The sequence below is a fragment of the Grus americana genome, chromosome Z (assembly GCF_028858705.1).
Source record: "Grus americana isolate bGruAme1 chromosome Z, bGruAme1.mat, whole genome shotgun sequence".
In the NCBI taxonomy this organism is placed as follows: domain Eukaryota; kingdom Metazoa; phylum Chordata; class Aves; order Gruiformes; family Gruidae; genus Grus; species Grus americana.
Window position 1 is genome coordinate 29,098,448 of NC_072891.1, and position 120,780 is coordinate 29,219,227.

At 37.2% G+C, this 120,780-nt stretch overlaps 1 protein-coding gene across 9 annotated transcripts; it reads right to left on the bottom strand.

The window, feature by feature from the left end:
* Nucleotides 1–11,990: 11,990 nt before the first annotated feature.
* On the bottom strand, nt 11,991–109,530 carry FCHO2 (FCH and mu domain containing endocytic adaptor 2). 9 transcript variants are annotated; one of them, XM_054808881.1, is made up of 29 exons: nt 109,407–109,424; nt 105,201–105,335; nt 97,379–97,470; nt 91,536–91,610; nt 90,070–90,211; nt 89,827–89,979; nt 83,624–83,728; nt 77,615–77,713; nt 76,396–76,492; nt 55,961–56,005; nt 54,078–54,150; nt 49,821–49,845; nt 42,805–42,862; nt 40,316–40,491; nt 39,732–39,746; nt 39,295–39,319; nt 38,538–38,580; nt 37,732–37,826; nt 33,566–34,075; nt 31,839–31,942; nt 29,654–29,783; nt 28,022–28,081; nt 24,987–25,098; nt 24,158–24,313; nt 22,467–22,599; nt 19,508–19,707; nt 17,166–17,230; nt 14,554–14,718; nt 11,991–14,316 (listed from the first exon to the last, which is right to left on the bottom strand). In XM_054808881.1, the coding sequence occupies exons 3-29, from the start codon at nt 97,429–97,431 to the stop codon at nt 14,294–14,296; spliced, it is 2,937 nt and encodes a 978-aa protein (XP_054664856.1). In that variant the 5' UTR covers nt 97,432–97,470; nt 105,201–105,335; nt 109,407–109,424; the 3' UTR covers nt 11,991–14,293. The 9 variants fall into 9 exon arrangements, with proteins under 9 accessions (XP_054664856.1, XP_054664852.1, XP_054664854.1 ...); XM_054808877.1 differs by lacking the exon at nt 105,201–105,335 and having other exon boundaries at nt 109,407–109,530; XM_054808879.1 differs by lacking the exon at nt 105,201–105,335 and having other exon boundaries at nt 39,732–39,743; nt 109,407–109,503.
* Nucleotides 109,531–120,780: the final 11,250 nt, after the last annotated feature.

The window sequence follows — 120,780 nt, forward strand, 5'->3', positions numbered from 1 at the left end:
GTGCAGTAAGTAAGACTAAATGCTGGTCACTTCTAGAATAAAATTCCACTATGCAGAAGAGGTGCTAATCTGTTACAAGCAATATGAGACTGGTCAGTAAAATCACAGCTGTTAGATTGATTTTTCTGTTTTGAGATTAGACATGCGAAATACTGGATGTCCTGAGATTGTGCTTCAGTTCACAACACTAAATATGATCTGCAGAACCTGTTCAGATGTATGAAAACACAGTGAGAGAATCCAGACTGTCCTAAACTGTCCTTATGAGAATGTAACCACTAGAGGAATATCTAGTGTTTATAATTCACAGCATGCTTGGAAGCTTTTCCATTCTGTTTTTCTGAAATTGTACAAGATCCTTGAGTCAAGGCTGGTGCTACTTGCTTTGTTTCAGTGAGAACTGACCTTTTATTAGTATACTTTGAAGTAAGAGCTGCTGAAGAACACATGGAGGTAATCTGTAGTAAATTTTACTTTATAAATTGCAACTTGTTTGCTGTGATGGTGTGGACCAAATGAGATGATGGCGCAGAAGTCAAGAGTGACCCAGTTCTCCAACTCCCCTTAACTTCTGTACAGCCAGTTCACAGCAAGCACTCGGTGTGCGTAGAAACTGCAAAGGTCAGTTGAATAGCTAAGAACTGTGTGTTATGGTTTATTTAAGTTCTGGTAGACTCACAAGAGCTATACTTAGAAATACAAGGATATAAAAATGTTTGTTTTATTAGAATTGTCAATTCATGGGCTCAGAAATGACAAAAGCATTGCTGCCAACATTCAGTAAGCTTTTGAACTGAACTGAATTAACCCTGAAATAGTTCTGTGGAGTTTGGCAGATAGCTACAAAAGAACCACAGAAAAGGGCATCATGCTGGCTATGCTGGAAGGGAGGGTGAACTAGGCATTGACACCCTCCCCCCAACCCAGCAGCCAACTGGGTCTGTGGCATTGTGCTCATGCAGCGTACCCTAGTGACCCTTGAAGATCCGTGCTCCAGGAGGAACTGAGAAAGACCCAATGACAAAACCAAGATGACTGCTCTCTTCAGGGCCTGGGCATGCCAGGAGTGTTCATGACTTGGCTGGTGGTCACTACCTCCTCTTCATAAATCTTCTTTCCCACCTTTCCCCTCTCTCCCTCTAAAAAGTGTGTGAATGCAACAGTCTTGTTCAATATTTCTGTTACAAAATCATAGAATCGTAGAATAGTTTGGGTTGGAAGGGACCTTTAAAGCTCATCTTGTCCAACCCCCCTGCACTGAGCAGGGACATTTTCAACCAGATCGGGTTGCTCAGAGCCCTGTCCAGCCTGACCTTGAATGTTTCTAGGGATGGGGCATCTACCACCTCTCTGGGCAACCTCTTCCAGTGTTTTACCACCATTACTGTAAAGAATTTCTTCATTATATCTAGTCTGAATCTATCTTCTTTTAGTTTAAAACCCTTACCCCTTGTCCTGTTGCTACAGTCCCTACTACAAAGTCTGTCCCCATCTTTCTTATGAGCTCCCTTCAAGTACTGAAAGGAGATTGAGATGTTTGGAGAGAAGTGATTAAGAATTAATACAAGGTTATGCATTAACCCTAATAAAAATCAAATAGCTTTGTTTTGGCCAGGAGAGGTAGACCTGTATCTCACATCTGCATCTTAATTTGTTGGGCTTGCTTACCATGCTTGCATTCGATTCTTAAGAGAAAGGCATGACAGATACTTGAGCTGGTGGTGCTGGCAAGCCTTAACCTGTTGCATTGCACTGTGATGGCACTGGGATCAGGAAATGAAGGCAAGTCTTGTGAGTGCTCCTGTGTGCTGCACTGGTCAGTATAGGGGTCTGTGGCAGACACCCCTCTCCTGATTGAAGGCTGTGCTCCAGGAATTGAGGCCTGGAGAAGGGCAGCTTGGTTGTGCTGAGGAAGGAAGCAAAGAGGGTTGCAAAGCGGGATGCAAAACTCTTCCATTTCTTCTCATCCAGTGCACACAGAGACCCAGTCTGGACTTCAGGAAAGCTTTCCTCGTGTAAGCTGCATGTTTCTGAAGCAGTCTTAAAGACCTATAATTTTCTGTTTAAGAGTTCATCACCATGAACACAAGGCCAGTAGGTTGGGTATACACTTAACCAGGAGAAAATGCACGATGATGGTGTGTCATTGTCTGAGTTCAATTAACTTTTAAAATTAAATGAGTAAGTGGCCCCAGTCCAGGAGAAAGGACTCCAAGGGTTGAGTGTTCATTTCTAGGCTACAAGGTTAGACTGCTTACTTTCTGTAACCTGGGAGTCTTGTATTTTGGTTTTTTTTGACAGAGGTCTGCATCCATGTGTTTTTGTCCTCCCATCCTATTATATTTTCCAGAGCTGTAAGTGCTGGTTTTGTGTTTGCCCAAATTACAGCAGTTTGATTAGAAGAGTAATCAGAACTTCTCAGCCTGAGGTCAGGTCCCAGCTGGGTTCTGTTTGGAAGTATACAGTGAGATCTGCCATTTTGAGGTTTGCACTGCCGAAAGTGCTTGGGTTGAGTGGTCAAAATGTGCTGGTTTACATCTAGCTTAGCGAAAGGATCAATATTTATATGAGAGAGATGGTAACACTGTATCATTGGTGTGTGATATCAGAGCTAAGGATGCTATACTTATCCATTTTGGATTGACACATGGTGAATGGGAAATAATAACTCTTTTAAGGTTATAGAGCAAAACCTTACCAGGTTATGTGCCAAAAGTTATTGGCTTGATAAATATTTTGAGCACTCCTTTAATTAGTCTTCCTTGGTTAGTATTAGTGAAATTACCTTCTGAGTACAGTTTTGGAAAATACTTTTTACATTCAGATATTCAAGTGGTGGTGCGTAGCTGGTCATATTGTACTTTGTTTCTTCTTTTGTCAGTAGAGCATTGAAATTATTATTAACCTTTTGACTAGATAAATTTATCTCTGTAACATATACCTGTACAGATTTTTGCCTGGAAAACCATTTGCAAAGCTAAAATTTTGTATGGTAGTATAAAAAGTGCTGTTTATAATGTATTGGAGGCTTTCAGTGCAATTGACATGTTTCTTGGCTAAGACTAAATCATCTACTGGACACAAAAAATTAGGTGATGTGATAAAACAGAAATTTGATGTTGTGATACTGCAATTTGAGGAAGGAGAAACTTCCTGGAGTGTGAATTTTTTTTCCTGGGGGAGGGGAATAACAAGTCTTAATGAATTGTGATTAGTTCACCAGTCTTTTTTGTTTTTTTTTTTTTCTTAATACTTGTAATGAAATCTATTTCCTTTTAGACAGAAGTAACCAGGCTATTAGACCATAAGCTTTTATTACTTTTACCATAGTTGGCTGTACATTTTCCATCTAGATTCTCACTATTTCAGTGTCTAATCAGTTCTTTCACTTTCTAAGCAACTTTTATGTTCTGAGCATCCTAGGTGATATTTAGCTTTGTTTTGATGGTTTCACTCATGCAGGGGACAATCCTCTTTGAATTTGTTTTCACTTCTCTCAAAGGCAAGGGCTTGGATATATTTGAAAAGATAAACCTGTCTAACAGTGAACTGCGGTTGGGTGAGGCAATCAGGTTGTTTGTGCTGTTGGAGTTGTGTCCCCCTGCCCTCTCCCCATAGCTGAAGTGGCCATTTAGGTGCCTAGCCATCATAACAGCCAGGTAATTCAAATAGAAGATTTAGATGCTCCCAGACATATAGCATGTGACGGGGACTGGACAGAGATGCTGTCTGTTGACTCATGAATTTTTTCTCCAGTTCTTTACCGTCTACTCCTTTTTTTAATCTAATCCAGAGAATTCAGAGACACACTTCTAAGTAAAGCATATAGAATATGTTGGAGGCATGCCAGTGCAGGTTACGATTACAGAGGTCGTCTTCCTTCCAGCTGTTCGTACTTATGAAGTTCCTGAGAGCACAGGCTTTTGTGTGGAATTCACTGCTTCATGAACTAACCGAACAGTGAATGTAGGTGGGTTGCTCTCAAACAACAGAAATTTCTTCTTAATAAGCCTACTTAGTAGTTAGAGATGAGGATTTTTGTAGTGAAATTCAGATTTCACTATGTTTCATTGAGCAAGACCAACTGATATTTGTGGATAAATAAAATGAGCTATACAAAGGTCAGTTTCCCTGCTGATATCACCAGACCACACATCAAATGAAGGCTTCATCACCATGGGCATGCTTTCATGTAGAGCGTATCCCTAGAAGGTTTAAAGATGCCTTTAATTAGATGTATATAGAGCTGAAGGAGAAGTAAGAATTCTGTAAGTACTGTTTATTGTCCCTTAGTAAAGCAATTTTGACATACTATGTCCTTCAACATTTTTTCTTGACTGATTTTATTTAAATGAGACGCGTGTGCGTAGAGTGTAAGGTGTTTCAGTTGTGTAGGTGATTTATCTAAACTTAGGGTGATGCTTTCTAATACTGTTTATGTCAGCTTACAAGTTCTCTTGGTGGGGTAATATTTAAAGGATACGCATCTTCAGTTTCAAAATAAGGATGAACTGCATTCTGATGGATCTGCAAGTTAAAAAAAAAACAAAACCAAAAATCTACAAGTATTATTTTTCTGGTCTTCAACAAAGAAGTTATAGACCTAGGAGGATTGTATATTAGAATTGCATTTAACATGATTCTCAAGAATTGTTGTTCAAACTTACAGCCTATAAAGTACCGCAATTTTCTAGTATAGCCTGTAAAGTGCAGGCGATGGAACATTTCTGTATCGCCCCCCTCTTAAATTAGAGCATGTGTTTTAAAAAGTTACACAGTCTTTGTTTTAAAATCAAATAGCTAAAGAATCTAGCATAAGCCCTGTTAGTCATAGCCAAGCTCAGTTCACCTTTCCATTACAGTGCTGTTGCCGTACATGGAGTGCTGTTTTTCTACTTATGTTCATAGCAGCTGTAATGAAGTCACTCCTTAGACTTTGACAGTATAAAATAGACTGAAATCATCGGTATCCTGTTCCACTCATTTTGCAAGTCCCATGGCATTTTTTTAAAATGTTGCCTGTGTTGGCTTTAAAGTAAGTTAAATGGAATAATATAAAGATTATTTTTAATGTCTTTATCTCTGCATTTTACATTTAAGTGCATCTTGTTTAAAAATAAAAAGGAACAGGTAGTGTTAGCTCAATCATGGCCAGTACTCTCACATATGATTGTAAATGCAGTAGTTGTTTGTTTTGGGGGTTTTTTTGTGTTGTTGTGGTTTTTGTTTGGTTTGGGTTTTTTTGGTAGAGGGACCTTGCCTAAGCTGATTTTTTTGGTAATGTTTTGCTTGCTTTATCTAATTATTCTGTCATTATAGATGATAAGAATTAATTTCTGTGCAATCTCAAAGTTTGTTCCCCTATATTGTGGCATTCATCATCACAGAAGTAAGGCAAGTTATTGATTCTTCTGAGTGTCATAAGTGCATGCCAGTGTGTGAGTGGGTGGATATTGCAGGAAGATCCTTGGAGAAAGCAACAACAGAAATTTATTCTGTCCAAATAAAGAAAAAATAAGCTTCTTAGTATGTTAGTTAGAGAGCGTTGCTTCTGTTGTGGATGAACAAGATTTAGGACAGGTTGTGTGTGGGGGGGCAGTTTGGACTAGGTGAAGCTCAGAAATTACCTTTTGGTAGGAACTTTAGGTCAGTCTGAAGTGAAGCTTGATCCCAAAACTGTCTTGTATAGGCAGATCTGTCACACTGGCCTGTGTCTTTTCCAGTCATTCTGGCCGATGTAAAAGACGCCAATACCAATAAAAAGCCAATATAGCCTGGAGGATGTTGCACTGGTAAATGGGTGAATGATTGGTTCCACAGAAATTACTCTTTTTTGGACCTTTTTGTTGTTAAAAATCAAATTTTAATCTCTGAAGAGTTTATTAGTTTGGAAAGACTTCAAATCTTTGCCCAAAATTTTAATCTCTGAAGAGTTTATTAGTTTGGAAAGACTTCAAATCTTTGCCCTTGCTATGAGTAGGGTAAATGGCTAGATGATCTCCGGAGTTCCCTTCTAGCCTCAGCTCTTCTGTGATCCCATGAAGATCTGCAGATTTCTTGTCAGCAGTTACAGCCCTGGATGTCTTCTAAGAATAGTTCAGAAAAGTCCTTAGTTATCCCAAAGTGATTGGTTATTTTGTCCTTATTTTCTTGATCCTAAAGTCTCTTCCTGCCATTTTGCGTGATGAGTAAGTGGCAAAAAACATTTATACATGAGATCTAGCTTTTTTCTTTTTTTTTTCCTCCTTTTTTATCATCTGCAAAACTTGAGGTTTTTTAACATGAGGTAACTGGAAAAATCTTAAATATTATGAAGTCTGCAGGAATCTACCAGAAATGTGCTTAAAGTTGATTCCCAGTTTAGTTACATCTTAAGACTAATTTTTTAATCTATCATGGTCTTGCATTGCTCTAGTTATAAAACAAAATGTTGTGTACAGCTAAATCAGGTAATCAGGTATCTTGCCCAAATCTTTTTTCCTTTGACCCTATTACTCTTATGATCCAGATTTTCAATGTAATCCTAAATTAGTTAAAGACCTCTATTCAGCACATCCATGACTGATACTAATTATCTTAAAGTAATTTAATTTTCTTACCAAGTTCTATATTACAGTTATTTCGATTGTCACCTTTTTTTTTTTTTTTTTGGTAGTGGTGCAGTGTTAGCTTTCTTCTGATCTTCCAGTTCTTTCCGCATTTTAAGACTCACTGAAATAAAAATTAATGGTCCATAGTATGGCTTATTCAACTTCCTAAATTCTTGGATGTTGTTTATCTCATCTGCTGGTTTAAAAATATTTAGCTTGAGTAGATGATGTGTTAACATCTCTCTTTAGATATTGTTGGATTGCAAAGTATTTTCACCATATGACTACATAATCTAGATATCCTTTAAGAAATGAAGCAAAATATTTATCACGTACTTTTCTTTCTCACTGTTTTGTGTTCTTACTTTTATTCTGGCATTTCCAGCAAGTAGGGGTACAGTAACACAGTGGAAGTTGAAGATTTTTGTTGTTCTTTTTCAGAACAAACTCCTTTCTATCACCCTCAGTTAAACTATCTACGTGGACTTTCCTACCCCCGTGTTTATTTGCTTTTCTTACCAATGTCTTACAGTTATGACTTCAGGGTATGTAGCCACTATTAAGAGAAGTCTTCCATTATGCCGTTGGAGCCAGCTGCTTTTAGTTCCCCTCTCTGACTGTGGTTTAGTGAACAGCTGAGCCAGGCTGATGATGTGTTGCTGCCAAAAGGGGGAGAGATCTCATTCCCTACCCCTTCCCTGCTCTTAGGTTGGGAATTCCTGTGCCCAATGTTTGCCAAACACTGCTGCAAGCTGGCTTAATTTAGCATAAGTATTTTCTTCTTCTTCTTTCCCTCCGCTGCCCCCGCCCTGGGTCGGATGCATGTCTGGTTGGCGAGTTCACTCATAGACTGATAATGGTGCATGCGAGAGCTGGTACAAGGTGTGGTGGGTGAAGATGGAGACTGTGGCCTGTGCCTTTTAGCAATATTGAAATGGTCAACTGGTTCATCGTGAAGCTGTAGCCTAAACCAGCTTGGTTGGTTTTAATGAGTATAGGCACCTCAATCATGGGATTATTGCATTATGAGCATCTAGAAAAAAAAATCTAAAAGTTGACCTTTTGAAGTACCACCCACCCATGCTATTTGAACCTGATTCAGTCAATAATGGTGACTCGGTTGTCACTGATACTTGTTTGTGCAATCCAGCCAGGCAGTTTAAGATGAGATACAATTTATGATTCTTTGTCTGGCGACTGCATCAGAGAGTGTTTCATTTATGTTTGTTTTGTTCCACAACCTCTCTGCTCCAACCTCCAGTTTTGAGCTCAGTTTGGGGCACTGTAAATAAATTGCCCATAATCTGCTCACAGCCAGCAAGCGTGGCAGCTTCTGCAGAGTTTAAGACCCTCCTAGAGGAAAGCAGCTGCTGTACAAAATGATCAGGGCACAGAATTCCTTAACTCAGGAAAGTGACAGGCCAAAAAGAGGCTCCAAGACTAGATATGGCTGCTAACAGATCACTCGAATGCTAGCAGTCCAGGTGTGAGCAGACTGTAAGTTCCAATATAGTCCTTACCACCAGCCCTGTGTGTTCCTGATTTAAAAGTACATCGCAACTACAGCAGGGAGGTCACTTGAATCTCGGTGCAGCGTGCTTTATTCTGGAAGGATGGCACCAGTTTATTCGCTGCAGAAATACTCCCACATTATTTTTAACATATTCCTCACCTTGACATGATTGCTACAATACCCATGGGCTGGGTTACTGCGATGACAGTGGAGCATGTACAAGATGCTGAGAGTATTCTCTGTAGAGCCAGTGAAGTCCAGGGACAACACTGAAAGATGTACCTGATGTGGTCAAACATTCATTGAATCATTATTTGCAAATGTCTGGTTAGATCTGGTTGTGTATCTATTGTAAACATACAATTCATGTGTGTCTTTAAATATAGCTAATGGCAGCAATAACTATAAAAAAACCCCTACCTTGCTGGGAAAGAGGTAAAGGCGGCTTTGATAAATATTCATGGTAGAGATACAGAGGCACATACAGAGTGCTTTGAAAAGTCTGAGAACAGAAGACCCTTTAACTAAAGGAAAGCGTCCAGAAGAGACTTAACAAGAATTTTGATGCAGTTGGATAACCTGTCTTTGGAGTGGACAGGTGGGTTATGGCAGATAGTGTTGTTCAGTATGAACACTAACCAAGTTCTTCAAAATATTCTACTGTTTTCTTAATTCCAGAAAAAAAATCCTCAAAAAAACCCCAAACCAAACAATAGATCATGGGGGGTCAAATACAGTAGCATGAGATTCCAAATGTTACCAGTTAACTTTTACAGGGTTGATGTAGAAATCTCTCTTATGTTCAGACTGTGTTGTGTATGGCACAGTATGCTGTGAATGCTTTACAGCTTCTGTGAAAAGGACACAGCAGGCTACTGGTGCTGCTGGACATAGGAGCAAGGTCTTAAGATTTGCTCCAAATGCTAAAATAATGGCTTATAGACTGTTGCGAGTAGTTGAAATAGCGAATGTGTCTTCTGGATACTACTGCTTCTGCTGTGTGTTGGTACAAACACACACCTACCTTTATTGATGACCTGAATAGGAGGTATAGCTGAGTCTATGTTCCCCTGGGCTGGGAATGACTCTTTAAGAGTAAAACTCAGCACAATTTTTTGCTTAAAAACTGGTGTCGAGGTAACAGCTGCCACTTTAAGAAAGATGCAACATTTTTTGAAAGCTTCTTTTCAGCTTGTAACAAGCTTTTCCTAACCATCAGTAGCATAAAAAGCAGGAGACTGCACTGTTGCTGCCTACACAGGGGTGAACTGCTTCCTGAAACACAAATTAAGGTTTTACTCTTTTTGACCAAAACCAGGTTAACATAGGACTGTTATAAGCTGGATGATCCCTTCCAGGAAAGGCTAGAAGATGCTGTTTGCCAAAAACCTCTGAATTCTGATGTGTGTTTTTGTGGCATCCTTGGGGATCAGCTGGCAAAAGTGCTGCCACCTTGAACAATCTGGAAAGTCATAGTTCAGGGAGATGTGGGTACTGGCTGCCCAGTTCTCCCTCTAGGAAACCTACTGTTGCCTGGAAGCAAAGCCAGGTGCTTAGGTGAATTGCGCTCACCAGGCTCAGTCAGCACTGAGTGCAGTAATGCCAAGTTCTAGCTCATAGCTACATGGACAGAGCAGCACTTCTTGCAAGGGAAGACATCCTGTGTGCTCTCCCACAGTTTTGAGAAGGTTGAGAGTCTCCTCAAATAGCTCACAAAATGCCAAGAGAAGAGCTGTCATGGCACATCACCACTTTCAACTCCTTTATGGGAATGTTGTGTCAAACACCTTCTCCCCGCTAATCTAAAGGGAATGCTGGAGCTCACATTTGTTTTTCCAAGTAATTTCCTTATTCTGTCTCCTGTGAGTTTGCTCTATATTACCTAGAGAAGTTATGCCACAGTGTGTTCATCTGAGGCCGAGTTTCTTGTCCTAGATGTACAAGATGCAATTCTTAAATTGAGCAATCTTCTGCATTTTAGACCTTAAACTAAATTTGTTCTGTCTTCTCACTAGAAGTGGATTTGCTATCAAGTGACTCAGAACATGGAAATGTGATTTCAGCAGGAGAAAAGCTGGGACAATGGCAAACAAAATCATAGTTTATATCATAGTAATTAAAATAGCCATCCCAGATTTAAAATCAGAAAGAATGGATTCCAAAGGAAGTGAAAGCAGCTACAGAAAATGCAGAATTTGAGTATTATATGTATAGTAAGTAATCCAGAAGAGGCCTCTTGTGTTTTTAAGATTATTTTATTCTTTAAAGACTGTATGCTTTCTATTGGTTATTGAGTGAACTAAGGGAGAACTTAAAAATCAACCTGTTAGTGAACATGGAGGTCAAACTGAGTTGAGAAGGAATACTCAGTAGTGTAATAATGTGCAGAGTTGAAGATAAACATTAAGTTTTCAATTCAGAGGCCTGGTAATCAGTCCAATCGAGGGCACCACACAGTAAATATGTTATTTGCTACTTTAGTACCTTGAACTGTTTTTAGCTTACTTGAACCTTGGAGGAATTCCTGAGTTTTCTCTTGCATGCTCTAAAGTGAAATTGCCCTTTCATGACAACTGAAATGGAAACCAATTATCTAGCAATACCAAGAAAACAAAAGGTACACAGATATTAAGATGCCTATCTTAAGCTTTTCAAACATGCAAGACTTGAAATGTAATCCTTTTTGGCATGATGCAAGACCTTCCTTTCTAGTTAGATAGCAAAACCCGTCACACTTGTAACTCCCACGCTGTTCCAGTTGATAATCAAATACCTTGGCTCCTTCAAATACCCTACATAAATATTATTTGGCAGTGGTAGAGGTAGTCAGTTATCCCTGAAAAACTACCTGATCATGTATTTAGATAATCACAAACCTGCTTGAGCAGTATAAATCCAGTTTATAGTAGTCGTGAGTAGTGCATGGGCGCCAGCTTACAATAATAAAAGTCAAATGTTAACAGAGCACTGATCTCTGACACTTTAAGTTCAGTGAATACTAGAAGAACCGAGTAGTGCTGTGCCCTTTTGCATCCCTAACAAATGGCTGAGGATGCTGGGGGAGTAGAAAGGAAATGGCTTGTGAGTGCCCCATGCCACAGTCTGTTCTGCTGTTGCTGAAGACAGACCACTGGACTAGATGGACTGTTTGATCTGAGTGTCGGGCACTTGCCTTCTTCACTTCTGCCTTCCAGTGGAAAATAAGAATCAGGCCCTTGGACTATTGCTTTCCAGCATGACAAGAATGGCACTTATTGCAATGATATCCAGCCAGCTGAGAAAGTCAATTTAATAAGTCATTACTCACTAAACTTATACAGGCTGTGGGATTACTAGGAAATGTTCAAATGCATTTGTTCAGTTTCAACTTTTGTTTCTGTGTTCGCATCTTAGGACTATTCTGAGACTGCTGAACTAGTTCTTAAATCGTCTACTTTTTTGGACTGCTGGAACATAAGAAATCAGCAAGAATTACTTTAATCTTGTCACTGATCTTTTAGCCATGCACTCAAAATATAGGCTTATTAAGGAAGTTAGGGAATGTACAGCATTTGACAGCACTATTTACAGAAAGCACCTTGTGCCTACGAAGTCGAGATTTTTCTGATAAACATACCCGCAGTTTTGCCTAATCTAAGTTATTAGTTAAGCATATCAGTTTAGTAAAGGCATAAGCCATTGTAGACATTTCAGGCATTCCAGTTTAGTAAAGATGCAACTCTTTGCAAAAGTCATCTTTCCACCCACCTTCTCTGTGGAGTTTTTTAAATATATATAGAATTTGTGTATAATCTCCACCCCTTATCACTTAAAAATCAGTTAACACTTTTAAAATGTTCAGTGCAGGCATAGTTTTGTTCTATTCTCTTCTTGCTTAGAAGGTCAGTGGGACTAACTGCGAAAGTATAGACAATATAAATCAGTATTTAAATTATATATTACATGTTTATTATGGGTGCATTTTTTTTAAAATTTACATTTTATGAAAAATCAGAAGTATTTACAATTTTCGTAAGATAAACTTGTATGCTCTAATTTACAGTCTGATGTAGTAACAATTCATAAAAATTCAGATCCTTTAGAGTTGTGTTTACAAATTAATTTTCTGAGGAGGCAGCTACAACAGATATTGCTGTATACACAAGCAAGAACCAGCTTGCCACATAGTTTTTTTTTTTATCAGATAAGCTACATGTACTTTTTACATTATTTTTTAATTTCTTTACAAAACATCTATATAAACTTGTATGGCTTCAAAATTGTAACCTGCACCCAATGCAAATGTATGTATAATCACCTGAATGAAGGCTAGTTTAAAAGTGCCAAAACACAACTACTTCATTCAACTCAGAAATCAAAGTAATGTTTGATTAAAAATAGCAATACAGTTTTGGTTTTTCATTAATAAAATAGTCATGTTAAACAGTTTGATTGCAAAGCAGATTACAATTAAGATTCCAGTAAAAAGACTGTACCATTTTATATGAGTTACAAATTTACCATTCAATAAGATTAGCAAGTTAAGAGCCAAATATACCCTTCCAATCAAATCTACAGTACAGTATGTGCTTAGTGCTAACATTGGAACTCTCATCTGCAAAAGTGTGTAGTATACATTAGAACTTATGTAGCCTCTACAAAGCTTAATTCATTGTAAAACTTCAGCAGTCCAATTCATTACTGGTTTTGCATGAATTAGTTCAAGCACATTTTATTGTTTTAATAGAGAATTTGAAATAGGTACTGGTTTTCAAAATGGTGATACAAAATTCCCACATGCATGTTATTGATTTTGCCTCAATACATTAGATTTTGGCATTGAAAAAACACTTGATAATACAAATACATGTAAGATTTTCTAAATTAGTGACTTGCTTTGAAAAACATTACTAATGTGTCACTTCCCTTTGCTTAGGCTGTGGCAAGCAGATTAGATGACAATACAAACATTAAAATCTGTGGTTATAGAAGAAATTTAAACTATACAAATGGCAGTACTTGTCATCCTGCTGCCATAAAATACCCTTCTGAAACGCTATTCCTCCCAAAGTACTAATGTTTACATTCACATCACGCAACCCCAAAAGCACTCAAAGTCCAAAGATGTGCAGTCAAAGTGAAGTGAAATGCTGTTTTGTTTGCTTTCAACAGTTTGCTTTGACCATCTTCGGTGATTTTTCAGGATTCTCATCTTTGGTGACATTAAAGTTAGCATCTCAAAGTTTCGAAGTCCTGCATGATGCATCTCTCTTTACTACAGCCACATTTATTGCAATTACCCCATGAGGAAGTAATCCAGTATTTTAAACCTCTTTTAAAACAATCTCCAGTTTTTGCAAATCTGTCTTCTCAATAAATCCTGGTCAAAGGAATTTTTATAAAGTTGTGTATATTATACAAACACCGTGCTTTCTCGATGAAAAGCCAAACTTTGAAAAAGTGAGGCACGTGAATAACAAATTGGATAGGCACAGGCTTTTTTTAAAGGCACAAATGTTATGCAATTCATATAAAAATAAATTAATTCTACAGCATTAATTCAAACAATCACAACGCCCATAAAATTTACTACCTGCAGAAGTAAATCTCTGCTATCTTGCAATTTTGTAACGCATTGCACTTAGGGAAAAAACCCCCTATATAAAACAACTTACATGTTAATAATATATGATACATGGGCATCAAGTTACATGTATATATCTCTAACTCATCTGGTTTTGTGGCATGAGTAGATGGAAGAACTACATGAGACTTTGCTTCTGCTTTCTTTAAAAACTGGCAATTAAAGAATCTGAAAAATGAGTATTACCTATGGAAAGCTCAAATATTTACTTGCTCTCCTACATTTTTAGGTTTAATGTTTACAGTATAACATACAATTTAATACTTTCATTACATCTATGGATTACTATTTTGACTTCATCTATATAAATTTGCTAACATTTCAACAAATTTTCCCAAATATTGCAGTTGATAATTTACAGACAGTGTTGAAGTTAACTTCAGTGCTATTATAAAGTAATAAAGTTTGCAAAATGACTTTTAAAAGTGCATTATCTGTTCTGTAGTTCAGCCTCAAAGTAGGTCAACATTTTGAAAAAATTAATGCACGTTAAAATAGTGTTTGAAAAGTAGAGAGGGCAGAGTGAGCTTCTTGCACTCCTTTGATCCAATGACTTTCACAGGTACATCAGCAGTCTGCCATATATCGTCCTGAAAAATAAAGGTAGGTTTTTTGCAGTCTGTAGATAAAACAGATTTTGTCAGTATTTTCCTGGGAGCAGTCTGAGTAACTATGGAAAACCAAAACACCTGTGAAACAGTTTCCAGCCATGTTTTAATGAAAAGTAGCTATTTATGCATCCCTTATTTAACAGTTTCACATTTTATAATTTAACACTACAGAATATATAATATTAATTTGAATATATAAGCACATCAGTGTCTTACCAGTGGCAAATCTCTTCTTAAGGAGGGAAAGCCGATAGCCAGTGCCTACGAGCTCTACATCTACCCCTGAAAGCGTGCTGCCTTCACTAATGAATTGCACTGCAAGTGTTGCTGGTTTACTGGGTCCTTCGGAAAGTTCAAATTTTGCCCTGAGGGATCCGGAACCTATAAAAATAATGAAACTGAAAAGGTGGCTGTTTGACAAGAACAAGATCATCTCCCCAAATTTTTAGTAGTAAGACGTGAAACTCTGAGATCTATTCCTAGCAGCAGTCCAACGTAAATTTACAAAGAAATTAGAGTACAAGTCTGTTTTTTCCAATACAATGTTTAAGACAATGACTAGTGAATGATTTAAAAAGAAATGATACACATTTCTGCATGATTATACAGAACGTGTGTATCAGACAGCCTGGTAATCTCTTACTACTTGAGGTATCTGATTGGGCCCTATAATCATCATTTATGCTTGCTGGTCTGTAAGTACGTAATACCCCCTATCTCGTATGTAGTAATTTTCATTAGCAGATTTGAAAGTACATCAGAATATTTAAATGTTGTCATGATCTGACTGGATAAATGTACATGAACAAAACTACTGGAAGAAATGCAGCTATACAGTAATGTATCCAGAGGAAAAAAATTCTTATTTTTATTATAAAGACAAGGTCTGATTAAATACTTTTCCCCACAAACCTCAGTTGATTTTTCAGAGACAGTAGTGAAGTGTCATCACTTCGATGTTATTATAAAGCTATTATAAAATTAAAAATTACTTTAAGTACATTTCCGTAGTCAATGCAAGGCATTTAAAAAACCCCACAACATTGTTACTAATCTCTTTTCCTAGTTCTTAAACAGGTCTTTTCTCACTCTTGCAAAATATGCTAGGAAAAATGAGATATAAATAATTAATAATGAAATAAAGTCAAGCATTTTTACTTCTTTAAACCAACTTGCTATTCCTAGTTAATAGGAACTGCTAAATGACAAGGAAAGCTAGTAACTGAAATGTTACTGGGGTAAAAGTGGGAATTAATGAATTAAACTGTTGTATGCAATGGCTTGTTCTTAATAAATTTGGCTTAAGGTACATTTCATTTCTTTAGTAGGTCTGTCATAGTTTGAGTAAATTGGAACTCCTTTCCACTGTGAGTGAAACTCATGCATTCAAGTGCTTTCAAAGTCTGTTCTGTGTTTTATCCCTGTCTGCAATTGACAGCTCACATGATCTCCTGGACCATAAAAACCCCCTAAAACATTTTATCAGCCTGTATACCAGAATAAAGACTTCAAGACATTTGTCCTAATATTAACAGTGTTTGTGCAACTTCGCCATTTGTTTCCGTAAGTGCAAGATCAACATAGTTGTTACTTCATCACAAACACTGAATTGTGAGTACTAGGTATTTATACTCAAAGAAAAGGCGAAGAAAGATGGTGGGAGGAGAAGGGAATATAGCAGAAGCAGTGGGATATGTGTAAGTCTAGTGAACACACACAAGATGCAATCTGCATCACTGGTAGCCTGTTTTATGCTGCTCTGCACATGTACGGTAGCTCTTCATCTGGCCGCATTTGTGTTTTAGTATTACTTTTTCTTTTAAAAAAGAAGCTCCACAGTTTGGAAAAGGAAGAAGAAAGGCGGCTGTCCCTTCATAATCATAATGAAAGACAGAGGTCAGTGAATGACAAAGTACACCAGACTACAGCAACTACCTCTGTCAGATAAAATTTTCTCTGATTTTGTTTGAACAATGACCACAACTTCGCAGCCTCTGCAGAAATAGAAGAGGTCTTCCCTTTTCAGGCTTGTGGTTTCTCTATGAAAGCAGTCATATTTACAAGCAAATCTGTGCTTTCATATTGCCCTTCACTAAATTCTTAACAGGGCTAAAGGACTTTCCTCTACACCATGAGTTCATTTCTCCACAGAGGCTTTGAGGATGAGATGCCTCCCTTTGGCTCCTGTTTTATCGCTTCAGAAAAACATTGTGCCTGCAGAGGCTGCAAGCGCTCTGACATCAGCTGGACCGCAGGGAAAGGCAGCTGGGCAGAGGACAACTGTTGGTACCTTACAAAATCCTATATACGTTACCACTCTGAGCAGATGTCCATAGATTCTTTTTTCTCCTGGAGTCATGTATGGTCAAAACAAAGACCCTCAAAACACTGGTCAAGAATCATCTACTGTTGAGTCTACCTCAGCACAGGACTTTTGGATCTTTTTCTTCTTCCTCCCAGTTCTTCCACTTACCTCTTTACAGCTTATTTCAATTATCAGTGTGTGGAAAGACATAACTGCTCCTTTTCAAATAGCATTGATGTAATAATTTCCTACCCAGTCTAAACTCTATTTTAGAGCTACTAACTGCTTTCAGGTGGCTTCACTATTTTTCCTTTTATAGGTAATTAATACATTTCTATTTTGACATCTCACTGTTAATGGAATCTCTCAGGAGGAAATCAACTGAGAAGGTGGTGAACTGGTAAACAGGATACGGCATAACAAGATATGTAAACTGGCATGGGGGTGTAGAGGTCAAAATGATTACCTTTTTACTGTTACAATTTTTCTGTACAAGAAAACAAAACAAGAGAGTTCAACTTGCCTCCGTTCTCAGACTTCTCTGAAATGCTAGATATTTTCCAATATGCTTTCATCTGGTCTGCATTCCTGTAAGAGAATGGTAGGTGAGTTATAAGCACCAGTTTTAGATTTACACCGGTATGTTACAGACATCTGTAAACGGAGGTTTATAAAAATACTCTATCATTTTAAGGTAAGTTTGTGGAAAACTATACAAAGCAAAAAGGAAGAGAAGGGTGTGTCTGCATTGTCCCAGAGCAGCAGAGCTCAGAAGTACACACCAGCTTTTTATGCAGTTAGTGCTGTCCTATGCCTCAGCTGTGGCTCCGCAGCTTAAAACCCTCTGCAGTCTCAAAGGGTAAGCAAGGACAGGCCAAACGTCCTGGAAGGAATTTGAAAGCAATGTCTTTATGCTTAATAACGACAGTACGAGGGGGAGCAGTGTTGACTGCTCTCCCCTATGTGAGACTCCTGGCAGCATGAATTTTATTGCATTTCCATTCTAGTAACACTAGCTGGTGTGACACAGGGTTTAAGCTAACTTCTGATGCTGTAAAGGGTCAGAAAGGGGCACCAAGCACGATGGTTTCTAACCTGACAGAGCATTTTAACTCCTGGAGCGCTTTGCAGCAGTTCCACCAAAGGAGTCATTAACTTAAAACAAAGACCCACCACCCAATCCCCTAGACCAAACAGGTAGCACAACACAAATACTAGAGCTGCCTGGGACATGACTGCATTTTTTTTTTGGGGGGGGGGGGGGGGGTCAGCTTTCCAGGCTCAACATTTTGACCTTGGGTAGTTGCCTAGAGCCCAGATTGTCTCTTTCACCAAGTCCCTTAATCTGATGAATCTGTAATGGAACTGTCACTAAGATTTGAGTCTTCCTAGCTAACACTAGGTGTTCTGTGTGGGCATTCCTGTTCTCTCTCAGGCTTCATTACAGGGCGGTTTGTGGAAGAAGCCTGGGCAAGGGAGACTGGCTTCACCAAATGTTCTAGTTCAGGCAGGATACTGAACGTGCCCGTGCTCAGAATAAGCTTAAGGTAATTGGTTTAAAGTATCGCTCCCTTGAAATACCAAGTCAAGAAAGATTCAGTCTTCACAGGATTTTTTCCACTTAAGATGATACTGTATTACTACTTTTTCCAATTAACACATTTAAATATATTGCCTCCAGAAACATCAGAACCTATCTGATAAATGCATCAGGTTTATTTTTCTTCTGAACCTTGCTTTATAAGGCAAATTGATCTATTAACAAGGTTAACAAAGCCTGACTTCCTTCAACTTAGTATTCTTTGCCCTTCTCATGTCAAAAAGACCCTATTGGAAATAAACAGCCCAGGAATTAGGTTACAGCTGGGTGAGTACCTATGTGCTGCCAAACCAGAGGCACAGTGGTTGAACTCTGCTCACCTTGTGCTCCAAGGATGTACTGCTGTGCCTAGTCCCACCACCCTCTGCTTGTTTTCACAAACTTGTAGGAACAGAATTACCTAAGATCTGTGTCTTGCTTTCAAGTGTTACTGTAAAGGCAGGCTTAGAAGGTGGTGGCAGGTGGCTGCTAGTCAAATAATCATAGAATCACAGAATGGTTTGGGTTGGAAGGGACCTTAAAGATCATCTAGTTCCAACCCCCCTGCTGCGGGCAGGGACACCCTCCACTACAGCAGGTTGCCCAAAGCCCCATCCAACCTGGCCTTGAACACTTCCAGGGAGGGAGCCTCCACAACCTCTCTGGGCAACCTGGTCCAGTGCCTCACCACCCTCACAGTAAAGAATTTCTTTCTAACATCTAATCTAAATCGACCCTCCTTCAGCTTAATAATCTGCATGACGCTTGAATTGAGAGACAATGCCATCTGGCTTATGAAGAGCTCCTTAGTTACCGAGGTTTGTTTTAAAACCATTTCAGTTAGAAGCTAATTTTTAAGGTAGAACAATCAAGAAATCTTTTTAAGAACTGCATTTCTCCTGCTCTTTCTAAATAATGCGTATATATGGATATACTTACATACACACAGAATGTTTTTTAACCATTAAGAGATTTGGGTTTCAAATTACTGTATTAAAAATGTATATCCTGTCTATTGGCCAAAAGGAAGCAAACATGGGAAATTTCATAAAGGCTTGTACTATGACACAGTTGGAATGGGTGCATATTGTGTCATTTTAGTTTACATGAATTGGCTGCACATGATCTGTTTTGGACCAGAAAATGTCCTAAACATCTGATACTATGCATTTTATCAAGACAAAAAAAAAATTAGCTGTTTCTTCCAGTGAAATTTTTCAGGCTATGACACTAATGAATACACTGAAATGAATCTGAAATAATAAAAAGTAAAGTATTAATATTACCATTTTGCAGGTGGAAGTGATTGCATGTTTGTTACTCCTCCATCTACTGGTACCACAACCTGGACATTAGACAGTGTACTAGGCACATTCATAGACTCTGGATTGTATTTATAATCCACTCTCACATCAGTAGTGCTAGCATTACATTTCCAGTAAGTTGCAAGATTCAAGGGAGTGGACTGGATGCCATTTGAAGATACCTGTAAAAGAATAAAGCATTGAAAGCAGTTTAATTAAAATATTGCCATTTTGGGCAGAATTAGGGAATGATGGTAATGAATATAACTCCAAATCCTGACAAAACATCCTGAGAACAATTGACCTCTGAGTCCTTAATTGCAGAATTCTGAAAACTGTTGCAGCCTAAGTAATTCCTGTTCTTTTAATTTTAAATTAAATAATTAAAGAAAAGGTTTAAACTCACTCTGGCCCATGAGGCTCCTTCATGTTCTGGCTTTTATAAGTGAAAATAGTTTTGTTTTAGTCTTGTGTTCTGCCTCACACAAGAAACATGCTTGCAGCAAAATGACTTCATCCTTGGCAGTTGTGTCCCATTCCAATTCAGCTGCCCAAGCAGCCAGCAGCAGAGGGCAATACCTGTCATTATGGGACAGGCAGCCAGCAAAACAGTTCTTAGATATTCAAAGCATTATTTTCATGCTGCAGGAGGGTTAGATGCTGCTTCTGTAGCTGAGCTTGTGCTACTGCCCTGCTGCATCTCTACCACACCTTCCTAGTCTACTCAAGGAACCTTCCATGTCCTGGTGCTGCTGCTCGCCTTCCCTTGGAAGCCCAGAATCTTTTCTATCTGCCAGGGCTTCCGCATGCCAATGCTTCATTTTCCCCTGGCAGTAAAGATCTTAAATAGGTATCATTCTTCCACAGTACTCACTTCTGCAATCCAAAGAAATGTTTTGTTCCTTCCATCTTCCTCAGGAATTCTGTGTGCCTAACATGTTTTTAATAGATTCAGTATGCCAATATTTTAAACTATGTTGGGAGGATGTGGAAATTACAATGGTATTAATAGCTGGCAGGTTATTTTGTTTGATGTAGACAGTTGTCTCAGATGTTCAACCATTTCAATGCAGGCCTAGCAAATCTCTGTTCTCCCTTTGAGGTGAGTCTGTCTTGAATTTTCATGAAGATTTTTTTTACTGACAGCCAGAACATCGTCTCACAGATTCACAGAATGGCTGAAGCTGGAAGTGACCTCTGGAGGTCATCTGGTCCAACTCCCCCTGCTCAAACAGGGCCACCTCAAGCCAGTTGCCCAGGACCGTGTCCAGATGGCTTTTGAGTATTTCCAAGGATGGAGACTCTACCACCTGTCTGGGCAACCTGTGCCAGAGCTCGGTCACCCTCATAGGAAAAAAGTGTTTCCTGATGTTGAGACGGAACTTCCTGTGTTTCTGTCTGTGCCCATCGCCTCTGGTCCTGTCACTGGGCACCACTGGAAACAGCCTAGCTCTGTTTTCTCTGCACCCTCCCTTCAGGTATTTGTATACATTGCTGAGATCCTCCTGAGCCTTCCGTTCTCTGGGATGAACAGTCTCAGCTGTCTCAGCCTTTCCTCATCGGAGAGATGGTCCAGTCCCTTCATCATCTTTGTGGCCCTTTACTGGAGTGTCTCCAGTAGGTCCACGCCTCTCTTGCAATGGACAACCCAGAACTGGACACAATACTTCAGGTGTGGCCTCACCAGTGCTGAGTAGAGGGGAAGGATCATCTCCTCACTAGCAATACTTTGCCTAATGCAGCCCAGGAGACCATTTGCCACCTTTGCAGCAAGGGCATGTTGTTGGCTCGTGTTCAGCATGGTGCCCCCCAGGTCCTTTTCTGCCAGGCTGATTTCCAGCTGGGTGGACCCCAGCATATATCAGTGCATGGGGCTGTTCCTCCCCAGGTGTGCTTCCTGTTGAACTTCATGAGGTTCCCATCAGCCCATTTCTCCAGCTAGTTGAGGTGCCTCTGGAGGGCAGAATGACCTCAGAATAGGTGTATCATCAGAATGTACCCTCAGCAAGTTTGCTGATGACACCAAAGTGGGAGGATACACCAGAGGGTCCTCCCAGTTCAGTGTCATCAACGAACTTGCTGAGGATACACTTTGCCCCACCATCCAGGTCATTAATCAAGCTGTAAACTTAGTATTGACCGCTGGGGTATACTGCTAGTCACTGGCCTCCCACTAGACTTCACGTCACTGACCATCATCCTCTGGGCCTGGCTGTTCAGCCAGTTCTCACTCCACATCAGTGTATGCTCCTCCAGCCTGTACTTCACCAGCTGCTCTATCAGGATGCTATGGGAGACAGTGTCCAAAGCCTTCCTGAAGTCTAAGCAGGCAATATCCACTGCTCTCCCCTCATCCACCAGGCCAGTCATTTAATCACAGAAGTTTAGCAATTTGGTCAAGCATGACTTTCCCTTGGTAAATCTATGCTGACTAGTACAGATGACCCTCTTGTACTTCGCGTGCCTGTTTCCGGGATGAAATGTTCCATTATATTGTGAGAGGTCAGAATGTCACATGTTCCCATATATTACCATTCATCAGCTACAGCATCCAAAACTTATGCAATTACAGAATCAAAGACAGTACAACTACAAACTCAAACCACCACCCCACCAAAACCCCTAAATTCAAGGAAAATTTTACATTGCTAACAAATACCTAAAAAAGCAGTGTTTGAAGCTTGCACACATGAATTGGAGTGATGTGTGAGCAAGCTGAAACAAATCATGAATCCAAGGGAACGACATGACGCATAGCAGGAATGCACTAAGCCTGGGTAGCGCCTATGCACTGTAGGCAGTGACATACCCAGAACTGGTCTAGATGAGGGATGACAGTTCATCTGCATGCTAGCAGGCAAAGAACAATTCTTTTAATTTCTGTGTAGATATCAAATCTGCCAGAGTTCCTTAAAAAATTCCAAAGGGAAAAATTATTTACCTGATACTTTAAAACATCCACATTGTAATAGGATGCAGATGGATTCTGCTCTGATAATTTCTTGAGGTAGACAGTTACAGCTTGCATGTTCATCCAAAAATCCTTAGTACTGGAGTCACTTTGTGACTGATCACTACAAAGAAAAAGAAAGGTAGGACTGAGAAGGAAACACTAAGTTTTATTATTTTGGATGTCTAAAAATTAAGATTAGATCTTTCTCTTTCTTCACTATTTCAAGCACGAATTTGTTCTAATGCTTTATAACACATAATTGTACCTTCCTAAATACTAAGACAAATTAACTACTTGTATTTAGTAAAAATTCTGCTTCCAGGATGATCTGCATCACAAGATGGAGTTAATGCTGAATTTGGATTTTACATTTAATAAAACATAATTTTAATATACTGAATTATGTGTTACCATACTTTCATATATTTATAGAGAGTGTAAGCTTTCAAAAAATGTTCAGTTAAAAGTGAAGTGAATTTTCAAATTATTATAAGCAATTGTTTCTCATACTTATAGTTGCATTCAATCTTAGTAACAATTTATTATATCACTTCTATATGTAGGTAAGAGCGCACATGACTGCAGAAGCACAATCCCGTTTGGGAGGTACTGGAGCATGGTGTTCTGAGATCAACAATATTTTCAGCTCTGGTTGCATCAGATTTATTTTGAATAAGGATGAAGCTTTTAAGAAAACTGATTCAAAATCAAAACTCAAATCACATAAGAATCAAAGACCTCTCAATTTCTGTGGATACAGTGAAGAACTGCATCCATCCCTGAGGGGGAATGCAGAGTGTGCCTGCAGAATGAAAGCTGACAGTAAGCACCTGGAACACAGTAAATATGACCGTAGTGTCCTAGAACAGTGATTTACGTATCAGTAGTCTGTCCAATTTACTTCGAATTTGGTTTTCAGTACACTGTTGTGATTCATAGAATTTCCATTTTCAGTAAAATATATAGATAAACACTTATCAGTACAGAGGCCTTCCACAATTTAAATAAATGAAACCAGTAGTAAAATTTTTCTGCTGCTGCACAACCAAGTGCGATTCAAACCAGAAATTCCTACATCACCACAAATATCACTCTCATTCAAAACTTTAATCTCTATTAATACCAAGCAAATTATACCCTTTGCAGTATATGATGAAAAGTCAAATTATTACTATATGGGTTTAACTTTGTAAATATCCATTACATGTATCCTTTCTAATTAGAGGTGAAGTGTTACAGTACTCAGAGTGATACAGTTATGTAAGTGATCTGATCTACTGTAGAAATGATACAGTTTAAAAATACACTAGTAAGTGACAAATTATCTTAGGTATAGCTCCTACTACTTGTTTTCCATTTAAGGCTACTATTTCATCATTTAATCTTACCATTGTTACTACTGTATAAAGAAATAATTTATAAAATGCATGTAAAAACACAGCTATGTTTATAAAGTATTTTTAATGGCTCCTGTTATACTCAGCACAAGTTTAAGTCCAGGAATCACTGAGATTTTTAATGGTGGCAGTGGAGAGAACTGAGCTGAACGAGATTAATTCAGGCAATTAAATAATGTATAAGCAAATCAATAAGACTGTACACAATTCTGATTTACATATACAACTCCTCACATTTTACAAATCATGTAGTTTACTATTATATTAAAAAAAATACAAAACCTGTATACAAGTTGTGCATTTGGAAGAATCTGCTCTAGTTTGCTTGTGTTTTTTACCCTGAAGCAGAGCACAGCTGGAGATGGGTTGCTGGTGAAGACTTTAATAATCCCACTTGGGAATGATACTGTCATATCACCAGTAATCTTCACAATACATCTAGAAGAGAATGAAAACATCAGTTTCATTGCAACTCTAACTGCCTAGTTTTAATACTAATTTTAAAGCAATCACTGTACTTTCACAATCTGATGAGCTGAATTACAACAGTTGGATGGTTGGACTTGATATCTTAGAGGTCTTTTCCAACCTTAAAGATTCTATGATTCTATGAAAAACAAAATCAATTTCAAATGAGGGTCATGTGGCACTGTGACAATGTACTGTCACTTTCAACTTGGAAGTCAGATGAAATAAAAAAAGTTTAGCTGGTTAAGCATACAGTAGTCTTGGTGGATATTTTTCAGACTTTGAAAACATGGCACAACTATGCTTAGGCAAGGCCTAAGTAGCATAGCAAGGGACGTGACAGAGGGAATGAGGTACTTTTAGCTGCCCAAATTTACAAGTAGCACCTACCTAACTGTGATAAAAACCCTTCTCATTTTCAGTGTTCTCATAGAACACATTTTTGTAAAGCAGGGATGTATGAACTCCTAGTGGGATGCAGGCCAATACAGAGCAATCGGCTACTGTTGTCACTTATACCAGAAAAAAAACCAACTCTTTGGATCCTCCTTCTAACGTATATACATTTCCCCCCAAAACATAAACCAAGTGTGTTTTCTTATTATAACTTATTACATTCAAAACAATTCACTATTTAACTAACTTTGTGGGATCTGCTCCTTTAAAGTAGGCGTTAACAGATTCAGTAAGAGCTACTGCAACAGGCAAGGTGTCCTGGTTTCCAAGGCTGACAGGGCTGGGACCACGTGAAACACCTAGAATACATACAGTGTATAGGTTTAATTTTCAGAAAGCTTAGCAATGGGTTTCAGAATGGTTGACTACATCTGTAATTTTCACAAGAGGTTACTACCATCAAGGTCACAGTAGCACCTGAAGTATTACTTGAAAAGTGTGTAGAAAAATATAAACATAGTACAGTACAATTGCACCATCAAAACACTGCTTAGCAGTCTAAGAAACAGGACTATTGGTAGGACGTTATGTAAATGGACAGACACAAGGAAATACATATGAGACAGAGGAACATCGCATTAAAATGGCTACTGATGAAAGTGAAGTCAACAGCTCCAAAGGAAATTAGACATAGACTAGAATACTTAAAAAAAATAATCCCTACTGTATGCTTATCATATGGAAAAATGGTCATGGAAATGCAAAGAATTCACTTACAGTATGCATGAACTTAAATGCAAATACATTAATATTACCCCACATAAGCGAACTGTTGAACATTCTTTTAACTATTTCAGCCAACAAAGATTACAATGCCCAAGCAGAAATTGTTGGATAAGCCTTCACAGATGCCTGTGCCAATACAACACAGTTGCAATGCATAACTATAAAAATCAACTCAGACCTCATGCTAAGGCTTTTTGAAATTGTGTATGATTGATGAAAGCAGCTGTCATGGGATTTTAGTTTTCACCAATTTTCTATGTGTGTACTGAATATAAGACAATACTGGAAGTTCTGTCTTTTTATTAGTGCAGCAGCATAGTGGAGAGCATCTTACTAATTTTTGGTACTGCTGCTGAAATGGCCTGTATTGCATAACACTATCTATCACAAAGGAGGCATAATCTTTCTCATTTCATGAGCAATATGAAAAACTTTGGAAAAAAAAATCCTTCCATATAATATTGCTCATGGCAAACATATCCTATTTACTCTAAAACAGTGGCTGTGCCTTCCAAGCTCTTCCAGAAACAAAAAGGAAGTTGGGCCCTTGTTCTTCACAGGAGGTCTAATATGAGATACTAGACCTTAAATTCAGAGATAAGTGAAAGAAGTAGTAACAACAAGAGAGTAAAAGACAGGAGTTGGTCTAATACTGCAACCTCATACCTTACTTTCCATCATGATTTCTTGCCTAAGGTAGTAAAATGTTCAGAGTACTTCTCAGCACCATGAAAAAAAAATTAGTGCAACATTCAGGACTCCTTAGATTGAAAGTGTTACTGTAGTCACAAGTGTTCAAAACCAAAAATTCTTAGACAAATGAAATATTATGATGCTGGCTACAAAACACTGACTTATTTACTTCTTAAATATGAACAGTAGGTTGTTTTTATTCTTTCAGACAATACGTGAGTCATGTTTCCACAGTTTTCTTTCTCTCCCTGAAGACCACCAATAAAAACTGTGATTCTCAATAGTTTCAGGAATCCAGAAATCGTAATTTCAAGAACCAAATGTGCAATAAAATAATGAGTTAACAACAACCAGAAATTCTGTTTGGTGAAATACTAAACCTCAGAAGTATTCTCCACCAAAGCCAAAATATGCACTCAATGGATGTGGCACTACGGTTGCCAGGGTGTTCTACTGTCTTTTTTCTCTCAGTTTACTAAGGAGTAACAAACAGTTGCAGAGCAGATAGGAAGTGATTAGTCTGTATTAATTATGACAGATTGTTTACAGATGTATAAATTATTTTAAAATCTTTTACTTATAACGGCCTTGTGTATATTTTTATATTGCTACTTGAAAATCATGCAGAGTAATGCAACTATATATGATATTCCCATTGGTAAAAGACAAATACTGATTTCTTGACTAAGAGTGAAATTTATTAGGAATAACAAAACCACTATTTTTACTTTTTCTGGGAACACCAAAGCGCATATATATATACACACATATATACACAGTTCTCTTAGATGTATTCGAGGGACTACAAATGAGATAGCTTCTCTCTTATTTGCTGTGCCCCCACTGTTCATCACCCTTTGATTCACAAAGATCTATGCGTTCTCCTAAAAACCAATAAATTGAAACAAACATAACTACTTAACCTAACTCTGGAAGTCATCGTTTTGTTGCCTGGCAGCTGAAAATACAACACAATGCAGTGATATGCAGCTTGAGGGCCTTTCATGCCTGCTGTGAGCTCTCAGAGGGATGGGACGTCACTGAGCTACACCAGGGGAGCCTTGCTGCATCTCAGGCTGCAGCCTGGCTCAAGGCTGCAGTGCGAGCACCTTTGGCAGTGACAGCAAAACTAGCTTTGATGCCCTGCCTCCTGCAGCCCTGACCACCATTAACAGCCCCTGAGCTGTGCTGATGCAAGAGCCAGTGACACAGCCATGCAAACAGTTGCACTGACACACTCGAGGTTGCTAAACTGCAGAATAAAAGACTCCATTGTTGGTCGTAAAAACGGCAAATAAACAAACCTGATCAAATGGTTTTAATTCAGTTTAGGAACAAAGATTCAGACAATTTTAATATTGGCTAAACGGGTATCATGAAAATAAAGTTTCTTGTAAACAAGATTACCTTTATTATGTGTATCTTCAAAGATTTGTATTATATGAAAATAAAGAAACATTTTTACCTACTTGCCTAATGAGAATAAGGATTGTCAAAGTAAAAATATTCACTTTACTTGAAAGAAAGTAGTAATGACAAACTGAAGAAGCAAGACCAAGTTTCAGCTTGTTTTAGGGGAAGTGGGGGGGATAGACAGAAGATTACGTTACATAAAAGTGGTTATATCAAGTTTTGGTGATTTCAGCAACATATAACTTGTTAAGTATTTGAGCTTTCAAGCTACTTGTATCTGCCAGATACCAGAAATAACTGAAGAAACTTGTTTCAAAAGAAATACAATTTTATGAGGTGTACTGTATTAGGATGATTAGTTAACATGTAAATCAGCTTTGAGTACAATACCTGGTGGTGTCTCACAAAGCTTTTCAATTGTAGGAAGGTTTCCAATCAAAAGATCATCCTCTATTACATTTAAATGAAACAAAACATTGCAAGAAAGCAAAATATTTCAAGCAAAAATAGATGTTAAAAAATTAATATATATAAAAATACTTTGAAAATAAGGCTAAAGCATAAAAGAAACATTCAATTATGCATGCCTTAAAGTTTACTTGGAAAAAGATAATTAGAGTCAACTTGCCATTATTCAGAACAAATGGGGTAGGGGAAACACTGGGTTGTGCAAAAGTCAAAATATAGACAGTAATGTAGAGCCTCAAGCCCCAAAGTCATTCAGCCATCTGTACTGTCCTTCACCGCTCTCCAGGACTATTTAATTCATACAGTCAGTGCAGATGGAACTGGCCTTGTTTATTTTTGATAGGCCAGGTTAATAACCATGTCAAGCCTCAGTGTTGGCACACACCTCCTTACCTCCTCCCTCACCTTATGATTTCACTGTCACTGTCTCCAACAACACACAGTCAGAGCTGGGGCTACTGATGCTGCCACCAACTTTTTGTTCCTTGGTACCAGCGCTGAGGCCTGAGGAAGTGAGTCTGGATGGACTTTGGCAACCAAAATATCAGTTATCTTTCTGTGATTCTTCTCGGCATTTGGGAAACTGGCGGACAGTAAACTGTAGCAGCTAAGGCTGGGCAGACCTTACTAGCTTTGGTCCTGCACAGGGTGGAAACACCTGCACTGCTTTCAGTGCAGAACTCCCACTAGAAGCTGTGCAGATGCTCTCCTGAGCTGCTAAGCCTGGGCGAGGAATCCTTGGCATCAGTAACATTCACAGATAACTGAGTGTTAACTCAAGAATGTGATTTAACTTGGGACCAAAGTGGTAACAGTGTTCAGGAACGAAATACTTCAATTCTGCTAAAGAAACAAGTTAAAATGTCTTTACAAAAAACCAAAATAAAACTCCCTAGTAAGTCCCCTTTTCATTTGTTATAAACCAATGTCAAAACTGAAGGACTTTCCTTTAAAAACATGAGAAAACCTTCTGAAATTAGTGGCAATACATGAAGACTAATTTGCTTTTCATCTTCACCTCGTTTGTTAGTTTGCTTTTAGTAAACACCTCTGTTTAACTTACATACTTCATTAACTTGAAGAAAAAGATGCATTACTTTCATTTTTTTGGAAACTGCAATTACAGGATAACAAACAAAATAAAAAGAACATAAAAGAACTCAATTTTGTGAACAGTTATATTCATTCAAATTTATCAGTATCCCAAAGTATTTCTGCACCTATACAATAACATCTTCTGAACAAATACATGATAGCACTGCTCGATGAATGGATGTACAAGCATACCAAATGCAAATTCATGGAATAATAATTTTGAAAGATATTTCCCCAAAGAGCATACTGTAATTGGATCTATGGTCTAATCTAATTAAATCCACTGTCCTGACTCTCAGTGTCATTTAGAAGCAGGAACTGCACAGGATACTTGAAATACTTAGACTGGACTCGCATATGGAACAACTAGCTCCAGCAAACTGTTTTCCTAACAGGTGAAACCTAGTGGCAGAATTACGCTGTTTCTAAAAATAAGTCAAAATGGTTAATTTAACTTACCAACTGTAGGTGTGTTAGCTGCACTGAGGGAAGCAGAAGAGGATATTGAGGAAATGCTCTCTGCACGAGCCAAGGGAGCTGCAGGTGGTGGACTTGAGTTAGAGGTCAGTGGAGGGCTGAATGGCCTAGGCTGAACAAAAGAGATTAAAAGAATATTACACAAAGTGGTTTTAGAAAGATGAAAAAAGACTGCAAATAGAAGAGTTTTCCATTTCATGCCCCAATCAATTTAATAGTGTTTCTCAACATAGTTCCTTTAATGCTTTATCTACCCTAGTTTTTAGTGTAAAACAGAGAACCCACATTTTCCATTGGAATCAATTCCATGATTTCATAGATCATCTTTATTCATTCTTGGCCTGGGTCATTAAGTCTAATATATTTGATTATGTAGCAGCCTGTCAATAATTGTGCTATAACACAGTAGCAGAACCTAAGCCTACAGCCCTGTGTATGTGTGCAGCAAATGTGGATTTACAGAGCTGAAGGAGAGCTACTAACAAACTGGAAGTGAGTCCAGCAGAGGGCAACTTAAATAGTTGGGACCGGAGTACATGAGAGAGAGGGACAGACTGAAGGACCTGGGTTTGTTCAGCCTGGAGAACAGAAGCCTAAGGAGAGATCTACCAGCAGTCTTTCACTAGCTAAAAGGGGGTACAAAGAAGGCAGTCAGGCTCTTCTCAGAGATGCAAGAGCTACAGCAAAGGAAACTTCAGCTGAACTTAGGGAAAAAATTCCTTCTTGTAACCTCATGGTTAAACCCTGGGACAGGTTGCCCAAAGAGATTGTAAGATCTCTCTCTGGAGATTTTCAAAACTCACCGTGTCCCTGAGCAACCTGATGCAATTTTGAAGTCGGCCAGTCTTTGAGCAGGAAGTTGGCCTAGAGATCTTCAAAAGTTCCTTCCATCCTAAATCTCTGGATGGTTTTATGATTTGCTTAACTGTTAACGTATTAAACCAACTAATTAGTGTTTTGGGATTAACCTATCTAAAAGGTACTGGAACCCCTTGAAGCATCTCTTTTGGCTGGGTAACTGTGTGATTTTTTTTTTCCCCGGTTCTGCCACACTTGTTGCTGGGTATGTGGCTTTTATACTAGCTACAGGAATTGTAAAAGAAGTTGATATATAATGAAGACAACTGGCAGTCTTCCACTTGTATCCAGATACTAGCCAATTTCTAAAACAACAGTATAAAATGAATGTACCTTTGCCCAGAATCATACTTTATAGCAGAACAGTACCAGCTAAATTCTTCTATTTAATTATGATGATATGAAGAACAGATTCCTTGGTCTAAGACCAATTACTACAATTTTATATTGGAATGAGAAAAGAATCTCAAAATTAACCCTATTCTGATCTTACAGAAATGCAAAACAGTTTGAAAGTGTTTCAGTTTTGTTGAAGTGTAAGACTTGAAATTTTGTCCATAACAAGAATATGGTGAAAATACCTTGCTACTTTGAAAGACAGTAAGAGGACCTTGCCACGGTAGCTTTTTTCCAAGTCAGTAAGTCAAATGAAACCCAAAGAATCCTAATATTCACAGAGGAGATTAAGCATGGCTCCGTCTGATACGTTGTCTGGCTATTTGCATTCTTTGCCACATTCCTTATCGGCAGGTGGACTTGCACCGCAGGCAGTGAACAGAGATGCAGGCAGCGTGCAACCCCTCGCTATCCCCATGAGCAGCTGCTGCAATCTGCCACCTCCCTTCTCCACCAACCAGCACCAAGGGCAGGGAGAAGTCACAGCAGGGCTACTTGTGTCAACACATGACTGAAAGATCTACTTAATACCATTCATTCCCCAAAGCTTTGGCAATATCCCTAAATCAATGGAGCTTTGTTAATAACTTTGCTAGTATTTCACATTTTGAAAACTTCAATCTCATACACATGCTATCCTTTCATTATCAAATTATTGATTTGTTTAATTAAAAACATTCAGCCTATGCAAAAATTATGTTGTGGATCTTTGTAATTCTGTTAAGAATTATTTTGTTATAGTAATATAATTATCATGAACAACTTCCATGCCTATCTGGCAATGGCAAAAATCTGCTTACGTGATTCCTTGAACATTGGCTGGAAAGTAACTCCACTGTAACAGTGAAAATGAATGGTATATCTGAAATCAAGTTACAATGGAGAATAAAAAAACCCAACAATCAATACATACTATTTCAGTAATCCCACTAAGTTTCCCAGTAGACAGCTTTGGTCTTGAAGCAGGCCTTGGAGGGGGTACAATGGTGCCTACAGAAAGAGGAGTTGTGGGCCTTGCTGAAAGAAAGCAAATTTAAGGAAATAAATATTAAAAAGGTCACACTGAACATAAATATGTACTCACTTGAATAGAATAACTGGAATTTATGTCTCTATTCCTATTCTACAAGCTCCATTTTGTAAGATTTACCACTAATCATAAATGCTTTTAAAATAGGTCCATACGATACCCTGAAAAGTGACTCTAAAAATGGCATCATGGGCTTTCTCATTGCTCTCAAATTATCTTATACCTACTATTGTTGGAGGTTTGTATGTCAAAAGATGGTTTTACATGAATTTCCTTTTGTATACCATCTATATGGATTCAGAATATAGGACAGTCTTTCATGTCTCACCACAAACAGAAAATTCAGTGGAAATTCATATTTGGTCCTGACTGAAAATGGCATAGCTCTGTTTACACCAAATTTTGCCCACTGAAATCCCACTGACTTCAATAAGTATACACCAGTGTAACAGATAAATTACTCTGTTGATGGTAAGAACACACTAACTCCTTATTATCTCTTAGCCAAGCTATCAGAAGTAAAAAGCAGTTAAAAAAAAAATACTGGCTCCATGCACTTCTAAACCTAACAGAAACTATTAACAGATGATGGCAGCAGATCAAAGATGCCACTTTTACAAAGTCACTTTTCTGAATAGAATGAATCGAACTGTCTTTCAAAATAAATGTTAGATGCCATCCAATGAGTATGACAGATCTAAAATTAACTTCAAAATAGACTGAAATCCTCATATATGACTATGTTGCTGCATCATATCCTATTATCTCCCTCAAATTATTCTGGATGGTTCTTTTTCACTTAAATCAGTTAATGTTATTTAAAGTGCAACTTTTAAGTACGGTGTTTTCTTAGGCATTCTGCATAACTCTGCTGTCACTTAAGTAGTACGGGAGTTTCATCACTGACTTGGGAAGAAAGAAATTAGGCTAATACTGACCACATCCACTTTAAGAATTGCAAACTCAAATGTACCCAGATAAATTAACTTCTAAAATATCAGTCATTCCTTTAAAATTTTTATTATGCCCCAAGATGACAGTGCATGCTAAACACTGAGTAATCTGCTGCAGTACCACAGGTATTCAGTGAGTCATGGCACCTTGCCCATATGCACATTTCCTTTGCCCTCTTAGTATGTAGCATTACTGTGATATCATCCACGCTTCAAAATACCAGGTGTTAAAAAGGAACAGTTTTAAATCGAATTTATTTAACTTTATTTAATCTGAAAATGTCTATACAAAGCCATTTAGGAATGGAATTGTTTTTGCAAATTCAATCACTTAATCTTTGAGATCTCACTGCTGTCTGACATTCCCCCCAGAATACATTCCTATTTCTAGAAAAGCAAAGCTCTGCATGGTTAAGAGAAAGCAATGCCTTTAATTGAGTAATTTGAATTTTTCTTATTATTTCAAGCTGAATATTTACTTCATTGTTCTAACTTTGAAGGAAGTTGGTACTAACAAACAGTTTAGTACATTCGAAGTAAGAAGATGAGTTAATTTAAACATCAGGTGAGTGATAACAAAAAGAAAAATGAGTCCAAAGCTTGCTTTTTGGAGTCAGTTATTAGCAAAGAGTAGTACACAATGCATGCTTGCCATACCCTTATTTGTATGAGAACAAGAAGGCACTAAACTATAGTCCAGTAGTGCTGAAGATGATGCGGAAGAAATTTCAGCAGCAGCGCCAGTTTCTTCAATGAATAATTGTTCATGGCATATAGTATTATTGAAAAGGTCACTTTGATCCTCAGAAGCACAGCTGTTGGAAGAATTCCCAAGCAAAGCAGAAGAGGCAAGGCAGGCATTTTCACTTTTAAAATGCAATCTTTGGGGCTCCTTCTTGTCTGCGCTTGTGTGTCTAATTGAAAGAAGTTCATCAGCAAAGGAAATCCACTGACTCTGAGACCGTGAAAGACAGGATAAAGTACTGGTGCTCCCTGATGGTGCTGCTGTAACACCAGATTTGCACAAAGTGCTAATGGTAAAGTCTGGTGAGGATGGGCTTGTAGACCCAGAATCTGTCTGGTGTCCAAGCAAAGACTGAGATACTCTACACCCAGGCAAATCAGTGGTAGATGAAGAGGAGCTCCTACTGTGCTCTTTTAGTGTAGCTGAAGGAAAAGGGAAGAATTGAAACTAGGACCAACACTGAAAAGATAAAAATTTCAATATTCAAAAAAGTATTCAATATCCCCTGCATGAGGATTATTAGCCAGCATGAAAAATAACTTCTCTACTAGGCTTAAAATCCCACCACTTACAAATAAAATAAAAAAAAAACCACACAAAACACAAAAGAGCCACATACCACACATACTTCATTCACACTGCCAACCACGTCACTTTCAATTTTTTAAGCCAAAAAGCAACTTGTTGTCTTTCTCTCCACTTAAGGCCCTACTTTTCATGACTTTCTTTATCCCTCTTCCTCCTTGTTGTGGTTTAACTTCCTTTCATCTTTGGTTTTTTCCTTCTTGTATCCTACTCTATTTTTGTTTCCTCTCCGTACCTTTCTGCTTTTCATTTCTTTCAAAGTTATCTAATCAAACCTACCCTATCCTGTTCCTTCCAAACACTTTTATCCTCTTACCCTTAACATTTATAATGAGAAGGCCCAACATAAATGGCTGTCTAGTGAATGAATGAAGACAACGCAGTCATGAAATCCTGTTTGATACTCTTATCAACCCGTATCTAGTGAGTAACTATATACATGAGGCATCATCCACCCCAGTTTATTTCCTCTCTCATCTTATAGTCTTCAGGTTGCTGGAAAACAGGAGTTTTCCACAAGTATTCCCTGCACTTGGCTGTTGCCTGTTGCAGTAGATAACCACAGAAGCAGAAAATGCCAGGTTAGTCAATTCTTAACATCTTGCAATGGCAAAGCTAGAAGCAACAGCAGAGTGACATACAGAATCAAAAAAAGAGAACACATTTAAAAGTTCAGATCAAAAGTAGAGGTGCCCTCTCTACAGTGGTCCTTTTACCATGAACAAGTACATCCTCTAAGAACACATATACAGAGTTTTAACATAGCTTTCCCTTTCTAACACATATTTTAAATATCATTCAAAGGCTTTAGAATACTACTATAAATCCTAATCAAAAAGCAATGTGAAAATCTTTCAAACTATTTTAAAAATACATATGGATGAAAATGAGGAAGATAAATAAAAAGAAGCATTTTTACCATATCAATTGCTGGCTAAAAAAATGTCTGTTGTGTTTGTTCAAGATAACAAAGTTATCTTAAACTTCTAAAAAAGCAGGATTATTCATGGATGACCGAAGTTTACTTCCGTGCTGCGTAGACCACAGTCTGCTCAAATATCATGGTAGTTTAAGTGTTCAATGATTAACACAGAGTTACAAACCAATATCTAAAGAAATGCTTTAACAGTAAAAAGAAAAAAGTAACCTGTGGGACATTCTACATCTGGTATACAGCATATCTGCATATCATAACAACTAATTTGTGTAATTTAAGTTTTGGATAGAGATTTTCAAAAGCTTTAAGCATCAGCTTACCTATATTAACCTTCAAGTTGAACATAGAACACTGATTTCAAGGAAAATACAATCAGGATGAGGTTCTGTATTTTTTAAAGTCTTTAGAATTAACCTGCAGGTTAGTGAGCATCAGAACTTGATTTAAACAACCATATGACCTACATTGATCCAGTATTTTTTTCCCTCCAAATATATTAGTAATTTGTTATACACTCCACGGATCATTTTACAAGTGTAAATTTCTTAGTTAACTCCTAGAACAACAATCCTTTAAATAATTATTTAGCAGATAAAGTTTGCCAGGGCACAGGTGTCTCATATCTAAAAATTGACTTACGCCCACAGGACACTGTATTCCACCAATTTCAATGAAATGTTGGGCTCCATGCATAAGTCTTTCTGGTATGAGGGCTTGAGTAAATGACACTGCCCTGCCACCCCCCCACCCCCGACATGGCTACAGAGGATGTTACGGATCCCAATTACCTGTCACTACTCATCAGCCAGAGACGACTTTCTCCACAGTTCTACCGCCAGGAGGGTCTGTATGAATATTTCCTAACTCCCTTTGACGTCTCATCCAGGTGTAGCAATAAACAACTCGATACAGTAACAACCACCAGCACAACAAATTCAGTATCCTCTGCCTTCCTCTACAGACCCCAACACCAGACCAAAGCTAGCAAAACAGATTATTTTGAGAAAGCACCAATTCTTTCCAGCATATTCCAGTAATATATATCTACCCTTAAATACGTTACAAATTTGGATCCACTAGCCAATAATCTTGACTGGTTACCTAGTCAAGAGACTGGTTACCTACCTGGTGAGGAAGAGACAATATAATGATTTCCATAAGCTAGATTTGTTAAAAACTTAACTTTTAAGCAACAAAAATTTTTAGTGAAAGAGTAACTTCCATTTAAATCCCGAAGGGTTACATAGTGATGCTGGTTGCTGCTGAAAGGACATTACTAAAGCCAAGAAGAATTAATACCAGTTGTGCAGAATTCCCCTATTGATATGTGTACTCTTCCTTACTGTTCTTTAGTCTGTATGATCAAGCATAGATGAAAACAGCTAGAAAGCCATGATTGTGAACAAAGAAATGAGGTCTATTACAATTTTTGGAATATGAATATCTAGCTAAAAGAAACAGCCAACACTTCCTTTCTCAGACGTGGGAGAAGAGTCTCTACATTAAGACAGCAGGGGCTGGAAAATAGATACACAGCAGGCAGACTGAAAAGAACAATGGAAACAGCATATCTGCTACTGTCAGTAAACAGAAGATTCTGCTTTAAATCCCCTGAGATATTCAACATAAATAATTTAAATACTTTTAGTAAGCAGGTCCTAACATATCCATAATATCTGGTTTTGTTTCGGTCTCTCCATCTTTCTGAACCAGTTTCTCAACATCTCCTGATCTCAGCCTCTTCAACACACATACTCACTCACGTGCTATTTTGCCTCCCTCTCCTTCACTGCCTTTTGAATGTAACAATCAATATTGACTATTTTTATGATTTCTGTTTCTCCCTCAAAGACCAGGTTTCAGGAAAACCTGTGAGCATCCTGCCCACACTAACATCCTCCAGAATCCTGCACCCCAGAATTCCTGCGCAGCACCTGCCCTCCCCCTCCCATACTCCTCAGCCCACCCTTTTCTTGCCAAGACGCTCGCTCTCAGGTGGTGCCAGGAACTACTCCTTAAGTGTAGTCTCAGTTCTGCTGTTTTTATCTAGCTGCCCTTGGATTATGCCTGCACATCTCCTAACAGAATCATGGTTTCCTACATGAAACAAGTTCCTCACAGCAAAGCTCCACCGTGCCTTTGTACATAGCCCAACGGACTTTCCCGGAAAAAACCCTGTCCTTACTCACAGCACAAGCTCAGCTTGTCTCACAGTTGCTGCCACAACCTCCACTTAATCTCCCAGCCCTACCAGCTGAACAAATAGTATTATATTCTAGCTGGTGATAATTTCTTTGGAAAGTGAGAGGCGATAAAAAAAGGCAGAAGACAGAATTGTCCTAAGCTTTCTAGCGTTCCTTCTTTCCCCTTGCTCCCTATCTTGAAAGCCTGATATACTGCACCTTCAGTTGTGTATGGCTTAAAACATAGTATATTGCTTTACAGAATTCTTTCATTTCAATAGTCAAAGCACATCCCCTTGCACTAACCAAAAAAGCAACAACAGAACATCCTGAAGTATATAGAGAAAACATTTTCTACTATCAAATGTTTTACCTGAGGAGCATGAGGATGCCAAGGAAGCTGAAGAGGAAGATTCAAGAGAAGTGTTGAAGAGTGGATCCCATGCCAGGAGGTCACTGTTCCCCCTTCTATATTAACAGTTACAATTGGAATATAAATGAAAGATGTATATACTCATAAAAATCAACCTGCAACTTCAGTAGTAGTTTGATAATATAATAAATATAATAATTTGATAAATAAATTAGAAAAATTCTTATTAGTTAGTCTTTGCATCTAAAAATAAAAAGTACTTACAAATTGCAGGTCAAGGAACTGATTTACACATAAGGAGACTATCTGAGCTAACACCTTGGTGCAAGTTTGTGTGGGGACACACTTCATAATGTCAGTTAAATGACTGTCATGTTCAAGGAGACATACAGCTTCAAATCCATTTATTTCAGTATATACATATATAAGCAATGTACACAGACCTATCCAAATTTGGGGCTTGTAATCTTAAACACTTTACCATGGAACACTGTAGGATAGAAACTAAACCTGTCTTATTTAAAACCTGAGATTTTAATAAAAATGAGTATTTTATAATCATGAAATTAGAAATATCAATTGAGACAGATCACAATGAAGCAAATGCATAATAAAGGAAAAACAAATGAATAGAAATCTCCATTGTTACATAATTACTCCTTAAATCTTATGATGCAATAGATGCCTGACTTAAAATAGCAGTCAGCTAATGTTTCCAATGAGTGTCTGAGTATAAAAGTATAAAAGTAAAATAAGACCAAATTCCTGCAAAACTGCATTTGGTAGGATTTTAAATTTGAACTTACTCATTAGTTGGAGCAGAAAGCTTTGATTTTGTTAACTCTTCACCTAAACAAAAGATACATATTATCACCAAAGCTGTGACACTCTAAAATTAAAATTTCAGCTTCATTATAAAAAGTAAATATTAATGGTTGCAGTTCAAAACTAATTATGAATTATTAAAATGGAAAAGAGCAAATGCATTATTTCTGATAGTATAAATTCAAATCCTCCTGAAATACCTTCTAATAGGAGAGCAATGCATTTTGGGAGGAAGTGTTGTTCACTTGAAATGTCTTCCTTAAACTGTGCTGTTTACATCAATATTATTTTTCAGCAAATCTGACTTGGTTTCCTACTGAAAAAACCCATACAGGATAGAGGCTACTGCTCTGTCTTCTATCTCCATGGTCAGGTTTTTTGTGTTTGACTATAAGACAGAGAGCATGTGCTTTGCTGGTGTGTGGATCACACTAAACCTGAGCAGGTGAAAGGGTTTTAAGAACTTGCACGAGAGTCTATTCCATGGGCCCCCCTCTTTGGCTTTTGGATGTGTTCCTCATCACTGTCACAGATAGCCTCACCTGGTTCCCAGAACAGGGAACAGCTGAGTATATAGGAAAAGAAGAGGAATGTACAACTGACAAAATAATATTTTTTTCTATTTAAAATATAGATACTTAAGAAGTTTATTTCTTCAACAATTAAAAAAATCATCTCTTTTCATGCTATGTTAAAAACCTAACATAAATAGACTAACAGTTAAAGATTCACACTTACTGGATGAATTTCGATTCATTTGTGCCTGAAACAGGGGGAAAAAAAAAAGGAATACATTCTTTTACCAACGGTGAAATAAAATGCTTAATAGCCCCAGGGTTCTCATTGCCACTCAGCTTTCTATGAGATACTTTGCTTTCAGTGCCCAGCAAAACATTCTGAGCTTGCAGAAGACCAGACCATGAGCCAGGACAGAGCAGCAAGTGCACACCCACCACACTGGTAAGAAAGTGCAGGAGCGAACACTGTAGAGCTGACAAAGGGAACAGTATTACTAAATTCCTTTACAGGCTAGGGCAGTAAAATTGAACAGCTTAAGTGTCACATGGCATATATGAAAAGAAACATTCCTAAGGTCTTCCCAATAACTCCCCTTACATACTACACTTACTTGGTTATAATCTACAAATGTGAATAAAAAGCCGTTCTATACTTACAGGACTGTGTCTCTGCTTTTAAAATGCCGGTGGGGAGAAAGAGAAAATTCATCATTATTATTTTAATATGTTATGCACAGTATTTTCCTTAGAATCACAGCCGTTCTTATCCTGATCTGAATATTGTACTAGCATACTTTAATACTATCTATTTATAATATCATCTCATGACATAAAGGATTGTTCTGTGGATTAGCAGAATACATCAATAAAGCTGCACTGTAAATGTTACATGTATGACGTATTTTAAAGGTTTATACATTATTGAATACTAATTAGTAAACTATGTTAAAAGCCATGCTCAGCTAACTCCACAATGTATTCAAATGTCTTGTGGTAGCAACAGCAGGAAGACAAGGACTGAGCACTCCCAAGACTCAAAGGAAAGTTAAAATCTGAGAAGGGAGAATTACTTAATGTTACATTGCAATAAAGTGTACAGAAGATGACCTACTGCACAAGAAAAGAAAAGAATCATTGAACTTGAACCTAGAACAAATTCTGAATAGTAAAATGTATGTTTACACTAAAGATTCTTTACCACTTTTCTACACATTAAAAATACAAGGAACAAAATAACTTACAGATATTGCTGGAGAAAGAGTGATGTTCCCTATAGATACTTTTAATTCATCCAAGGAAGGCATGGTATATTGAGAGCTATTATTTGGCTGGACAGGTTTTATTTCTACATGGAACCTCCTGGGTTCATCATCTTCAGAGTCAGAATCACTGGATGAATAGAAGTGGTTCTCTTTGGTATGTTTTTCTCAGTTAAGGTGGAAATACTTCAAATTCATCCATTTCATAACTACCCTCTACAAAATGCTCATATTAAGTTAGCACCACAGATAAAAAAATGCAGCCTAACCTCTCTGTGCTCTTACATAAACACTTCAAATATATCCACTGTCCAAAATTAACAACTATGAGGTAAATTTTGCTTTTTATATTCCATTAATTTTCCTAATGGTATTCTGTTCTGAAAGGCAATATGTCATATAACTGAACAACTGCATATTTGAAAGCATCAGGATAAATTCAAGATTCTACATTAGCAACACTTTTGCATGTTAAATTTATGATTTGTAAGACTCAATCAGGAATTCTAGTACACATACGAAAAATGAAGAAATCCTTTTAAACCAAGTGAAGGAAAGCCCTAGCCTTTTTAATTAGCAGTGAAATGCCCATGGTACCTGTACCAAACATTATCAGTAAACAGCTGCAGTGGCGGCCGCCATTACTTGCCCCTTCGGCAGAGTGGCACTGAAAATTTTGCAAGAAAGGATGCCAGTTACACAGAAGGCTGCACAGTAAACTGAACAACGTCAGCTGCTTAAAGCACTGTCATCCCTGGCAAATAAGGAATCAGAACAACTCAGCCTTCAAAATAAGGAAAATATACAGATTAATTGAGCCTTGGTTCTTTATATGCACAGGAGCTGTACTGAACAAAAGCTCTGGAAGCTAAGTCTTAAAAAGGCATTTGTTTTGTCAATAAAGAATTTGAAAATTTTCCTCTACTTAAAAGTTTCATACTACCTAGGGGGAGTTTACATATTCTATACCTCGCTTCCGTTATTTTCACTTGGAAATACGCCAGCCATTTGAATTAAATCTTTTCAAACTATTCCCTGACAAAGATTAAAACCTGAACCCTAAAGGCATTCCAAATCCATTTCAACTGAAAGAATCCCTGAGCTGTGGTGAAGAAAAAGTCAAATATCTTCATCTTACAGCCTATCTGTCCCCCAAAATGGATCATATCTAGAAAAAGAAAATTTCAAAGATAAGTCATTTTTCATTTCATCAAAAAATGTTGTCTTGAAAGTTATCACTGTGTTTCAAGACTCATTTCCTACAAATCAGGCAGCTCTGAATCTGAATCACTACTTGGCTGACAGGGATTGCAAACCATTGAGCTTTTTCACTGAATGTACGGCCTTTTCTATTGTTTCACAACAAAAAGGAAAAAAAGATACCCAGATGAATCATTTACAAAGCATGAATGTTGCTCACTCTTCTCTCCCTTTCATAAATATAGGCAAAGCATGAAATAATGCCCCTCTCGGAACTGGATAAAAGTCTTTCACTTTTATATGAATTTTGTAAATAGGACATAACACAAACTGCTTTTATCAGTACAGGAATCTTCACTGGGGGCAACTGAGTCATATGCTGCAAAGTTGAAAACAGAGAAGCTATGAAAAAAGCCTGCTTTAACGTGCTGTTAACTGCTTAAAAGTTTTCACAACTTAAGGTAACTGGAAAGTGTAAGTTTACCTTTTATCTGCTGTATGCAGAGAATTCAGTGAATTCATTTCCAAAAATGAGCTACCTTGCCAACATATTAGGCTTACTTAGATCTACAGCAATTATTCACAGCTCTTAAGTAGAGCTTCCCTCTGTTTCTGATGGGAGGAAAAAAAGAGGACAATAATTTTTTCCTTCAAAGGAAGAGCAGAGAAAAATCATGAACCTCCATAAAAACGACTCGTAACAAACATCTAATCTGCATATCAAAACTATTATTAAAAAGACAATAAAAGCTAGAAGCACCAATTAGAAACAACATGTTGTGTAATGACTTCATTAACTAAGAGAAATTCTATTTCTAAACTGCCAGAGCACCCCATCTTTTTAACGGTGTTCTAAAAAAGCAGGAGGGTGCAGGTATAGAACAGATAACCACTCTGTACACTTTAAAAAAGATTGCAGACTTTACAAACTCTCTGAGAGCTTTTCAAGGAGAAAGATCTGCACTGTCACCTTAAAGCTTTTATTCAGGCTTTGTTTGGTTTGTTTTTTTTTTTTTTTTTACTGTCAGACAAAAACTATCCTATTTAAAGTTCCCAAGACATCTGATCTAGTCTTTACCATTTGCAGATACACAAAATCTAAGATAGACAAAATTTTGTACATTTTACAAAAGCTATGAACATAAAAATACAAGGTTGCAACAAAGGCATGAATGTCATTCATCTTCCTTTACTTAACACTTCAATCATTATTTTCTCTCTCCGAAGAATTGTAATCATCAAATAACTTGGCACAATAATAGTGAAAAGGATATCCTGTGTTGCTTCTGGTTTAATGCTGTATCCTTCATCATCTACATCAGGAATATTCTAAAAAGAAAACCAAAAATTATGATATTGACAAATAACTAAAACCCCATGTTGTTCTTATATCAGACTGAATTTTATATTATTGACAGATTAAAATTTGATTGACAGCTCATGAAAGTCATTGTTACCCACCATTATTACAGTTATCTCAGGTTATGCCCTGTAGTTCAGAAGTAGTGTGACAAGAAACCTCAGGAACAGAATAAAACAAAACAACCTCCAAATTTTCCATGCATCTGCTTTTACCAGTACTCTGTCAAAAAGGTCAGCAAACAATAGAATCATTTTAGCTTTACTACTGAGTGTTAAATAAGCCTAAAATTATCTTGGCCCCAAATATTTTCCCAGTTTCTACTTCTAATTTTCTCAGCTTAGCCACAGGAGGCTCTGATGGTATGGGAACAAAACATTTCCTTAGTACTAGTCAATACTTTAATATCTGAGTAAAACCAGTCCAGGTTACATGGGTTGCAACTTCCTCTCCCCTCCTTGAAAAGGCAGCAAGCCTGCACTATTGCTTTAGCAAAGAATATCCACATTAATCAAAAGGCACAGACAAAACTTAAATACAAGTGCTCAAAAACATGTTCCAAAGTTTTCTGTTACACATCTCCAGGACCATCCTGGATTTTCAAAGCTAATAAGCATCTGGGAACTTCAGACTAGTTCCATTTTTCAGTTCTTACAAGCAATTAAATATAAATTGAAGAGAATTATGTTAAAATAATTTAGAACACTTAGATAAGCACTTCATTTTATTAAAAAAGCTTTTGTGCAGAGAGAAACAAGTCTCTAATATAATAATCTAAATTTTAAAAATGTGCACAACCCCACATTCGTGTATACTATATATAAAAGGATAAACTTGGATACACAGGTACTTTTCCCACTCAGAACAGAAAAGCCCACTCATGACTTTGTACGCATAGTTAGTCTATCTGAACTGCTCAGATGCCTCAGTAAGTTTATTACAAAAAAACACAACCCAGGTGCCTTCAAAATGTAGTGATTTCACCAGTTATAAATGCCTTATAAAAATTACAAGATTCGTATAAAAAAAAGTGATTTATTCTAGTGTACCAATCAGTTTATACTACAAGAAAGTAGGTACTGGGAGGCAGTTTGACCAATACATACAGTATGGCCAAAATATACTTTGCTGTTGTAAGACATGAGATATAACAAAATGACTTACACTGCAGGCTTCAAGTGGACTACCAAGGAACCACTTGACTTCCCCTAAAATTTGAAGCCACTTTGAATAGCTTTTGAATTACAGAGGAAGTTAAACACAAAAATGTAGTTGTCCCTCTATTCCTTTTACACATATCACAAATGGGATGTCTGATATTTTATTAAGAAAGTCTCCTCTACACAACTGTCTAAATCTAGCACTTCTGGATTAAATGGAATGAATTTAAACATAGATCAAACTTTCTGCTAAAAAGAGTAAAAAATACAATCTGGTATAGGAGATGTGATACTGTACCCAATTAAATAGCACATCAAACTGAGGCCCAAAATAATCCTTAACCTTAAACCTTAAATAATGGAACACATAGATGCAATTTCTTAAAATACTGATAAGATCTCGACTTCACTGCTATTTGATTAAAAAAAAAATAAAAGTATGGAACAAAAAAAAAAGACAAAAAAAAGTAGTAAGAGCAGGATCACACGGTCCAGTACCTTAGCTGTACTTGCTCAAATCAGGGTTCTTAGCTACGCTTGACCTCAGGCCGACCTTGTTTATATACCAAAAAACACTAAAGAAACTTGACATCAAAGTAAACAGAACAAAAACATATATCTAGAGGGTAGGTACATTTTCCAACAATATTACAACTTCTGAATTCTGGAATCATTTTAGATGTCATACTAGGCAATTTCCAATAGATAAGGATCATTCATGGTTAAGATGAATTGTAAACAAACAGAAATCTTTAAATATACAACATTTAGTTTTTCTTCCAGCTGGGCCATATATGTAAATGATATTATTACTGGGCACACACAGCATAGCTGGCAAATCTGACTATTTTGATATAAACTGTGAAAAAACTTAGTTTGCAGAAATTATTTTCATTACATTATTTTTAATTTACTGAATAATCTCTAGGATAAAGTAAAGAGTACCAAAATTCTAAAGTTCTTAAAGTATTAAATTTCTTTCTTCATGTTAATTAGTTCTGATATTGCAAAGATATTTGAATCATCTATTCCTCAGCAATGACACTGTACTGTTAGCCTCAACTTCAGGCAAACAAGTCAAAATTAATACATACATAACAGAGATGGAAGCTTTTCAGCTTAACTTCTGAACACAGGAACTGAAAAATTCCTTTTTCAGCAGGCCTACATTACCACTTTTTTCTAACACTGTGCAGAAAACATAATTTGTACTTTTTTTCCCTATTTCTAAAATTTAAATATATATAATTTAAAATGTCTGACTCTACACAGTGTATACAGAGTCAGAAATAATTCATTTTGTATTTCCAGCTTTGTCAATGATTCTTGTTCCAACTTATGATCATTCTTAGAATACTTTCTGCTTTCATTAATGAGATATTGAATTTATATCTTTGTGTAAACCAATAGAAGAAAAGGGTGGAAAAGACACTTGATGTACTTTTGTATTGACAAAGACAAATTGCGTCACATACAAGCAAAATGGTACCTCATAATCTTACTTACAAGTTAAGTAACAATTTGAAAATATTGTTGATATTTTGAATGGTTGAACAGGTGAATGTTTCTGCTTCCTGAAACATCAGAATTTTATTTACTAATCTAAATTTTGTAACAGTGGTAGAGGACACAGCATTTTGAGAGACACATATTCACGAATCTGATGTTAATGAAGGCATTTAAATTTACTTGACTAACTCTTATTCCTTTCTCCACACTCCTACAGTTGCAGAACTATATGTTATGTTGTGGATAACAGTGCATCTTAAGTATCAGGCAGATGATACAGATGACCTAATTTGCCTACCATGCTCAGCAGAGGAAAAAACCACAACCTTCATGTATACACATGTCATTTTTGAACTTCAACACAAAGGAAGATGATCTTTACAAACTTTGGGTTTCTGTGAGAAGTAATTAATATGACAGGGGTGAAAGTCTGGTTTAGCCCCCTACCCAAACACGTTATTTGTAGTCTTTGCAGTAAAAAAACCAAAAAAGCTCAATATGGATGTGAACTGAACTCTGCAGAAGTAACTGGAAAGGTGGACTTCCTTAGAAGAAGGTTTCACAGTCTCAGAGGTTTTGTTGAGCAGTTAAACATATAGCTATAAAAACCACAGAGCGTTCCCTGTGTTTGCAGATGTAATACAATATATTACTAATTAAGGTATTATCCAGTTTTAACCATATACCAAAAATTTAGGGCTTATAAACTCTGCCTTTGCATTAGTACGTTCTATGAACTGTCTGGGCTAAATAATTTTTTTAGGAAATAATACATAAGGACATAATAAATAACAAAGTAAAACTGCCTATACAAAAAGCATGAGGACTAAGCATTCTATTGCCAAAATGTGAGGGTTTTTTAGTTTTGGTGAATACTTTGTCTCAGTTTTCTTGCTCTGTTCCATCTGTCATCTAAAAGCAATGAAAGAAGCCACACCATTACCATGTCATTAGTTCCTCTGGGCTACATACAAAGGACAAGAGAGGAACATATGGAGTGTATTTTAGCCTAGCTACTTCATTTGGCCCTTCCTCAGCAACGTTAGCACTGCTTACAGGTTGGTAATTGGTCAAGAAGCAAAGAACCTTCGCTACGCTTCAGATTAATTTCTGTCTATTTTCTCTTCTCCTGAGATATCTACAGTAGTTATGAGAGCTCCTTATCAAGTTTTCCTCAGGGTATGCTTCAAGATACAGCACAGCTGAACAGCTCACTGCTTCTTTTTCTGCCAGATAAACTTTCTACTATTTTACTGAACTGGTCTGACTTCTTGTAATCCAGACGAGGACTGAAGCAAACTCAAAGTAAGCAGTTGAAGCTCACAGCCTGGAAAGACAGAAAAAAGAGCCTCACCACTTTTGACATATTTGAGATGTAATTTTGTCTCAGGTATACCCTTAGTTTAAAAGAGAAGTATTACATATTATCAGCCTCCTCTCCTTAGGGTGCCTATTAGCCCAAAAGACATGGAAGCAGAGAGCAGCCAGTCAGTTTCTTCCATTGCCAGAGATGCAGAAAGAAAGAAAAACAGGTATTCAAAGTGTCCCTGCCTTGTGCTGTGACTGCAAAGCCTTGTACCTTGTATGAATGGCAGCTATTCAAAATATGCCAGAACTAAACATTACAAAATGCAAATAAAGAAAAACATTTGAATTTCACTAAATATAAGGTTACACTTGTGTTCCACTAATGAGAGTTTGATGGTTCCAAATTCAGTCAGTCCTCAGCAATAAAAATGGTGTATAATTCTATACAACTGTAATTATGCTACACTTGTATGTAAAGAGATTAATGAAAAGTTTTGGATACTTCGATGTATTTGTTTGCATTGCAGTTTCTATGAAAAAAAGTTTCAGCATTATGTTCTGTGCATCTGTGGCTCCCTTAATTACTTTTGAACTTACTGGACAATTTCAAATGGATTTGACAGACAGAACAGAGGACTCAGGGATAATTACATTACTACAGTCTTCATGAAAATAGGCAGTCAAGTAGAAGAAGGAGATCTGCAAGCATCCCAGCCCACGGAAGGGTTGCAATCCAAATTCAGATCTTACTGGACACAAGTGGAACCTTGTAAATGCTTCTCCGAAAGACAAATTTCTACTAGAGCTCGTCTCTTCCTATAGACCATCCCTAGAGACACGGCACAACCATGGGAAACAAGACAATTAGTTCTGCCTTTAGGAAAACTTTCTAGGTAACGAACACATACAGAGCCAGACTTCAGTTGCTATCTCCTTCTAGTGTACACACAGTTAACTTTCTACTTTTCTTAATTACCAAGGCTTAGCTTAATGGAAGTTACATGTGTAGATTGACATGTAACAACACAGGAATTTTAAATCTCATGACATACTGTCATCTATATTTAAACAGAGACTGCTTATTGAAGTGGTCAACCTTTTTAACAAATACCAGTTCTCAGTTCATGGCTGCCTTCCAACTCATGCGCACATAAAAACCTCTTCTAGCAGTTACAAAAAAAATATTGACAGGAATTAACAATTTATTCAAATGCATCACATTTTCTAATATACATAATCTGGTAGCTACAAAAAGGATGAGCACAAGTGGATGGCTTGCCATGGATAAATTTGAGAACTTCCATTTCAGTACAAAAGATTTTTTTAGGACCATGTCACTGTTTTGTTTTCTGGAAACGGAGAATACAAGCTCAAACACACTGCATTATATGTTTTGAACTAGTGAGAAGGTCCTAATGGTATTGACTACATGCTGTATGTTCAAAGCTCCACAATATCATGTAGAACTGGTAGATAAAGTATTGAAGTCAGTTCTTACTGGATCCTTAACTTCTAAAATTTCAATATATTTACCTCAGTGCTTATAGTTATAAATAGCTGTAGAGTGGCTATCTCTAATGTTCCTTTCATACAACTAAAATTCTTCACAAATAAACAAAAGCCACCTTTAAAAGAAAAAAGCCAGACAGAGATTTCCATGAGTGACCAAAGCTGATTAAAATCATAATTGGGACACCTTAAATAAGCTGAATTTTCTGAGGGCTGGTCCTCAGTATTTTCTAGCAATCAAACAAAAATTATATTTGCTTTCAAATTTTTTTAAAATAATATTTTTCCAAGTTCATTTTCTTGAAATGTGTAATTTATTGCAAAGATCCACACACAACAAATCCTCATAGAAATAACAATATAGATTGCTATAACTACTTAGATGAACTTTGAAAAATTAAACAGAAAAGAAATCTTAAAAGACAAGGAAAATAAAAAATATTTGAAATGGGACTTTCCAGAAGAGGTCACAAACCTTAAAATGTAAAGGCACTCTGGGGTGCTTGTTTATAAGGGGTGAAATGAATCTCATCTATGGTATGCTGCAACATTTTTCATGAGAATGACGGTAATGGCTTCTACTACTAAAGCATTCTACCATACAGAATAATACTATTGCTTGTAAAAAGCAAGAAGAAATGATAGACCAAATTTTAAATTCCAAATGCAGTCATAAAATGTTGGCATAAAACAAAAAAGAGAATGCAACAAAAGTATCAGTTTTGCTGTTAGATGCTATGAAAGTTAAGTCTTTTTTTTAAACAAAATATAAATTACATCTACACAGGAACAATTAACTTAGATGATCATATGGTGTGCCTGATGCAGCCAGAAAAAATGTCCAACACATTTACAGTTGAATTTTTTGAACTAGTTAGTTTTTAAAAATGCAGAGACTGAAATAAGCAAAGAAGAAAATAAACATTGCAAGTCAAACCCAGTTGTGGTTCACTCCAGTGACTCAACCTGAACTGTCAAAAGATATTATTTCCATGAAAAACCTGATAATTACAGGGATAATTTTAAAGTTACTTTACTCTAAATGTACCCAAGAAAAGAAATTTGCTCTAAATCAAGATGACTTTGCACAGGATAAAATAACTGTCTCGATGATGCTTACAAGGCTGTTTTTTCACATACTCTTCTATTATGTGGCAAAACTTACTTTTCCTTATTTAGAAGAATGGTTCTATTAGATTTTTTTAAACCAAGTTTCTCAAAATAAGTTCATATTAGGTACTAAAACTCCCCTATATTAAATGCTAATACTGCTAAAATTATGTACTGAGCAAAATTAACACTTCAGCTATATTTTCAAAATACTAAATCCTCTATCAGATAAATAATGCAATGCAGAGACTGTATACAAGTTAGATTTCATCAGATTGAAGTGCTTGACAATATTAGCACATACATTTGTTTTGGAAATAAGTCTACTTACAACTGAGTCTGCATCTGGACACTCCCTATTAAAAAAAGAAAATACACAATTATAAAATGCACAAATTATTTTATTCATACAATTCTGGTACTTCCTTTATTTTTTTCAATTAATTTGAAATTTTGCATTTGACCATTTTGCCTCTCAGGCTCTGTTAAAGTTTTCACTATAAATAATCCACATTCAAATCAATGAGATTTAAATAAAAGCTGAACGTTTATGCTCAAAACGCCACAGAAGAAAAACTCAAGAGAAATGCTGAAAAACCACTCACATCACAGTGAAGAAATAAAAGAATAAGAAAAAAAAAACCAACAAGGGAAGCCAGGAGTACGACGCTGTATTCTGGATGAATAAACTTTAAGAGTCAGGTCTCTGTGGTTGATGTGCACAGTAAGTAGAAGTCACCAATCCTACTGAAGTAGGCCACAACCAACTGCAAAACATTTTGGACAATAACCAGTTCCCAAAGAAATGAAGGCTACTCTTAGAGGAATTCAGAGCTTCCCTCTTTCAGAATTTCATTCTTATTTCATGTTTGTCAAGCACAGTTGCAGTCAAACACTACAAGATGCCAGAAAAAATAAACTACCTTCCTAGTAAGCACTTAAAAAAAAAAGTCCTCAGCAGAAAGGCAGTGATTGCAAGCACATTATTCACAAATGTTATATTTTTCCACTATAACTTCGATTTAAGCAGTAGTAATTAAAATATTAATGACACTGATTCTCTCTGATGTCTATAAAAAGCAGAAGTAATTACATTTACAGACTGTGGGAATACTTGAGTAGCATACAAGTCCTCTCTAATTTGCAGCCAGACAAATAAAGCCATAAGTGCCAGTGAACAGTTAATTTTATATAATCAAACTGAATGTCCTAAATATACACTTATAGAAAAAAGAGGGGAAATATTAATCGAATCTATTGCAATCTAAATCATCTTCTCTGAAAGGCTAAATGGCTTAAATGTAAAAAACTACTGTGTCTTTAAAAACAGGTATGAAAACTTGATAACCTGGAAGCATTAATACGAAATTCAGTACATTCGGTTAGGGAACTGACAGTGAGATGAAGGATCCCTTCTCCTCTGAAAGGCCTCACACAAAAGAAAACATATGTGACCAAGTTTGTAATTGACTTGCATCTTATCTCCCTCTGCTGGAAACCGAATTCATAGCAATAGAAAGAGCTATTTTAAAAGCTATTTTACAGCTTGAAGATATAAAGTGTTAGACATCTCTCAAAAGATACAACAAACAGATTTTCTGACATTTTGTTTTAAAAAATCTGTACTCAAACAAGACAGCCTGAAGTTCATAAAAGTTAAGAAATGTGAAAGACGTGAGGCAAACTACAACGAAAGTAATTTAGCCCATAACGAAGATTTTCAAAATTAGTAAGCTAATAGATCTCAAAAAGTAATAGCAGACGTAGTATTATTCAGAGGAGCATCGACAACACCTCCAGGATCCACTCTCAAGCTACAAACAAAAACTGAATTTGCAAATGCTGGTGATTGGAAAATGAGGACATCAGGTTTTAGATAGATGTGCTTTTACATCACTAGATGCACGATCTTTCTTTTAAGATTAAAGAATGAGGTCATGCTTCTAGTATAAGGTAACATTTCAGCAAATGGGGATTCTGTAAGGGAATTTAAGGATTGTAGATAAAAACTATAACCATCAAATCATGCAAAGCAGTGGTTAGAAAAAGAAGTGAAATCCTTGACTAACTTGTATAGCAATATGTAATAGAATACACTGTGTATGTTATTTTCCATGTGTAAAACCATTACTAGATACAACATCCAGTTTAGGTGCCAACACTAAGAACTGTATTGATAAACTACAAACCATGAGAGTTTTTCTAGATGCAGAAAGCCTGCCTACACAAGCTAAATAAGTTTACAGCCAAATTTAACAAGAGATAAGAAAGGACTTGACCTCTATGTACAGAGAAGTTTCTGATGATACAGAGTTTTATCATGTACAGCCTATAAGAGGATCATCAGCTGAAGATGAAATCAGACAAAATTTAGACTAGCAATAAAATTTTTAGAGACATCATAAGTAAATATTAGAATATTTTTCTTAATCATATAATGAATCCTCTGTTATTTATTTATGATGTTCTAGTTAATTTAGAGGTTAGGAATTAATGCAATAATCTCTGTAAAAGCCTATGGCATGTGTTACATAGGAGGACATATTTCTTTCCTTCTGACCTCAGAATCTATTCCCTTTTGTATTGTGTGTAAATATAGAAAGAAATAATATAATATAAACCAAATCTCAGTCCAACTTGTTGTAAGCAAGGCAAATTCTTTTCCCATTTCAGAGTAGCTGAGCTGATTTATATTTTCTGATGACATCATTGTGCCATGAAAAACAAAAATTTTTTTTCCAGAAACTGGCATTATCTTTCAAAATTAAATAAAATGTCTTTGAAAAAAAGCAGCTTTTAGAAGAGTATTCAGATACTACAATGGATAAACATACAAAGGTGGAAAGTGTTTCACATAGTGTAGAAGCCAGTTTTCAGCCCTCAGTGCCTACGAAAATTTTTTTCTCTTACAGGTCAAAGAAAAACATCATCTCTGATTAAGGATACATTGAGTCACACACATGGGAAGAGATAATTTGGAGCTTCCAGGCCTTTACTGATTCTGCAAAACTACTATTAAGAGCCCGAAATCTTTGTTGGGGCCAGATTACATTTCATCATCTGACAAAGAATGGATGGAAGGAGATGCCTGGTTTGCAAGGAGGCTTATAACATATACGACATGAGGTTAGCTTGAGTAATAACCCACATGGTGGCAAAATAATTATTTTGTTGGACAAGAAAAGATGACAGCTACAGAATCCAATCATACAACAGTGCTCAATACTATCAAAATCACTACTTTGCAATTAAGTAAGTGCAAGAGACAACAGGCAAATGATCAAACATAATTTTTGTTGTGATTTGATACTGCAACAGTTTTGCATCACAAAAAAAAAGTGTAGCAAAAAACTTTCCAGAGAGTGGATTACGTTTAAAAAGGGCACTAAAGCTGTTTAAAACACGAATATGATAAAATATTTATAACATTTTAATTTAATTAAACTAAACTTTCATCAGAATAGGTGATTCTTTGTAACAAGATAAGTGTTCTCAGATTACTGCTGACCAAAAAAATCACACTATATACAACATTTACTTCAGCTTAATAAAGAACAGAGGAGAGGGTGGGGGAACCACTAAATCACATAAAGAACAGAAATACAGAGGGATGACTTAAAAAACCAACACCGTGGTACCCCAGAGGCATCATGACAGAGAGAAGAAACAGCATGGTTTAGAAGTGTATCACTATTAAAATTAAACATTAAAAGAAAAATAGCTATAAGGTACTTTTGTATGTGCAAATAATTAGCATCTGCAGTTCTTAGGTCATTAGTTTTTCAGCATTACAGTAAAAACTAAGGCTGGTAAAATATTTTTGAAAAGTAATTTTAAAAAGTATGTATGCAGATGTTGCCTCAGAATATTTCTAAATTGCTACGTTTGACAAATTTTAAGCTATTTTCTGTTAAATCAAATACTTCAATTGAGAACACACATATAGAAATTATGACAGAAATACATTGGAATATGTATTTAACTGATAATACGTAGACTGCGACCAATCCATCTAAGAACTTGTATTCAAACTCACTTTCTGTAGAGTTTTAACTCCTGGGACACAGAGCATGTGCAATGAACATGGCAAATGGTATAGCTGGGACATCAGTCACGAGTTAGAACGATGGTCTTTTAGAAATGAGTGTGCACATGAAAAAACATTCAAAGATTTTTCTGTCCTTTGATGCTGCACACAAAAGTTGTTCTAATAAAAGAATAACTGAAGCTTCAATTCTGCAAACACAGGCATCCAGTACTTTTTCCATGTACAGAGCTATTATTTCATTAGGAGTACACATGAGAATCACACTACCTACAATGTTCAAACGTAGAACAAAGGAGAACTACTTACCTATGCACAGGAAAGAATGAAACATGACTATAGACTACTACGGATATGTTTACGTTATTTCCTTAAAATCCTTAGTTACAAAAATCTTAAATAGCTGTGATGTTCTCATATTCATAGCATTCCTCTAAACTTCTGTTATAAACCCATTTTTGTTAAACATCAGCTACTGTTTATCCCCATACCTTTTTACTAGCTTTTATACAAGACAAGGCTTCAAGATGGAAATGTACTTACACAGATTCAGCATCTTTTTCTTTTTTCATTATTCCTGATAAACCAAAAGGCTTCCTCTTCCGTAGTTTTATCCCTATAGAACAAACACTTTTCATTTAAAGATCAAAAAGATATGTATGTATTTAGCAATGTCAAACACAGGTGCAGATCAATGCCAATACATTTTAAATGCTGCCACAAGTGATACAAAAATCTCTAAACAGCGGAGATAAGTGTGAAGCCAAACTAAGGGAATATTATTCCCTATTTGTTGTTAACTAACATACCAGTCAAAATATTAAATTAAAATATGGTTCAACACACTAATAACATAAGTTCTTATAAAACTGATTTGAATTGTACATCCAACTCTCCAAGTCGGGTCTGCAGACTGCCACTTCTTTTTATCTTGTAATAGAAAATTAGATGTACTACCAATTTTGAAAAAAGGGACTCTGCTCACAGAAACTCAACAGGAGCTATTGCTCCGGCTGATCCTCAATAGCCAATGCACTTGGATCAGAAACTGAACCCTGCCTCTCCCAGCTACTGCAGCTCAACACCCTGTTGTTATTTCCCTGCTTGTTCCCAGTAGCTGCAAGCCCCTGTCTCTCCTAAGTAGGATCTTGGTCCTGTAAAAAAAGGAGAATGTCTCTTGGCTTTCCAGCTGATGCTGAGTTCATGATTTCCCAGTGCTGCAGCCAGCTTTAAGGCTGGCTCTCCCTAAGTCTGGAACCATGCCTCCTCTCTGTTGTTGCTTCCCTGTTTTTAGCACTGGATACATAGAACTATAGTACAGAAAAAAATTTGCTTTCATACCTGTTTAATGTACTAAAATTAGAATACATTTAAATATTTCATAAGACTTGCTGTCATGTCAGCTTCTCCCTCCAATTTTTGCTGGAACAAAGTAGACTGCCAAACAAAATGACTAAGTGCAAGCATCTGATCCAACTAGTCTACAGTTTTGTTTTGATGTAAGATACTACTGACAGCATGCTTTTGAGCAAAATGGTGGAAATAATTTGGTTTCCAAAATTTAACAACTGACAATTCAAGCACATCATTAAAAAAATCATTATATCCCCCTTTACAGAAACATGTTACACAGCACATAAGGAATCTCTCCACTCTTAAAAATTTTCAGGGTTAAGTGATTCAAAACTTCTCAAATCAGGTAGGTGTAAACTCAGCCACATCTTACATGTTAAGAGACATAAATTGCTCAAAAATTATTTTTATATGTTAGTCTGAACTTTATTTTCTTTCTGTGCCTTATGCAGTGCAAAACAATGACAAATGGAGTACAAGAGTAGTTTCTGAACATGGATCCTCTCTGATTCAGTAAAAAAAGATTTTAAGTCTCAGTTGCAATCCTGGCAACTTAAAAGTTGTCGGCTGCTATAGCTATACTGTCAACTCCTCTGTCCCAAAAGCAAATACACAGCTTATGCAAATAAAGCAGTTCTTAACCACTTAAAATAAATCCCCTAAGCAAAATAAGCTATGCCAACAAAGAAAGGCTTTGCAACCATAGCACTGCATTAGACTTGGTATAACTAACATGGTAACAATGGAAAGAGCCTGGGCCATGTTTTGACACTTGTAAATTAAGTTACAACACAGTCATAAGTGAATTAAATCCAAACCTCTTCAAAGACACAGTCTTAGCCAAAGTATATTTACAAGATACATTAAATTTTTTTGACCTTTGTGCATGAGGTTTATAAAGTATTGAACGTCTTATTTTCGTTGAAGTTTGTTTCCCAAAAGGAAAACTGCTTTTTAGTCCACCGGAGTACTTTAAAGTTACACAGATTCACATACTGAATCCCCTTCACTCCGCAGTTTCAGGTCCTTATGCACAGCATTCTTATGTAAATAACTATGCTACAACTACTCACCCTCAACTGCACCAGATGTGTTACACTCTTCAAATTCAATAGGGCCTTAAAGAAATGACAATGAAGATACACATTAGGTCAAATTTAATCTAAGACATTTTAACAACTATTAGGATTTCCTAAAAATACTAGAAAAATCTAATTGTACATTTAAGTGGCAACTGAAAAGCACGATTACCCTGCCAATGGTCAAAAAGATCACAAAATCATACATGTACAGCAAATCATTAAATATTTTCACTCTTTCATACTGAAAAATTAAACTACTAGTGCACACTGTCTAAATATAATTCAATTTCCTGTGTTATTACGACCACATGAAACATCTAATTGGTTTCCTCTTCTCATTCAAAATTTTATCTATAATATAGTATCAATGTAAAATTTATTTTCTTTTAATAAACAAGAGCTATATCAAAAAAAGAATCAAAAAGGGGCTATACCCCTAATTTTGAGATTCACACTTTTGCTATCTCTGTATTGATAGTTCTTCTGTTTCCTTTTCATAGCCATTTACCTAGACAGTTAAAAGTGGCACGCAGAATCTTAAACATAGCAATAAAGAAGATAAAAACTTTTTTAAAAAAGCAGAGAAGACTGGTTAAGTGCTGTATCTAAATAAATTATTATGGCTTTCCATTACAGTTGACACAAGGTACCAGTTAATTGTCATTGCAAAGTGTAGTCCCAACCCTCATTCCTTCAATCTGGCCAGGTCTAGAATTTATTTAACCACACTGTGAGAAATTTTAGGGAGCAAATGTGCAGAAAAACCAGGGATTTTTCCCTAAGACCTTGTTCAGGGAATAGCAGAATCACACCAGCACTCATGCAAGTGCAAAGAAAACAGAGGGCACATGCAGGCAGGCACCGTTACTTTCACCCCATAGTAAGAATGAGCCCTTTGGCCCGTTTGAAACAGTAGCTTGAAATCATACCCACAGAAGAAAAAACAAAGTTTAGCATGCTAGCAATATGACACATATTTTTCTCTAATCATTTTGAGGGACTGCACACAAGTTTATATATAGGCACATTACAGATAAGATAGAAAAAAACCACCTGTTCCCAATTCTATACTCAAAGGCAGCCCTCCCCTGCACTTCTGCAATTACTTCAAGTTAGAGACTAAAATCTTGAAAATTTCAATTTAAACCAACTGGAAGTAAAGCAATTGTGGAAACCTCAAGTACTTCTGACCCCAAACACAGCTGCTAGTAAGCACTCTAATTTATTTATCTTTGTTATGAAGTTATGATTATTCAAGAGCATCCACGATAAAACCAAGAGGTGTGCAATTTTCAGGGTGTTTTCACATAAAAAGGAATACTTGAAAGCATTTTCCGGGATTTTCACTTGTACTCTTTTCAAAATGAATATGTCATAGTCTTAAAATAAATAGCTGATATAAACAGATCTCGGATACAAGACACATAGAGACTACAAGCGTCAGTTTGATTTTAAATAGTATACCATAGCAAATCATTGTACTGCAATTAGAGATCCCACAATGAGAGTAAAAATTAATTTAGCTGTGCCTTACCATTGTAAATTACACAACTGGGATTAATTTGTATTTGATTCATGCAGTTAAGTACCTCAAATGGTTCTATTTGTAATGTAACCCTCAGTATATTACAATTTGCAGTGCAAAATTGTGTTTGACTTAGTATAAATGCTACATTTTGATAGCATTCCTCAAAACTGCAAATGAAAAATTTATACTTATGTCAAAGACAATTGAGAACTGATGATGTAATTCAATACTCACTGATGCAAATCTGATTATTGTAGACATATTAGATAAAATCTACCACATATTTGAAATTTTGCAGACTTCTAATGATTTCTTTAAAAAAAGGTGTGCTCAAAGTAATGACTTGTATTTACTGCAATTACGTCCCTGCCAGTAAAAAAAATATCTTAGTGCCTGTAAAACTAGAAGCAAGCTGAGAATCTGAGACTAGAAGCCATCATTATCCCGTTTATCAATGTAATTGTTTGTCCTCCAAATGAAGCTCTTGAGAGCAGAATGTAAAAGACCAATCTCAAATGGCAGTCTTAACTGCCCTTTAAATTTCAATTATTAAATAATTTCAAAAGCAAATATAATTATTCAATATAACCAGACAAAATACAAATTTCTAACGGTTCTCTCATTCTACTAAATATTGTAAATACATGGGCATTTTAAGCTGGTCTTCCGATTCCTTCTCCTTTGCTCTCCACTAAATTCACAGTAAAATAAAGTCAGTGTGCTTCACAAATCAGCAAATCTGGGTATTTCACAAAACAAAAACGAGCAAAAAAATACAGAAAAACAGATTTAGAAAACTGTAGATGTCTACATCCCCACACTGATTTCATCAACATTTTATTTTAGGAATTTAAACTCTATTGTTCAAAATATATTGAGCAAGAAATTCAGAAAAATATCATAAAACATAGAAGTTAAAGAACAAATCCATTACTTCTTTAGCACTACACTTCAGACAACACATTTTTCATCACTTTGCTAAGCCTTCAACTACTTTTGTTTCTTGCTTCTATACATATTCCCATCTGGCCAGGCAAAAAAACCAAAAGCCAAACCAACCACAAACACTCATCCCCAAAACAAAAACAGAAAGAAAAAAACTGCAAACAACAGAGACTTAAACATATTTTTAGAGAAAAACAATAGTCAAACTTTTTCAGAATACCATCTTTTTATTTACCTTTTCCAGCTACTAAGACTGATCCCCAGACTTTTGAGACTTTTACACTAATGATTAAAATAAATATTCAAGGCTCAAATAAAACTCATTCTTATTGCAAATCAGTATTTTTAACTTTCACTTCTAATGCAAGCAGAAAGCAAAGATTTTCTCTAACAATGCATCCAAGTTCCTGTATTTTGTCCATTACACTTGCCTAACACTTGGCTCTGAAAGTGGGGTTTTTTTACAGCTTGATAAACTTTTTATTTGAAGAGACATTAATGCTAAGTACAGAAACGCACAGATATGAAGATCAGATTAGCATTTCCAGTTAGATTTAACAAAAACTTGTTTACTTCCTAAAAAATTCATTTCATTCTTGCAACGATATATTCTTTTCCTATAGGGAAGACTATAAAATGCAATGTGAAAAAACACTCAGTTATTGAAGACTTGCCTGAGATAAGTAATGAGATGGAAGCTGTGCAAAAAAAAAAAAAAAAAAAAAATCAGTAAGCAGGTCCCGCTTTCACTAAGGTCTATGAAGTTAACTTGAAAATTGTAAATACACTTTCTTCTTAATGATACCTATTAGCTTATTTTATGCTTCACCAAAATGGGCAGAGTTATCATAGCAGTCCACTTTCCCCACACAGGCTCCTTCCTTCCCCTGCATCTACTAGCTGCAGGAAAGATAAACAACAATAATGAAAACTGCATTTTCTTACAACAAATTGTGTTGATCAGTTACTATTCGAAAGCATCTTTTCATTCTAACTTACTTTTACTACTTAACTCAAATTTCTATAGGGCCATTCATCCTTTGGAATCTCAGAAGTTCAAGATGCCAGTGGCTGTTCTTAATGAATCCAGAAATATTAAAAAATTAAGTTCAGCATTTTCCTCCAATGCCCAAAGATGTTTACTGGTTTTTAACCCGCATCCACCAATATAACACATATTGCATTATTTGCTTGCAACAAAGGCAAATTCATACATTTAGCCCTTTTGAGCAGAGTAGAGTGAAGTTTGTGGCAGTTTTTAATTTTCTTAGTTTTGTTCTGTAACTTTGGATCTCCCACCAGTTCTGCTTCCTATATGCCTGCTGTAAAGAGTATTATGTTTTTCCTGGGGAGTAGTATTTTTAAACCAAATTAACATTACAGAAATAGACATCTTCTGTGGCACTCTATGATAAGCCAACTTAGAAAACAGGATAGCTGTGATGAACTTTTGGTAGCCCACATAACAGCTAGAGTCTCCTGTAGGCAGATGCCTTTGTGCCCGAAGAGGTAACAATATTGTAGCCCAACCAGAAGCATGTACTGCGACCACATCGTCTCCTGCTAGAACCAGTTGCAGTCTTCTAGCCAGCGAAAAGACCTTAGGAACACATATTGCTATGGGAGCATAGCATCAATAAGCAATTTGGATGCCTTCTTAAGAAGTTCCCTTGCGTTGTCCACTCTACTTGTGTATATGGAAACAAACGCATCTGCAAAAAAAACGCAAAGAGCTTTCTTCTCTGAACCACCATAACATCTATCTTTCTGAGTCCTGATTCCTTAACAGTAGATGGTAAGGCTAAAGTTGCCCAGCAGGTTGGTGTTAATGGAGATTGCCAGACATAGATGCAAGTCAAAGCATGCAAACTCATGTGCTGGTATAACAATAACTTTTCTAACAGCTACATAAAAATTTTAACGTGGATGCACTACTTCTATCAGGCAGAAAAGTCTTCTTAACAGACTTGTGCCCAATGATTGAAGTACGGACAAAGGCTTAACACCAACAAGGATTTCAGCTCAAAATCTGGAAGATTACAATGGCCAAAATTTCTGAAGCAAGTACACAGACTCAGTCTGTTGCAACATGCAAAGAAAGAAAAGCAGTTGTTTCACATTTAAGAAGTATTGCTGATGTTGGGGACTGAACTAATTCCCTGAAGCAGTCTCTAGAGTCCCTGCCACATGGTAGCCCAAAGCACTGAAAAGGACCACCTAGATGTTGCCACACTGCAATGCAGATGAAAAAAATGATGATGAAGAAAATTATAATCATGATTATTATAAAGATATTCTGCAGTACTATAGTCAAAGCGTTGAGATCTTCTTTGTTCTTTTCCTTATAAGACATAACAATGTAAATTGAGAAGGAAGCCTATTCTCAAGCATTCATGCAAACAAAAAATAAAAGTGAATACTAGAACTTTAAAAATAAAAAAATACATTTTAAAGACACTTATGGGAGTAAGTAAAAAGTTACAGCTGAGATCTAGTCCAGCCCTTGCAATACTCTCTGAATTAATGTTCTGTTGAGTTAAGCATGGATAGTTTCAGGCTTAAGATAACTTTTGTTTACAGTCTGGTCTGCCTATTGATACATTGATCTATAGAACGGGAACTCTCAAACACCTGTACATAGACTTGAAAGATTTGTTACTGTACACACACAGAATAGAAAAAATAATACAGTGCATAAATGAAGGTTATCCTTTGTAACAGAGATATGAGTATCTAGTGGGATTTCAGTCACTTAAGGATACATACCTAGTTATCAGGATGCTAATGAGAATTTAGTATTCTACAAAGGCAGCAGGTGTCAAAAATCAGTAAGCTCCTCTAATTATATGTAAACATTCCCACCACGCCTCATCCTAAAGCATTTTCCAAGGCAAGCTACTTCAGCTCACAGCATTCTACCAGCTGGGACAGATACGGACATGAAGAAAAGGCAAATGGTTTTACAGACACATGGAAGCAGACAGCTGCTATTTGACAAGAGACTGAAGCAAATCAGGAGTGCGTCAGTTCTTAGGCTCTTGAAAATGAGGAAACTTTGGTTTGCTAGAACAGAAAAGGCAAAAGGTAATTGGAATAAATGGCAATTTTTTAATGAATCTAATAACTTACAATAAATGACACTGGCAGAAATTAACCACCGGTGAGTCTGCAGCTCGAGATGCATCTCCTAGACTGTTCAGAAAATGCATGTACAGTTTTTCTTGTTACAAGAGGCATGTGAGTATATGGTCTTTCATGACATTAAGAGGCAAAGTGGATAGTTAGCAATAAGGAGATACTGATCCGATGAATGAAGAAAATGTAATTGCACTGTCGATTACATTACAGTATCTACCACACATTTAGTCCAAGTCTATGGAAACAGTATTTTCAGAGTATACATAAGGTGACTACAGAAGAGAGTTTATAAATAACCTTACACCTGCTACTTATCTACAAAGTGACACTAATTATCTTGAAGACAGTCAAGTGTGCTGTCGACTGCCCTGAAAAGATTTAAACCCCCTATCTCCACAAAGCCCTAGAGATAGGTTTCCTAACCTATCTGTATACCTCTTACACAAAAGCTCAGTGAGTGAGACATTGGGAGAACGTTTTGCTAAGGTCAAAACAATAAAATAATTTGCACTTTCCTCAACAGAGGGGGAAAAAAAAGGTTTTATTGTTTGGATTCTTAAACAAACAAGGCAAATACAAAAGCCAACTACTATTACTAGGAAGGAAAACATAATATTATGTCATACCCTGAAAAAGAGCCGCCAGTAAGTATATCAATGAACTGGAAAATCCTGCAGAGCTAAAAAGGTAAACAAATCAAGAAGTCAACAAATGAACTAAAAACTGCTTTACATTTGCATCTGCTTTTGGAAACTGCCGCCTTTCTAGTTTAAGGGGTGTATGCGTGACAAAGAAACATTACCCCATCCAAGCATATATTTTTATTAACTACATTTAATTTTCAATAACTGGAAACACTCAGGTATTTAAAAGAAAAAATCTGCCCTTCCCCCCATTCCACGGAATCAGTTTACACACACGCATGCACACATATAAACATTAACATATCTGTTTCCAGCAAAAGCTTTTAAAAAAACTCTGTAAATCTGTGCTTGTAGTTACAAATACGATAACAAACCATATTCTTGTTTTCGATAAAAACAAAAGTTTGTCTCTTTGAGTGTAAATCATGCATGAAAGGAGGACAATTTTTTTTAAACTGCATATGCTTCACATGCTGCTTCAAATGGCAAAGCTTTGCGTGCCTGGCTCAGTGCCAGTTGACAGCTCAGCTGGATATCAATGCACATTCTGACCCCCCTTGCAGCGTGTCACTTCTGAATTGTTTCCGCAGTAGAAAGTTTATTCAACCTCTCTCTCAAATTCAGTGGACCGACCATCATTCTGCTATTTAATCATAGCAGAACAGGTTATTTTTCTGACAGCACTAAAGCCAGACAGCAATTCCTAATGAACAGCTTGATACAAGTGGAATTTCGACTGTTTTAGCCTCAATTAATTCTGCTGTCAAAACAAATGATTGCTTTTAGTGTTTAGATGTTAAGCTGCATCACAAAGGTCAATTTTGTATGTACACAAACATATAAGCAATCTTTTTCTTGCCATCATCTGATCCTGTGACATGTTTATCAAAAAATGTCAAGTTTTCACATTTAGAAGCCAGGAAACCAAAATATATTTTCTCAATGTTACTGTTTCTTACACTAACTTCTTGTTTTTACTGCCTGTCCAAAAAAGAGAAGTGATTTTATAGAAAGATAAGAATTATATTTTTCCCTGGAAAAGGACTTCTTATTCTAGAATTTAATAAAGAAGAGACAAAACCAAATTCAAGTATAGTTTATTTGTAGGAAAGCAGGCTAAAGATGAATGGCTGTTACCATATTTGAGCTAAATAACATATTTGTGATATATTTATCATGCTAGTACCAGACTGCTGCAAGGAAATGTTAGTTTGTGGATTCAGTTGGCTTTACTTTGCCAAAAAAAGGATAAAGGACAGAAAATACAAATGGCCTGTCAACAGGCCAATCTAAAGGAAAATGCTGAAATAATACTGGTAAAACTGTATCCTTTAATCTAATTCTACAAATACACAGTTCCGCCACAATAATCACTGAATTTCTGACTACTCTGTTACATCCTTAGGATTGTATATCAGTCTAGCTGATCTGTAGCCTCTAGAGATGCTTAAGACTTAACCGATTTTTTTTTTTTAATTCATGTTGAAAAAAAGAAAATCATAGCATGGTGATAGTACGCCTTTTGAAAAAGACAGAGGTGATAGTGGCAGCATAAATAACTATAATTATCAATAGCAACATATGCAGTACTTCCAAGGAAAGTCTTTTTTCAGATGAAGAAATTAACATTCAAGGAGAGCATCCACTAAACAAGCAATCAATTCTAACCCTGATTCTGTTACTAGGCTTCCAGCCCTGCACTCATTTCACCGGATCAAAGGAAACATTATTCATCTCAGGGTCTTCTGGTACTGTGGGTACAAGCTTCATGAATACAGCAAGTACACCACTTTCAAGTATTTCTATGTGGCTCACAGAACAAACACAAAGCAGAGAAGGATCATAATCTGAGTAGCTTTAAAAGAATTAAGATGTTTATCAGCAGCAAGGATAGAGATGATTATTTTCCTCTAAACTAAAAAGGTGGCAAACATCTTCAGTTACAAAGAAAATATTTTTTATCGCTCAGATAACCCAAGAATTTTCAACAAGAGACATTAAACACATTCTGAAGGCAAAGTTTCAAGTTAGAGATCCAACTAGTCTGCAACACCTGAATACGACAACAAACACTGGAAATTTCAGCCGCAATTTATGAAACCATGAGGTCTGTGAGCAGCAAAATTAATGTCAGCTAAGACACCCATCTGCAGAACACTACATTCCCCAAGTCCCGTCCTACACATCACTCCCAGCCCCTTTTCTTGTCATCTTCTACTCCTCTCCTTTATATTTCACCCCACATTTTCTTTCTGGTTGCATAAACAACAGGACATGAGATATGGCAGGTTTTGATCTATCCACAGGCTAAGTAGCTGGCCAATACATATGTACAAACAGTCAGCTGTCTGCTGACTCTCCAACTGAGTAACTTGCATCATTACAACTGCCTTTCCCTTACATGGCATGACTAGTTTGGGTCCTTCTTCTCTACCCAATTTCTGCGAAGTCTTTGCAACCTCTACTTTTCCATCAGATTGGGCTGAAAGTAGTGAAGTCTTGTGAAAGCTTTATGGGTGCATGTGTGTGAAAATACTAAGAAGCAGAATTGCGTAAGCCTAGTCTACAAGTATCTGTAACAAATGGCTCTGCCTGACTGCATGGTGTATGATTCACCTGCTGAAGGCAGATCATGCAAGTATGCAGTGATGAAACAAATGCACAGACATATTCAAGTAGTTTTCTTCTTAAAGCAGAGTCAGCTAAGATTTTGGAACACTAGACTTCATAAATATTTTAAATTATAGCCCTTGCCTTTAAAGACTGCTTCAAAGAATCATGTCTCTGTAAGGGTCACACATTGTCCCTGTAAACCAAGAGGGGTATGGTTTCTTACTGAATTTCTGAACTTAGCCTCTGATAATTTTATGGGTTTAAGACACTTAAGGGGACCTGTTTCCTAAAGATAAAAAAAAAGAGGATAATACATTTTATAGTACCCAGAATTTTTGAGACAGAAAGATCTTTTTTCAGTTAGACATAATCATCGAATGGTTTGGGTCAGAAGGGACCTGAAAGATCATCTAGTTCCAACCCCCCTGCCATGGGCAGGGACACCCTCCACTACACCAGGTTGTCTAAAGCCCCATCCAACCTGGCCTTGAACACTTCCAGGGAGGGGGCTGCCACAGCTTCTCTGGGCAACCTGTTCCAGTGCCTCACCATCCTCACAGTAAAGAATCTCTTCCTGATATCTAATCTGAATCTACCCTCTTTTAGTTTAAAGCCACTACCCCTTGTCCTGTCACTCCATGCCCTTGTAAACAGTCCCTCTCCAGCTTCCCTGCAGGCTCCTAGAGGTACTGGAAGGCTGCTATAAGGTCTCCCCAGAGCCTCCTCTTCTCCAAGCTGAACAATCCCAACTCTCTCAGCCTGTCTTCACAGGAGAGGTGCTCCAGCCCTCATCTTCGTGGCCCTCCTCCAGACTCACTCCTCCCCATGGGAATGCTATCCTGCTTTCTACTGCTTTGAAAGTGTTTTCCTATTTACTTGTACAGAAGACTTATTTTGTGGGGAAAGGAAGAAAAGTACACATGCTTAACCACCTCTCCAACCCAACTGTAAAATAGGAAGTATTAATTAGCATATGACAGTTTCCACACATTGCGTCATCAATAAGCAAAGAAAGTCAACGTGAAATTCCTCCTGGTGTGCTTTTTCTGCAGCTTATGGCAAGTATGAGACACTTCTTTGTGGAGGAGAAAGTTAAACCACAGGAAGAGTATTGAGATGCACGTTATTAAGGATTATCACAAAATCTCCCTTCCCCACATTTATGCCCAAAGAGCTACATGGAGCCCAAGACAATATAGGTTTGACCTTGAAATATGTCTCAGCATTTAAAAACATAAAATATGCATACTATTATCCAATAATATCCATAATAGTATCCAAGTCAGTGGTTGCAAAGAGAATAAATGCATGTGACAAGACCCTGATTTTCCACTCCTGTCTGTTCTTCCTAAACCAGGCAATAAAAAATGATACAGAACTACACAATCCTCTGAAGGATTGTATCAGCTATAACAGTAAAACAGAGAGGGACTCTGTGAAACTAAATTCCCAAAACTTAGGAAGAAGTTTAATAATAACAACAGCATTTCTTATACATTTTTTCTGGATATTCCCTTTCCCCTGAAAGAGCAATCAATACAGAAAACTCTCCAAAACAAATCCATTTCAACAGTAAATAAAGAATTTAAATTACAAACACTATTAATAAAAGACAGGAATCCGAAATTTTATTGTTATGGTTAAACCTGGGCTTAGGTCTGCACAGCTAACTCAATTAGCTACTGCTTAGACATTTTCTTTTTTCCTACCCTCATACTATTCAGGCAACCGATCAAGGGGTATACCACTGTACCTTACATTGCCAAAATGCAGACAAATTAATATCTGTTATTTAAAATGGAATTATGGACACAGAAGGCCACACAGGTGATCTATAACAATTAAGACAGCAATAAAAAGATAATGAAGACAAAGCAGAAAAGATCCTGCACTTCCTGAGAACGACCATGGACACACAAGTTCAAATACAACTGCAAATTCATTTTCAAATAGAAGAAATAAACATTAATTTAATTTTTATTAAATAAATACTTGTGTTCAAGAAAGTGTATGACATACAGACTTAGTTGACCAGACAGTCAATTCAATGCAGAATTTGTCCAACTGTAGTTTGTTCTGGTATAATGTACTATCACTTTGCAGTATTACTGCCAATGAAATTATGAGTTAATTAGAAGCGGGACCCAGTGCAACAGAACTTACTGACTAATAACACTAGATAGACTATTATATGTACAGTGTAGGATTTATTTCAATTTTATTGGAAAGGTAGACTATTAGATGAGATAGGTGGTTTTGAGTTTGTTTTTATGTCTAACTTAAACTAGGGAAGCAAACACATGAAGGTAAAGAATCATATTTTTCCTCAAAAAGCCTGTGTTACAAAACTCGAGCCATTGCTCTTCTCTAACATTGCAGTCTACTAAGAATGAACTACATGTACAGATGTTTATAAACAGGTTTCCAAATCTTTCCAGATTTCAGAAAGCTTAATTTCTTTTAAGTTTTTCTTCTGATAGGAAAAAAAAAAAAAAAAAAGAGAAAAGAATACCCTTCTTCCTTCTAACTTTGCTAAGTAAGCTTCCTGTGAAAACTTCATGTTTGAAAAGCCCATTTAGTTAATGGCCTAGTTAATTCTGTTCAAAGAACATTTTCTATCTTAGAAGAAAAATATGCCTCCAATAAATAAATTAAAAACCCCAAACCCTTCCCTCAATATTAATTCCCTATAAGGTTATGCTACTTTCTGTAACTAAGTACAGATCTTATTTACTTTATTAGCATAAACCACACCTCAGTATGTTATTTCTATTCTCAGGTGTTTAAAACCTTTTCAACAATTTTTTATTAGTAGCACCTATCCTGCATACTACTGCATCTTCTGCTGACTATCACCTAATTAATATATTTTTCCTAGTTACGTTACCAACATGGACACCGCTTTGCTCCCACACCCCAGAAAAATTATTTGCCTCAGGCTGCAACTGTTTTTGTCTTTAGCAAGAAAATTCAAGAGTAGCCAATAGTACTTCATCTCACTGAGTGTCCAAGACATTGAAAAACCAGCTTTTGCCCTGTCTTATCTACAGATGTTGTCTAAGGTATTTTCATCAATGCTATTAGGCTTCCACTTGCAGTAAGAGACTTTTTGAACAAAACCTGTACAGTTATAACTCTCCAGACCATTTAAAAATAAATAAATCACAATCTAAAACAAGTTTGCAACTTAAGTATATGTGATTATTAAAAATCTATGCTGGCAGATGAGACTTCCTAAAGCCCACATCAGCTACGGTAGGTTTGTTGTTTGTGAAGAGACCCAATTTTTGCAGGCAAAATGAAACAAACATCTAGGACAGGAATTAAGACACTTTTGTTGATACAGCTCTCGAGCTTGCAGCTCCTCATTAAAAACACAGCTCTACAGCACAGACCCTTGGATACCTCTTTATCTGCCTGAAGCCCAGCTTCTCATAAAAATCCTCAAGGAAATCCACACTTTATTTCTTCCATTACCTTCTGAAATACAGCAATAATCTGCCTTTCTTTACAAAGAATAGTTTTCTGAATCCCTTGGATACACGTCAGTGCTGATAAACTAAACTCATTCCTCAGTCAGCCTGCTGTGTAGAATTATGTGTGGGCACAGGCTTTGAGAAACTGTGACAGTTCAGGCTATTTAGGCACCTAATCACAAGTGCTGGCAGCATTAAAATATTCACAATATTTACAGAAAATATAAAGAAAATAATTTATAAGAACATAAAATAAATACTTGCTTTGTTACTCTTCATTATAGAAAAGAAGCTCAAAGATACCATGCAGAGCTGTTCAAAAACTAGTATCAACCATTTTCAGTGTTTACTTCTATCTACTTTGTTACTGTTTAGTGCCCCGGAAAAGCATTTTTATAAGTGCTATGAACTATTGTTGTGAAACCCATGGAAAAAAAAAAGCCACACCCAGCACTGTTTCAAGTCTTTCTCTCAAAGCCAAGTTCATTATTCAAGCACATAAAAAGCTAGTAGCTTTAATCAAAGCAAGTTTTAATACTCCATGGCCCTTGTTTTGCCTCTCAATCTCTGGGAAAGGACTAACGTTTCTAAAAATTCTTAGGAGCAAGACAGCTATTCTTAACTCTTTTTCCTACTTTATCCTGTTCATCTTGTAAATTTCTTCATCACATAGAAAACGTGGTTTAACATAACACATACACACTAATTAGGTATATTAACATGGAGTGAGCACAACTGTACATTTACAGTATTTGCACTAGCTTCTCAGTTGTGCTGCAGCTTACTTTAAAGATATTGCATTCATTTTGGACAGAACACATAAGGAGTATGATCCATAGGCATTTACAACTAAAATGCCCACATAAGCAATTAGAAAAGACCTGGTAGCACGTCATAAATTCACACCAAACTTTGCACTAACCCCCCACCACTGCCAACAGACAGCCACATAAAATATTATTCTAATCAAATGATCAATAATTCAGTTGAGTTCAGTGACTCAGAAAGCAGTTGAATTAAAGCCTAGGTAAAATTTTTTTTTTAAATGCTTACTAAATTGAAGCTTCAATGATTTATGATTCTGGTAACAGGCAATGCTGGAAGGAATTGTAAGGAATCCAGATTAAACTGCTTTGCTTGCCATCCAAATAGTAAACATTATGGTTTATCAACAGTTTTACAGCCTATAAAAAGTCCACATTGCTTTCAGCAGGAACACCGTACCTAAATAAACCATTATTTTTTAAGACTTCAAAATACAAAATGTGTTTGTGTTACCTCTCCAGAAACAGAGGTCCCAAATGTGTTCCCTCAGAAAGACAAGGATCACCATCATGTTGACAAGGATGCCAGGATACTTTTTTCTGATATGTGTTACCTTGTGAGGCAGTGGAGGTTTTTGACATTATAGTTGTCCTAAGTCACTGATAAATTTCTCAACTCTAGACTACTTGATAGCATTCCCAGAAAGAATTTCAAAATTATTAAAAAAAAAATCTTGAATTAATGTCTCAATTTGACATACACGACCTTAAACTTTCCCATGACTGGAGTTATCAAAAGCCTTGAGACAATTTTTTCTGCATGGACAAAGAAAGCAAAATAGCTCCAAAAAACTACAGACCAAACTTTTTTTTTTTAACCAGCATTACTGATCAATTACTGACCAAATAGCCATTTTCTAGATTTGGTGGAGGAAGGAAATGGAGTAGGAATTTTATATCTGTCCTTTTCTGAATCTTGTTATCTGTGGAAGCACCATTTGATTAAAAGGACTTACACTATCATTTCTAATATCTAAAAGGACAAGGGGGACAAAAGTCAAATGCTTTACTATATATGCAAGAGCCAGTGATAGCTAATCAATAGCAGTCGTGAATAATAAACATTGTAAAGTACTTGTGTTACCATTTAATCCAAAGAGCTGATGGACTGCAGGCACTAATTTTACAGTGTTTTTTAAAACGCAAACTTCTTCTAGCCCTTCCATGAAGTTCAAATTTATTAGATGGACAATGAAAGCAGACAAGAAGTGTTTTTACAGGCTTGTGCTTTCCACAGCCCAAATTCTAGATGCTTTTACTGGTACACTTAGGAGACAACTTGCATGTTGTATTGGGTGTGCATGGCAAGGTTTTGGTAGCAGGAGGGGCTACAGGGGTGGCTTCTGTGAGAAGCTGCTAGAAGCTTCCCCTGTGTCTGGCAGAGCCAATGCCAGCCGGCTCCAAGACGGACCCGCCGCTGGCCAAGGCCGAGCCCATCAGCGCCTCTGTGATAACATATTTAAGAAGAAAAAATAACTTAGTGGGAGCTTTTGCAGCCAGAGAGAGGAGTGAGAAGATGTGAGAAACTTTGTAGACACCAAGGTCAGTGCAGAAGGAGGGGCAGGAGGTGCTCCAGGCGCTGGAATAGAGATTCCCCTGCAGCCCCTGGAGGAGACCATGGTGAGGCAGGCTGTCCCCATGCAGCCCATGGAGGAAGGATGAGGGGGTGTAGAGATTCCACCTGTAGCCCTTGGAGGACCCCATGCTAGAGCAGGTGGAGGCACCCGAAGGAGGCTGTGGCCCTGTGGGAAGCCCATGCTGGAGCAAGCTCCTGGCAGGACCTGTGGCCCCATGGACAGAGGAACGCAGGCTGGAGCAGGTTTGCTGGCAGGACTTGTGACCCTGTGGGGGACCCACACTGGAGCAGTTTGCTCCTGAAGGTCTGCACCCCATGGCAGAGACCCACGCTGCAGCAGTTCGTGAAGGACTGTAGCCCATGGGAGAGACTCACGTTGGAGTAGTTGGTGGAGGACTGTCTCTCGTGGGAGGGACCCCACACTGGAGCAGGGGCACAGTGTGAGAAGTCCTCCCCCTGAGGAGGAAGGAGCAGCAGAGACAATGTGTGATCAACTGACCACAAACCCCATTCCCCGTCCCCCTGTGCCGCTGAAGGTGGAGGAGGTTGAAGCCGGGAGTGAAGTTGAGCCCAGGAAGATGGGAGGCGTGGGGGGAGGTGTTTTAAGATTTGATTTTATTTCTCATTCCTCTACTCTGTTTTGCTTGGTAATAAATTAGATGAATTTTTCTCTAAGTTCAGTCTGTTTTGCTCGTGATGATAATTAGTGATCTCTCCCTGTCCTTATCTCAACCCACAAGCCTTTCGTTACACCTTCTCTCTCCTGTCTAGTTAAGGAGGGGGAATGATAGAACAGCTCTGGTGGGCACCTGGCCTCCAGACAGGGTCAACCCACCACACATGTGACTATTCCTCTTTGCCAGATCTTCTCTGCCTACTTGTGTGTTGCAGTTGCAAATCATGTTCTGGCTTATTCAGATTGTGAAAGATTGATCAAGCTAGCAGAAAACTAATTAATTTTTTTTTTATTATAGTTAAAAGATGGCCCAGCACCTCCCTCACACTGAATATTTGAAGCACAGCATACGTAACAACTGGCATCCGCAGATCACTGTTTTATTGGAGGGCTAAGGAGCCAGCAAGGATTTTGGCTTTCCATTTTTGTCTGTATTACAATAAAATTTTTGATTGCCTCTTTAATAAAAGTTTTAAGAAAAAATGCAAAAATAAGAGGCATGACTTAATGAATTACTAACAGCCACTAACAATGACACCAGAACAGATTAATGAGAACATATCATCTATATTTGGCTTTTGTTCCAGTGTTTCTAGGCAATGCAGAACAGCTGAGTCTTCTAATTTGGCCTTCAAGGTACCTTCTGGATAAACTGTGTAGTGGGCAAAAACTAATATGGGGACACACACACATAGTTAGTACCCCACATATGAAAAGAGGGCACAATAATTCAGTAGCTAAGAATAAAAAAATCATTCATTACCAACTACAGCTGTATAGGCATTCACCAATCTCTTCAAACACATTAGATATTATCCTGCCAATTTCAGACATAAGATCTAGGAAGAACATGAGCTTGTACTTCCTAGTAGTTTCTATTTCATGCAACATCAACTTTGCATACTGGAAAACCCATTTTTTAATAGATTATTAGAAGATTAAGTAAACAAAGCTAGAACTCATTGATATGTCATTAATCTGGACTAGCCATCATCTCCATTATTGATTTAACACATACTTTGGATGAAAGAAAAGCAGACATTTTCTGTCATGCAATAAATGACTTCCAAGGCACATGGAACAGCCTGTCACAAACAGAAAACTGATTCATCAGAAGTGGCCAACAAGTTTTGATGAACACTGCAGGACTATGAGTGCCAAAAGCATCTTCCAACTGATGGTATCAAACCTGCTATTAAACCTAACTGTAGGAACATATCATAGAATCAACAGATGGTTTGGGTTAGAAGGGACCTGAAAGATCATCTAGTTCCAGCCCCCTTGCCATGGGTGGGTACACCCTCCACTAGACCAGGCTGCCCACAGCCCCATCCAACCTGGCCTTGAACACTTCCAGGGAGGGGGCTGCCACAGCTTCTCTGGGCAACCTGTTCCAGTGCCTCACCACCCTCACAGTAAAGAATTTCTTCCTAATATCTAATCTAAATCGACCCTACCTCAGCTTAAAGCCCTTGTCCTGTCACTCCATGCCCTTGTAAACAGTCCCTCTCCAGCTTTCCTGTAGGCCCCCTGGAGGTACTGGAAGGCCGCAATTAGGTCTCCCTGTAGCCTTCTCTCCTCCAGGCTGAACAACCCCAACTTTCTCGGCCTGTCTTCATAGGAGAGGTGCTCCAGGCCCTCCTCTGGACTCTCTCCAACAGCTCCATGTCTTGTGCTGGGGACCCCAGAGCTGGACACAGTACTCCAGGTGGGGTCTCACAAGAGCAGAGTAGAGGGCAGAATCACCTCCTGTGACCTGCTAGCCATGCTGGTTTTGATGCAGTCCAGGATACAGTTGGCTTTCTGGGCTGAAAGAGCACATTGCCAGCTCATATTGAGCTTTTCATCAACCAACACCCCCGAGCCCTTCTCCTCAGGGCTGCTCTCAATCCCTTCATCCCCCAGCTGGTATTGATACCAGGGGTTGCCCTGATCCAGGTGCAGTACTGTCATGGTTTAGCAAGGGGAATGAGCAAGTGGCTGCATGGTGCTTAGCTGCTGCCTGGGGCTAAACTTGCACTTGGCCTTGTTGAACCTCGTGAGGTTTACATGGACACACTTCTCAAGCTTGTCCAGGTCCCTCTGAATGTCAGAAATGGTTCAGAGAACACATTAAGCTCTGACCTGAAGCCTTTCTGGTTATTGCAGGTCCTGCCAGCTCTCTGTTTTTCAAATTTTACATTTAAGTGATGGATTTTTTTCAGTTAAAATTAAAAGATTTGCAACTGGATGTATGTGGCTATTTTTTTTTAACACTGAATGGAAGTAAGAAAAAATAACAATGAATACAACTTCTTCAAATATTGTATCACTAAGAACTAAGCTTAAATTAAAAAGAAAAATTCAGTAAAAAGTAGTTGATAATGCTGACTAGATAAATTATTTAGGTAGCAGTTAAAAAAAAGCCATTGTAAAGAATTCCATAAATGAAGTTAGAAAAACCTCATAAAGCATTACTGCTTGAAATAAACGTTATTTGTACTAGAAAAACAGTGTTAAGACTCTAGAAGCCTCTGTATGTCATGACTTCAGGTTACAGAAATTAGCCACCAGGGGGAGCCCATATAATCCCATACAAAGGACATCACTTTTACAAAGAGAAATTTCAGATATACAAGAGTTTAAGAAAACAATTGCCTGTATCTAGAAAACGTTACTGTAAATTGTTTATAGACCATGCAATAAAACAGCCCTCAATACTTCATTTCAGATTCATTCTTATTTTTACAGATCTAAATAAAAACAAATTAACTCTGCTATGAATTATAACTACAGGTAGAACATACTGAAATAAACTAAAATACTGTGTTATGCATTACCTTTTTAGTTTATTTTTGTTCTCAAAATTCAGTATTTCAGAAAGCAGCTCACCATCTAACTTAGTATACTAGCCCACAAATACTACGGAAGGGATCCTGGGGGATTTTAAAGTATTTCCTTCAAAGAGATTTAGGACTGGAATCTTAAACAACAGTGACAGCCACAAGGCATTTTTTCCTACATCTGTTTTGTGCGCCAAGTCAGCATAATTTTTACATTAAATATTTAGATTTATCTGAGGAGTCATCTCCTTCTCCAGACTAATTAATAAATACATCACACAGAAAGATTTCCAACGTTTGCTCCATAAGTTAAAATAACTTTCTATTAAGAACAGTTCTCAACTGCAGAAAAGTATTTTTTTTAATCTACAAAAAGTAGTCCTTATCACACTGGATGTTTCCATTTCATTCCTAGAAGGCTGAAACCTCACTTTGCCTTCCAAATCTTTGTAATTGTCAAAGCTATGTGATTCTAAGTTAATGAAATGAATATAAAAGAAGCAGTAACCACAATTAACATCACTAGTGGTCTGTATTTCTAGTGTCCTATCTTTGACACTTCACAGCTTCTTGTGAATTTGTATTCTTTTACTGCTGAATTTGCCTGTGCTTTCCCTCTGCATCATGACTGCTTTACAATGTAATACAATTTACTTGGTAATTTACAAAGTAATACAATTGCTTTACAAATCAATACAATTATTTAACACTGTAAAAGAAAATTCAAGGTGCATACATTTCCACTCTAAACACACTATCCTTAGAATTCTTGGCTAATAAAACAGTTGAAGAAATGAAATTTGCTATGGCAAAAGCTTTTATTTGGCCCCAGAGAATACAATAGGATTTGAAGAACTCAGTAAAGCAGCAAATAAGTACAAAGTGTATATAACACCTCTCACTAAAGAGTCAAGTCTTACTTTTTGTACAATTACTATGTTGTCTAGCAAAAAACCACACTAATAACATTGATGACTTCAAGTGCACAGTGCTCTAGGATACATTAGCAAGGGTCTTTGTAACCCAGGGGGTCAGAATCCTAACTGCAAGATGGACATCCCTAGCCACGACATCTCAGCAATAGCTAGTCAGAGTGGTCTGAACACCGAATTTTCACGTCTTTGTCCTGATTTCAGACCAACTGAACTTGAAGCCCTGAAGTTCAAGCTTCTTAATCTCAAATGAAAAATTGCAAAATACACCAGATACATTAAAAAATTGTTCCATATACAATCTTACCTCAGCCCACTTGGATATCAGCAATAGCAGATCACAGAAAGAATATGAAAATGTTAAAAACACCTCACAGAGGTGTTTTAAGATACCCAGTAACCGTATTTAACAATTTAATATAAATTCTCAATATTTACTCTATTATATACATCTTGCTCTGAATAAAATCCCTTTGTGCTTTTATACTAGAAGACAGATACTAGTCAGGACTCCCAACACTGAAGTAAACAGAAAACAGTACTACTGAACTCCTGTATTCACTAACCTAGTGATGATATATTCATGCCCAAATATTAAAGTGAACTCTTTATTTTTCCTGTAACGCAAGATACACGGTACTGTGAGACTGCCTTTTTATGCCAGTCCAGGAAAGTCTTATACACCACACCCAACAAGCAGCATTTTCAGAAAGCATTATTAATTTGCTGCTTAGTAAAGAACAATCTACATACAATCTATTCAAATGCATAATTCTGTAAGCTAACTAAATAAATGCAACTGTTCCAACAGTTTGATAAGCAGCTTCATAGACATCTGTTCTGAATATATCCATAAATGTATATTAAATAGAGTTTTGAAATATAATTTATGCAGAAACACATAGCAGACAACACACAGTTTGTGCAAGGAACTTCAGTTTCTTGATAAATTTCACTGATGTACCAAGGAACAGCATAGTTTAAAAGCTTCCCTGAAGGTCTACATAGAGGGGCTCAGAGCTACAAATTGCTATGCTTTATGAACACAAATACTACACGTACATAATAAATTCTGTGTTAATAAGTTGCTACAAATCATTTAATATCAAAGCTAATGAATTCTGACAATTTTAAATTGCAAGTACATTAAAAATATAACACATTAACAAACAGGGGTTTGACCTTTTATTAGGAGTGGAAATCTACAATTTTAAAATTAACATTTCCTACTCTGTTATTTTTAATCTCTTACCAGGTCTTTCCTTGCCAGTTCCTTTTGACTCAGCAAATTTCTGTATTAAACTTTCAACTGTAGTATTTGTCATGTTATTAATAAACTCTTCGTGCACCTTAAAAAAAAAAAGCCACACCACACACAAAAGGAATTTAAAAAACAGTAATTGAAAGAATGTAATTAACTTTAAAAAATGGTTTTCTCCAGAGTTAAGGTTCAAAATACTTCCCTCTAAAATATATTACAGGGCTTCCAAAAATCAACAGGCATTTTACCAAGGAAATCCTTCCTTTGCCTTAGCAGTAGCAAGTGTATGTACAATACAGATACAAATTAGGAATGAAAGAATACAGCTTGATCACAGGTCTAGGATTTACTTCCGCTTCTTCCATCTAAATGACTTGTATATACATCATTTGCTGAATTTGTAAACAACATGTCCCACTATAGTGTCAGGAAGACAAGCAGTCTCTTAAGCCAGGACCAGTTAAGGGTGTGAACTGTTACTAGTGTATTATCACAGCTCCCACCTGCTTGAGTAAAAGCATTACTGTTGTAATGTTTTTGGTCTGACAAAGGAACAACCACATGTAGTTAATAAGTTTTTCCAACAAGGCAGTATGTATAATGCTTTAGAAATAAATAGCATGACCCCTGTGATCATCATTCACTGGCAGAAAACTTCAAAGCTGAGGAAAATAGCAACTCAAAGTATGTGTATATAAATAAAACTACATTTCAACTTGCCTAAAAATTAAGGACTACTTATAAGCATTATTAATTAAACCAACTTACATCTAAAGAAAAGATACTATAAAAGCTTCTGTTACTAAAGATCTTTTGCTCATAAAACCTAAAGCGCATAAAAATTTTGAAAGTTTTCAGAGTGATATAATTTCAAGTTTTAGTCAAAGAAAAGGATGAATATGCTAATTATGTGTGAAATGATTGCTAATTTAATATCTAAGGAATAGAACTTTGAAATAGACTAAAAAATCTTCAAATCATCAAAATATTTTGTTTTCTGTTAAGACAAAATTTATTCAGACATTCTGTAAAATTTGTGATACTGAACTTATAAATGCAATAAGAAGCCATAAAGATTTGAGTTTATGTTGAATTTACCATCATTTGGAAGAAGTGATCTTGTAATTATCGCAAACACAGTAAGAAATGTTCCATTTAATAGTTAAGAAAATACGTAGCATAATGCAAACAAAGATAATATAAAAATTACCTCTCCTATTTGTAAATGAATTTCTTTTATAGTATTTGACAATGATTCTATAATCTCTTTCATACGAAGAAGGTGCGTTTCTTCAATGTCTTGAAATTTCTGTAAACCAATACAAGCAGTTAATCATAATGAAAATATTTCTTTAAATACTAAACCTTAAATTTATAGTAATTAAATGCACTAAATGTAAAAAAAATATTTTCAGATCTTGATCATGGTAATTACAATGTTTAAGAAAGGAAGGTGCAGAATTTACAGAGTTACAGAATAATGTGCTTTAAAATATATCATTTTGGAACCATTATCCAATTTTTTACTTTTTAAACTTTCATCTATCTTGACTTTTCAAAAAATCTGACCTATTTCTACCAAAAGAATTTAAGGTTAGTGGTTTTTTTAAAAAAAAATCTCTTTTCTCTCTTGTTTTCTCATCTAAACCCAGAAATCTTATTTCTAGATCTGTTTTGCACTTCCTTCTTAGCATCCTCTCCTCCTGCTCACAATATACACATTTTCTCTTTTTCTAGTGAAGTCTATATTCTTTGCTTCTTTAAATATAATTCATTTGTTTGATCTTTAAAATCATTGTATATAATCTTCAGTTTGTTCCATTCTACCCAGACTTCTAGCTGATAGTCATTTTAAAAATCACTTCCAATGTTTTCAATGACCCCTTCCTAGCCAAAGATCAGAACTAAAAATGTCCTCATCCTCCCCAAGCCAACCATAATTGTCTTGAAATCTTTGTTTACTACTGCTCTCTCCTAGTTGTCTTCCTATTTTTGTAACTACCCTTTCAAGTGTGTCCAAACTTTGGAGCACCACTCAATGCTGTCTCCAATTTGTACAGGGTTCTCTGAAGACCATCTCTTCACATTTCACACCTCCTGCTACTCTGATTCACAAACACAACTCCATACAGGTAAGTGAAATATCTCTAACTTCTAAACCCTCAGTCTTTCTTCTGCCATACTTACACACCTCTCTAACCATCAAGAAGATTAATTTTCTTTTTTCTCCAGCAGGCCTCCTCTTAATTACAGAGGATATAGTCATCCTCTGTAGGCTACTCCATGATGTTACTTCTTTTACTGATTGCCTTATTACATCAACTATACTATTGATTTCAAAACTATCTATGGTCCATCTCTACAATACCTGCTCTCAGTTACTATCAAGGTGTCAACACATGTACATAACATGTCCTTTCAATGTGTGCCTGTTTCCACTGCCTAATTTTAACCTAAATACGAAGTCAACATTTGAGGTTATGTCAATGATGCTTCATTCATGTTTGGTTTGTGCTCCCCATAAAACTCTGCAAAACAGAGGTAGCAGTCTCCTTTGAACTCTTCTCTATAATGCAAAACAGCTGTCCATTCAGATATTTTTCTGTCTCTTATGTCAGTGGAAAGCATCCCACTCCTTCAATGTTTCATTATTTCTTGTTTATTGTTTTATACTTAAGATTTAAAGTCTTTGAAGTAGAGCCATCTTGGCCTTGTACAGTACATAATACAAACAGGTTCTGATCAAAGAATAAAGCTAGGTACCATAATACAACCACATCATTCATATCACAGATATAATCATTAACCAAATTGTTTACTTTCACTTTTGAAAGATCAGTCCATTTTAAAAAGATGTACCGAAATGAATCTGTAATATGACCCAACAAATGCAAGCCACTTCTTAGTGTTTTAAGCTACAATACAAATGAAAAAAATCATCATCAACAGGATCTTTAGCTGTCCAACCCAGTATACACAGTTTAAGTAAGCATTATTCCTTTTCATAAACCTGTATGGTTTTCCTGTGAGTTTTACAATGTTTTTTTATTTAAAATGAATTATTACTCACTCTTGAACTTTACTCATATGCAGACTGCTCAACAGCAAAACCATCAAAACTCTACTCAGCTCTACATAAGACAGAAGACTTTTAAAGAATAATTTAGCACTTTCACCTATTTGATCCTTTGCAATAATTGACTGTGTTACATGATTTTAGAAAAAGCTTCTAGCAAGGTGGAAGAATCTGGCATCATGTTTTCTTAGCAACTACATAACAATTGTATAACACAACTATAGCTTTACTCAGAAAAGTCTTTCAACAGAAGGAATTTCTGTCAAATCCAATTTCTAAATAACAGTGAACTGTATCTTCCTACTTCTTTAATCACAAAACTTTCCATGTTTACCACAGCAAAACCTATAACTTGCAACTCAACAACAGGAAGATCGTATGTTTCAAAATTCAACCCCTCAAAATCACTTACCATAAGTCACTTTATAACTGCAAGTAAGGTAGTAAAGGACAAAAAAAAGGAAAAAATGTGTACAATTTACACAACAAGGCTGGTGGAGTATAACTGAGAAAAGAGGACAGAAAGTGAGGACATTACTACATGATCACCAAGAATAATGCCACAGCAATCAAAGGTGTTTGTCCTCAGAAAAACAGTACGTGAACAGTAAAAGACAAATTTAAGCTAAGCCAACTGACTTCGCATTGAAACAGCTGAGAACACTCACACTCGTCATTGATTTTATTTTCAGAACTAGTATATTTCAAGTGAAATGTACTCTAAATTAAGAAAATCTAGGGTATGCCTCATATAGAAGTGGGTTTCCACATATTAATGGATGGTGTTGCTTTTCCTATCACATCATCTTTAAAAGTAGCCCTCCTGCAACCAAATCGTAGATGCAGCTACACCATTATACTTAAAACAAGTTCCACAGATAGGATTTATACTGGCAGAATGGCAATTTTCATTTCCAATGTGGATAGACGTGGAAAGTTTCCAGGTGTCCATCACAGGGTTGTTGCAGCTAACAAACTAAGGACATTTAGATGAGTTTGGTTCGTATTGAGAGGTAACTTTGTACCATTTTTATATTGGGAAAAAATCCAACCCAAATCAAAAAAGATTCTAACTGCCCTTCCACTCCTCCCCTGCTCCTCTCATCTCCCTCCACCCCCCAAAACCCACTAAAAAACAAAAGCAGCCCAGAAGCATGGTCAGGTTTTGCCAGCTGTAACATCTGACATGGTAAAAATATTTTTTTTTCTTTCTCTACATCTCAGACTGGTTTACATATGTAATACCTACCTAATAACACAAATAAGAAAGCTGAACAAAGAGCACCCTCATATTCTGTCTCTAGATACAAAAATAAGCTGTTACTTTCCTCATTCTTTTGTTGTAGTGGATTGTTCAAATAGATTATTATTTTTTAGCACATAATGAAAAGTCCAGCTAGTTTGCTTGCTGAAAGCCCCTACATTTTCCTTCACTAAATCACTGACACCAAATCCATTTCAAATACTCTATCTTTATCCTCTGTCAGTTCTAAACAAGAACATTACTCACAGCTTTCCAGCTCAGCAGAGACAAGCTTGCAGTGCAATTTAGCAAGGCCAGCTTATTAAAGTCATATTTGTTAATTTTTTTCTTCTTGTTTCAGAAAGCAATAAGTCAACTGCTATAAACACAGTCTCTTTCCTGTAAGGTAAGGAACAGACAGCAGGCAGCTTTTGTGAGACTAAATAATGGTTTAAAGCAACCTGACTGAACTTGTTCTGCAGTGGATTAGAAGCATTCACAGGATTTATTTCAGTGGGGGTTCAGTAACTTCCAGAGCAACACAACAAACAGGGTAGGAAATTTCTGATCCAGAAAAGCCAGACTTGTATATGACTTGAGACAAATAAATGGAACAGTTGAGTATTTTTTTCTGGTATGTCTTGATTTCTACAAAGAAAGGGTCTACAGCAAAAGTCAGGCTGCACTACAATTTATACAAACCACACAGTGATGGAGATACTGGAATGCTTACTGAGCAAATACAATAATTACATTAACAGGAACACTACAAAAAAGTTACCATTTTGGGTAGCAGCAGTATGTGTTCACGTATCAGTTTGATTCCACCTACTCTCACTTCTGGAAACTCTCCAGGAGGAGTGCTACACTTCAATGATTCTTTTATTGCAATTATATTATACTTGTTTCCAAGAACTGTTTTAAGATACATATTAGTTAAGTTTAAAAAGGTTGCCTAGTCCCAAAATTCTCAAGTGATTATAATCACACATCAATTCCAATCCTAATCCCAGTCAAATTGCCTAGGGATAACTGATACACAAATATTTTAAGGTACAGTGAGAGACACATAATGCTAACGCAACAGACGTAAACGTGTAAGTAAAGTGGACACATATGCAAGTGAGTCCAGACCAGTGTCACACACTAAACTTAAAGATGCAATTCGCTACCCTTGGTACCACACTGCCTCTGCCTTTGTGCCAACACAAATGCTTGTGCAACCCTTTAATTAAACCACACGGCAGGTCTCTTCTAGGTTAAAGCCAACCTTCCTTCATACATTAGTTTTAGCTGGATTAGTTCTACAACGTAGTTCCTCACACAAATACTTGACAAAGGAAGAAGCATGGAAATAGGACAACCACTACTTTTGACAGCAATACTAACTTAAAACATATTGAAAACATAGCTTCACACAACAGAGATGAGAGAGAAGTACAGCAGGCATTATGGCCTAGGCCACAGTGCCTATGAATTTTCTTGTCGAACTTTTATTTTTAATAAAACTTTTTTTACCACTAAATAACTGCAATCGTCAGTGTTTCACATTCCACAATTAAAAAAACCACACACACATACATTTAAAAGTCACATTTTTTTTAAAGGAGAGCAAAATAATGTACATAACCTAAGTAAACTCAAACTCAAAAGAAAAGCGTAAGGATTACACCTCCTCCAACCAGAACCCAGTCAGGCTACTGCACAAAAATATGCCTTCTGCAAACTCCTCAAGGAAAGGCTATCAAGACTCCTAATTAACAGTCGTGTTAAAGCAGAATTTTGCAGTAGCATGCCTGAGCACTTTGTTGCAAATACCTGGACCTGAGGGGTGGGAGGGAAGAGTTCTGGTATGTGATATATATGGTATCCTTTCTCTAACAGCTGTGTTGAGTATCTATTCAGAGATGAACTAGATCAAATTCTAATGAAGTTCTCAAAGTAGGAAAGCAGTTTACAGTTTAGGACAGGGCAGCTTTTTGTTAAGTCAGCCTACACAATCCCCATGCTGTGAAACCTTAATTTCCAAGGAGATAAGGAAAACCCTAACACTTTACCACTTACAAGTTAAAAATACAAGTATGACAATCCCCCTAATAATTCCATCTATGCCTAAAAATTAATCTTTGAAACTAATGAAAAGAGCAAAGAATTTTCAACCAAAAAGAAAATCCCTACCTTGTAAAAGCTTTACTAAACCAGGAAACGTGTACAAATGAATATAGCAACCAGTCCTCAACCAACTATTACTACTAAAAGCAGAAATGATGAAGTTTGCTTTTTGAAATCTGGGGCAGTGGAAAAAAAGTCTGCTATCAACAGATTTGAAAAAGAAACTTCAAAACGTAACAAACAGCAGCTTATGCAATCATACAGAGAACTTGATATCCTCTGGAATACAGATTAAAAGTCTTATAAAAAACCCCAGAAACTTGAACAGATGTAAGGGCTTTTTACAACCTCAGGTAAACCCTGTGAAAGTCCTTTAATGAGCTGTAACTGAAGTGTTTTGCTGGAATGATAATGAAAAAACCATAATGGATCCCAGTATTAAAACTGCTATGAATGAGTTCGGGATGTCCAGCAATTTACAGGATTTCCCACATGATCACAATGCATGTACAATACTTCCAGAAGTTAATTTTGTCTTCTGCCTATAACTTTCTTCAAAAAGTCTTTCTAGAGTACCAGTGTTCACCTGTCCCATTCAAGGACAGTGCTATCACAACACACATGATCAGTGTTTGTCCTTCAAACATATTACTTCTAACATTATTGTTCATGTCAATTTCCAAAGGAGATCATTCTGTCTAGAACCAATTTTTCAAAAGCTTTGATTTCAGGTGTCTTCAGAGATGAAATAGCACATACTAAAGTAACTCATTTCATATAACACTTACCTGTGCAGTTTCTGTCATTTTCTGTTCAAAATCAGTTTTAAATGCAGCATATTTCTCCACATATAGTTTATAAGTATCCGTAGCTTTTTTTGATTTAACTGCTGCCTGTAGGTCAGTACAAAAAAGTGTCAAATGTCACACATACAATCTGATTCAAGGTTTTTAAAACTACTACTAAAAGAAAGCCTAGGATGATCTATTAAAAAAATATTCAGGGGCATGTCAAAATAGTGAAGTGTCGTAACAAAATTTCACCACCAAATAACTCGGATTCAAGCCATTAAATATTTCTATTTAAAGCTACACATAAACCACATAAAAAGATAACACAGCAATTACCTCATTTAAATCCCTTCCCCTTATCAGCAATGACTAATTTATAATATACTTGTTCTGAAATCAAATTTGTATTGCTGAAGTTAACTAATTAGCTCTTGTCAAATATTTAGATCTGCAATAGAAAAACAGGAAGAAAGCAGGGTTGGAAAACACAGAAAACAATTATTTGTGCAATTCTGAAAGAGCCAATGGTAAAAAACCCAAAGTCGGCACACTTCTTTGTTAGAAGTGAAGGAAGAAATTCAAAAGTACAGGCTTTACATCAATGGAAATTTTAAGATTGAGATATTTGAAAGTGAAGTTAATGCAGAATATTCTGATGGCCAGATTTATGCAGTGTTGTTTACAATAGTCCTTTTTGGCTTTATAATGTATTGATTTTTTTTTTTTTTTCATTATTTGTTGCTAATAAACCAAGATCATCTTTCTGGGGTTTAATATTCTTAAAAGACAAAACAAAATACAGGAGAATCCCTATATTACATGGAGATCAAAACTGAATGAAGTGATTGTGGTACAGAAAAAGTTATTTTCAAAGTTTATAGCATGACACACTTGAGATGGAGTTTTTCAAACCTTTGATATTGTTGCTAGTTCCAAGTTAAAAGCCAATGAAAATAAAAATTGTCTTGATCACCAGCTTTTTCTCCTAGCTTCTTTAACATGTCTACATTATCTCATTGAAATTTTCTATCAGTTGTTACTCAAAATACTGTACTCCTGAATTGTTAACGACATCAGTAAAGATAGCTGTATATTTACTATTTGTTCTAATTATGAATGGCTCTCCTCCTCTCTTTCAAATTAATTTCATCTGTCCCACAGTAAAACCGGAAACTATTTCTCACTTGCAATGACTTCTAAAGCTGACTACTATCTATAACTTTCAAAGGAATTAATACAAACATGCCCTCTGGAGAGTTATATTCTGTGATTTCCAAGAGAAGAATAACTGAAACTCATGAGTAACAGTATAGCATTAGCATTTGTTCACCTGGGGAAACATCAACCAGGACTTCAAACGAAGAGGAACCAAAGTTACAATTCCATTTTTCCAGTTGCAAAGAAAGCTCAAGCAGATGTTAGTCACGTAGTCTTCTAAATCCGGCATAACAGAGCCTGAAAATACTTCACTGTATGAAGAATATGGATCCTTCAGGCATTAAAAGGAGAGCGTGACAGGTTGTATCAAACCCATCAGTTACTTGTCCTGAATTTTACTTCATGATCCTCACTCTTGCACATTCACACAAGGGAATTACCAAGAAAACAGTCCTATCTTATTACACAAATGCCATTTACTACACTGAAAGTACAAGGTGCTCTATGAACACTCGCTTTTAAAAATAATTAAGACTGCTTTGCTATAAGATGATTCCAAACTTAACCATTGAAAGGGAAGGAAATGCCAAGTTAAAAGACTTCAGAAATAAGGGGTTTTTTTAAAAGCCTTGCATAATTGAACCTCATATGCAGAGGATTTTGACAAAACCAAAACATTCTCTGTCTCTTGTAATCATGTTTAATGATGAGCAGAATCTGAGTGTTACGTGCTGAAGAGTATTTGCAAAAACTAACTACTCAGCAGGACAGGCAAAATGACAAAACACGTGCACATTGTATGATTAACTAGTAATCTCTTGTAAAAACAGGATGCGTCTATTCTCAGGTGAAGCAATTGCTAAACTCTATTTAGCAAATTTACAGTAAGTGAAAGAATAAGGATCAGTCAAGAATTTTTTGTCAAGTCACTATAAATAGAGAAGTTTACATGTCAGAGAGTAACAGGAAGTTATTACACAAGTTAACACTATTAAATGCAATTAAAATTGCAAGGTGTCGTATACCTCCTCAGATTCTTCAATTAAGTATTTCTCCAAATATCTGGCTTTGTGATAAGCTCTCAGGATACTGGTACAGATCCCCTGCTTCCTGATACAGAAATTATTCTGCGATTTTGATAGAAAACATTTTTTATGTTGTGCTAAAAGCAATAAACCTATTCTCTGCCAAAGGACAAATAAATTAATACAATCTTTGTCACCATGTTTCTGAAATTACAAGTGTAAATTTGAATAAAAACATGACTTAAGAGATCTGATGGGCATGGTTACCTGCTCCCACTGGAAACATTTTTTAAGTACTTGCTGAGCATTTAAATACGGCCTAATGATTCAAACAGAAATATACAGGGAAGATGCACAAAACAGTACAAAATGGCTGTCATCCTATAGCGCTTCCTCTTTCTCCTTTCTCATGTAGGCATCAGTCAGACTGAACATTTTTTTTGTTTCTGACCGAACAATGACAATGTTACATCTTAAAAACAAGCCCTGCTTCAAGTCAACTTTTCCTATGGAAATGTTTCAGGCTGTTTACAAGAATTCAGAAGAAATATACTTTCAATAGACTGGCTGGAAAACATCTGTCCACCCACATATTTCTGATTCATGTCTAGAATCCAACACTGTCATTTGAGACAGAGGCTAGGAAAAAAGGCTAGATTTGTATCAAAGATAGAACATGGTCAACAGGATCACTTTTGTCATCAGTGAAAAGACAATAACTGCTCCATCAAGATAGTGCAGTACAAAAAGCACTAAGACCATTCTAACAAGAACAGTCCTACACAGATCAGGCAATTGAAATGGAAATAGGCAGAGGTATCAAGATTTTAAAAGAGAAGACATGGTTAGACACAGGGAAACATGACCTCTTTACTACGTAGTTTCCTGAAAACAGGAAACAGTTACAGTAATACCAGCAGGTTGAGGGAGATGATCCTTCCCCTCTATTCAGCACTGGTGACACCTTGGAGTGCTGTGTCCAGTTCCCGGTTGTCCATTGCAAGAGAGACATGGACGTACTGGAGAATCCAGTAAAGGGCCACAAATACGAGGAAGGGTCTGGAGCATCTCTCCCATGGGGAAAGGCTGAGAAAGCTGGGACTGTTCACCCTGGAGAAGACAAGGCTCAGGGAGGATCTTATCAATAGATAGATATAAATATCTGAAATGAGATACACAGAAGACAGAGCCAGGCTCTTTCCAGTGGTGTCCACTGACACTGTGATTGAGCACTGGCATAGGTTGCCCACAGAGACGGTGGAGTCTCTCACCTTGGGGATATTAGAAAGCTGTCTGGACATGGTCCCGGGCAACCAGCTCTAGGTAGCCCTGCTTGAGCTGCAGGGTTGGACACATTGACCTCCAGAGGTCCCTTCCAACCTCAGCCATTTTGTGATCCTGTGAATGGATCAAACTCCGAAGACTCAAGGACAGTACTAAATACAACATCAAGATACTCAATCACTTCCTCCAAGTTCAAGCACCACTTCCTCCAAGCTGAAGACCAGTGCATCCCGAAGAGTAAGAAATCAAGCAAAGGAGGCAGGAGACCTGTATGGATGAGCAAGGAGCTTCTGGAAAAACTCAAAGGGAAGAAGGACATTTACAGAATGTAGAAAAAGGGACTGGCCACTTGGGAGGAATATAGGAAAGCCGTCAGAGAATGTACAGATGCAACGAGGAAGGTTAAGGCCCACTTGGAATTAAATCTGACAAAGGATGTCAAGGACAACAAGAAGGGCTTCTTAAAGTACATTGTCAGCAAAAGGAAGACTAGGGAAAATGTGGGTCCACTGCTGAATGAGGTGGGTGCCCTGATGATGGAGGATACAGAGAAGGTGGAATTACTGAATGCATTCTTTGCTTTAGTCTTTACTGCTAAGGCTGGCCCTCAGGAATCCCAGACCCTGGAGGTAAGACAGAAAGTCTGGAGAAAGGAAGACTTTCCCTTGGTTCAGGAGAATTGGGTTAGAGAACATCTAGGTAAACCTGACATCCACAAATCCATGGGCCCTGATGGGATGCACCCATGAGTGCTCAGGGAGCTGGCAGATGTTATTGCTGTGCCACTCTCCATCATCTTTGAAAGGTCATGGAGAACAGTAGAGGTGCCTGAGGACTGGAGGAAAGCCAATGTTACTCCAATCTTCAAAAGGGCAAGGAGGACCCAGGAAACTATAGGCCAGTCAGCTTCAGCTCTATCACTGTAAAGGTGATGGAGCAGCTCATTCTCGAGGTCATGTCTAAGCATGTGGAGGAAAAGAAGGTTATTGGGGGTAGTCAACATGGATTCACCCAGGGGAAATTATGCTTGACCAATCTGATAGCCATCTATGATGGCATGACTGGGTGGGTAGATGAGGAGAGAGCAGTGGATGTTGTCTACCTTGACTTGAGCAAGGCCTTTGACACTGTCTCCCATAACATCCTCATAGGCAAGCTTAGGAAGTGTGGGTTAGATGAGTGGACAAGGAGGTGGGTTGGGAACTGGCTGAATGGTAGAGCTCAGAGGGTTGTGATAAGTGGCACAGAGTCCATTTGGAGGCTTGTAGCTAGTGGTGTACTTCAGGGGTCAGTACTGGGTCCAGTCTTGTTCACCATATTCATGAATGACCTGGACAAGGGAACAGTGTACCCTCAGCCAGTTTGCTATGATACAAAACTGGGAAGAGTGGCTGACACACCAGAAGGCTGCGCTGCCATTCAGCGAGATCTGGACAGGCTGGAAAGTTGGGCAGAGAGGAACCATATGAAATTCAACATGGGCAACTGTAGGGTCCTGCACCTAGTGAGGAATTAACCCCAAGCACCAGTACAGGTTAGGGGTTGACCTGCTGGAAAGCAGCGCTGCAGAGGACCTGGTGGACAAGAAGCTCTCCATGAGCCAGCAGTGTGCCCTCATGGCCAAGAAGGCCAATGGTATCCTGGGCTGCATTAAGAAGAGCATGGCCAGCAGATCGAGGGAGGTTATCCTCCCCCTCTACTCTGCCCTGGTGAGGCCACATCTGGAGCGCTGTGTCCAGTTCTGGGCTCCCCAGTTCAAGAAAGACAGGGAACTGCTGGAGAGAGTCCAGCGGAGGGCTACAAAGATGATTAGGGGACTGGAGCATGTCTCGTGTAAGGAAAGGCTGAGAGAGCTGGGTCTGTTTAGCCTGGAGAAGAGAAGACAGAGAGGATCTCATCAATGCTTACAAATATCTAAAGGACGGGTTTAATGAGGATGGGGCCAGGCTCTTTTCAGTGGTGCCCAGGAACAGGACAAGGGGCAACGGGCACAAACTGGAACACAGGAAGTTCCATCTCAATATGAGGAAAAACTTCTTCACTGTGAAGGTGACCGAGCACGGGAACAGGTTGCCCAGGGAGGCTGTGGAGTCTCCTTCTCTGGAGATACTGAAAACCCGCCTGGATGTGATCCTGTGCAGCCTGCTGTAGGTGATCCTGCTTTAGCAGAGGGGTTGGACTAGATGGTCTCCATAAGTTCCTTCCAACCCCTACCATTCTGTGATCCCTTAGGTTTTTGGTTCATGAAACTGGAACCTCTTAAATTAGCACTGAAATTAACATTAACTTATTTGTCTTCTCAATGGAACAGACTTCAAATACTCGGGTAATTAGCTACTTTGTCTCATTGAAGGGACAACATACAACCTCCTACTCCTTAATTCAGTAACAAGGGCATTAAGTGTTTGCATATTTACCTGAGGAAATTTATCTAAAAACTTAATAGATGCTAAAACAATTACACACCATTTCTGTAAAAGCCACCAAACAAAATTATCATATGATGCAGGTATTTACAAAATAAAGAATTAGAACTGCAGTGCAGTTAGAACAGATAAGGAAGTAAGTGTAAGCAAAACATAACTAGGTATTCAAAACATCATGCACATTATGAAATAGCCACAACTACCACTTTTAACTGTTTTTAGCCCTTTCTCAGCATTTCACTTACTAATACGAGGTGAAGGTGCTACTGATTGACAATGCAATGAATTAAAGATGTCACAGAACTACCTTATCAACGTCTCTCTGTGTTGCTCCTTCCTTTTTCAAACGTTCCTGTTCAACACACTTTGCATTGTAGTTTTCCTTTGACTTCTGTAAGGCCTGAGTGATACTTTGAATGTTTTGCACTGCTTCCAATGTTCCTGAAACATCTTCTTTAGTCTGCGAAATATCACATAGTTGTCAACACCAAACCATTTTAATTTTAATGTTAATGAGTCATTGGACACGCATAAGAAAAAAATTAATAACCTTTTTATAAGCTTTGATTTGTTCATCTCCATACTTGTGAACTTCTTTTATCAGCTCTTGTAATCTCCGCACAAGATCCAAGTGACAGCTTGCCAGTTTTTCTGTTGAGGTTTTGAAAACATCCCAAACTGGTGCAAATGTCCTAGATTGAGGAAAATAATATATAATGTTCATCTGGATTTCTTCCTTTTACATGGATATGTTATGTTACATTAACAGTGCTAAAGTAGAACTGATAAGTTCACAGAAGTTCCGTTCTGTTCCTAAAACTGAAACAAACAAAAAACCCAACAACTACTATAAATTCTTACTAAATGTTTCAAATGTACTTGGAATCCTATCTACTATTTTTTCCATGTTTTATGTTTTACCTGTATTGACTCTAATGAGTAAAACACAAAGTTCACTTAATCTTCTCTATCATCCGCACACGGTAATGACAAGTGATATTCCTAAAGATGATGCAAGAGCAGCTCAAAATAATTTAATATTGTATACTTGAATAGTACAAACAAATCAGAAATTACTTGGTTAGTTAAGTTTCTAGTTGTCTTACATCATTACAGCAACAAGATGCAGGAAAAATATTGGCAAAGATGGTCTACCACTAAAAGGGATTTACTGATTAACAGAGATTAACTGTATGGCAAAGGAGTGTGGGGGACAGGTCATTCCTCAGATTCAGATTTCTATACTGAATGGACTTCTCCAGCTATTCTAAAGTTACACTCCTACCTCAGTTTCCTGATTAATGTTACTGAAAAGTCAATACTATACATAGCCTTTAAAGCACTAATGTTCAAACTAATATGCAGATACAGAACCTCTGAAGAACAGCAACAACTGGGATCTAGTTACCCACTGAGGAAAGCTCCCCATATTTCTAGCTGTGATTACTACCAATAAAAAAAAAATCTAGCCTCATCTAAGAAGTCTGAGTTGTTGCCATAATGTTTCCAATGAAAAAACATCCATTAATCATTCCAGTTTTTAAAAACATACCCCATGTACAAAATTTTAGTTAAACTATGGAATAAATCTATTGAAAAGTCTTACTCTTAACATCTCTGAGGACAGAGATAACACTCCAGAAAGCAGAGATAATAGAAATAAATAAATTTACTGCCACATTTGTGCACCATATGTTCTTTCTTCAGAGTAATTACCACAGGCTTGGGAGCACATCCATTATTATGTCTAAAAAGAACACAACCTTAAATACAGAGGAGCAGACAGTCCCTCTGTGTTTGGGTTTGTTTGTTTATTTTTAAACTGTCAATAAGGAACCGTACTGTCTTTTGTTTTTGTCATAGCTGCATGATATTTTGCACAGTTGCTGAAGAATTAACAATCATTTTTAAAGGTGGCAAAGCTATGATACCTTCAACATCATCAATAAAAATATTCAGAATCAAACTTGATTCTTAACATATATGCAGTTAATTATTTCTCTCAGGTACACTTACCCAAGTTGTGTGTAATTGCTTGCTGATTTGGCTAGTTTTGTCATTGACCTTGAATATGCTTCCTCTATTGTAGCCCTGTCAAAGAAAGCCATCAAAAGCATAATCAAAATTTGGAAGATATTTGAAGACAGACAAACAAGCATTCTAACGGTGCAAAACAGAGGACTTTTTACTTCAGCTGAAAATGACTCCATTTTAATGACTCCTCAATAACTATATTTAAAAAAAATCACAGAAGTGTATTTAAAAAAAAAAAAATCTAAGAACTCTGTGACAGAATGTGGCAGGGAACAGAAACAAATAAAACCTAGGAACTCAAAACTTGAAAGCCAATTCCTTCCTTCCTATACTCTCTGCTGTTCCCCTCTGCCTTTAACATTCTTTAGTAACTATCAGAACAAAGTGACATACAATCACCAGCCTAACACTGTCTAAACACCAGAGATTTACGGAGCAACAAAAGCAAATGTATTTGTAACAAAAACATTAAAATAAACAAACAGAATGCTTACTGAGCAATCACATTAAATAAAATGGGGTCTTATCTAGTCTTTTTGTAGGGGGTTTTTGGTCTTGGGTGTTTTTTTGTTTTCTGCTTGTTTGTTTGTGAAGTTCTTTGCATAGTGGTATTTGAGTTTGGAAAACAGTAAAATAACATGCAATGAAAAGCACTGTATTCTGCTGTTTACAATAATTTTTAAAGAGGGTTGTCTCAATGCATTCTGATTTATTTTGGATAACCTTTTCCCTATATAAAGTTTCAGTGTATTTTCCTGCAGTGAAACCCGCAATTATACTTGTCTTTTGGAGATTCAAAATCCAAGAGTCTGCACAGATTTCCTCCTTAGAGCCTCTGCTGGGGCAATTGCCATGGAATAGTCACACACAACGTATCACAGCAGTGACTCCCGGCAAGTGCCTCCCCCATCAATACTCTTGTTACTAAGGTAAAGATACACACTATTTTAATCTTCCACCCTGAATCAATATTCAATATGTAGTGTCAACTTAGATTTAGAAGCGTGCTGGATTTGAGTAAATACTGTAATTGTCTTTTCTTGAAAATGCAAAGGTTTGAAGCAATTTCTTTGCTGCTGTGCAATATCTTTATTCGGGGCAAAAGAGAGAAAAAAAAGGTAGACAAAGAATTGAACCACTCTCTCAAGTTATACCATGACTATAACCACTTATTGCTGATGCAGAGGTTTTTATTTCTCCTTCACAGCAACGTGCTCCAAGTAAAAAAAAAAAACCCCTTATGAAAATATGAAACAAAGTAGCAGTAGTCACCTGAAATAGAGGGCCATGTATTTAAACCTACTGAACTTCCAAAATAACTATCCAGTCAATTGGACAATCAGTTTGGAGAAGGGGATTAAACTGTAAAATGCAGTAACTGAATTACATTTTAAATCTCACCTACAAACAACTGCAAAGTTATTTACCATAAAAAAAGTCAAATAACTTAATCCTCCTTCCACATATGTAAGTATTTTTGATGACACGAAAAAGTTTAAGTTTCCAAGGTTTGGAATTCTTGCTTGCTGCACAGCAACAAGCACATATGCACAGAAACCCAGAAGAAACACTGATATTTTGTTAATTACCATAATGAACAATGTATTTTGTTAAATTATCCATAGCTTCTATAAAAGTTTTCTAGATTTGATAGCTCAGTGCCCTTTTTTTTGAAAAACAAAACAAAACAAACAAAAAACCACCCAACAAAAAGCCCCACCAAACCACAAGACCAAAATCTACACCTCTCTCCTTTGGAGCAATTTACAGCATACTTACCTGAGCAATCTCCACAAAACTGGAGTTCTGTAGTTTACCACACATTATCAACATATAGCAGTTACAAACACTAACAACTGAAAGATGCTGTTACTTGACCAGTTGGGCACCTGTATCTACATTTGTCCTATCAACTGACTTCCCAGAGCAGTCTGATGTAATGGTAATACACTTATGAATGCCCCAGCAAATTAATTTTCACTCATTTGAAAATCTGTCTTTGCTTGAGATCTGTTAAACATTTAAAAGTTAAATGGGAATATATGCATTGCCACTTTCTTCTGATCAAGTAGATTATTTTCATGACACTTACAGGCAAGTGGCGCAGAACAACATTTGAAATACTTCTGGAGAAAAGCCAACACAATACCTATCCAGTTCCTAGCTAAGTCCAGTGGTTTCTTCCATGTAAACAGTTTAGGTATTAAATACACACAAACATAAGACAGCTCACCTACAAAATCTTCCCAGTATTTAAAAAAACCAAAATATGTGGGGGCAGCCCAACCTCATATATTCTCACTTCTTTAAAAACAAAATTTCTACATGCTTTATCAAGAACAGAAAAAAGATATCTATATTTCAACAGATAGATAGATAACCTGCCCCACACAAGATTTACCAACGTTGAGCAGATTGCCTAGCACAAAACTCACTCTTTCAGATGACATATTTCTGAACCACAGATCCAAATGTCTCTCAGTTCTTTTAGTACTTGACCATTAACAAATACTCAAAAACAAAAATGAGGAAGTGAAACAACAGAGTTGAAAATTGAATTGATATTGGCTAACTGAATACAGCCAAAGAGGAAAACTTCTGCTCCTTCTAGAGATATCCAGTTGGAACAGCAGATACAGTATAGGAATATCATTACAAATGAACACATTTCAAACATTTTCGTTAGTTTGGGTTTGGTTTCCCCCCCGCACCCCCCCAAGGAAACAACTTTGCAATTTCAGAAGGTTCTTAGATAAGTTTTGAAAGAAAAATCTTAAAAAAACCCCACCTTAAGTTGACTATAATAAAAAAGAACAACATTTTCCCACATCCTATACAATTTTTATTTTTTCATTACTATTTCTAAGGCTGGAGAAAAGGGAACAATAGACTCTTCCCAAATTAGGCTGCACAAAACACAAGTACTGTTACTTCTGAACAGCACAAGTAACAGAGACTGGTTTCATACAGACATGTGTCCTTTGTGTCCTAAGCAGTCTGTACATCCAAATACACTCAAACATCTTTCCTCTCTTTCAAATCACTCCAGCAATCGTGGCTAACCACGCAACCAGTGTCAAACAGTACATACAAAGGTTAAGTCCTATAACTTGTTAAAAGTATTATCACCAACTCAGATCTGTCTCCACTACTCTGTGGAGGAAGGAGGGGAACAGATAATTGTGTGCAACATCTCTTAATTTCTTAGCAATAAACAAAGATGCAAAATAGAACATAGTCAAGACAATTGGACTGTTATAAAATACTTTTGAAGTACTGTCCAATTCAATTACTTCTGAGATCAGGAATTTGACCCATGTGAATAAATGTGTCCTACTGAACCATATTTATTTCCAGGGAAATTGAGTGACATCCCACAGTAACTTCACAACAGTAGCGAGGGGCTTCACTGCCTAGATACGGATATTCGTAAATGTTTTACTAAAGTGAGGATATGAAATAACTTAAGGTCTGTCTATTTCTTTGAAACTACAAACTATATGCCACAAACTACCACTAGCTTAAACTGAGATTGATCAGTGATGCATCCCTCACTTGACGAGTAACACCTATTTGGCATTCAACTGCTTTATTTTAATGGCAGCCTGGCACACTGAGATGCATCAATAAAGCAGAACTGAAGAAAGCAAATTGGAACAGATAGGATAACAGCTTTAATATCCTGATGGGACGTCACTGGAAAGGACTGAACTTACTGCTGCTTGTCTGCATCAGTGACAGATGTTTTCCAACCCCAGGGCAAGTTGCTCTTAAGGAACTATACTGAAGCCTTGTCAAATAAATTAAACTGTAGGACTAAGATTCTAGTGAATCTTGGTGTGTTAATGAGAACTGAAAATTTTCATGTATTTTACCAGAAATGCTGTAAGATGGCTGCATATCACTTTGACACATCCTGATCCATGCATAAGAGCAAAAAATACATTTCTTGATCTCTCATTGAGGATAAAGTGCCCACGTGGATCCTCATGTGTTCCTACATGGTCATTAATCTTTAGTCTTAAATGTTATTTAAAGTTGTTTCACTGGGAAAAAAAGTCTCCTTAACAAATCACTAAAATTAATTAGCAGAAACGTCAGCTGAAGCATTTTTAATATATAGAGAAAGGTTCAAATATTTTATTTACTGATTGCAAAGGTTCATCTCATTTAAAATTTAATCTGAAGGAGCTGACAGAGTGAAAAAAACCCTAGAATGCCACATTCTTTTTACTAGGAATTTTATGCAGAATTAACTGTCAAGTTTTATTTATGTCACTATAATAAAGCAAAGAATCCAAGCCAGATGTAGCATCAAGTTATTTTTATCCATTTGCATAAGACTTTTCACCTTAGGACCAGTGTGAATAAGACAGAGCATGCCTACAGAATACAATATAGGGGAGATAAGAAGCAGGGTGAGTGAGTTTCTGATCTAAATATGGAGGTAAATCAAAATGCAATGGATGTAAAACAATAAAATTAAATGTGTCCAGGTGATGTACAGCCCAGGTCTATGACTTACTGCTACAAAAGGAGACTGATTCCAAGAATTAAAGCAGGTTTCAAAGGAAAGATCCAAGCACTCACAAAGACAACACAAGGCAAACATTTGTAACGGTCACTATTAGAAGTGCAAGCTTGTGAAGCCCTAAGTATTTCATACTAAACATGTACAGTGTGATATCCCTCCACTCAGTCCAAAGCAGGATTTCACTGGAACCCTGTCTAGCTTCATAATGTGTTCTCTGGAACCAGGAATTCTTGAAATGCAAGATTCCGTGGTTTGTGCAGGCCTTTCAACAAGAGACTGCCCATCACACACGGACACTGGAACTCATCCATTTGTACTTAGTGGGAAAATATTTGTCATTCTCCAATTCACTTTGAAACTACGCAAACATCAGTGCAACTGAGTACATGCCAGATTTGTAGTGGTTACATCTGGTGGAAATTTAAAAAAAAATTTCTTTGTTGAGATCTATTTGAGGCCAAACCTGAAATTATGATGAAAAAGTCCGGAAAACAAAGGCTGGTTTTTTGGACAGCTTACTGCAAGAAATCTTCACTGAAACAGGTCCTCAGTCTCTTGCAAGTTTTTTCCGTGTGTCATCTGGTGTCAATAATTGAATTAAGAAAAAATTTTGAAGCAGACATCTAATTAAAAATTTCCATTCTGGACAAAATTACATTCAATGTAGCAGCAGTAGTCGTCTTTAACGAAGAACTAAAACCAGCACTAGGTCATTGGTTTTGGAAGCTGTCACATCTGCAGATTTCAGTTCTGTCCCTTCCATCCCATAGAGAAGAACTTGTGTTAGTTTCTGCATATTATTTTCTTGTCCCTACGTATTGCTCCCTTTTCATTAAGAAACCTAGTTTCTCAGCATCTTAATCTGAAAGTGTAATTTTTTTTTAATATCATAGTAGCAGTTGCTATCAGCCTGGTTGTACATCTACAGTCAAAAACTTTGTAAGACTGATAACTTCTGCTACTTTATAGTTTTTCTTCCAAACATGACAAAATCACATGACAGTGATTAATTTAAATAAACTGCTGGACACCTAATGTGACACTTCAGGTTTTTACTCTTGTTTTTAATGGAAACTTGAAAAATTAGAAGCTTGTTATTAATTGATGCTTAACAGTCACTATTCAGTTCTAAGTGAATGTAATAAACCTAGATATTCTTGTAGGATATAAGAGATATTTTAAGATGCTCTTTGATTTTAACATGCAAAATATGTAAAATATAATAATAAAGTTTAATATACTGTTTGTGGGTTTTATTTAAGAGCCAGGATAACCAAGGATGAATACTTACCTTTCTCTTATAAAGTCTGCTAAGTCTTTTGTTGACAAATGTCCGTGTTTCATGTTGTGATAGAGGACATCAAAGCCATTGTTCCTTTCCCCCTGAAGATTAATAAAAAGAAAATAAAACTATGAAACACATGTTGAAGCAATTACAAAACAAAGTACTGAATCTCTGCATTTTAATAACTGATGAAATTCCATGAAATGAATGATTTCTAATGCTTCAGCTTTTTATCAATTGCTGTTAGTTCCCTTCAATCTCCTAGAAGTAAACCAAACTAAAGTCACCTCAGCAGCTACTACTGCCCTTCAAATGACAACTCTTCTATTACGTATTTCTAGGCTATATTCAAAGCCATTTCTTTTCTAGATTTCTACAGGTCTTCTACTCTTTCACATCCCATCTTATTAAATATATCCTTAATATTGTACTCTCTTTCTTCATTCTCTCATATCTGTCATTAGTTTCCATTAACTAAAGTTCAAACTTTGGGATCACTGGATATCCTGCCTCCCCAGTTCTTCACACTTCATGGACCTTCCATTTTCTGTAAAATTGGTAAAAAAAATAAATCACTAATCTTTTCCTTCTCAGAGGTAACTTCCCTTTGTCTATTCTTAAGTTTAGTCTTAAAACACTTTCCAGCGAGTAAGGCATACCTCACCATTAAAACTGAGACACTGCCCTAAGAACTGATTAATCAACTCAGCCAGCTTATCACCTCTGGCACTATGGTGAACTTCCTCTGGACACAAGAAAGCAACAACAGAAATCAAAGGAAGGTGAGGCAAGGCATGGCATAATAGCACTGCTACTATAAATGTTTTCCTGTCAAACTATCTATTCCCCCCTCCCTTCCGAAAACTTCAGATCCATAACACTGCTGCTACAAAAGACACAGAAGCACACCCTCAGGAAGACTGCATGCATGTTCAGAGTGGAAGGGAGAGAAGGATGGGAAGCAGAATCGCAGACTTTTCACAACAGCACCTCTACATCTCTGTTGAGAGGAGCCTGAGGATTTGGTCATACACCCCTCCAAACATTTCCGTCCTTTTTGTTCTGGAAAAATTTCTTTGTGCAGCCATAAGGTGCAACTGCTTGGGAAAATTATACAGCTGACAAACAAAGCTGGCAAATAAAAAGATCAGTGATCTAGATCACTATGAGGACACAAACAGCTGCACTGCTCAGCAGAAGAGGTAGGAAAAAGGTGGAGAAGGCAGGTGGGGATCCGCCAGCTTAAGAAAGTGGAAGCAGCTATGGGTGGATAGAACTTCGCAGCAGCCACAGTAGCAGGCTCACTTCTGTGAAGCATTAACTGAACTAGATAATACATCTGTCTTACCAATAATACAACAAGTTGCCTTAAAGGACACCATGCATAGACACATAAATTTACCAATAAAAGATGACTGAAGGCAGTTTGATTCAGGTTACTAGCCAGGATTATTTGCTTTACTTCTTCAAGCATTGGGGAAAACAAAAGAAATGAAAAAACCACCTATAAAAATCACAGTTCCTAAAGTTGCACTACATTTTAACCTTAAAAAGTTCATGAAAATGCAGATCAGTTTAGCATAAGTGCAATTACAGAAAGTTCTGAAAAAAGTACAAGCAGAACTAAATTGAATACGTGAAAATACAGCAAATTCTAAAAGGACTATCTACAGAGCAAGGCTTTTTAAATTTGAAAAATAAAAGAAGGATAAGAACACCAGGTTAGTAAGAAATGTGATGTATTTTTGTAAATGATGTCGTACTCTTTCAAGTACCAGTCTAAACAGTTTCACTCCCCTTTCATTCCTATCTAACCATTTTTCCTTGTAGTTTGAAGCCCACAATAATTTTGAATATTGGTGCACTAATAGGTAGCTTATTAACTTTCTGTACTTACTCAGTATAAACCCTGAATGTCACCACATTACGTAAACACCAGAACAGCTCTATAACTAAGACCTTACCAATATTTTGAATTAGAAAACAAAATAAAATTTTTATTTAACTACTCCAAAGTTGCTACTGCACCAAAATTTGGAGATAAACATTTAACAAATAAGCATTAGCCATTTCTCCAAGAAAAACTAATAAAATTCTCCTTTATGAAATGTTCTTTCCCTTTGCCTTATGGTGTTTCTTCTACCTAAACCACATTGATGAAAATGTGCTGAACACAGACTGCTCCTGAACTTTTAAAAGAAACTTCTCATAATGGGAGCTTTAATGGGGACTTTCCTATACCAGAGCTCCTGCCACTTTAGAAATACAGGAAGGTTAGCATAGCCATGACCTAGCCTCTGGCTGCAGCCTTCCTGATGGCTGGTAATCTATCAGAAATGTAACTTTGCGAACCTTTGGAGAATGGAATGAGCCAGAGCAACCAATTCCCATCATCATCTTGTTCTCTAACTGTAACTGAAGCTTACTACAATGGAACTAATTTTTCCACTTAAATGAAGTTTTCTAATCAGTCCTACTCTTATTCCTGACTTCACATTGAATAGCAGAAACCACAACAGAGAAGCAGAACAGATACTTTCCTTATTAAAAAAGTCTCCTTTTATACATTATCAATAGTTATCAGAGGCTAAGAGGTTATGTGAAAAATATATTAAGGTTTAAACAAAGTAACAAGTCCAAAGCAGACTCCTAGATTTGAGGGCCTATGTGGTTTAAGCTTGGCACAAGTAAAAGACATGATTTCACTTGTAAATACAATGCCAAGTGTAGCCTATCTTACCAATATCAGGTTTTACCTATTAGCACAAACACCCAGACTTCGAAACTGTTCAATCATTTACATGATCAAGAATTCCGATGATTAACCTGATGACAATTCTATACATTACATTAACTTCTACTCATGTTTGGAGACATATGCGTACCTACGTCAAATTAAGTATGGTATCTCAGTGCAGAGAGCAGACATTTTTCTGCTTAGGAAAAGCTCTACAGCCCATTCCACAACTCCTTCATTCAGCAGTTATTTTCATGAAGAGTAGCTCAAATAATTCACACAATGAGCATCAGCGTTTAGGATAAAGACAGAGATGTATGCTGTGGCTAAGAGGAAAAGTAGTTCAATTTACAAAGTATGTATCCTCTTACATGCGCATATGCCATCAACACTGTTTATTTGTGTTTTGGTTGTTTTTCTTCAACACTACCCCTCCCTGTACACATTGTATAAAATTCTGTACACAGAAATTGTGCGTCCAGCCAATTTTTGTTCATTAAGTGTTTTTACCTGCTCCTTCCTGGTGGCAACAGTAATAGTTGAGATCACTAAAAGCCCAGTACCAGCCTACTTAAAAATAAATAAATGCAGCACATAGCACAAGGAACTGATGAGACCTTCCACTCCCTTTCAGAAGCAATTACCATCCACTGCTATGACAGACAGACAGTGAAGTCAGATGCAGATTCTTCTAGAAGTTGCATCTTGGAGAATGAGGAACTTCTGTTGTTACGTATACCATCAAGTTCTACACAACAGACTTCCAGATCAGTTTGAAAGACCATTCTGAATGTCATTTCACAGGTAAAACGCCATCTGTTGAGGATGATCCCATCATTACTCAACACAAACCAACTGTAAAACTGTGCACGAGATTAAAAAAAAGGGGTCCCCCCTCCATTTAATTACTTTAAAGTTCATTAGCAGTTTTGTCCTTTCCTAGAGCTAACAAAACTGTCTCTTCAGAAGCTGGTGTTCTTGTTGATGTTTCCCATTTTACACTGCTGTAAGAGAGCTCTCTTGTGTATATAGTATAGATATCTCCTGACAGCAAGCCATAAGAGGAAACAAGACTTCAAATACAAGTAAACAGTTCACTTAAATAACCCTGCAATGGGGCATTACTGACCAACTTTGCATACAAGATAAATTAAGTCACAGAAAGTGAGGACAGAGAGTCCTTCCACTTCCCTTCATCAAGAACTAACTGCAATTAATTTTCTCATGGAAATGAAAGTAACCCTGTCAGCAAATGTGAAGTCAGAATTCAGCATTTCCATGACTTGTGCATAACAGGAAACAGATTACAGGAACTCTGTTTTACTGAGCTACTTAACAGACTTTGAAAATTTTTAAGACTGAGTTTGTTTGTTGCATATAAAGATGATTCTGAATTTAAAACCCACATTCAGTAAAGTAGCCAGAAATTTCTGGGCAATCTGCAGCAGTATTTATTTCCTACGTTCCTAATCAAATTGTATGAATGCAAGCTCTGTATACTTTGGACTAAAACTGTTCAACATTAACATCTGTCAGCGTAAAAAGTTAATACTCTCTATTTCTCTACTAGAATTGAAATTGGCCAGAGATCTCAGAAACTACAAGAAAGGGTTCTTCAGGTACATAAACACCAAGCAGAAACAGAAGGAAAATATTGGCCTGCTGTTAAACAGAAGCGGTGAATTAGTCACCAACACCACTGAAAAGGCAGATGTTCTCAACACTTTCTTCACCTCTGCCTTTACCAGCACTGTTGGGCCCCAGGCCTTGGGAGCAAAAATCCAGGTTGATGCAAACATAGACCCACCATCAGTGAAAGAGTTGGTATGTGAACTGTTACAGGAGCTTGACCCTTACAAATTGATGGGCCCTGACAATATCCACCTGAGGGTGTTGAGAGCTAGCTGATATCATAGTGAGGCTGCTGTCCTTAATCTCTGAGAAGTTGTAGAGTTTGGGGGACGTTCCAGAAGACTTGAAGGCAGCTAACATCACCCTCATCTAAAAGAAGGTCTTAAAGGAGGATCCAGGAAATTATAAGCCCATCAGTTTTACTTCAGTCCCTGGGAAAGTTATGGAACAAATCTTCCTGGGGGCTATCACAAGTCAAATGAAGCACATGATTGGGAAAAGCCAACACTGATTCACCACAGGCAAATCATGCTTGACAAACCTGATCACCTTCTACAACAAAGTAACCTGCTCGGTTGATGTGGGGCAAGCAGTGGACATTGTCTACCTGGATTTCTCCAAGGGTTTTGAAACAGTTTCCCACAACCTCCTCCTAGAGAAACTGATGTGTTATGGCCTAGACAAGTGGTCTGTGAGGTGGGTGAGGAGGTGGCTGATAGGCTGCACCCAGGGCGTGGTGGTAAATTGCTCTTTTTCAAACTGGCAACCCCTCACAAGTGGGGTCCCCCAGGAATCAATATTGGGCCAACGCTGTTTAATATCTTCATAAGTGATCTGGATGATGGGATTAAGCGCATTCTGATGAAGTTTGCCGATGATACCAAGCTGAGTGGGGAAGTGGACAGTTCGGAATGGAAAGCCACTCTGCAGGAAGACCTAGATAGGCTGGAAGAGTGGGCTAACAAGAACCTTATGAAGTTCACCAAGGACAAGTGTAAGGTCTTGCACCTGGGAAAACATAATCCAGGAGTGAAGCATAGGCTGGGATCCACCTGGCTGGAAAGCTGCTCTGTGGAAAGGGACCTGGGGGTCCCGGTGGACAGCAAGCTCAAGGTGAGTGAACAGTGTGCTCTGGTGGCAAAGAAAGCCAACAGGATGCTGGATTGCATCAACAAGGGCATCACCAGCAGAGATAAGTCATTATCCCACTCTACTCAGCGCTTGTCAGGCCACACCTGGAATACTGTGTTCTGTTTTGGTCCTCGCTATGCAAAAAAGATGTGGACAGGCTGGAGAGGGTCCAGATGAGGGCCACCAGGATGATCAAAGGACAGGAAAGCCTGCCATATATGAGGAAAGGCTGAGAGAACTGGGTTTGCTCAGCCTTGAGAAAAGAAGGCTTAGGGGAGACCTCATCACCATGTTTCACTATTTAAAGGGTGGCTACAAAGAAGATGGAGACTCCCTTTTTACAAGGAGTCACATGGAAAAGACGAGTAGTAATGGGTACAAGTTATTCCTGGAGAGATTCTGATTGGGCACAAGAGGAAAACTTTTCACAATGAGAACAAATAGCCATTTGAATAATCTCCCCAGAGAAGTGGTGGATTCCCCAACATTGGACACTTTTAAGATTCAGCTGGACTGGACGCTGGGCCATCTTGTCTAGACCGTGCTTTTGCCAAGAAAGGTTGGACCAGATGATCCTTGAGGTCACTTCCAACCTGCTATTCTATTGTTATAGCCCGATCTTTTTACCCAGTATAAACAAACTTTTCTCAATTATTAAGGGGACTCTAAAGTTCCCATGACTGGGAATGGGGGTCAGATACATATTACTTGTTTAGCTAGTGTGAAAAGCAAGAAAAGGACAGCTGCAAATACTGTTTTCACAGAAAAACTAAACATATGAGACAATAAAAGGCACATACAGTTCTTAAACACATTTAGATCTTGGTCAAACTTTAGAAACTTGATGACAGAAGTTCAGACAAAATTTGACTTTTTCTAACTAAGTTCAGCAACTAAAGAAACATTTGACAATAAGTGAATTACTGTGATTTCAAACTACGCTTTTAGAACATGCATTAGCAGTGGTTAAGCATGTATGATCATTCGTTCAACCCTTTAAACATCACTACTTTACAAAGAAGAAATGGAACAGACTGAGAAAACTGCACTTTTGATTACAAATTATTTAAGTCATAACCTGCCTAATCCTCTTTTTAAAATAGCCTAGCAAACAGACAACTTATTCTCCAGGAAACAGGCAGACAAATGTTCAAACTGCAACATTTGGCAGTGGTACTCTAACTTCATTACAGGATTCCTTTTTAACCATAAAAAAGTTTAGGTCCCTAATTTACTTCAAATAGTCATAAAATGAAAACTGGATAATCTCCAAATTAAGTTTCCAAATCCTAGTTAAACCTTACAACTGCCTTTGGCAAACATAAGATATCAATTAAATACGGCCAACATCCCCCCACCTTGTTAGATAAATGCTAAATACAAAAACCCTAGAAAAGAATGAATGTGAGAAATAGAATCCTTCAGTTTTTGAGGCAAGAACAGAAGAATTTGTACCCTTTGCTTCCTGTTTTGGTCAGGTCCAAAGAAGCTGTCCTACAGCTAGTTTTACACTTAAATTACTGCTCATGCTCCTCTGTCAGATACGAGTATGGAAAAACCACACCCCCGATCAACAGATCATGCATGCAAGAATCCTAATACAGATATATCATAATGGCATCAGAGTCTTTTTGGTAAAAAAAATCGTATCAAGAAAATTACAGAGCTGCACTGATATGCCAAGTAATAACTACAGACAACCCATTAATTGGGGGTTGGGATGCACAACTCCCTCATATAGATAAAATTCACTTTTTGCTACAACTAGGTACAACTGTTCAGCAACTGCAAAGATTTGACTTAAGCAGCTTAAAAAATATCTTATTTTACCAATTAATGCACAAATCTTAGTGCAACAGAATAATAGAGATTGGCTGTTCATTCCTGTAATTCTAAAATTAAAGTTCCAAATATTAACCAAACCCAATCTTTTCTTGACCACAAACTTATAAAGACATATATTATTCATTATGGTTTGTCCATTTGTATGGTTGACTTCTTTTCATTCACTTATAAAGCAGCTTTAAAGAAATAAAGCAATAGAAATTCTCCTAACTCCAGGGATATGTAAACTCCTTTTAAACCCATGTTGTCATTTTCTTTAAACTGTTACTCCTTGTTGCAGTTTCAAATAAGTAACAGGTGTTTCATCCTTTCCACCTAGGCAATTCTTTAATTTAATAGGCCCTGTATACATGAAAATACCCCTATGATTAATATTATGCTGTTGCATTTTTGAAAGCTAGCTATCAATAAATTTAAATTTATAAGTGTCTGAAAGAGCTACAGAAAACTGAGTGCATCGAAAAATGAAAAAAACCCAGTCACCTAATGTTTACACAGGCAACGTATCCTCTTCAGTTCTGAAAGTTTTGAGAAGTTTGAACACAAAAGCAACATGGCAATTTCAATTTCCTTCCTCCACCTTCAGTAAATTAAATAAAGATCAGCTCCAGAGAATCTCTACACATATGAGGAAGCACAAATATTTTCCTCTACATCTAAATAATTAAACATATTTTTTGAACAAAAAGATGGAAAGTTGCCAACTCATGCTACATGTACACACACAGAGGGAGGAGACTAAGCAAATATTGCACAACAGCTTTCCTGAAACCGAGCATCCAACTGTATGCCAAGTAGAAGAGTAGCGCTGCGTAAACACATGAATGGAACTCCAGATGGAAGCATGACAAGCCTCAGTGTCACTCATATCACGTAAGTGCATAAAACAATACGTCTTACACTTACTAGAGCAAGCCTCTTTTCACAAACCTAAGATTATAACCCTGGATACTGCTAGCCCCTACATGTTACAAAAGCTCTTGAACAGAAAGCAACACTCCTCGGCCATTCTCAAAAGCTACAGGTAACACAAATTATTGAAAAGTTAAAATAAAGGGAATTTGTCAAAGCCAATTTAAACACACATTTTTACATCCCAGAATTTACAGAGTTACCAAACACAGCATTGCATAGAGACCAGTTTCAGCTATGCATCAAACTTCCAACAGTTTAATTAAATTAATTTAAAACAATTAATAAACACTGATTGGCTTAGAAGTGGCTTATTTTTGTTGACTTGACATAGTTTAAACTTACAATTAACAAAAGCATCACCTGCACTAGTCAGTTTAAGCACAATGTCAAAACTTATGCAACACTTCCTAAGCAGTGCTAAGAAAACAGTAAGTCAATGATAATGATTGATTTTTATTCTACTGTACCAATATGAGTGTATTCAAAGTGACAAAATGTAGCTATGTATAATGAAAATAACTTATACAAGTGTTCCCTTTAAATTACATTATTGTTTTGATGTAGCACATACATAGCAGCAAGCACCCAATGTTTTACGACAACATCCTAATTAGGAGTTGGGAATGTTTGGCTGCGTGACTCGAATGCCTAAAACTCTGTCATAAGAATCAAAGCCATTTATAGCCTGTACTACTAGTTCATAATTTTTGATGCCACAAAAAAGTAACTGTATCCTACTGACTTTGAAAGCTGCTGTTCTAGAGTGCTGCACTCTACTAGCCGACCCCTACATTTTTCAAGTGATAGTAACATCTTTCAAGTGACAGTACAGGTCTCCATACTTCAACGTCACACATCCTGAAAATAGTCATGTTTATCTCTGAATGACCTCTTAGAAGCAGTCAGATGGCAGACCCATAAAACATCCGTTTTTCTTTCATTCTCTAAAAAAAAAAAAAAAAAAAGGAAAAAAATTGCAACTCTTCAAACACTTTTAAAAGCAGTCCAAGATGAAAGCCTCATGATAAGCTTCAAGACTATTACAATCAAGAAGCTAAGATTTGTTTTGTTTACATGAGTGCTTTCAGGAAGTTCTTAAAAGACAGCAGCCTAAACCGTGTAAAAGAAATTGATACATATTTAAATATATGTCACTCCGCTTTTCTGAAGGAATCAGTTAAATCCATGAAGTTTCTGAAGTCTTTTCCTATCAGTTACAGCAAATTACCAAATCAGGAGAGAGCATCCTACAGCTCAAGATCCAGACTCCCCTTTCTAATGCATAATTTCAGCTGCAAATTGATGACAGCATGTACATCAAATAATTAAATATTAATTATGTTTTGGGTTCATTTTCACATCAGTGCTTTAGAAAGTAGAGTTATCCTATTCCATAGGTGACAAAACCATTTTGCCTGGTGTTACTTAGAAGGGCAAGGTAAAAGCAAGAAATAGAAGACAATTCTTCTAAAGTTCTACACAATACCACCTTTATTTCTACTTACAGATTTCTCTTACTTTCTCTTACTATTTTTAGTCAGTATGCATTCAGTGCGTTTTAACAGCAATCTTCTAATTTCCATCTTAACATTCTCACCACATTTTAAAGCATATACAGATGGAATCCCAAGTCTTCCAAAGCACTTCAGTAACAATTCTGAACAATAACCTATTCTGAAAGTTAGTAGAAATGGAGAAGCCTAATGATTCAAAATTCACAAACCTGTAAGTTATGCTTGGTTCTGAGGATACATAGAAACTCAATATTTTCTGATTTTAAAAATCCATCCTATTTAGACACTACAGTTAATCTTGAAACATATTTACCCACAACAGCAAATAAGGAGCAGCCCCTGTTCCTTTTCATTTTACTTCTACACAAAATAAAACCCTGTCCATGGTATTACAAAGGCTTCTCAGTCGAGTTTTGCAAGTTTAAGACCCTATCTAAAGTCTTTGTTGTCATTGCAAGATTAACAAGAATAATCCACTTCTTGTCCTACTTTGTGTCATTTTTGGAGGTAGGAGAAAAACCTGCATCAACAAAAGAAAACCTCTTTCTCCTGGCATTCATTGCTGACCCACAATAGAAGTTTTGCCAACAGAACTATAAGGCAGAGACTTTGTAGAGTCGAAAGAGAGAATGGGAACTTTGGGTAGATGTCTACTACCTCATATTTACTGATAGCATCTGTGAAGACACAGACAGTGAAACAGAATGTATTGGAATGGCCCACTGCCTTCAGTGATTTAACAAAATTATTGACTTAGTAACAAAATAAAATACAACTGATCAGACAAACAGTTAAATGGACATACCATAGTACGTGACACAGTTAAATAGAGAAGTGATTTTGTCGAGACAGCTAAATAAAATACTTCTGGCTTACTTTAATGATTCTATTTTACTTTAGTTTTTAGGAGGAGATACTAACTTCTCCAACAAAAAATGTGAGGTTTTATGTTAATTTAAATGCTATTTTTACGAAAGAAAAAAATTCCACATATCAGTTTAATACTGATCTCCCACAGTGAGGCTTCAAATTAAGCAGATTTGCATGCCAAGAGAGCAAATCTAATATATTGTTTCATTAAATTTTAACATTCTGTTGAAAGCAAAACTTAGAGTCAAAATTAAACACAATGCCGCAAACAAAACACAAAACTTGGCTTGAGCTATGTTTTATACTCAAGAATATATTGTATTTGTAAAATTAGTTTCCCCTAAACATTAAAAATAACTGTTGCTCACACAGAAAAAGCAGACATCTAAAAGATATTTTTTCTTTTTGTTTCAGTCTCAACAATAACCACTTATATGTTTCCCCTATTAGATGGTAAAGATTCACATTAAAAATTAAACATGCATCAAAGATGTAGCAACACTGTAAACGGCCCAATGATTATAAGAACACTGAATTCAATGTTTCAGACCACCTACAGTCATAATGAAAACAAGTTTCATTTCACATGAGGCTCAATAATAATCCAAATCCATATATTATTTTTTTCCTCCATATATATCTACCCACTTAAAAGTGTACATATCTGCACAGAGATAACTGGCAAGTTGTGTTTCTAAAACGGACTGGAAAGCCTGTTGTTTCCCCAGCTGGCTACTGTTCAGGCTGTACCTTCTGACATGCAGACAGAGACAAGTTATCGGGAGAAAAGCATAAAGCTCCGAGGGCCGCAGCCTCGCGTTTGCGTGATACAACTGGTAAGTTGTTACGGCCGGTGCCATTCCCCCCAAACAATGCAGTGGTTTGGGGGGCTTAAGGAAGAGAGATCGGGCTGCAGCCCAAGCCACATCCACGCACCATGGTGCCTGCGAGAGCGAGATCCCCGGCACAAGGTCTCCCGCTCGTGTCCGCGCATCCCTCGGCCCAGCAGCCCCACGGCGCCGGGCAATCCCTCTCCCCCGCCGCCTCTCCCCAAGGGACGCCCGAGCACCGCGCGAGGCGGAGGGCCGGGCAGGGGCAGAGGGCTGTGGTCCCCTCACCCCGCCGCGGGCTTCCCGGGCGGGGGCGGCGGCGGCGCAGGCAGGTATCCCGCTTCCCGCACGGCCCAGCCCGGCCGAAGAGAGCCGCGGCGGGCGCAGGGGGCGGCGGCCACCATCCCCCCGCCGCGCCCCCCACGGCAAGGCCCCGACCCAGTCCCGGGGGTGGCGTAAGAGCCGAGGCTGTTCGCTCAGAGGGGACTCCGGCTGCACCGTGCCGTGCCCTGAACGTTCCACCCGCAGCACGACGGAACCGGCCCGCGGCGCTTCCCTACCCAAAAGCTCTCCACGAAGTACGCCATCATCACCCCACCGCCCCGGCCACCGGTGAGCCCGGCTCCGGCCGCCTCAGCCGCCGAGACGCGACAGAGGAAACGGGCGCCCCCGCGGCGCACCGCCCTTCCCGTTACGCTGCAACCGCCCCCTTCCACACAGCTCCACCGTCCGCCTCCCGGCCCCGCGCATGCGCCCAGCCAGCCGCCGGCCGCCGAGACTCGTGCGCAGGCACGCAGTGTGTGGTGCCCGCCCCCCGCGTGGAGGCGCATGCGGGAAGAGGGCGCCCTGCTGCCTCCTCTGCTGCCGCCGTTGGGGCGGCCCGGCCTTGGGGGTGGCGGCCTGTTTCACCCCTCGCCGCCTGCTGACCCCTCCTATCCCCTCGTACCCGGCCGGGCGGAGAGCCACCACCCGCCCGAGCGAGCAGGGCACACACGGCCCGGCAACTCCAATCCACGGCGAATGGCGGGGTGCCGTGTCGTGAGTGAAGAAACCCTGATCTGTAGAAACACGAACGTAGTTGCAGAGGGCAGACTCAGAAATCTTGAGTGCAACCCCCTCAAACGCATTCATTAACCACTAGGGACCAGTGCTGCAATGCTCGGAGGGAAAGAGACTCATGCTGTTTGAAGTGGCTTCGCATCCAAGCACGGTTCCAGCCGAGCAGGGTAAGATCCTTCAAAGCAGGTGGTGACTAGTCTTGCTGGAACGTTGCTGATAAAGCCCAGCTTACGCTCCCAACTGCCGCCTCTCGCAGGATTTTACAGTTCCACTGGCAAGCTCCTAAAAACAATGTGCTTCATCTAAAGCCAAAGAGTCTGGAGAAACTGTTGGCTTCAAACCTTCGTCTTCTTCAATCACGGTGCAGTTTCCAGACCCTTCATTGGCGTGATGCACATTGTTAGCCAGCGGGGGTGACGCTAATTGCTGGACCAGAACACAAGAGCTGCTGAAGTGCTGTCTGTGGCCAGTCTGTACCTGGAGTGCTGCTTTACAGTGGGAGTATCTTAGTATATTCTTCATGGCAGAGTCAGCACCACTGGGCTCTTTCTGGGACCCCAAAGAGTTCCTATTCTACCTTAATGATAGGATCCGTTGCCCAAGACAGCAGTTAGGTTTTCATTATTGACTAAAAATAGAGGGCCAGGTCTAAGCAGTGATGTGAGGGGCTGCAATTCATTGTCATATGTAAACATGTGGTAAGCGCTTTATCCAAACTTCATCTGTGGTTTTGTCAGCGCAAAACTTTATCTGAGATGTGAAAAGTAAGAAACTGATATTCCATGCTGGATGTTTAAGGTCCTCCCTTCCCCCTCATGGAAACTCTGTCCATTCTGGTTTGAAAATCTCACTTGCCTCCACCTTAATTCTGATGTCATTTGGCCTTTGTTCTCTAAGGTATTAGGTAAGGCAAAGAACAGAACATTTAAGTAATCCGTAAGAACCTGATGAATTCACCAACTTACATCAAATTTATGCTGATTAAAGACTTCTATGAAAGCCAAATGGGTAGGAAAACTGTAGTTCAGAGTTTTACAGAGCTATAAAAATCACTAGGCAGAAAACCCCAACCAACCCAAACCCAACTAGTTAGGGCAAACAAGACAGCCAAATCTGTATTATTCATACCAATGTAAGTCAGTAATTCTGCATGACAAAATTTCAACTACCTTCACCAAAGGTACTTTCGTGGAAGATGAACAATGTCATTCTGAACTGGTATTACAGTCACTGGTAACTGGCTCTAGCTTTAGTCCATCACTTCCTGTAGCTCCATGATAAGTTTAGGAGTTCCTTTCTTTCTAGTAATGGTCTCCCAAAGTGTTGGTATATGCAAAGTTTGCTAAGTTGTCAATGCCAAGACAGAAAACTTGTGGACCCCTTTCATAGCCAAAATATCTTAAAAGTCCCAGGACTGTTAGATCTGGATCTCCCTCTTTTGATAATAGTAGTAAGCACGTGTACTGTAATTCTAAACAGTAACAACATGCTATAAGACTACATTTAAGAAAAAATACTTTATGCAACTGTTTACTTGATATAAGTAAGCAATCTGCACTATGATCTGAAGTGAATATAAACATGATATGAACATAGTACTTTTTGCAGTCTGCGTTTCTATCTGTACAGATGTACACCAGGGCAAACAGTGAGATAAAAGCTGCATGATCAGAGCTGAAGGCTTTTATTCCATAGAAGATAGAAAAATACCTTTCGCAGGGACAGATGCTATGGATGGAAGGAGAGTTGGGTTCACTTCTACATTTCATAGAAAAGTTCCCATCTTCCACATGTTCAAAGCTATATAGTAATCCTTCATCTACTGCTACATCAAGATGTGAAGCAACTGCTGCAGCGCTGCAGCAATCTACCATCACTCAAACCCATCCTCAGGTTTTCAACAACAGCCTTCCACAAAAATTCGAGTGAAATGCAAAATCTTAGACCTGAACTGTAAGGCATACTGCAGCATAGGTACAGTTATATATAAAACTACTTTGATAGGGATGATGATCAGGTTCAATAGTTACGGTTTTAAGGCACATTGGAAATCTCCACAATAAAATTAATTTCTTAGGAGTGAACTTTCTCTTGAACTCCATATAGTGTCATAAAATGAGCTCTACCAGCAACAAAGGGCAGTTCTTAAACTTTGCCATTATAGATTCTGCATGCCAATCTTGCCACTTACCTTCTCTGTAAAGTAGCACATACTGAAAAATCCTTACTGAGGACAGTCCTATTATGCACACTGCTGCTTTGGAGAATGGCCTGGATAAGGAAGTCCTAGATTACTGATTACCTTGCTTTATGAGCTGCTGGATATTGTGTAGTGAGCGTGACTGAAGAATCAGTCCATGTGCTGCACCAGTGCCATGGCAGTATCCAGTCGGTGTTTCTAGTTTTTCAGTCATGCTTCTTGCATAATACCCAGCAGCAGGTATTGGCAGGTATCAGCACTCAGTATCTTGCATTTGAATTTAAAATTCAGTGTAAAGAAGCATGTGGAGGTGTGATGGAGAGGTGATTTTATGTGCTGGGTTGGCAATTTTATGTGCTGGATCCATACCCAGCCAGTTTATTAAGGTCATTCTAGAAGGTGACAGACTGAGCTGACATGAACATGAGATCTTGAGGTTATGAGACCAGCTAAATACAGTACTTAAAAGCAGAGATCGATGCTCAGTCATATTCAAAACAAATTGTTAGACATATTAGGAAAGGAACAGAGAACCTCATCCAGTTTGTAAACCTGTGTGTGTGGGCACCTGCACCATGAATGCCTTATCCTAACAGCCCCTCCTCCCCCCAAGAAAACCCCACCACCACAAACCAAAAAAACCCCCCACAACCCAGAAGACCGAGATAAAAGCAATAAGAAAGAATCCAAGATATGGGAACTAACATCCACCAAGTAAACTAGAATTCATCAGGCTGGAAGAGAGATGACTGAGAAAGAATATGATGTAGAGAACTCATGAGTAATAATAGAGGACATGAGTTAAAAATGAAGAATATGTGTTAGTGAAAGCACAAGCAGAGAATTCAGTCAAGCTAGAAGGAATGGGAAACTGGACAAAGTTTCTAGGTTTCTCTAGGTAGATAAATCCAGAATGGATTACTAAATACAGAGCTAGTATCACTTATTCTGGAAGTCTCTGATCTGCGAGTTATTGAAGCCTGTGAGAATACTTTGCAATAGTACTTTAATCTTACCCTCTTCCCTAGGTATTGGTTGCCAAGGGCAGGATACTGGGCTAGGTAGGCTTTGTTTGTCCCAGTACAATCATTCTTTTGTTCTCCTGGTGTAATGGGGGTGGACAGAAAGGAACGTTATTTTGATAGCCGTAACTACACAGTGAGTCCTGTATAATAAAACAAACATTCCCATTGCGTGTTTTCAGCAGCTTTCATGGAAGATCCAGTAGTTTTCTGGATTACTGGTTTTTAGCAGAGAGTTAAGAAAAGCAATTCCTCTCCCCATTTTTTTTGCCATGTACATGAGTGTAAGGTTAAAGAACTGCAACAACAAACCTCACAGGAAGGGTATGAAGAACTACAGAGATTTCTTGGCTATAATAGTTAACAGTTATATTTTGTGAATATCATCATAATTTTTGAAAAATTATGCCACTTGGCATTAATGTGGATTGCATACATGTGAAAGGAGGCATTTAACTCGGAGTTGCCCTCTCAGAAAAGCATCCCTGATTCCACCATTTGCTCTCTGCATCTCAATCTATGCATCCTATCATATTTTCAGCTTCTGGTTTTAGAAGTATTATTTTCAACAATCAGTTCTTTTAGATCATCTGAGATGTGGCATTATATACACTAAGTTGTTACTTGAAAGAACTTGTCAAATATGACACTAAAGATACAGTGCATCTAGACTACAGATGTTAATATGATTGAAAAATAAAGATTGTATTTTTACCTATAGTAGCTAAGTTAATTTGCCTTATGTCTAAGCCATTTGAAAATTATGAGCTCTAGGTAAAATAACTGCATTCAATTATTTGTAAAACACATGATACATGAACCTACAACTGAATGTACTAATATTTTAAAATGAAAAAAAGAATAAAGAATCCAAATAATTGCAAAAAATAATTCAGATTATTACATAACTTAATGTCATAATGAACTGCCAAAGAGCCAGTTGATATTTAAAGCTCTTTATAAATTAAAAAAGAGTAAGAAGCTGATTCAGGTAAAATACATAATATAACATTGCACTTTAAAGAGAACCTGAAGAAGCAGGTGGGGATGGAGCCATTTTATATTCCAGATATATATTTCATATATCAGATTGAGGATGTGCCTTGAAAAATGTATTTTCTTTCCTTACTGTCCTTATTAAAAGAACTACACAAAGAATCCTGATAGGTAAATAGAATTTATTCTGACAGTTGAGCTATGTTTCAAAAGATTATGACCACTGGAAGGAGATATAAAAAACTGAGAGTTGTTTACCACTGTGGAGGAGAACAAAAGATGGGGAAAAGGAAGACATAGAGAATTGTTAGGTAAGTCCCTTTCAAGAGTCATTTAACGTTGCTAAGTACTGTCAGGTTACAGTGTAGGATTTAAAAAAACACCAGGAGTATGTTCTAACTAAGCAACTGTACTGAATACCCGCAGACATTACCCTGAAGTTTAATAATTCACTTGCTTATGACCTACACATTACTTTCATGACATTTATTGCAGCCTTTTTGTACAAAAAGTGTAATGAAATCCCATAGACAGAAGTTAAAGCTAGAAAAGCTTAGGAAAAAAGTCTGGCTAGGAGAAAGAGATTATAAAGTTAGCAGCAAATACAGCTAACTGTGCACAAACTCAAATTGTGGCCTGATGAGAGATCACTGGTGAGGTTACAGCCTACATTACACTTATTGACAGGATGGATGTTTCTAACATCTTTTCTGAGTTTAAGATAAACAATAATACTTGTGCATAGTTCTAAACAGCCACATTTATTACAGTAAGAGATCAGCTGAATTTTTTTAAACTTGATGCAATACCTTATGTAAGTTCTTTCAAAGCTAGTAGTGATTTCTGTGTTCTGTTGAAGATTTACAGCAAGTTTTAATGACACTGTTTTCAACATCCCTGGAATGATTTATTCCATTAGGCTGCATGATCTGACTCACTGTATACTTAAATGCGCAATTCTATTGATCTAGTCACTAAGCTTGATCACATCCCATTCATTACTTCAATTACTTAAATTATGAACCCAACAGCATTGTTTCATGGTGAGTCACTAGGTGCCAACACTCCACCTTTATTACTCTTCTGCTCTGTTGCTGCCAAAAGCATGTTTCATCAAATCAACCTTCAATCAAATGCAAACATTAGAAAGCATTAGTGAACATTAGTAACAACAAACTGGAATGGTTTAATGGTTGTAGATTTCATTTTGACTTTTTCTAGTCATGCTTCAGTCCTGCATGAAAATTCTAGGAGATTTCTAATATATTCAAGAGGTGCATTACTACAGAAACATCATACTGTTTTTTTCATCTATATTCCATGTAAGATGGGGAAATAACATGATAAATTATTACGCTGTAATACTGTCAAGAATACATTAAGTGATTAGCTGAATTTATACTGTTGAAGTATCAATATATTTCACATTGCATTCATGTTTTAGGCATTTACGTGCAAACATGTCAATCAATGAACTTGAAGCAGCCTCTTACTTGCAGTCAACTAGTAAAAATAACCTAAATCAAAAAAGACTGAGTATTTAAAGCATTTGAATTCAATGAAAAGCAAACAAACCTGCAGTGTTTAGAAGAGCAAGCTCTGATTGTATAACTTCACGTAGTACCAAAGTGCTCCAGTGCACAGGCAAGATATGGTGTCCAGATCACAAAGATCTTCTCCACTCTGGTTATAATATGTGACAGAAACAGAAAAGGTAACTGGTGGTAGAAGGGTTTGAAGCTAAGCTAATAAGATTACATTGTATCTCAGGCAAGTATTCTTGGTACAGCATAGTGGAATAAACGATGCTTGTGTTTTTAATTAAACCAAATACAGCTGAAAAAGATAGGTATTAGTCTGTACAGATTTTTTAGCTGTCTAGGTAAGAAGTAGGTATTTGAAATACTATGAAAGAGGTAAAATGATTTGTTTATACAAGTACCTAATTAGGATTGCAGGTTAAAAATCAGAATGGTGGTATGAATGGGATGGGCAGTGAATAGTTTGCATTTGGGCAGAAGTCATGCTATGTGAAAATAATTCTTACCTTTGATTGTTCATAACATGCCTAGATATACATACTAGTGCTTACTAATGGCAGCCACCAGCTTGAGTGGCTGGAAGAAAGACATGATCTTCATAGTATCCTTATCACCTTGATAAAACTCTTAATGCCTAAGTGCTTATGAAGATGTGCAGACTTGTGTTAGTAATGATTTAGAGGGCCTCCTGTCTCCACACACATTGAACAACAACCTGCTATTTCTGCCAGGTTTGAAATTAAGATACTGAGGTTTGGGTTTTTAAAAAAGAAATAAAAGTAGCCAAGATGCCTATGGTTCTTAATTAGACAAACTAAAGCCTGACTTGTTACATTGGGCAATTATTTGCCCAACAACTCTGTTAAACACTGCGGTTTTGTGGACTGAGAAACAGTTACACAGATGAGTGAATGCTTGCAACAAATGAGAGCTGTGGTCCAAGGTTGCAGCTAGCTTCCATCTGGTCTTGGCCCAAAGACAGCAGTTTTGGTGTGTAAAGCCTTCAGTGAGGACTGGGTTAAGCAAAACTGAAATTAGCTACATCTTCCTGTGGCAGAGTACTGGAGAAAGTGATGCAACTGTCTTCCTCCCTTATGCTAAGGTATGTAAAGAATTAAAGAAAATGAGTACTTGAATTCTTACTTTGTCATGTGATTCATCTGTTCTTCCAAAGTATTTCCCAAGCTAGAAGGAAAAGGTGCACATATTTATACGCCTGGGGTTATTTTGGACATGGTTCCAAAATGTTTATTTGAGCATGCACATTTCAGAATGAAAAATATACATGCAAGACAATGACCATCAATGTGTTAAGGAGAAAAAAACCCCACCGTGGAAGATAACTCAAAATTTCCTTTTGAGATAATGATTAAGTTAAAGGAAGACAACTGAAAGATGCCTTCTGTCAAGATGCGGTTCTGGGAAGACAAATACCACCTCAGAATTTACTTGTAAAACAGTTTGCATTTTTTTTGTTGTTGTTAGTTTTAAAACAAATCCCTCTCTTTTTTTTTAATAGTCTCATTCACTGTGTTTGAGTTTTCAAACTACGGAACGCTTCTGCAAGCCACAGAATCACCTCCGCAAGTCACCATGAATGTAAAGCTGGAAGATAGCTTGAGAAAACTGCAAATTAAATATGTCCTATATGTAAGGGCATTCCTTGACAATAATTTCAAGGTAAAAGGACCAGCAAATTAACATCACTCCTCATTGTGTACAGTACTTTATCAGAGAAACAAAATTTTATTTGGCATTTGTATTAAGCACTGGGGGATGCTGAGAGAATTAAAGGAAAATTAAAAAACAGTGGTATCAGTTATAGCAATACTGCAGTAGTTTACATACAGGTTCATCTGGATGCATAAGACGGGAAGACTGTATACTTCCCCTGTATATTTAATAGAGGAAATTTATGACTATCCATTTTGCCAAGGGACAATAAGGAAAAATGGGAATAGTTTGGCATGTTTTACTTCCTTATTTTAAATATGTTAAGATTCAACAAAAATTATTTACTCCTGAAGCTACAAAATAAATACCTCAATTTTCACTTTTATGATTCAAATGAAAATTGGGCAAAAAAGAATTGGTGTCACCAAAAAACCCCTGAAAAACTGCATGATTCAAAAATAATTCCTTGTACACCATCACTTATACATAGATGCATTAATACATGTGCAGCATAATTGCATCTGTTTTCCTTAAAAACTGGACTGATTACTGGAAACAACATCATTATTCTGATTAACATTTCAGTGTCTTATGGGAGGTTTCAATGGTATATTCTGCTCATTTTATGCAAAACAAGGGTAAACACCTCTTAAAGTAATGCACTTTACATATCAATACCTTATAAACACAGGATGTTTTAGTAAGTGTCATTCTGGGATAACAAAAGCTGCCAACATCCACTCTGTGAGCACTTAACATACATAAATTATTTTATGCACACAATATTCCTACTGAAATGCGTTGTCATTCAAGTACATCTTCAAATTAGATGTAACAGGGTTTTTGGGTTTTTTTTGAAGAAATAGCAGGAGCTATGTTGAAAGTACAATCCTTTGCACTGTTGCAATCCAACCACAAACTTAGTCATAACATTCATTTCACTTATTCTAGATGCTACTACTTATTCTACTCATCTCTCGTTTGCATATACAGGTAGTAATTAACCTCAGACTCAAAATTAGAGGCCACAGCTTAAGATCAGGCTGTAAGCTGACAGTATGAGAAATGACCAAAACATGTGGCTGACAGCAGGATGTTCTATCATAGGTACCCCACAATGTAAGGGGAGTGGGGAGGGCTATTTGAAAGTAAACAAAACTTGCCCCCATCCCCTCTCACACAGCCACTAGTGCTGTGCTCAGCCCCCAGGAACTGATCCCTCTGCTCATCACCTGTGCCTCTGCACACCTACAAGCAGAAATCAAAGTCCTTCGTTAAGCAGACTTTCAGCTGAGTATGCAGCAATTAATTTCTACTATAAATTTGATTATAGTAAGTAGTTATAGCATGACAATGAATTTTATTGAATTTAATCATTATACTATAGAAGCTGTCTGTCCTAGACATACGTAATTGTCTAAATTGTCTACGTGCTATTGACCAAGTGTTAAATATATGAAGTGAACATACAATGTTTGAATTAACATGGGTGGATTTTCTCCACAGAGATACTAGTGTTAGTTTCATACTTTCATTTTAGGGACTCCTGTATCAGGAAGTTATATAAATAGAAGGACAGATCTTTAAATAGTTTGTATTATCACAGTCCCATAAAATCTAGATAAAATCAGACTAAGACCACTGCAGGCTTTGGTTCAAGGTCTTGAGTAATTTTCATTTATTTTTAGTTTACTCCTTTATTATTCACATTATTGATAGCACAAGCAATGAGAATGATTTTTTTAAATTTTTTATTTTCCCTTTCCCATTTGGTCACACTTAGCAAGCATCAGCTGTTTCAAACAAAAATACAGTCAATGTACGAGGTCTCAGTGGTAAAGCAGTTACCAGTTATCAACCAACAGACATTAATTTCCTTTCACGTAAACCTCCTATTTGTACACTGATCTGCCCTCAAGCAGCATGAAGCATCTAAACTGAGTTGACCTTAACTTATCCAAGGATAATTTTCTTCCAGATAAAATGAAAATCCTTATTCAAAAGACTCCAGAAGTTACATATGTGAACCAGAAGAGTGCACTACTGAGTCAGGCAAATCATAAACTGAACAGGAAATTTTCATCTTTCATTAAAAATTGGAATGCAACATCTATATTTAAACAACTTTATTAACATAGTCAAGCAGCGATTAACATTCACATCTATTATGTCACATCATACAAATGTAAATACAAAATTACTACAGTACAATATATATTCTCTGCATGATCCAAAATATTTGGTGGCCCCAAAAACTCTTTAAAATTCAGCAGCTTATCAAAAATTAAAACCATATTCTATTTAAAATGAAGTTCTGTTAGCACATAGGCAGACTTCAAGAAATATCACTCAATTTAGTACAGTTTGAGAGGTTGCAGGAGGATATGTTTGAAGGAAACATTCCAACGTTGTGGCAGATACAGAAACATCAGATTTAAAGCTTTCAAGCAAAACTCATACAACCTAAGTTGTCAGCAGAAAGATCCAGCCATCTTTCATTTTAAACTATTTTGTATACTCCATCCAATTTAAAATTTTACAAGAGTAGTATTAGTAAATCAGACAATGTACAACATAACTACCTATCTCTTCCCATGAAAAAAGAGAATATTACACTGGAGATTTCAACAGCCAAATGAACCTGCTTATACCAATCTTTTTTTTCTAATCCCTGTCCTCGCAAAAGACACCCACACCTTCTCAATTTTGTTGCTCACCCGAAGTAAGGAAATAGACACCTAAGGCGAAAGTAGCACAATAGAACCAGCTTACAGAAAAATGATACTATAAGTGCTGAATTCTTCACGATGTGAATTTGGCTTACTTAAAAGTATACTGCAACACCACACAGGGATTCTTATAGAGCCATTTTAAACTTCCCTCAGATCAGTACATTCAAGTGAATAAGTATCCTTATTATTTTAGCAGAATATACTCTCAAGGCAAGCAACAAGAGTACTTCCCTCAGCTTTCCATCTAAAACAATAATCTAAAAGCAGCTTGCTCCAACCATTAAGTGCAAAGAACAAGCATCAGTGGCAGGCAAAAACCAGTTTCTTTTGGAGAAGAATACCTAGAAGACTGATGGATGCAAGCAATTCTGGAGAATGCATAGGTGAGTGAAATACACAGCTACTGATCAAGCATTATTTATTCAAGATGAGGTTACTGGAAATACTTATGTAATATATAACAAATATGTACGTAAACTGTATCAGCGTCTTTCTGAGATAACTGCAGGATGTTTTGCCATTTACAGCAGTCATTTCACTGTCGAGCTTAATCTTTATCTAAGATAAAAAGTTACTCTTTAGACCCTATATAGAAGCTTTATGCGTCTGTCATCCTCATGAAAGAGATAGTATTGAAGCAATTAGTGTTAAGTTGCAACTTCTTTCCTTGACAAAATCTGAAACAAACAATTTCCAATATGATGTTGCAT

Coding starts and splice junctions, on each gene's coding strand:
- FCHO2 (XM_054808877.1), bottom strand. CDS start 109,436: ATGATGGCGTACTTCGTGGAGAGCTTTTGG. Junction 89,980..90,069: donor AAATCAAAGCTTATAAAAAG/GTTATTAATTTT, acceptor GATATTTCGCAG/ACTAAAGAAGATGTTTCAGG. Junction 14,719..17,165: donor AGAGAAGTCTGAGAACGGAG/GCAAGTTGAACT, acceptor TTATTTTTATAG/GTTCCGGATCCCTCAGGGCA.